Source organism: Hippichthys cyanospilos, chromosome 6, assembly GCF_059441005.1.
Source record: "Hippichthys cyanospilos isolate Australia breed blue-spotted pipefish chromosome 6, RoL_Hcya_1.0, whole genome shotgun sequence".
Taxonomy (NCBI): domain Eukaryota; kingdom Metazoa; phylum Chordata; class Actinopteri; order Syngnathiformes; family Syngnathidae; genus Hippichthys; species Hippichthys cyanospilos.
The window spans coordinates 18,702,833-18,824,728 of record NC_142374.1 but is presented as its reverse complement, the minus strand read 5'-3'; the positions used below and the strand labels follow the sequence as shown (position 1 = coordinate 18,824,728).

The following is a 121,896-nucleotide window of genomic DNA, read 5'->3' as shown; positions in this document are numbered from 1 at the left end:
ACACCAGATGAATGACGTCATCACGCAATGCCTCCGCTTGAAATCAGAAATTAGTGACTATTACGTCAGGAGAGTGCCCTGTACAGTTTGAAGGGCCATAAAATGTATTAAGTAGCAAGTAAATAAATAAATAAGAATAACTATAAGGATTTTGTACAACAATGTGGGCATATCCTGCATTTTACACTAGGTTGGGGGGGAAGGAAGGAGGGGGCGGGGACCCTCACAAGCGCTCACCAGCAGCGCCACGCGTGGAGAAGCGCTTCACAGGACGACCGCACGAAAGATTCAAATCCCGTCCTACTACACTCGATTCGTCGTCATGGCGGCCCTATCCGGCGGAGAGATGTGCATCAAATACATGATGTTCGCTTTCAACCTAATCTTTTGGGTGAGTACGTTTAAAAAATAGAATCTTTGTGCGTATTGATGTCTATGAAGCGCACAGTCGCGGGGTAAAATCCCAGCGCAAACCCTCATATTGTCGCAGTGTGTCCTAACCGGATTGGCTTTGTTTTTTTTTAATTAATAAATTTGAATCGGATGCTACAATTGTCCCGGCGCGTGAGGAGGATCAGCGGGGTTGCTACTCCTGCTTGTAATCCTCCCCAGTGGCCAAGTGACCCACTTCCACGGTGCACACCGACCGACGGCTTGCGCGTACATTTATAGATGGTTGCGCAAAAGACATTGACAAAAACCAAAACACCTTAATTATTCAACCAGTCTGTTATTAATTGATCGCAAATAGTTGTACACGGACGGTCACGTGGGGAGGAGTACTGCGCATGTCAGGGAGATTGTGTTTGTGTGTGTGTGTGTGTCTGTTGTGTGTATGTGTAAATTCTGCAGACCTCATACACGCTATTTATGTCTCACAGTCCCAGAAAGCCCGTGGGGTGTGTCCCAACTGGGTGTTTGTTTATCTCGAACTGTGTATATTAAAGAGGGTGTGTGGTGAATTTCACAAGGATGTTTTGGCCTTTTATGGTGATTTCAAGTTTTGGAGCTATAGATAGAAATGAATACAACAAAGCATCACAGGGGATGAGGCTCGGGTTATGTGTGTGAAAGAGGAAATACACTGTGGAAAAAAACGTTGCTAAAAATGTTCAGGTGTATCTTATTAGAGCATGTTGTGGAAAACACCTTGAGTTTAATACCTTGAGTTTCATATACTGTGAAGATTGGGCCATAATTTCGATACATAGGATTTGAATTCATAAAATACCTACCACACATAGAGTATCTGAAAAAAATGACCACCTAGAAAATTATAGGTCACTCTTTAGATTCACTACACAGTCAAATATTTGAAGTTTATATATAAATATTAAGTCAATGTTAAGTTTTTTGGCTATTGTAGATAGCAACTAATAAAAACAGCTAAGAAATTTGAACATTTCATTTAAAACAGATTTTTAAAGTAGAAGTTAGGTAGGGATTGGACCACAGTATTCGAAAAGTAGTTTTCTGTGTCACTGATTCTCAAATGGAAGTTCGTGAAGCGGGTATGTGAAAGTCTTAGTGTTTTCAGATAGTATCAGCTAATATGATTGAATGCTTTTTAAGGCCCAGCCATGACAGCAAATTTTTCTTTTCAAATTAAGAGCAAATTAGTTGGAACATGAAGCAACTTATTGCTAAACTGCACTACTCTGAATAGGGATTCCTTTTCAAATTATTGTATGCCTCTATTTTGTTAAGATTTATACAGACGTGCATTATCATTAGTTACACAATTTTCCGAGACAGATGTTGCACATCTATCATTGCGGAATAAAATATGCCTGGATATACTACTACAGATAAACTCCCAACATTTAATTAGACATGTGCAGCATAGCATTAAGTTTAACAAAAAATGCTAAAAGTTAGGGGATACCTGGCTGAAAAAATTATTTCATGTGCATCCGTATAATGTTGAACAGAATAAAGGCACTCACTGATTTGCAAAGGAGTCACAATTTCGCAACAAGTTGCTCCATTTTCCAAGTTATTTGCTTTTAATTCGAAAAGAAAACCTGTATTGTTCCAGTCACGACATTAAAGCAATTAATCAGACTTGGCGATACCTGCACAAAACCTGTTAATATCTCATGTATCTCTGAAGTGGCTTCATAGATTTCTAGGGGCACCCGTACCCCTAATTGAGAACGACTGGTTTATCCAACTAGTCGATTAATCAAGAGGTTTAGTGCGGAGTTGAGACAGCAGGTGAGCCGAGAGGACATTTAATGTTAGCATGTTGGAACAGATGTTGTGCTTTCTTGGCTGACTGCCGGAAGCTTCTTGCACAGGAGCCGTTGTTTCCACAATATGCAAACGCGGAACAAACAGAGGAAGGAACATGGGCAGGCTTTAGTGTGGTAGGCCAGTTTGTTGAGTAGGCCTTGGTTTTCTCACCACTCCCCGAGTGTGCATTCAGACGACAAAAGGCGTGGCGTTTTGAGAACGCCTTCACTTTAAAACGACTCCCTTTTTTCAGCTTAGGCTGCTTCATCTCAGGAATATAAATTTGTCAACAATCCCGTCAAAATGGCTGTCGTTGGGGGGATCAAGTGCATCAAGTATCTTATGTTTATATTCAACTTGTTCTTTTGGGTAAGTGTACTTTCTTTTTCTTGTTGTGTGTTTCTTTATGTGTGCCTATGAGGGAGTTAGATGCAAAGAGGAGTAGTGACTAGATTCAATGTTTGTGTGAATTAAGAGAAGAATTCAGGAAAAACAAGGCATTATATCTATGGCATGTACTAACTATCAGCAAAAGTAAAGTTCAACAGTCATGTTCAAGCATGTTGGCTCCCAAAAAATGGCTTTGTCATGTGGAAGAAATGCGGTAAAACCGCACATGGAAACACCCACACATGCTAAAACATTAGCTAAGACCTAATACAAGACATTTATTGATTGTCTTAAAGAATACTATGCTTTGTTTTGTTCGGCGTGGTCTGTCATGGAGGTGTTACTTAATACAGTGTGTTTATTTTCAAGGTTAGACTTTGTAGTGGTATAAAACAACACATTTTATGACGTCACATGTACTGGGTTGGATCAAGTGTTTCCACAGTACAGTAAGTAACTGGCAGAACACATTAATAATTTTCCATTACGCTATTCACATCCATTGATGGCTAAAGATATCAAAGGTCTTTTTTTAACTGTGTTGATAGTTTTATGGCAATGGTTTTATTAACATATTTATCAACCTGGCGGCTCAGTGGGACAGTGGTTAGCGTGTCCGCCTCACAGTTTAGGGGCCCAAGTTCAAATGCAATTCACAATATAAGTGAATTTATGAACAGATAAGAAAGTGACGAGTATTATTTCAGGATAGTGAATGGCTGCAGGTTCCTGGATAGGTATTTGTGAATCGACCTATTCCCTTTTTGTTTTGTAACCTATCCATTGTTATACACTGAAAAGCTGAAAAAAAAATACAGGTAGTTAGTTTCTGTTTATATGCTGGCCAATGCAATAAAGGTTTTACAAAACAGAGCTTTGCTGGCATCTCAGCATTTTGAGCAAAGGAACTATGTTGACAACCGTTGAGTTTTATTTAGATCGAAGTAGCTGCCATCTTGTGCCATTTCTAGGCGCGTATAACGGTGAACCTTTTTAAAAGGAATGAGGGTATCAATTACTCATGCGCTTTCACTCCCAATATTTTATTACATTCATGGGGTGTCACTCGACACCACTTTTTTTTTTTTTTAAATAGTTTTGGGGTAATTGCGCGATGAGACATTCCATTGTAAAGTTTTCTATATGTATAAGGTCAACAAGTGGGGAAACCTTGAATTAGAGTTAGCAACTGTATCTTATTAAGTGTCATTTGCTTAGGAAAATGCTAAATGAACTAACATCTTCAATGATTTTGCTTCAGCTTGCAGGCACTGCAGTCTTTGCCATCGGTCTGTGGTTGAGGTTAGATCCAAAAACCAAAGGCCTATTTGAAGGACCAGATTCTCCATATGTATTTTACACAGGTAAGATACTTTTCTGCACGTTGTGTGTTGAAAAAGATGAATTCTTAATCAGTTTGCTTTGAGTGCATTGTGTTAAACAAAGAGTCATCGTTTTATTTGCATCCATTACGAGTGCCAACAATCGTAGTGAAAAATGTTACAAGGCACTTTATTTCAACATTAAAACCACAGAAATTGATTTCAGTCTGTTTCTAGTGGTCTGCGAGGACATACATGGTTTGACTGCCTTACCATAAAGTTGTGTGTGCCAAAACTGCAGGACTGCATTGCTTTTGAAATGGTACTGCTTTAGTGTTGTTCAAAGCTCAGCTGCCAAATGATTAACAAAGAAACTCTTTGTGGGGGCAGTTATTAAAATATAAAATGTAGCAGGGCTTGATTATAGACAGACTTCTGGAAAGAAGAAGCACTCGGTTTAAATTCTAAATAGATGGTGGTGTGTATCGCCAATAGATTTAAAATTCTATTTATCCTAACATTTCATTTCTTAACTATGGCATACCAACAAAAAGAACTAACTAACATAAATGTGTAATCCTACATTTGTACACTGGTCTGTTACATTGGCACATTGGTCCAAAATGGGTCAAAAGTTAAGTTTGACAATTTTATTTATTTTTTTGGGTGATAGGTGTGTACATCCTGATTGGAGCAGGGGCGCTAATGATGGTTGTAGGATTTCTTGGATGTTGTGGTGCAATCCAGGAGTCTCCCTGTATGCTGGCACTGGTATGTATCACTAAACCCAGATTTCTTAACCCAGTGACTGTGTTGCACCATACTTGTGCACAAGTTCCCTTAATTAGTTTAAAATTCAGTACTTAATACTATTGAATTCTATTTTTTTATATGTTTGTATTGTTGTGTTTACTTTTATGGACCCCAGCATGATCAGCTTTTTTTTTAATGCCAACTTATGCTCATACTGCTTTTTCATTTTATTCAGTCATGAAAAGTGTGAACACTTTTTTTCCAACTGTGTGCTTGAGTGGAAAGTGAATTGGCCCAGAGACTTTAAAATGCCCGTTTTCATCAGCGTTTACCGAAGAGGGCCAAGGCCAGTCGGCAGGCTTAGATGTTGCTATTGTTCACTTCCTGTGTAGCTCACTGGTTGCTTCCCCTCTGGCCTTAATCGTCTTGTACTAAATCTCCCAAGTAGGAGGGGTCTATGTAAATCAAGTTCAACTCCGCTCAAATGCCCTGACTTGTTTGTGCATGCCAACAGACCTGCGCACGCTGCACTTTAATGCTCTGTATCCTTGTCATAGTTTTTCGGCTTCCTGCTTATCATCTTTGCCATTGAAGTCGCTGCAGGCATCTGGGGATTTTCCAACCAGAGCAAGGTAGCTCATTTACCAAAATTGCAATCGTATTTACAAGTCTCACTTGCCAGACACAACAAATTGTTGCAGAAACCTAATCGTTTTCTCTGCTTGGATGAAAGGTAGTGGATGACATTACCACATTCTACGTCCAGACCTACAACAACTACAAGACCACAAAGGATGAGCGTCTCAGAGAGACTCTGCGTGTGATTCAAATTGGCGTGAGCTGCTTTCATGAATTATGATCAAAGATTTTGTGGTGGTGGTCAAGCATGTAAACATTAAGTACTCAAGACCAAATGGATCTATTTCTTTTTTCCCACAAAGAGCTCTTTGCACACACCATTTCTGCCTTTGGGGTATGGCGCCATGCTAATTTTTGGTTGCGAGGCAACCATAAAAATAACAGCACCAAACTTGTTGCTATTAAAAACGTACTCAGGAGTCATCATAAACTGTTTCTCAAATGCTTTTATCAAAATACACCAAGGATCAATAATTATAGTTGAAATAAACTTAGTCTAAAATGAGCCCTTACTCATTTATTATGCTGTTTTGTGACTTAAAGCTTACAAGTACGTTCAAACGAGTTTACCAATCAAAACTGTTTATTCCACATTGGCATAGCTAACAAAATGATTTAGTTGATTGTATAATTTTTTATCTCAGTTTCAAATGGTGTCTAAGTTGGTGAATGTGGCAAATGCAGCACTGCAACCCAAATATACGTTTGTCAGTGACAGACATGTAGTCATAAACTGAATTTCCAGTCTAATGTAATGACATGATGAATGTCTTTAACTCGTTCATTTCTAAATGCTCTTTTATGTGAAAGCTGCATATAATAGGCCAACAGGCACAAATGAATCCTACATTGCCGTATATTTCTGGGTGTCTCTGTAAAAGAAGCTTAAATGTTGGTTTGGCGTCTAATCTGACTGCATAGCATGAAGCCTGAAAGCAGGGGGTAATCTTATTTTAATAGGTCGTAAATAGAAACCTACAACTAAAAATCTCACTCTAACAGACATATGATTTGTATGCATGCTACAGAAAAAAATAGCGTTGCCTAGCAACACCAATGAGAAGAGTCTCAAAGAAAAAAAAAACAGTTGTTTTAATGTTTTTTTTGTGTGTTGTATTGTTTCAGCTGAACTGTTGCGGTCCAAGTGGTACTGTGTTTGATGGTGCCAAAGACACCTGTCCTCAAGGAGATATACTTGAGGAACTCATCACCAAGGTAAAATTGCAACACTGTGCTTGAGAGATGGAAAATGTGAAAATTGCTTAAAAGTAAAGTCAAGTAATAATAAGAAAAAAAATCTGAGCCCTCACGACTCTAAACTTGGCTTTCTGAATATTATTGCATTTGTGGAATATGAAAGAATCCGAATGCACCTGTTTTTATCCACATCAGGGGGCGGCCATTTTGTCACTTGTTGTCAAAAATGGCAATGTTCCTCAGGGATTAGGTAATCAGGGTTAGGCAGTTCCGGCCCGCTCGAGCCGGCGCCCTGCATGTTTTCCAGTTTTCTTTCTCAAAAAACACATGATTCAAATGATTAGGATTATTTTCAAGCTCCAGCAGAACTTGTTGATGAGCTAATGGTTTAAATCAGATGTGTTGGGGAGAGAAAACTGGAAAACATGCAATACACCGGCCATTGAGGCCACCCCTAGAATATGAATGACCAATACAGGTCCACCTCCTTTTCTGGGTTTGGCCCATGATTAGTTGTAATGTCATTTTCAGAGGACAGCAAGTGACAAAATGTGTTTTTAAAAGTATCAATAGTAAATGAAACATAATTTTGTTTTTAAGTATAGACAAAAAATCACTTTTTCCCTGCTGAAAATGGCTAAAAAATGTTAGTATCCCTTAAAATCAGAACAATTTAGTGCAGCTGCATAAAATACAGAGTAAAAAGAATGACAGACTTCCCCTTTATTAAAACAAAAATGTTAAACCTTGTAAAATACTGTGAGAATGACGTGGAAGAAAATGACCCAAAAATTGTCAAAATACTCCGCAAGGGTTAAATCTACATGTAAAAGTATTTTACCATTTCAATTTGTATTATTTACAATAAATCGTTTCAATAACTGTCACTGAGAAAAGTACAAACATGTCTTTCATTTATTCAACTGTAAAACTATCCTCTCAGCTTGGCGGGCCGAATTAAAGAACATTAAGTCCTGCTTAAAAGATTGAAACTTTAACGTAGCAAGACGTAGCAATGATGTAATTACAAGTCAAAAACACATAACGATGTGGCGGGCTGTCCGTTTTCCTTTATAGACACATCCCTTCAGTCTTCTTGCTGGGGTTTCTATGGCAACAATGGTTCAACTAGAACGCCTGTGTGCCTCTCCAAGTAATTTTACTTTATGTTGTGGGAAAAGCCCAAATAAATCTTGTGCCCTTTCCTGTGTTGCAGAGCTGCCCCGATGCCATCGATGAGGTGTTTGACTCCAAACTGCACATCATAGGAGGCGTGGGCATCACTATAGGGATCATTATGGTACTGCATGTTTGGCCCTGTCAAGTCAAATGAAAATATATGCAACTCAGTGCATCTCTCTTGGCAGGTGTTCGGGATGATCTTTAGCATGCTACTGTGCTGCGCCATCAGGAAGTCTCGGGAGGTGGTGTGACACCCACCTACACACTACAGAATCCTCGTTAATGTTGCATGATGTCATTCCCAGAGTCACATGGCTCCCCACTGCCAGTAGAAATATTTGCTCGTTCGGTGTGGGGGGGATATCATACCCTACATCTATGTGGTTGTTAGGCTCAGCTATAAAATGTGTGCCATCTGTGCTTGAGTGGGAAATGTACCACAGCGAGATCGCACGAGTGCATTTAGCGCTCGTGCAAACGGTCTTAAGAGAAAATCAGCTTGTTGTTTATCGATCATTTTTTGATTGAGGCCTCTCACCTATTGGCAAAAAGCTGTGGATTGCGGCCAAATAAGTCCAATGTCCCTTTGGCGGAATGAACGAGGAGCCATCCATATGAATGGGTGAATTGATTTAAATGAACAGGATTCTCTGCTGTAAACTATTTTTGTAATATAGAATCAAGTGTTATCCTCTGTGACAGTTTGTTGGATCACCTCTTTGTAAACACTTGTTTTTTTCACATTTTGTCTTTTTGCTTCGTTTTATATATGTTACCATATGTATTTTCAAAATACTTTTTCATTTTATTAAATTTGGTTGATGGATATCATACAAACACATTCATGAGTCAAATAAACGAAAAATGGAGTACCTTGTGCTTATCTTGTACTCAACTTCAAAAACTCATGACTTAAATTTATATTCAACTCATTGTGGGGAATAGAACTGGTCCGGGTGTGATTAGAGAAGAGGGAAGTACACAGTGATTTGGTTGTTGACAGCCAAACCTCCACTCTGCTAAAGATAACACTCGTTATGAAAAGGAATGTGTGTAAATTTATGAGCATGTGTTGTTCTCTGTTTTGCTTTGCAGTAGCTGGGAGGAAGAGTGGAAGGAAAAATGAGATAAGAAAGACAAGTGCTTTAAAAAAAAAAAAAACAGAAGTCTTGGTGAGCGTCCAAAAGAAACACGAGGGCATGAAGCAGTTTTCATTTTAAGACCTTGCCGAGCAATGATTGATTATCTGCGGTGACATTGAACCAGTGGAAGATTTGACTGGTGTAAAGAGTAAAAGTACATAATTGCTATGCTTGTATAAGCCTCCCCCATGAGACTGTTTAGCACCAATATAGATTTACTGTGGAAAAAAAAAAAGACTTATATAACCCGAAAAGGGCAGCCAAAGTTATTTTAATTCCAGCTACCAACTCCAAAATGTATTTCACCAAATTGTATCCTCCATCCAAACACATTGTCCTGATTAATAACCATCCGCGTCAATAAACACACACAACAAATAGATTTGGTTTTTAAATTACCTGCTGTTATTATCTACATATCAACTATCCTTGATAGCATGTTCCATGTTAGATAGTAGACATGACATTGACGTTCTATTATTTATGAAATATGTATTAAAAAGGTATTGTAAAATAAACATTAATAAAATATTAACATGATATTTAATTTAGGGCAAAAATTATTTTATATAGGGGGGTTGGTTGTTGAAATTAGTAGCCACCAAGGATGTTCTTTCAAATAGACACCTAGTAAAGCAAATAAAACAGTCTTTAAAAGGATACTCAACTTAGTCGTTTTAGCAATATAAAATATTCTGTCTATACTTAATTTGCTAACTATTTTTCCATGTAAAATTAACAATTAAAAACAAAATTTCCCTTTGCTGTCAACTGAAAATGACCCCACATGCCCAAAGTACAAATTAAGACCTATCACGGTTCACCTGTTTTCTGACCTTGTTATATTCACAAGCTGACAAAATATTAACTTTTTGCTACTGAAATAGCTAAGTGTGTTTATTGTCCTGTTAAAAAACAAACAAACAAAAAGAAACAACATGGTAAACATGATAACACCTCAGTTGAAAATGAGCAAACCCAATTTTTACTTCCATATAACAATACCAGTCAATAGGTTGGAAACACCTGTAAATTCAAATGTCTCAAAAATAAATTATGGGTATTAACTTAAAAATTGTGAAATGGACATTCCAGATCATAAAGCATGATCCACATCATAATGTTTAAAAAATATATAAAATTGTTCAAAGTTGTCATCTAAGCAAAAGATGCCGAGAATAACCTCAAACATGAATTGGTTTGAACACATTTTTAGGTAAGTAAATTATTTCTTACGTGTTTGTGATACTTTAAGTCAAAAACATCAGTCTTCATCATCAGAGGAATTCTTGGGTTTGGCTGATTTTGGGTACAATTCGGCAGATATGTGAAGCACAGTGTCCACTCGAAGAAGGCTTTTGACACACTGCAGCACAGCCAAAACAAGATAGTATTTACATGAAACAGACTCGAGTCCCAATAAACAATGCCCACTTGGTTCAGTGCCTTCTTCAGAGTTTTTCTCACCATGATTTACTTGGCTAAGCTTGCATAACAATGCGTCTGTGGGTAAAGGATTCTGATAAAAGCTCCTGAGTCCTGATTGAATTTGTAAAAAACGTCTTGGATTATTGGGGTGTATCTGTCGGGCAAGATGAAGTAATGCATCTGCCAAAAGCTGGGAAACAACAGGTATGTCTTTAGAAGTGGCATGAGAATGGCCATGTTGCAAGAGGGCTTGGTGTAGGAGTAACTCAAAAGTGCCTCCACCTGGAATGACGGAGGCTGGCGAAATACAGGAAGCTTTACCGGGTATGTACAAGGGCTCCCATGTTGCACGCAGCATCCGGAAAGCATCCTGAATGGCACTTTCATATTGATCCGTTTGTCCTTCAGACAAGCCGCAGATGACAATGTTACAGGGCTTCACTCCCCTGGAATCCGGAAAAGCCACGTGGACGCATCTGTTAAGGGTTGAAAAGTGGAATTGTGACCAATAAACAACAAGAGGTGGGATTTTACATTTTATCACTGGTCTGTCATTAACAGTCTTGCTTGTACTTTTATCTCGCATTTCCTGGCTAAATTCAAAGTGTAATCAGAGTGAGATCATCACTTTGCGATGTGTCCATTGGTTATTTGGACACCGTCACCTGCTTGCGCTTCTGAAAATGCTTTGCTCAAATGTGTGCAAGCGATTTATTCATTCTAATCGTATTTAAAAGCAAAATAACACAAGAAACTCTTAATACTTAATTCTAAACATTGCTTTTCACGTTAGGCCTGTACAATGGAGACATTGAGCAAGATTAGTATGCATTTCAGTTCCTGAATCCATGATTCTGAAACATAGTGCAAATCTTGACTTCCCAGCAAATATTGTGTTATCATGAAATGCGTTCTCACCTATGAGCTCCAAGAAGTATCGGTCGACAAAAAGCCAAAGACGCGATATGTTCTGCTTGAATCTCATGAAGCTCCGAGACCGCCAAGGCCCCGCTCAGGTGGAGGAATAGCGCAAGTTCATCTTGGTCCACACACTCCACAATGCACATCTCCGCCTGTGTGGCTAGGGCCAGTACAGCTTCAGATTGTTTGACAGCGGACAGCAGGACAGAAACTCCAAGGGTTTGAAGGGTGTCAAAAATACGCTCCAGTGAGCTTTCCATCCAGGCGGTAAAGTGCATGACGCTCTTGCTGTGTGTTCCATCCCCGATTTCTAGCGTGTCACTTGCATTTAACCATTTGGGTTGCAGGGGTATGGTAAAAACCACCGCCTTGACGGGATGTTGGTGATTGCCATGATATTGGGTGGCAAAGTCCCTGTGGATTACTTGTCCCTCAATCAAACGTGAACAAGTGACAGGAAAACCAGACACTGGCATATGCAGAGCTGAGAAATTGTCATTTAGAAATTGGAGTGACTCTAATGATATGGCTGAAGTACCTTGAAAACTCCTCATCTTATCTGATGTAGAACATTGATTATTCTGACAACTCCAATTAGTGAGCAGTTTGCAAACGAGCTCGCCCATGAAGTCACAGTGGGGAAAACCCAAACGAGTACGAAAGAAAGAGACCAACAATACTTCCACATCTGAGTGAGATGCTGAATGTATGCTTGCAGTTATATCCTCCGCCGAGAGACTGAATCCATAAGGAACCACTCCCAGAGCAATCAGATCATGCAGCTTCTCCAACACAAAAGTCAGCATTTGGTCAGCCAAGTACCTGGCACTGGCGGACTCGGCTGCTTCCCTGTAGTTACGTACGCGAGATACAATGGGCTCCTTGGAGGCTGCGGTGTAAATGGTGCGTAACAACGAAGCCACAAGAAGGATAAATGATTTGGATCCATCCCCTGTTTTCCCGCTGTGCTTCCAGACGCACTCAACCATCATCCTATAATGAAAGACAAGCAAATACAGGGTGTGTGAAAAATCTATTTACAATTTAAAATGCTACTACCTCACCAAATTGATCACCTCACATGAATTTTTTAATTTAAAATCATCTTTTTAATTACCTTTTTAATTTAAAATTTTACAGCTGGTGCTTATTAAAGGGATACTAAATTAAATTTGCCATTTTGGTTGTAAAAATTGTGTTGTATATACTTTATCTGCTGACAAAATTATTTTCCATGTACAATTAATACCTCTAATTACACATGTTCCTCTTGCTGTCGACTGAAAACGACATCACATGTACTCAGGGCTCAAGTAATGACCAATCGTAGATCACCTGTTCTGTGTGTTGTCATCAGATGTTTGCAAGCTGAGCCGTGATTGGTTAACTAGACCCTGAGTAAACAGCAATAGGGGAAACCTGTTTTTAAAGGTATCAATTGCAAACGAAAAATTAGCCAGCTATCAAATTAAGTATAGACAAAACATTATTTTTTTACTGCTGAATAGGTTTAGTTTCCCTTAACTTAGTGTTTTAAATCTTTTACACCAGTTGTAAACAACATTTTTACAACTTTTTTTTCCCAGGTCATATTTTTGTATAAACAGCAGTGACACATAGTTAATGGGAAAAGTCTACCTAACAATTTTCACCACTGGGTATAGTGTATCATCAGCAGGATATTGCCTGTTATTGATGAATAGTGGCATAAAAACAATTGTGGCAGTCCCACAAATACGTCACACCAGATGCTGATGCAACTACTTATTTATCTGATTGCAGGAAGCTGAAATGTTCTAGTTACCTGGCAAGTGGATGGTCAAGTCGTAGCGCCGTGAGAACGCGTGTCCCACTGCGGCTCAACATCACATGTCCATTGTCTCGGGTGAAAAGGACCTGCCCTCCCCCAGGGCCAAAGGTGCGCTTAATGATAGCCTCCAGCGCACACACGGTCTGCAGGACATGTTTCTGGTGAAGGCGTTGAACTGGAGGCATTCTATTTCACTAGAAAAGATGACCGCATTAAATTAACTTTCTAAATAAATGCATTATGTTCACACTGCTTAGGCTGGAATAGTGTAAATCTTCTTCTCGTCCTCCTTTCGGCTTTCCCTTTAGGGGTCGCCACAGCAAATCATTAGCCTTCATCTGAGCCTGTTTCTTGTATCCTCTTCTCTCACACCAACTCCCTTCATGTCCTGTTTCACTACATCTATAAACCTGATCTTTGGTCTGGTCATTCCAAACTCAGCATCCTTCTCCCTATATGCAGTAATCAATATCCTAGGTCTGGACAAGTCTGACCCATCATCAGACTTTTTCGGATGTATTCATTCCTGCCCCTATGGTCACTCCCAACGAGAACCTCAGCATCTTCATCTCGGCTACCTCCAATCTTTTTTCTCAGTGGCACTGTCTCCAGACCAAACAGTATCGTTGGTCCCACCACAGTTTTGTACATCTTTCATTTCCTTTTAGCTGAAACTCCACTATCACAGATCACACTCGCTATTGCCCTGGATTGTTGCCTATTAAAATTGTCCCGTCAGCCTGTCCATCACAGTTGCAAACATGAAGGGGCTCAAAGCAGATCCCTGATGCAGTTCCACCCTCTCTCTTTGAACTCTTCTGTCACACCCACTGCACATTTCACCGTGGCTCAGGCAGTAGAGGGGGTCGTCAATCCCCACTCTGGCAGAGTCACGTGCTTTGGGCAGGACACTTCATCCACCTTGCCTGCCTCCAGTGGCTGGTCAGCGGGGCAGTGTTGCAGCCTCGCTTGTGTCAGTCTGCCCCAGGTCAGCTGTGGCTACACAATGTAATTAACCACCACTGGTTACTGGTTGATTGTGCTGTGCTTTGTAAAGCGCTTTGGGTATCATGAAAGGAGCTATATAAGTGCAAGGCATTATTAATATTATCGTACTGTTCTCAAGTGTAAGCAGTAAATAGTAGTATGACAATTTTTGGAAAAAAGGGTAGCGTGCTCAAGTGGTTCGCCCTTTCACTCAAGGTTCTGCCTGAATCTCTGGTCCGGTCTGTTATTGTGGATTGCCAGAAAAGTTTCTTCCCACATCACAAAAAGATGTTACGTTAGACGCCTTTAAACCGTAGGCTGTTGGCACGTCTTTCCTCGGGATTCTTATAAGATTATTGCACAACTATTTGTTATCCTACATTCAGTACACGTGCTACAGCTCGTTGCTACTATGGCAACATCAAACAACCATTACTCGAAGAGAGTACACACAGAAGCACACGCTTAGCACCTACTAGTTATCTCGTTGCCAAAACACGATTCGCGTCACCTCATTTAGTTTCTCAGTCTCTCCTATTGAGTCAACGAGCAACACTTTTTGCCTATCTAAAAACTACGCATATGCGAGAATATCTAAGGAAATAAACGTCCAATAACTTACCATTGCAAAATCCAAACAACGACGCGTCTTCCTGTAACTAGGAGATGGAGCTTCTTCTCTTATATGTTCGTGTACGCTGTCTTTTAAAAGACACTACTGCCGTCTAGCGCGTGGCGGAGTAGATTACATCATCGACAAACGAGATCACGACATTTCGCGGTTACGAACTGAACTATGATTGACGTTAGCGTACATGTTGATGTTCGTCTTAAAATATTTACGCACGAATTCTCGTTTGGATATGTTTTTCACGAGTCCATTTCTACTAAAACATATTCCACATCTTAAAAGGAATATTTCAGCAAACAGTATTCGATTTCAAAAGTACGCTATAGCTTTTATTTGTACATTTACACTAAAGTGTATTTCAGATTTTTTGTACAATTATTTTTGCATTAATACTACATATTATATTATACTGATTTATTTCAGAATAGCCTTAGTGAATTATTTTAAACATTTTAATGTGATTTTAACAATGTTTGTGTGTGTGTGTGTGTGTGTGTGTTTTATTTTAATAGCTAAACATTATTCCTTACAAAATGCTACATTATTTTCTATATTTTAAATAGAAAGACATTGAACTACAAATATTTCTAGTTAATTTAACGATGCATTTTAAGCAGCAAGCCTGTGTGTAGGTCACATACACTACATAGGTGTTTGGTCATACAAATATACAACTCTACTCATGTTTGTCTCATAATATTAACCTTACTCTTGATCTCGACATAAGTGGATGACTGTACAAAAGAATGTTCGGGCCTAATTGACATTGTTGCCATATTTGCTTTCGAACTTTGGAAGGGATCCCACAGTGTTTTCCCAAGATGACACAAAAAGGCCTATGTAGTGGTTTATGATGCCGCAGTGACCTTAACCTTTGTCAAAAATGATTGAATTCATCCTTGAATCCACTTTGTGCTCAACCTTCCCCGCCTCTCCCGCTCATTCTGTCTCCCCCTCTCATTCTGTCTCACCCTCCCTTCTGTACAGTACAGCATCTCTCGCTCATTTCTGGTGTTTCAAGGTTAACGGGGCTCGGGTCCGGAACATGATCTCTTTCAGTTGCAGCAGAAACCACATCCTAAGTATCTAAATCAGGCAGCTATTGTCTATACATAGGGTCCATATGCAGTGTGACGCTCACACACAAAACACACACACATGCTCATACGCTTAATGTGAATGTTAACGCGCACGACTGCTGAACTTTCAGTATGCTAACAAGCTTTTAAAAAGCAGTGTCACTACACCGATGAATATTCAGAAGTGGTTCGCTCAGGGGGTGACCAGTGTGGATGAGACAGAGAAAAATAAACACACTCCCACGAGATTTATACAAACGCGGTTTGGGGACGCAACAAGACCAAAATCTTATATTCAAAACTGTCTCGTCCAGTTGCTCGTTATTGCTTTTTAAACTTTCTGAATGGCACAAAAAAAAGGATGTCAGACTGACTCTCTCCCACATGCTTGTCCTCCGCCTGTCTTGTCCAGTTCTGTCATCCTCTCTCCTCCTCCTTTCTGTATGTGCTGAGGAAAAAGGGAGTACTTGTGAGTCCGGACTGATTGCTGATGTTTGGAGTCTGAATATTGGTAGGTCTTGTTTTTGTCTTTTAAAGTATTTAATTCTTGAACTTTATATTGCATTTAAAATGTTTTGGATGCACTATTGGCCTGAACATACCGCATGAATGTCTGGGTCTTGTTTTAGGAATTTGAGCTGGATGGTAGGTTTACATATTTTGTTAAAATAGCACAAATTTGGTAAGAAAAAAATATCCAGCACATTTATTTTAAATAATGTACTGCAACAATTTGCTGTATTGTCAGTTTTGAGACTGTCATTCATGAATATCGATATGTATATATTTAAGATGATTATTTAATCCTGAATATTAGAAAAATGTAATTATTAATATGGACTCATTCAGTGCCAAAAGCATATTTTTATGTCTTGAAAACCAAGACACTCAATTCCAGTATACATACGTACATACATACATAAATATTTTTATTCAATGTTTTTATAAGGTGAGGTAAAGGAGGGTCTAAAAATGACTCCCACTGAATAAAATATGCATTAGTGTGAATAATGTGTCCATTACTTTCCAGTTGTGGAGTAAGTCAGCATTTTTTGCAATTAAAAAGGAGGAAGAGGAAGAGGAGTCAAGAAGTTCTAGGTTCTAATCTCAATTATTTATTTATTTGAGTTTAAATTGGGGTTTTTTCCGTTTTACTCCCTACAACGTAAAAAAAAAAGCTTATTAGGTTATTTGAATACTCAGTCATATTTTAGGAACTCAAGCTGATTATTAAAATAGAAAAGGTCAGCAACTTTGTTTTTTCAATGTAACATGACAAGTTTTCACAATTTGAGGGTGTCATTTATAAAGATAAAAAAATACATATTCAACACAATTCTTCAATCCTGAAGATTAGAAAAGGTTATCTGTATTACTAACTCATTCAGTGCAAAAGATGCATTTTATATAAAATGACAATATAAAAGACATTCTATCTCTGGTCATTTTTTTCACATGGCAGTGTAAATGGTTGGTACTGAATATGTTGAAAATGTACTGTGCACATTAGTGTAAATCATGTTTGCATTAAATTCCAATTGTCTAATGCTCTCTAAAGTCAGCTTATTTTTTGCAATGAAAGGTAGAAAGTGGGCATGATTCAAACTCAATATATTCAGGATTCTAATCTCATTTGTCCATTTCCTCTCCGTGTTTGTGTTAGTTCTCCTCCCTCTTATGTGAAAAAAACATCTATTCGGTTAATTGAAGAATGAATTGTCGAAAGGTGTGTATTTAACTGTAAATTGTTGTTTGTCGATGTGCTAATTGATCTATAGTTTGGTCACCACATTTCAACCAAACTCATCTGGAATATCGTAAGAAAAGTGTAATAGTCATTGAATAAAAAAAGACAAAAATTAAAAAACAATAATCCCGCTAAAGAAAAAGTTGTTGGGGAAGATAGTGACCTTGGTGCATAGCTGTCACCTCTGGAGCAGCGCGCACACACGTCCCCATGTGTGATGCTCCCCTCTGCCCTCCATGTCAGTTGCATCCTGCTTTTCTGCTTGTGCCTGAACAGCAGAAAAAGGAGAAGTCATTTGACGCCGATGGTCATATGAGAATATTATGGCGTCAATTGATCAGATGCACTTAGCCGGTCTTTGTTTTGTTTTACAAGAAGAAGGACATGCATTTATGGCCAAAGTGATTTTTTTTTTTTTAGGCCCAAAAAGTCACAAGTCATGTCTGCTTGATTTATTGGAGTACCTTTCTCTATCGAGTGTTATTGCTTTCTCCGATGATGCAATTCTCAGTCCTATTAGGAATACGACATGACGGGAAACCAGCAGGTTGTTCCGATAACCCCGACGAAAGCTGAACAATGGTCCAACGCCACAGAAAACCAGACGCATCCTGCAGGCCAAAATCCTGGCAAGTACATGAGTGAGCCTCACGGAGTCCACAGTAAGTTAAACCTTACACAATATACATACAGTACAAACTGGAATATCCATAACACTTTTAAAGTAAGTTATTCCCTGAATTAGATAGAGCCTCAAAATGTAGCTTGAAGACACAATGATTAATCAATCATTATTTTTTTACATGTTTAAAGACCTAAAACTGTCCAAATTATCAGAATTTTTGCATCTTTAAAGGAAATACAGTAGTCTCTAATTTCTTTAGCCTTCTTTGACAGTGATTCTCAACCCTATTTAAATGATTCTCCCCTATTATTATTTTTTGATGAAAAAAAGACTTAAAACAGAGTTCTGTGCACATCTCTATAAAACAGAAGAATATAAAGAATATGTTTTGCAAAGGAGTCATAACAAAATTCATATTCAAACCGATTTGCTCTTAATTTGACAAGAACAATGTACTGTTCCTGTCTCAGCATTAAAATGAATTAAATTAGATTTGTTGATACATGAAGAAACCCTGTTAAAATCTCACATACCTCCTGAAGTGCCTTCCTGCACCCCAAGGGGTACTCGTATCCCCATTTGAGAACGGCTGCTCTATGTAAACAAACACGATTATCACTGTGTTGGGGAAAAAAAAAAAAAAAAAACAACAACAAAAAACACTTGCAAATATCTTATACTATTTTTGCATATCTCCTAATGTTAAGGACCAAACCAGCATGCAGGTCATAAATGAATAAATAATTCTGCCAGCTACTTAATCATAAGTGAAATGAGAGTTTATGTTTGTATTTTGAGCGTCTGTACTGTTTTGTAGCATCGTCGTGGGTCGCGGCGGCCTTCTGCATTGTAAGCTTGTGCGTGCTGCTCTCCTTTGGCGTGTGTGCATGGAAGAAATGTATGAAAAAGGACAAGGACAAGAAAAAAGGAAAAGAGAAGAGCAAGGCAGGAGATTTTGACATGGAAAATGATGGACGTTCCAAAGAGGTACACTTCTTGCAACCTTGTGCTTGTAATGTATAATGATGCTGACATCTGGCCCCATGTTGAGATTTGTTACTTTGTGTTGGCATAAAGGGAAGCATTACACACATCACTCATTTAGTTTTTCAACACTGTACACCAAATTTCAACTCATGCCTTTGAGGATCACAGTTTTTAGTTTTGATTTTGAGAGAGAAAAAAAACCCCATCAGACTTTAATGTCATTTTCTTCCCACATTAGATTCTATCTTATTGGTATTGGGCCAAAACCTCATACATCACATTTTTGTGATTATATTTTTTAAAACCTTTTTTACAAGTGGTGTTTGATAACACTTTTTTTCAGACGATACCAGTAAGAGTTCTCAACTCTTAAGTAGTCAGATTTATTGTTTCGGTGACATAAATCGGGTTTAATTTTAGGACGGTTCATCAAATTATTGTCACTTTATTGGAGATTAGAAATCACTCACAAATAATATGATCAGTATTGGATTGGTGACATAAAAAGACCAACTCAACTTCTATTCCATTCCATATTTAATTCCTTCAAACGTCAAAAAATGGCCCCTAAAATTAGTCCAAAATGGCACATTCAAACAAAAAACTATGGTTTATGACCCCAAAATAAAAGATTTATGACCCAATCAAAAATGAATTTATGATCAGTCATAAAACCAGTTTTACGGGTACAGAGACATAAATCCAGTTTTAATTTTTGACAGGTCATAGAATAATAATGAACACGACGATTCCAAAAGAACCTTCACACATAATAAAAACAAAATCCAGGCCAGTAAAAGTTTATCCCAAACCTTTTTTGCTGCCAGATGTGAGAGTCACTGAAATTTTGGCACATTCATTATGTGTTAACAGACACTAAAAGTTGAAAGCAAGAAGGAAACAGAGTTGTCAGACATTCAGCCAAAGGAAGATGAGAAATTGGGTAAACTACATTTCACACTGGATTACAACTTCACAGATAATATGGTAAGATGCCAGCCGAATCCCAAATGTCATCTGTCAATAAAAACATTTCTTAACGTTTTCTCCTCTCTCGCTAGCTGGTAGTGGGCATCTTGCAGGCCGCTGGGCTTCCCGCCATGGATGTCGGCGGAAGCTCGGACCCTTACGTTAAAATCTATCTGCTACCAGACAAAAAGAAAAAGTTTGAAACCAAAGTTCACAGAAAGACTCTGGAACCCAACTTCAACGAAACGTTCACATTTAAGGTGATTTTTTTTTTTTTTAACAATTCATATGGTATGAAATACTGAAGCTGGAGTAAAAAAAAAAAAATCCTATTAGAACATGTTAAATACAATAGTAAACTGTGCTCGTTTATATTCTACTGTATACAAAACAATGAGCATATAAACTAAATCTTATGTCATCATTGCAGCAATTTTTTATTGTGGTTACCATTAGGGCGGTCAAGAGCAAATGAAGAATCAATTATTCTACCAATCAATCGAATAAAATTTGACTGTGCATTAAAGTATCTTGCAAAATATTTGTTCTCATTTAGATCTTATTTACCAATAATGATTGATTATTTGATATTTTTTAGCAATAAAAAGCAACAATTAAGCAATATTACACAAACGGGATGAATGTTGCACTCATCAAGTCGGTCACTGGTTCGGTCATTGTTTTGTCCAAAGTAAAATCAAATGTCATATTTTGGTTGAACACAAAAGATAAACACATTTCATTAAGGATTGACATCTATATTTTTTTTATTTTCTGCACTATGATCACTGTTTTTTTTCCTGTTTTAGACTAACCTGCAACCAGTATAAACGCTGTAAACAGTTGCTGAAAGTTTCTTATCCAATTTTTATGGATAATAATCTTATTTATAGATATAGCGAGTGGGGGGCACAAAAGGTTTTCTCATTCCTAGGAGGGCAAAATATAATCCAGAAGCACTGCTTGAAGTTAAACAATGGGCTTTGACCGATTACTCTGATATTCAAACATTTGTTGATTATATGATAATCGAATGATTGTTGATTAATTTTGACAGCTTTAGTTATATTCACAAAAAAGCCAAAGAGAAAGGAATACATAGGTGGTCTAAAAATGTCTATGAATGCGACGGGATTTCAGGTACCGTATACGGAGCTGGGTGGCAAGACGCTGGTGATGACAGTGTACGACTTTGACCGCTTCTCCAAGCATGACGCCATCGGAGTTGTGAAGATCCCAATGAGCAGCGTGGACTTCAGCCAGTCGCTGCAGGAGTGGCGGGATCTGCAAAAAGCAGAAAAAGAGGAGGTGGGTGTATGTGTATTTGACATATATTTCTATTCATTTGGAAAATATCTTGCTGATGCATTGCTACCTTTCTTTCTGTACATCAGAGTGAGCGACTTGGAGACATTTGTTTGTCTTTGAGGTACGTTCCGACAGCAGGGAAGCTGACTGTAGTGATTCTGGAGGCCAAAAACCTGAAGAAAATGGATGTGGGTGGATTATCAGGTGAGTCGGATAACAAGTCATTTTTCAGTGCAAAACAACTGAGACTTTTACATACTTGAGTTAAGGAGCATCCACTATTGTTCCCCGCTTCTAAATAATGCACCATTGAATGTTCCCATTCTCTTCATCAGACCCTTATGTGAAGATCCACTTGATGCTAAATGGGAAAAGACTCAAGAAAAAGAAAACAACCATCAAGAAAAACACTTTGAACCCGTACTACAATGAGTCGTTCAGCTTTGAAGTGTCTTGTGAACAGATAGAGGTACACACAGGCACACCTACTGCATTATTTTACATTGATTAGACACTATACGTTAAGCCTATCAAGTAGTAGGCATTTCTATACCATAATTACAGCTCGCCCCCCCCAAGAAAAAAAATGTGACAATTATAATTCATTTTCAAATGAAATAAACTCGATGTAATTGTTGATAGTGATGGTGCAGCACAAAATCTCAAATTTAAGGTTGATTTGAGCAGCAATGTGGAAGCTACTGGCCATAATTTGGAGATTTGGGGCAAAAATGGGCAGGGCTAACTTTCTTTGAAACCACTGCAAGAAACTGCTGCATGTGTGTCCAAACTTGGCACTCCTGATCATTTGAATCCGTTGAAAGAAATCTGGAAAACAAGCAAGATGCCGGCCCTCGATGATTGAGTTTGGATAGCTCTGAACGACTGGAAAACAACTTCACAAAATAACCATTGTTGGAATTCATTGGGGTACATATTTACAATTTAGTTCAGTGGTTTTCAACCTTACTTCAATAATTTGAAATATTTCTTCAGCCAGGTACCCCCAACCAGCACATAGGTAAAAAAAGAGGTAAAAAAAAAAAAAAGAAAACAGATAAAAAAAAACAGGCTAAAAAAGAGTGCTAGTCATCCATTTGGAAACTTTGGAGACACATTTGTAGTTGTATCTCTAGATATTTTTTTCAGCACTTGAGTCGTCTGCTGGAGGATGGCATCAATAATTACTATTAAATAAAATAAAACAAATTAAAGGCATCATTCAATATTTTGCAAAGGAGTCACCATAAGTTGCTTCATGTTCCAATTAATTTGCGCTCAAGAAGGATAATTGCATCAAAAATGACTATAAAATAAAAACAAAAATAAAATAGAGGCATCATGTACAATGTTTTGCAAATGAGTCACTGTAACTAAATATGTTGCTTCAAATTCCATTAATTGACTCTCAATTTGAAAAGAAAACCATAATTTTCATGTCACGTAATTGAAAACTCATTTGATTAGATTTTCTGATACTTGAAAGCAAAATGTGACTGGTATCTATACACGCATTCATGTTCCATGTTTGTGCATTAATCTCCATCTCCAGAAAGTGCAGGTAGCAGTGACTGTGCTGGATTATGACAAGATTGGAAAAAATGACGCCATTGGGAAAGTACTGCTGGGTGCCAACGTTGCTGGAACCGAGCATCAACATTGGTCGGACATGCTCGCCAACCCAAGGCGGCCAATCGCGCAGTGGCACAGCCTTCAACCAGAGGATGATATTAATGCGCTGATTTCGAAAAAATGAAGGCCACAATGGATGAACAGACTCTCCTGATGTTATCTTTTCAATTAGCTTTCTCCACTATTAAATGGGAATTAAAGGTGACCAGGAATGAAAATTAGTGGGTGGCATTGCAACAGGTATAACTACTGTACAGTCAATCATAAAACCTGTATTAAATGCACAATAACCCATTTAATGTTACTTTCAAATTTGACATTCCTATGAATAGCATAAAAGTATGAAAATTGTGTTGATCACTGTGTAGTAAAGCTATTTAAAACTAAAGCTTCTCAAGATTTTAGTGTAGTTGCCTGAAGGATATAGTGTACCTTCCATTCTTGCTACAATGTACTGAACACCAAAACATAATCTTTTGTCACACTTTTGTCAAACATTTTCCTCTCAGCTTCTGTCTTAGAATCCAAAAGTAAAGACAAACTCGTGGATTTCATTTTTAAACCTTTAGAGGTAAACAAAAAAAATAAATAAATAAAATGTGAGGTTCCACCACATTAGATTTGAACAACAAAGCTTTTTAAAATACCTATTTCTTCCATTTTAACATTATCTAACCATGATACACTTCATTATGTTTTAACAATTTTGCCACAGAACAAAGCTTCCAAATTACAGTATGTATACACCTTATAAACTTGATACACTTTCTGAAAACCTTCTTTGGGTGTGTGTTTTCCTCCATCTGCTCTTTTCCACTACAGTACATACACAGTACATCTGTTACTAGATGTGATTATGACACAAGGGAGAGCCAATTTTGCTTGATTAGCTGTTAAATATGCACACAGAATGGATTATTATACCTAATTTCCATTTTTTATTTTGAGAATATGCATCATATTGTTTTGAATGCAATTAAAGGTGCAAATTAAAACTAATGTCCAGTACTAAGAATAGCTTCACCAGACCTGACTGTCATGCAACACAAATAAACAGACAGACAGACAGACAGACAGACAGATAGACAGATAGATAGATAGATAGATAGATAGATAGATAGATAGATAGATAGATAGATAGATAGATAGATAGATAGATAGATAGATAGATAGATAGATAGATAGATAGATAGATAGATAGATAGATAGATAGATAGATAGATAGATAGATAGATAGATATAGAAAATAAGTGGGTGGGGGTGATCTGTGTCCTCACCAACTGGGGTTTCTTGTCTTACTAGCTTCCCCTCCCACTTGCACCAGACTTGCCAAGTAGCAACCCACTTGATCTTCTTTTTCAATAGGGAGGGGGGAAGGGGGGGTCAAAGTGGTCCGAATATCCTCCCGGGACAAGTGACATGCACCTGATTTTGAGATGAGCCTCAAGCGGACCGTGAGACGGATTGCTGTCATGTTGTTGTCTTTCTCCCACCTCCTCTTCCTTGTTCTTGTTGACGGTGAGACAGCTCTTTATCACAATTTTAATAGTTTTCTTTTTCTTTCTTTCTTTTCCCTCAAAAAATATAAACTAGTGTCCACGCTATGTTATCATGAACAAAAAAAAAAAGGCACGCTTGGTTTCCACCGAACTTTTTTTTTCTTCATTTCATTGTTTTATAAGAAGACCTAAATTGACGAAGAAAAACCGTTCGTGTCTTTGCGTTCTGAGCGTTTATGTTCTTCCGGGTCATTTTACAGGTAAAACCTTGATTTTACATTAGAGTAACTATTTGAAAAAAAAAAGTCTTCCTCCATGACGCTGTCCGTTCACCACATGCTGCCTTTTGTCAAGCAGACGGTCATTAGTAGCACGGACATACATGATATCCAGACATAGGATGTTTTAATATACAGTACAATATAGGCTAAGGTCGGCAACTTGACCCGGAAGTACATAGACTCATTTAAAAAAAAGAACCCCCCCACCCTCATGCCCCCTCTGATGCGCCGTAATTTACAATATGGCATAGATAGCAAATACCTGTATGATAATAATAATGGTAATTATAATAATAACAACAATAATTCTTCTTCTTCTTCTTCTTCTTCTTCTTCTTCTTGTTCTTCTTCTTCTTCTTCTTCTTCTTCTTCTTCTTATTATTATTATTATTATTATTATTATTATTATTATTATTACCGTCATAATCATTATTATTGTTATTATTATAATTGTTGTTTTCATGTTTTATTATCATTGTCTGTCACGTTTAGGAGCCCAGAGTCGACCTTCAGGTTCAGAAGCAAGGCCACAAAGGTAAATACATTTAGCAGCTAAATAATTAGACAGGTTCTTGGGATGCTTCTGTATAGTTTGCATGTTCTCCTTGTGCTTGATTTGAGTGAAACACTTTCCAGTTAGATTAAATACCTATGCTCATTCTTCAGTTAAACTGTCAGAGAGGTATTATTATTTCCTCATTTGTTACATGCAAAACTACATATTTTTCTACATTTCTAATTTTCCTTAAATGTTTATGTTTTGTTTATGAAACACCAGTTAAAACTATGTCATGCACTGCAGTTTTATACTACTGTAAACTCCACACAACATACTGTCAAATTGAACACCCAAGGGATTTTTACTTGTATGTTACATTTTATACACTCTCACCACTCCAATCCACTAGTGTCTGTGTTTGTGTCTGCAGAAGGGCTAATGCACTTCGAAGGAAACGGGATCTCTTCTGGGAGGAGGTTGGTACACTACACCGAAGAGAACCAGAGCAGGTTAGAGCACCCACATGGGCAAAAAAAAAAAAAAAAAAAAAAACACTTAAATGACACACAAGGCTGTCTTTGTACACAACGTGACATGCATTTACACTTTCTCAGAAGCACTTTCAATTTCGACTTGAGTTCACCATAATTTAAACAAGTGAGTCTCAAAGATTCTAACAGGTGGTACTTCCTATAATGGTATGTGAAAAGTCACTCTAAATCATTTTGGAGTGCTTTAAACTTTACTTTTGTTCCAGCACATTGCATTTTTCAAGTTGAAAGTTAAGATGTATTTAACAATTAAGTCCCGTAATGTTGCATTTTATGTTGCAGATCATTTACTTTAGTACAATTTTCATTTAATCTTGAGGCAATCCAGTTCAATTAAACAGAGTTACTTCTTAAAGCACGTTGTTTTATGTCATAGCTTACAACAATATAAAATATAATGTACTCTTTTGATGAATAAAACCTCTACCTCACCTTTACGGAATGCTCAAGAGCACAATGCTACTTGATTTTTATGTTGGTTAAAATAGTGGTCCGAAGTATTTAAGTTTTGAGCTCTTACTTGGAGTAAAAAGTCTGACTACATCTGATTTAAATGATTAAACAGACATACAGACCACTGCACTCAGAAGAAACGTTGGCACGCAGTGTTTTGCACAATTATACAACCAGAGACTCCTCATCAGGTAAGTGCTTAACTGGTTCGAAAAATCAAGATGTATTTTTATAATGTCCCAGAATGCAAAATGGACACTTTTTTTCAATCCCCCAGAATATTGTGGCTGCCTCAATGGTGGCTGGTGTCAAGGTGATGGTGTGTGTGATTGTACCCAGTTTCAAGCACTGGGAGACCGCTGTCAAATTGGTGAGTAAAATTATCTACAGAAAGGTTGAATGAAAACAATTGGGCTTTTTTTGTTTTTGATAAATAGGTTTGTAAATAAATAAATACATTGCTAAATAAATCTGTTTGTAATAATGCAAAGATTATATTATTATAAACATAGCAACCTCCCTGGTTATTAGCAGGTATTCATGAAAGATTTATGTAGTACAACAGAATTCATTTGCACGGATCCCTTGCTCTCTATCCCACGCACAGCAGGAGAATTGTCATAAAGACATTTTTTAATCTGATCCACGCACAGGCTAGAAGGAGATATGGGAACCAAGTTGAAGCTTTAAGATCATTTTTACAGTAAAAAAAAAAAAGGGTGTTTTTCCTGCTAAAGCCCAATTCAATATGGTTGATTATTCAGCTAGATAAGTCTAACAGCTTAAACAGCTGAACACATGTAGATGGGGTAATTGTATATTTTATCATCTAATTTACAGATAAATAGTGTTAGATGTAAAAATGTGCCCTCTACTAAGACGATAAGAAGAATAGAAGATGAATCATTTCTTCCACCATCAGACCCCCTAAATGTCAGCATCGTCAGCTGCGGAGATTCGGTGAACCATGAAGAGCTTTGCGGGGGGTTGATCCTTTTTAACTTTTGTGCAGTACAGTATTTTGATCATTTTGGGTTCTTTTAATCCCACATCATCACACTTCTTGTAGTGTGATACCGAAGCGGTCATGCCATGTTGAACTTTGACATTTGTCAGCCTGTGGGTGAAATTTCAGCCCCCTGGGGTCTTCTTTCAATCCTTTCCCTTTGAAGTGAAATGGCTTTAATGTATAGATCAAAGGATTGCAAAAAAAACCCCACAAGGGTTAAAGAAACAACAATAAAATTGAGAATTGTATCGTTTTTTTACTTAATTTAATTTATGTCTCCTAAACTGATTGGTCAGTGCCCAACCAGGGTCAAGACAGAGACGGGATCTGCAGGTCCTGGGGTCAGCACCACTATGAGACCTTTGATGGGATCTACTTTTACTTTCCTGGGGCATGCTCCTATGTCCTGGCACAGGACTGCCACTCATCCATACCACAATATACTGTGTGGGTAAGAGCAACAACATAAAATGTGTGTTGAAAAAAAAAATCCTATTGCAAATTTGGATAATTTATACAGTACCAGTCAAAAGTTCGGAAACACCCTCTGAGTCATTGTTTTTACTTTAAATCAAACCGTTACCTTTATGTCAACTGTGAATGTGGGACACTGAGGATTTCGGCTCATGTCTGCATTCTGAGTGGCATGTCTTTAGGTGCACAACAGCCGAGTGTGCGACAGGAGTGTGTATTCCTGTCCAAGAGCTCTCAGCCTATTATTTCCGAACGAGGAAGAGATCCACATATCTGCATACCATGTCCACCAGGGAGGGCGCCGGTAAGCGATGTGCAAAGATAACCATGTAATCAATAGCCTATTTTGTGGAGGATTTTCCAAGTTCCAAGTTGAATATAAATGTCGTTGTCTAATCCCAGGCTCAGTCTGCCTCACACAATAGGTGGCGTTTTTATCGAGCGGTTGGCCGATTACCTGCTCGTGAAGAGTGTTTTTGGCTTCTCCCTGGCCTGGGATGGAGGCTCTGGGGTCTACTTGAAGATGAGCGAGGAGCACCAGGGTGCCCCTTGTGGCCTGTGTGGGAATTTCAACCACATACCGGGTGATGACCTCACCACTGCCCGCGGTAAGAGATGCCACATTGTTCTCTTATCCCTCCTGTCAGCATTAATCTTCTCATTTGATAGTTGGACCCCATGGTGAATGCCCTCTTGGAATCACTGTTTTTAAATTGGTTGTATTTCAACAGCTGACAGAATTAAGCTTGTCTAGCGTGAGAATATTGTTGAAAGTCAGCCATTTTGATATACAACTTTATGACTGAATTGCAAAGTGATCTTTGCCAGCTACAATCCAGACTATGCAGCAACATACAATTAATTGCTTGGAATTGCTTTTACTTCATAGCTGGTCATTTTAAAATCAATCAATCAATCAATTTAAAGTTCAATATCACCATGATGCAGAGAAAAAAAAAGAGACAAGTAAAAGTTAATGGTCACTTGTTGTGCTTATAGGCAGTTAAATTTGAAGCTGTTTCAAAACTTTTGACTACTATGAAAATATTTTTTTTCATATGTTTGCAAATTTGCATTTTATATTAAAATCCAAACAGACAGCTGACTGTATGATCCATATCCAAAATACAATGACAAAACAGATGGCTTTTTTGGTTGACATTTTTGAGTGGCTTCTGATCATTTGGTCTCAACTTCAAGAATCAGAAGATTGTGTAGAGATTTCACTATTCTATTCTAAATGGCTCACCATAAAAACGGGAGTGCAATTGCCTTATCATCACTGCTTATCCATCGTCACTTCATTCACAAATAAATATTTTCAGGCATCCGGACCGATGAGCCTGCAGTATTTGCGAACAGCTGGGCAGTTGACCTGCCCCATGAAAGAGCCTGCCCCTCAGTGGACCTCGACTTCAGCGGGCCGTGTGACTCAGAATCGGACATGGATGTAAGAACTATGTTCACACACTGCCCCGAAAGTCTCTTGGCGATAAAGTACGACAGCACATGTGTCCATCTTATTCACTTCCCTCATAAAATGAATGAATAAATGCTTGTTAGTAACACTGAACACTGCCACAATATTTGAGTTACTTCCCGTATAGTTAAGTGAAGCAGTAGACAGAGAATGTTTTATTTTGTCATGACGGTGTCTGTGAATGTCAGGGAAGCATCACGGTTGAGTTTTGACTTCCAAATAGCTTAGTCTCCATTGTCATGCCATTCGTGTCTACAGGATGCCATCGAGAAATGCAGCGCTCTCCTTTTCTTCCCCTTTCTGTCCTGTCACGAGAATATTGATCCCAACCCATTTGTGGCCAGCTGTGTCTCTGACCTCTGTGTGTAAGTCACGTCTACCTCGACTCTGTTTGTCCTCCACTGTCATTTTTATGCGGTTGGTAAGCTAGCTCGGCTACAGTCCCGCATCACTTGAAGTGTATTTCTACCATAGAGCTGATGATGAGGAGACATTTTGCAGGGCCTTGGTGGAGTACACCCGGGCCTGCTCCCATGTGGGATATCCAGTGAGGGAGTGGAGGGATAGTTTTCCCTCTTGTAGTAAGTTCTCAATACAACTTTTCTCTTTTGAAAAGTGAGATTGTTAGACATGTACCAGTTTTAGCATCCTGACTAATTTAGAGAACAGGATAACATCAATCTTTGAGAGACAGCCACCAATCGAGCTTTTGATCAGTAGTTTGTAAAAATCCCCAAATTCGGTCTAATTTTTAGCATGTGTCTGGATTTGTGTGAAACTGTCTTCACCTGTAGATGATGGCTGTGAGGAGAGCTTCGTGTACAGAGATTGTATCAGTTGCTGCCCTCCCACCTGCACCTTTGAAAAGGAGTGCCTGGGAACCAACCTACATTGCCTGGACGGCTGCTACTGTCCTGATGGTAGTGAAGACAAGGAAATTTGTCATTTGTGTTAAATGCTAGTTGATCAATTTGCATTGAAATTTGTGTTCCTTTCATATGCACAATTTATATAGTAGGCAATATCAGCAAATCTAATTTGATGCCTTTTAAAGCGGTTACAGGAACAATATGTTTTCTTTCCAAAATAAGTGCAAATTAATTGGAATATGAAACAAGTTTATTGCTAAATTGTGTTTTAGTGACTCATTGGCAAATGTTGTATGCCTTTATTTTGTCACTTTTTTATAATGAGGCGAACAGCACAAGGACAAAATTTATTCAGTACTAACCTATTTTAGACCACGGAAAATTGTAAAAAAAAAAGTATATACATATACATATATAAATGGATGGATACTTGTTATTGAATTTCTAGACTCCGAAAAAATGTATAACAACATTTTTGAGAGTGAATGAGCTAAGTATATGGTACATGGTTGAAAAAAATATTTCACTGGGTCAATGAAAAAAAGACTGAAAACTAGAGTATTAGAGACTAAAGAAATCTAAGACTATTTACATTTGAGAGGCAGAAATTCAGAGCATTGGTACAGGGCAACTGATGCCCTAAACAGCACATGCATGATTTAAGTCACTTGTGGTCGTAAAAAATTCATAAAAAATACACAAATTCCGTATCTTATCATGGTAACGGGAGGATCCAGCTATCCTGTGCCCAGTTTGCATGTTCTCCCCTGGCCCCCATGGGTTTTCTCCGGGCACTTCCTCCCACGCTCCAAAAACATGCATGGCAGGTGTATTGGACGTAGTAAATTGTTCTTAGGTGTATGAATGGTTGTTCATCTCTGTGTGTCCTGCAATTGGCTGGCCAACAGTTCATGTTGCCCCCCCCCCCCCGTCTACTGCCCGGTCAGCTGGGATAGGCAGCAGCAAGCCTGCAACCTTTGTGAAGATAAGCCGCTCTAGAAAATGGATGGATGGATCATATTGCATTTTTTTATCAGGGCTCATTCTACAAAATGGAACATGCATAGCTGCATCTCAGTGTCCGTGCGTTTACCATGGTGCATCATACGTCCACGGACACGTACTTCAGCAAGGTTGCAATTTTTGGTAAGTGTTGACATAAATTCCATTGCAAAAAGGATTCATTTCACCACCGGGCTGTTTAACGACTTTAATATTTTTTTAGTATTTGCATGGGAGGCATATGGAACTGCACTGAGAACAACTGCACCGGTGAGACCGCCTTGACCTTTTTGCTGAGAAAGCAGTTAGCCGCTGTATCTATCATTTTACTACTTCGATCCATTCCACCCTCAGCGGAATGTTCGGTAATGGGGGACGTGTTTGTGACCACTTTTGACGGACGGATGTTTCTTCAGCCGGGTGCGTGTCAATACATCCTGGCAAAGAGCCGCGGCAGCAGCAGATTTACCGTCACGCTACAATACACGACTTGTGCTGAGGTGCTGAATGGATCTTCACAGCCATATGAAGAGCCGTCAGGGACGTTAGCTCTTACACACACAACTGAAATGTTTTCATAGAGCATTTAGTATGAACAAGAGTATTTCAGTAGAGTGTGATATAAGAATTGCTGAATATCCCTGGCGGCCTTGCGTATATCCACATACACACTGTCCTTTAACCTGCCTTTTCTGTGTACAGAAGCAAGTGTGTATTCAGTCGGTGACTCTCGTTCTGGAGGATGATGTCAGTCGTCAAATCACCCTGACAAGAGAAGGCGGTGTGATAATTGGCGTCAACTCAGCGCCCATCCTGCCTTTTCTTGATGGTGGCTATTGACTACACTATTTGAACCTTTCTGTTATGCTTCTTTATTTTAATGGATACAGCAGTAATGTTCCAGGGTTACTTTTAGATTTGGGCATGTGTGATAACAAATGGATGTAATTTTTATTATTTTCACAAATCATCAACCAATTTTAAGCATTGAAAATGGCTTAGTCAGTTTGACAACGCTTATGTGCAACTGCCCATTGACATGCTGCGTTAGCATCAGTAATGGACAATGATGTTAGTAAACAATATGAAAATAATACAAATAATACATGTTACATAGTGTCTAGTAAGCCTGTGCTGATTTTTCCCATTGACAAAAAATAAAATAAAATAAAAGCTGCATGAGCATCAGCACTGGACAGTGATATTAGTAAATGATGATATGTAAATAATGCAAATAATAAGTTCCACAGTGTCTAGTAGGCCTGGGTTGATTTTTCCCACCCATTGATTTAAATGAGAGTAACCTCCATTATTTTTGGAAATTTAATGATGCCTCGAAGGTACTATATTTGCATCATATTTATTGCTGTTTGCTTTCTTAGTAGTTCACAGTGGGTGAATTTGTGTTATTTGAGCAGACTTGGACCTTTAAATATCATTCATGTTGTCCTGATTATGTATCCCAACTGTGCCACTTGAATGAACAAAGAAAAAAAATAGAATCGCCTATTGACAAAATAAATGACAAAAAAAATGAATTCCCCATACTTCAAAGTAGGTCAAAACAAGTGTTTAAGGGAAGTGAACCCAAATTATTTTTCCTTACAATAATCCCATATTTCTGAATATGGCATTCTGAGTAATATTGCATTTGTGGAAAACGAATTAAGCAGCAAAATCCACGTGTTTTTAATCCATATTCAGTGGGTGCCCATTTTGCCGCTTACTTTCAACTAAAAATGATATCAATGTTGCTCAGGGCTCAGTAGTGACTAGCTTAGCTTGTGAATGTCACATGAACAAACTCAGAAAACATCATCTGAAAATGGTAGAACTCAATAGAACTCAATGTCAAGAACATTTCTGGATTGATTTAACTAAATAACGTTATCATTTACATGTGTTTTGGTGTTTCATGGGTGTTTAGATGCAATGGATGTGCGCAAGCTGACTTCGGTGTTCACCCAACTGAAAGCACATGTTGGACTGAGGCTGCATTACGACGGAAAAGGCGGGCGAGTTCATCTGCAACTTGACAGCCGCTGGCGAGGATTGACGCTCGGCCTTTGCGGGACCCTGAATGGAAATCTTCGAGATGACTTTCTGTCAGTCAGCACTTTTCACATCTTTTCCAGGCATACCAATGAAGTCTTTTTTTTTTTTTTATTATTGAACATTGCAAATGTATTCCATTTGTGAGTAGGTCCCCTGCTGGTATGATTGAGGGTACGCCGCAGCTCCATGCAAATGCTTGGAAGGTGTCTTCAGCTTGTGTTGCACCTGTTAACCTGCCCATTGTTGACCCATGCGAGATGAACCTACAAAATGGTATGTAAAGTGAGGAGATAAAGCAAAAAAACCTGATGTTGTATATTAAATCATTTTGCCCCAAATCCTGGTGAAAATAGTATAACTCCTGAATACTTGCCCTTAAAAGTGAATTTATTTTTATTACTGGTTATAGTGTGAGTATTTTTTAACTCCTTGCTCCCAAAATTTAAAATAGATTGTCTTTATTGTCATTTTATGGGAACATGGATTTGTGTATACTAAATAAATACGAACATTAAATAGAATATTATCAAATAAAAAGCACAGTTTTAAAATATGCACTATTTTGAACTATAGATCTGATAATATTGAAAAGATGTTGAAAGCAGCAAAAATAATATTGTATTTGTTATCTAAATACTTTTATAACAGTGACATTTATAGTTAAGAATAACAATTCATTTTTATTATTAAAGTGATACAGTATTTTTAGTATGAGATTTTTGAAAACTGTGAAGATGCCGGAAACGGAAGAAAGCAGTGGTTGTTTTGACAAAAACAGCATAAACTTAGGAAAAATATAGCAAATAAGAATAAGTATAGAATAAGAATATAGAAATGAATAGAAAATAATATAGAAAAGAATAGATTTGATTTGTTCAAAGTAAAAGATATACACCTTCATAATGAGGACTATTTATTTTATATATATATATATATATATATATATATATATATATATATATATATATATATATATATATATATATATATATATATATATATATATATATATATATATATATATATATATGTATTATTGTATTATTTGTTTCAACACTTTTATAATGGGGTTTATGGTCCTCAAGAGTTTAAAAATACTGCACAAGGGTCATTATTCCATCAAATATTAACCCTAGAGCAGTACAGCATTTTGATCATTTTTGAAGTCCTGGTAGTGTAATAACTAAGTGGTAATGCCATGTTGAACTTTGACCTGTTGTCACCATCTGGGTGAAATTTCAGCTCCCTTTTGTTGTCTTTCAATGATTCCCTTTGATGTAAAGCTCCAAGGATTGGACAAAATACCGCACACGTTGCCTCAAGGGTTAAATCGTACTTGAGGGACCAAGGTTGCTCAAATAATATGTTGTGTTCATGTCTTCTTAGTGTTCTACGCCTCTCAGTGTGAAGTGCTCTTGGGGAGCGTGTTCAGCCCGTGTCACGGCTACATCGGTCCAAACGTCTACCAGCAGCAGTGTCGCTACCAGGCCTGCCGCTGCGGGAGCGCTTGTCTGTGCATCGCTCTGGCTCACTACGCCCTGCTCTGCTCCAAGCACGGAGTTGACATTAATTTCCGAGCGCACGTCTCCGAATGCGGTGAGTTGTGAGAGCCGCTGGTTTAATCACCGCCGAGATTCCAAAACAACATCTTTGCATAATTGTAATAATAAATTATGGGAAAGGGCTTATGGGATTTTTTTGTTTGTTTGCAGAAAGTAGGTCATGTCTTTTTTTTTTCCCCTTTGGTTGTGTACGTATAGGAGTGGTGTGTCTTGGAGGGATGCTGTACCACTCGTGTGTGTCGTCCTGTGGGCGGTCCTGTCGCGCTCTGTCCAGCATGGAGACGTGTAACCCGGACGACTGCGCTGAGGGGTGCGGCTGTCCGGATGGCAGTTACTATGACGACGTGCGCCAGCGATGTGTGCGGCTGTAAGACCTCAAATATCAAGTGTCTTCAAGAGATACTTGGCTTATTTATGTATTTTTAGCAATAAAAAGTTCATGTTTTGTGTCTTAATAATTTGTTGATGAAATCATTTTTCATGTACAATCAATACCTTGAAAAACATATTTTGCAATTGCTGTCAACTGGAAATGACATCACGTGCTCATAGCTCACGTAACGATCAATCATAGCTCACCTGTTTTTTGGGTTTGGTCATTTGATGTTTACAAGCTGACTCGTGATTGGTCATTAACTGAGTCTTGAACGTGTGATGTTATTTTCAGTCTACACCAAATGGCACAATGTGAATTTAAACTTTAAATACACAATATTAATTAATATTGTGTATTAATTAAAGGTATTAATTGTACATTAAAAAAGAATGTGATTATTTCTTTATTAATTAATTAAAGACAAAACATTAACGTTTTACTGCTGAAAATATCTAAATAAGGGAAGTATCCCTTTAAATTGTTTTTCTGTTTTTTCTTTTTAATGTAACATGAAAAATCATTTAAAACATCCATCCGTTTTTCTATTGTCCCTTCTCCGCTAAAAGACGGGGCTAATTTTCAAGTCCGAACCATCCACCTGTGAGGCACATGTGCATACCAACACAGTAGTGCTTAGTTCTACTTAAATTCTTTGGAAAATTAACCACACAGTGCACATTGTTTGAAGTAGTCAAACATTTCTCATGTATGCATCGTACTGTAAATTAAAAAACGTTGTGAAACATTTCAAATAGTCAAGAGTTTTAAAAACATACTGAAAATAATAGAGTGGAGGTTTTTTTTTTTTTAAATAAAAGTTGCACAACAACTGGTGTGACTTACAAATGCAATTCATTTGAAAGAAAAAGATACATACAATATAGGTAAAACAAACAAACAAAAAGACTTTGCTTTAGTGACAAGAAACATAAAACACCAGAAAAATATGCTTATTTAACAAGAATATGTTCACATCCACCCATAAGCAACAGATGAGTAACTTGTGTTGTTCCAGGGCTCAGTGCCACTGCTACACCATGGCTGGTGTGTCTCAACCAGGCGAGGTCATCTTCAGTGCCACTGGACCCTGGTGAGTCACAAATTTCTTCTTCCACATCATCTGTATTATGTAAGGAAAAATCTATTCCGGCCAACATGGCTGGAGTCAAGGAAGTCCTAATTTCCATCACCATTCTGCTTTGCCTGGCGGAGGCTCTGGAGCGCCATTGGGACAGAGCCACTCCACAAAGAAAAATACATGAAACTACTCACATTGTTCGTCTTTCATAATGGTTTGAATGTTTTTGGGGTTACCGTATTTTTCAGAGTACAAGTCGACCACTCCTTTTTTACTGCAATTTGAGTGATTTTGACAAAAAATCGAGTATAATTCTACCGGTTACATTTCTGCTTGCATAGATCATGGCTGTCCATTTAAAACACATGATGTATGTTATTAAAATTATAAAATGACAATACTTTTAGGGGCATTTCTATATTATATATTGAGTTATGAGGGGAATGAGGCACGACTACAAGACAATGTACTCATGCACGTAGACGCAAATGCTAAAAATAACATGGCAACAATAAATTGATTTGAAGTTTCGATGCTTTATTTTTTGACACAGCTGAATATTAATTTGTCTGAAAGCCCTAAAAGTCATCATCACTATCTGAAACGGCAAATAGCTCCTCCTGGATTTAACACGTGCTCTTCTTCCTCCTTGTCACCAGTAGTCATCTTCGGACCTGTCCAAATGTCTGAAATAGAGGTCTTCAGAAATGACTTGATTATCATCTTACTTGGGATATTCTCACAACCTTTCTTTACGCAATCGGCGACTATGGTGAGATCACAGCGTGAAAGGTTGCCCTTCGCTGTGTTTCTCTCCCCAATTGCTGACATCCATGCGTGCTGCTGCTTTTGCGTTTTTGTTTTGAAAGGCTGAAGGAGACAATTCAAGCCATATTTTCCTTTTCATAATGCGTCAGTCCATCGAAAAAATTAGCCACGCAACCTCGTTGTCAAGATAAAAGGAGGCAAGTAGGCAATGCTCTGAAAATTAGAGGTATATTTATTAATTTTATTTTATTCATGATTTGGCTAATTTCACATTGAAATTAATGTCTTTCAAACACTGATATGTGGAGAAAATTGGTCTGGTATTGATATATGCAGTTATAAGTCAACCCCCGTAATGTGGGGGTTAAAAATGAAGAACAAAAACTCACCATGTATGAGAAATACGGGAGGTGGGTGCCACCTCAGGGTGTTACAAAAAAAGATGCAGACACAAATACAATTTTTGACAAATACCTTTCCTAATGTTCTACGGGAAAATTAATTAATAGATGAGCTCACAAATGTCTATTTAGTGATTCAGTGAGGGTTCACTGTAAATGAGACAAAATGCAATTTGGCTAACCTCTCTTTGCTCCTTTATTTTCTACTAGCCTATGCAGAAATGGGAAGCTGGAGTGTGTGCCAGAGGAAAAAGGTACCCCCCCCCCCCCCTTTTCTATCAGTTCTTGTTTCTTCTAACAACAAAGTGCTGTGTCAGGCAGTGCCCCCCTTGCTGAAACCAAGCTTATTATGTTAGTAGTCATGTCACTTGTTTCCCAGGACTACCTAGTGTGCTTGGTGAGAAGAACCATGGCATTGACTTTATCTCTGTCTGTGTGTAGAGCCAGCCAGCCCAGAAATCGGGCAGTGCCCCACGGGTAAAGTGTACCACACTTGTGCCGAGCAGAGAGGCGGCACTGCCTGCGCGCCGACGTGCCGCAACATCATGTTGAATGTCACCTGCCCGCCCAACACGCCTTGTATCCCGGGCTGTGTCTGCCCTCCTGGGTAATAGCCCCCCCCTCCTTCCCCCATTACTCTTCGTCTTTTGTGTCAAAGAGGTCCTGAAATTGCCTTGCAGGTGCATAGAAATAATAATGTTGATTTAAAAAAAAAGAAAACAGCGGTGCAATTTTTGCTCTTTTGGCAAATCTCTGACAAAATGATCTCATTAAAGAGATTAATTTTCAAATGTATGCAAGTGGATGTGAGCACAAAAGGACGAAAAACCGGAGGCTGCCTGTGAGACAGATGTAATTAGTGGGTAGTCATCTCCAATGATTAAAGGCACGATGTACTTAATCAAGAGAGCACACTGCATATGCTTTCATCTTCAAAATCGTCACACTAATATTACTATATATATTTTTTTTGCATATCTTTTGTCTTTGCTTAATATTTCTGTGTCACTACAATCTAGATCTGATTGTATATTTGTATGCTTGGTATATTCTATTTTAAGACTGGTGCTCCACCGTGGGGAGTGTTACTTTCCAGAGAGCTGCCCTTGTGTCTGGCTGGGGTTGGAGTACCTCCCTGGAGAAACGGTGGAAACGTCTTGTTATAAATGGTATGTCAAAGGCCCGCTTGGAATGGCATTTTATTATTCGGAAGTTTACAAAAAAAAAAAAAAAGAATCACCACTTGTCATAACCTTTGGTGCATGTGATTAATATGATACCTAGGGGTCCGTAAAGGCACCCCAAGGAGGTAGATGAGATTTCAACTGGGTTCCTGCAGATATATGCAAATCTAATTTAAAGGGGCAATGTGTAAGATTTTAGACCATTTTTCATCGAAAAGAACGAAATTAAATGATTATGAATTTCAAAAACTTGCAATAAATGTGTTCTTACCAACCAACCGTATGTTTTAAATATAATCGTCGGTCTAGTTATCATGATATTACATTGGGGTGGCACTCCTCTGGAGCCTGCCATGTCTGTTTTAGCTACGAACAATGGTAAGTGCAGCACCTCCTGCTGTCCGTAATGAAAAGCGGTCTAAGTCTTACGCGTTGCCCCTTTAAAGCTTTTTACCAATGGTCTGATAGGAAGAGTACATTTTTCTTTTCAAATAAAGAGCAAATTAATTGGAAAATGAAACAGCTTATTCCTAAATTGTGTTCTAGTGACTACATTGCAAAGTATTGCACATACCACTACAAATATAATTCCAAAGTTTAGTAAGATGGCGTAGATACATAAGTGGTTCTCAACCTTCTAATGTACCCTCTATTAATATTTTTTTTCAGCTAAATAACTCCTAGCCAGCACAAAGCATTTTTGGATGGACAAAAAACCCCAACTTGAAAAAAAGTACTGTTCCATCCCTGTCTGATTTATTCAACAATGGAACAACAGCACAATTTCACTAAGTTTCTTTAAGTTCAATTAATCTGCTTTAATTTGAAAGGAAAACAATTACGGTCCTGCCTGGATGTTAAAAAGCCTTAAATTAGGCTTGCTGATACCTGCCGAAACCCTGTTAAAATCTTGTGTACCCCCTGTAGTGTGTTTAACAGAGCTATGTTTTTGTTTTTAATACATAAATTATTTATCCTGGTTAGGTTGTACTTGGCTGAAAAAATATTTCTTAGGGATTCGCGATTCAAAAAAGGTTGTGTGCTACTGTCATAATCAAATCAAATCAATTTGATATTGTCACTCATTTGGAACAAACACCATCAAAAACACATGACGGAATGGTGAATTTGCACAATTTTTTTCCTTCTTTTTATTTTTCTGTTGGTTATCTCTCCTCAGCGTGTGTCACCGTGGATATTTTAACTGTAGTTATTCACCATGCCCGGCTGTGTGTACAGTCTACAGCGACAGACATTACCACACTTTCGACGGCCTGGAGTATGACTATCATTCGGACTGTCAGGTCTACTTGCTCAAAGTAAGTTTGTGGATACCTTTTAAGGCTGAACTATTTTGAGAAATATCTCATTTATGATTTTTTTCCCCTCTGTGTTTTGATTGTGATTTAATATGCGATTATTTTCATCAAGTCCTTTTCGTGTGTTTTTTTTTAACAAACACAAGCAATCCATCATCTGTATAACACTAAATAACATCAAATTTAATTAACAGTTAGTTAGCACTTCGTCAATAAATACGAATCCGAAATCTGAAGTCAACAAAAATGCAGTCAACTGTTCCAACTTCATGAAACAGACATCCTAAATGTGTACTGCAAGTTCGGAAAGACTAAACTTATCGAGACACTATATAATTATGAAAAAAATAAAGCCTGCTGAGCAGCAGCCCCCCCTTTGTGATTCGAAAATTACATTGCAATGCCAACTTAAATTCGATTAATGGTTCAGCTTTAATCCCTAAGCAACGTCTGCGTGGAAGTCTATATTGTAAATGTAATTGCAAGAGTATGGGGCATCTGCTTAATAAATGGAATAGAATAAAATGTCGGTCTCTAGTTGGTGTCAGCGTGGCCTTTAAAGGAGACATATTATGATTTTCTATTTCGTACTTTAAGAGAGTTCCCAGTTGTCTTGGAAACGGGATCTTTTCATTTTTTGAGGACGCAGAATTATAGGACACTTAATATTCACTTGTCGTACTTGAAATCAATTTGGTTCTGTTTGATAAAAATGCATAATACGGCTTTTGTTTCCATGACAAGTGGGGGTAGAACTAGTGCATGCGAAGCCGATTTATTACTGTTGCCAACTTAGCAACTTGTTTTTCAAAAATGCGATGAGCAACAAAAAAGCGCTTTTCTTGCCAACTAGTTTCAGAAGTACGGAAGAGGATTAGGGCCAGTGAAGGAAAATAAAAAGTTGGCAGGGTTCGCACTTTTATCAGAGTTCTGAGTTTCTTTTCAGAATACTCACTTTTTAGTCAAAATTCTCATTTGAAAGTCAGACTTCTGACGTTAATGTCAGAAAAAAAGCCAGAATTCTCTACTCTCAGACGTCTCGCTTCATTCTCAAAAATCTCTTTTAAATTCTCAAAATTCTCTCTAAAGTCAGAATTCTCACTTTATGTTCAAGACTTCTGACTTTATTGTGAGAATTTGGTCAGGAGGTAAGAATTATGATTTTTATTCTGAGAACTCTGATTTCTCTCTTGTAAATTCTCAGAATTCTCACTTTAAAGTCGGACTTCTCACTTTATTCTCATAATTCTGACTTTATCATCAGAATTCCGAATTTATTCTCAGAAGTCAGTCAGAAATCTCAGGAGTCAAATTCTGACATTGTTCTCAAAATGTTGATTTTAAAGTAAAAAGAACTCTCTCAACTAAATTCTCAGATTTTTATTAAACACATAATTTTCACTTTATTTTCAGAATTCTGACATTATTGTGAGAATTTTGCATTTAGTCTCAGGCATCAGAATCCTGACTGTTCTCAAAATTGTGAGTTTATTCTCAGACCTCAGAATTCTGACTATACACAATTCTGACTTTATTCTCAGAATTCTGACTTTACTTTCAAAATTATTTCTTTATTCTCATAATTTTGACCATCAAAAATCTGTCTTTATTCTCATACTAACTTGAGACTTTTGATTGCAATAATTTTTTATCTGTAAATTCTGACTTTAAAGTCCCAATTTTGTGAAATGAAGTCACAATTCTGACTTTATTCTGAGAATAAACTCAATAAAGTCCAGATTTTGACTTTAATGTCAGATTTTTGACTTCATGTTCAATATCGCACTTAATAGGCAGGTGTTTGTCATATTAGTGTACGATGAATGAAAAAGTTCATCTTGAATTCCCCTTTAAGGAGCTAGCATCACTCACCATTTTCGACCAACAGTTGGATCTGATAGAAAGCAGCCAAGTCTCTGAGTGTTTCTTTTTTTCTTTTAGGTAGTAGTAGGTAAAGGTGTGTGTATGTGTGTACTCCTTTGTTTGTGCCTTGGTAATGCTAGGCAAGGATTTCGCCCGACAAAGAGACCAGTGTTCAGCAAAAACCTCAGGGCTACTTTGCTCCCAGGGATATAGAATTAGAATGTCTGAAACAGGCGCGCCGATTGAGACCTGACAGATTTGCGGACCGCCGTGCAGACCCGAAAAGTAATTACGCTGGAGTGTTTCCTGAGTGTGTATAATCCAAATGTCAGTGTTATAGTAGGTCCCTCCTCAAGAGGGATTTTGTTAATGAATGACCTTCTTTCCTGTGCGCAGAGTTCAGGAGAAACTGAAGTATCCATTGTTGCCCAAAATAAGGACTGTTATGAGAGCGGCATCGTGTGCATGAAAACCCTGGTCATACACGTGGCACTTACCAAGATCTACTTCATGGACAACTCTGGCAATCCTGTACATAAACTCATGATCTTAAAACTGATGTAAATAAGTCGTTTGACTGTCAATTTTCCAAGCAGAGCCCATCGACGGTAGTGGGACGAGAGTCCGCGTTTGAGCTGTGGAAAGCCGGATTCTACATCGTGGTCCACTTCCCCCATCAGGACTTGACCGTCCTCTGGGACCGTAAGACAACTGTCCACATCAGAGCCGGGCCTCGATGGAAGGTGCGCAGCTGTCAATCATTTTAAATTAGGACAAGTTTCGTAGTCCTCTGACGGTTCTTGTATCCCAGCGTAGGGACCTGGGGAAGGCGCTTTATTGGCAGTCAGTCTTCTGCCCGCCGCTCTTCTTTTACAGTGATTTTGTGTAGCTCGTGTGTGTGTGTGGGTGTGTACCACAGGCCGCCAAAGTCTTATTAATTCACCTTCCAAATTCAATGTTTACAATCAATTAGAGATGCAAATTAACAATTTCAATAATCGGTTATTTTGTTGATTCATTGATGAATCAGATGTTTCAAAACATGTTTAATTTTTCATCCCTTTAAAGGGGAAGTCAACCCCGAAATTTTTTTAGCTGTAATATGTTCTAAGTGCTTTCTTTGGTGTAAACACAGCAGTCTGAATTAAAACTCTATGTGGAATATAAATTAAGCAACAAAATTTACTCTTTATCCATCTTAGGGTTGCAGCCATTTTGTGCCTTGATGTAAACTGAAAATGACATCACGGTTGCTTGGGAAAGGACTAATCACCACTCACCTCTTTTGTAGTTTGGTCATGTGACATTTGCAAGCTGAGGCATGATTGGACATTATCGAAACAAATGATAATGTCAAATTTCAGGGGATATCAAGTGACAAAATGGTCGCCCCAGCAGACGCATATAAATGCATGGACTTTGCCCCTTAACATCTTAGCTACTTCACAAACACAATGTTAAGACCAATTTGGGTACATAGCAAATAATATTATTAAAAAACAATTGCAATTGATGTCCATCTGAATATTTTTCAATATGATACAAACACAATTACCGCATAATATAGAATATATTTCATTTCATTTGAGACCCAACCTTATGAATACAATCAATTCATAATATATCCCATTTAAAATACTTTGAGTATTTTCTTCCAGGGCCTTCTCAACGGACTATGTGGAAATTTCGATGGCGTGACCGTTAACGACATGACCACGTCCAGCCACATGGAGGTTAGCAACGCACAGACCTTTGGCGATAGCTGGGCGCTAGGACAGGTACGACTCCTCACTTTATTCTGTATTAAGCCTTCTCGCCATCGAGCTTACCAACTTTCTTGCTACTTTTTTGTTTTAGTGTCAAAGTGAGTACGTCGTGGAGCGACCGTGCGAAGCCGACTTGGGGAGACAGCCGTACGCCAAGAGGGAATGCGCGCTCCTGTACAGTGAGGTCTTTGCAGCTTGTCACAATGTGGTGAGTAGAAATGAAACAGTAATAATTAAAAGTAAATGCAATGAGTATTTTTGCTGAAAATGATCCTGATTATTATAATGATATAGTTACTTTACACACACTTAAAGAATTGCAAGTTTTATTTTCTTGTATCAATCTAATAAAAGAGTTCTTTTTTATATATGAACGATGATTAAGGTTAATGCTGAAAAAAAACCTTAAGGCTTATTGGGGCTCACATTTGTTTTTAATAGTTGCTAATGATATTATATTTTTCTATTGACTAAGGCGGCAAAAAACAATTACATTTAGAAATGATACTTTTGAGAACTCAAAATATCAAATTCACCGTAACATAACATAACATCCAGTTAGCATAAATGACTGCTTCACAGCATACTAAAAACAAGCCAATGACACAGCTACACAATTTCTGATACACTACTGACATGTGCGACCAGTAGATGGAGTCCTATATTTGCGCAGCCGAGTACCTGGTGGACTTCAGCTCATCAACAAAACACAAACCCCAGAGGACTGCACTTGATGTATTACATTACTTAGCAGAGATGAATACATATAATTAGCAATTGCCGAGATGCTGATTAGGAAATGATTAATCATGTTTTGCACGTGGTATAATGCTTGGGTGAGCCTGTCATGATTCTTGTGCATCTTAATTGAAGCGAAAGCGGGTTGATAATAAATGATATTGCTAAAGTTATTTATATACTGTGTATACATGCATATTTTTAATGTATTTAAAAGTGACATGTGTATGTGTTATTTTAATGGCTGTACCTCACAAAAGCATAATCTTTTAAAACACCTGATATAATTTAGGTCAACATACATTGGCAAGAAGACTCAAGTCACTCTGGATTTCTACCGTACATTAATTGGTCACGATAGTAATTCCAAAAGGTTCACATACTTTTAAAAAAAATGACTTTCTATCCTGCGTGACTCACAGTTAAGTTGAGCTTTGGACTACAATAAATTATTCGCACTGCGTATTGACTCTGTCATAGTGGTTACCCGATCCCTCCTGTACCGACCCACGATCATTTATCCAGATAACTCATCACTCATCTGAATTATTGACAACCCCTCTCCCCCTCAAGGCCTCCATTAATTTACTCCAATGGAGACATGGAAAAAAATAAGTCTTGCATGAAAAATGAGCATTATTATCATATTTACTCTTTCCATTCAGTGCATCCGGAAAGTATTTACAGCGGCTCAATTTCCCTTGATAAATGTCATGTTGCAACCTTATTACCCTTGTATCGTAGTGCAGTATTTTGCCCATTTTTGGTCATTTTCTTTCACATCATTGTTGCAATATTTTAGCCAAAGGATGGCACATTCCTGGTCATGTGATAACTAAGAGGTCTTGCCATGTTGAACTTTGTCATTTTGTCACCATTTAGGTGAAATTTCAGCTCCCTCATGTCCTCTTTCAATGATTTCCTTTGATGTGTTTGCATTTGACATAAAGATCAAATGATTGGACAAAATACTACCTGGGGGTTAATCAAGTAAACATTCTGCGCCGATTTTTGGATTTTTTTTTTTTTTTTTTTACAGTAAGTGCAAGCATGTAATAATAAATAAAAAGCAAAACGTTAGAACGGTTAAAATACAGGAACTTGGCTTCCCACCACTAGATGCCAGTGAGAGCATTTCTGTCTAACGCAGTTATCTTGCCTGACCATGACATACGCACCCTGTAGGTGGATGTGGCCTGGTTCTACAAAAACTGCCTGACCGACACTTGCAACTGCGACCGTGGGGGCGACTGTGAGTGTCTGTGCACATCCATCGCCGCCTATGCCAACAAATGCTGCCAGCACGGCATCTCCATACACTGGAGGTCGCCCTCTGTGTGCCGTGAGTACGCCGACACACATGCGTACGATCAAATTCTGATTGACAACTGTTTCCTGAATGCTTCTTCATTTCAGCCGGGGATTGTGAATACTACAACCAAGGTATTTATAATTGTAATTCCTGCCTTACTCATTAACTTCCTTCAAACTAAACTCGTCTTATGCGCCCCTCAGCACTGGGCGAGGGCCCGTATTCCTTGGTGACCGCTGTCCACAATAACACAATGATGGGAGTGAATCGCACCAGCGGCTCCGTGTTTCCTCTGCTCAGAGACACGTCAGGTCATTTGCCTTCCCCGGGCGTCCTCTTCAACTTTATGATCACTGATGGCCTGCACAAGAACAGGACGTCACGTAAGCTTTCTTGAATAATACAAACTCCAACACTTTGTTTAAAGGCCTTTAAAGGTCAGGGAGCAAAGATTCATTTGGTCTGTTAAAATATTTACTTATTATGCTTTGTCATCCGTACATGCGATTTCTAGGACGTTGTGAAACACAGTTGGGTTAAAAAACAGGTTTTCATTACGCATTTTGATAAATGTTAAATGTTTTTCCTTTTTATCTTAGTCAAAAGACATCTTTTTAATAATTCTAACAAAATGTGCAACAGCACGTCTACGAGAATTAAATGAACACTTCATCAGTTAAATAGCTCTTTGAATGTCTCTACAGTAAGCCAAGTTTTCTAAATTTAATTAAACTATAAAAGCTAATGATTCACTTAGATCCGTTTTAAGTCGAAATCAAAACAAAAGCTACAGCAATTCCCAGAATTAGTATCATTTCTTTGAACATTAAGTAAAAAAGAACTAAAAATAATTGAAAAATTCCCTGAGGTTTACTAAATTTTAATATGAAACGATTATGACTGTAATCAGCTGGAAGAGTTCTTAAAAAGACCGATGCTGTCAAAAATGTCAAATATCAGTGCTCATAATAAGCCCAGCCAGTCATCGTCTAATCCACAATCATAAAGTTGACTGAGAAAATGCTCAACTGTTATCTGTTGATTTCTGCCATCGAGTGGAAAATACTATTATTACAACGTAAAACTGATCTTTTTTAACACATGCACTACTTAAAGCTTGGTTTATGTTCAACGTGCTCCGTGCGGCTCCACATGTCAAAATGTCATCATTTTACCACGTCTGTCCGCGCGGGTCAGATTTCCCGCAATGTGTACCATCCGGAATTTCCTAATATGGCCGATGAACGTTTGCTAATGGAAGTTTGCCAGCACAAAGATGTTCATGATTCGGCTGAAAGGGACTACTGTGACTTAAATACAGTAAACAACTCCTGGAGAGCATGCACACTGGGAAGAGATAAGGAGTTTGTTAAAAAAGCTTGGAAGAATTAAGATCGTTTTGATCTACTAGGATTCTCTACCTCTGTTAAAGAGTGGCGTTGTTTGTATGCTGTAGACCCTATTTACTGCCACCTAGAGTATAGGAGAATATTGGCTGACTGCGGGGGAAAAGCCGCACCGTGTTTAAAATGCTGCAAAACGTGTGCTGGCAAGAATCCGTGCGTCATATTTCTGCATGGAGCGTTCCTGCGTCAAGCATAAACCAATCTTTAGGGCTATACGCAAAGGTACATTTTTCGAATGGGCTGGCAATGAATAAGTTGATGTATAAAATTAATTCATGGGCAATCATCAGTTGCCCATCCCTGGTCTTGATTCAACATTCAGTCTGAGTAAGAAATATGTTATTGCCTTTATGGAATAAAATATGTGCTACACGGTAAAAAAAAAATAGGGTGTTAATCTCTTTAAGGATATTTCAAAAACATGGATGGACAATTTCATGGGTTTTCCACTTCAGAAGCTCCCCTGAACTCTTTTATGTATGCAATAGATTTATTCCCAGTTTCTATTTCCCCAGGCATCCCCGTGGTGTCCCTGGAGTCTGCGGAAAGACCGAATTTCTTCCTCGTGGTGTCAGGCAAGCGATGTGTCCAGCTGGAGCGATGGAGTCGAGGGGAGGAGTTTGGGCGGCGGGCGACGTTCATTCAGCATCAGGGGCTGTTTCTGCCCGGTCACACTTCATTCGAACTTGCCGGCCAACCTGGGATCTTTTTGACCCTGACACGCACTGCCGCTCGAGCCCTCAGATATGACACCTCTGGAGGTTTCAAAGCCAGTAGCAGCTTCATTCTGGAGGGTCTGTAATATGTTTGTCTGTGATATGTGGCGCAGCGGTTAGCATGTCCGCCTCACAGTTCAGGGACCTGAGTTCAAATCCATGCATGTTCTCCACTAAATTCAATATGTCTGTCATTGCATTACATACATTTACATCCAGTCTGCATCAGAACTAACCAATTTGCTCTTTTCTTCATGCAGAGACTCATTTTGTCATCCCCTACCGGATGATGTGTGAGTGGCGCTATCAGGCCTGCGCCAGCCCTTGCGTGCGCACTTGCAATGACCCAGATGCTACACGCTGCAACTTCCTGCCTCTGTAAGAGCACCGCCCTTCGTGACGCACACTCGATCGTACTTTAAAGGCATTTTAATGACTTGCTGTACATCACAGAGTGGAAGGCTGCTTCCCACGATGTCCGAAAAACATGGTCTTAGATGAGGTCACCAGCAGATGTGTGTACATGGAGGATTGTGAGTCATGCTTTTTTAGTGGAACTTCTAAGGTTGAACACGATGCATTTTGGGATGCTGGGCATATTTACGCACGATTATTCAATTGTCCTTTTTAGGCGTGACTCTACCCCCGACTCCCACCCCCTTTGCATTCGCGACACGGCCCGACAACACTACAATGTTGCCACCGACAACAACAAGACACACACCTACCACAACAACTACGAGCACCACTAGAGTCCTCTCTACGACTTCCACCACCATGAGGCCATCCACTACTTTCAGTCCATCTCCTCCAGGGATGCCCACCACTCCGAGGACCCCCAGTCAGACACCCCCAACCACGTCATCTCTCATTTCGACTCCCACCCCTTCGGTTATTCTCACAACTATCGCGTCATCAACCCCCGCGCCGTCCATACCACCTTCCGTCATCTTCCCCGCAACTAGGACCGTTACCACAGCTACTCCTCCTCAAACTCAGTCGGACGCTTCAACGGTCGCCTTGGCAACGTCCGCGCCGAGTGACAGAAGCAACGAGCCGGTGACTACAGAAATATTGACAAGTCAAGACAGCTTACCGACAAAAGAGGCAGTGTCGACCACATCTGTCTTCATCCCTACAACACCATGTACTGTAAGTTTTCTTGACATTTACAAGCACACCTTGCACAGTTTGATGTTTTTGTTGGATTTGAAGACACAAAAGTCACAATCGTCCTGAGAATTAAGATGATAAAATTCAATGGAGATTGCTCTGTCCTGCTATATCCCATCCTGTTCTATTCTATAGTCACAATCATCCTGAGACTAGATAGATCTGAAATGTGATTGTCCTGTCCCGTCCTGTCTCATCCTGTCCCGCCTAGTCCTGTTTGCTACTTTTCACATGTCGTTAAATGTGACACCCTGTGCTAAATCTTCACAGGGTGGAGCATTGCTTGATTAACGAACCTGTCGTATTTGCTACCCTCGGGGTGTACAGTAATACCCGTCCTGTCCAATTTTGTTGTATTTCCGTCCTTTTTGTGAAAGAGACTAGCGCTGCCTGGCTCACTACTATCCTGTCTTGTCCTGACCTGTCCTGTCCATTTGGTAGTTGTTCCATCCTTCTGCCTTAAGGAAAAGTTCTGTCCTGTTAACTACTAATTGTGTCCTTTTCTCGCTGGGTGGACTACAGCTTATCCTATCCAATCCTGGCCTATCCTATCCTATATTGTCATTTCCTATTTAGTACGTAGTTGTTCTATCGTTTTCATTACAGAATAGAACACTGCCTGGCTTCCTATTCCTGTCCTGCTCTATACTATTCTGTATTGTCCTATTCAACGTAGTAATTGTCGAACCCATTCCTCACACACTCTAGCTAGCACTCCCTAGCTCACTCCTGTCCTGTCCTGTCCTATTTGCGACTCAGTGTGTCTTTTCCTCACAGTGAAATACTGCCTGCCCTGTTCTATATTGTCCAGATCTTGTCTTTTTGGTGTTTGTTCCATCCTTTTATTACAAGAGTAGCACTACCTGGCACACTACTCCTGCCTTGTTCTTTCGTAATGTGTCTTGTCTTGTCCTGACCTTTTTTTTGCCCATTCCAACGGTGCACACGTCCATGCACCATATCGCTTCAGCCTCCATACGTCCATCGTATCAACGAGTGCGCAGAGCTCATCTGTTTCAACGGGCAGCTGCTGCTTTATAACGCATCCCTGCATTGCCGCTTCGACACGACCCGACCAGGCTGCAGCCTGCTAGGCCTGCCTGTCCTCATCAACATGGACCCCTGCTGCCCACAGTGGCGGTGCCCTTGTAAGCAGCCGCATTGTTGCTCATTGATATACTGTACACCGATGGTGCCGATTTAACAAGACGGATGATCAAGAGGGGTTGTTTTTCCAGGTCGTTGCACTGTGATGTCTGACCTACGCGTGATCACGTTTGATGGCAACAATGTGGCCTTGTATGATAACGGCTCCTACGTCCTGGTTAAGCTGCCGGGAGAGACTGTTATTGGTACGGTAGAGAAATGTCCAACCAGCCAGGTAATAAATAACACTGATTTACTGATTATATCCTCCTAAGACCTAGCCTGTTCATTTGGGTCCACTGTAGTAATGTTTGTTTTTGCTCTATCTGTCTTTTGACTCTTTTGAGCTACATTACTAAGTTCTAGTGTGATCAGCAGAGGACATTCTGGCCTTTTCTCATATGTTCCGGTGGGATGCAATAAACTTTGCTGTCCCGCTGAAACAAATTGGACACAGCAGTGAACACAAAGGAATGGGCTGGAACTCAAGAGGATACACACTTTAATCAAGACATTATCAAGACATTATTGCATTAGTTGTGCTTTCCTTTTTTAAATTAGAGAAGTTAGATGAATTCTCACAATAAAGGGTGAAATTTGACAATTTTTCACGCAGGCTCGAGGAGAACATTTTACATACACATTTAAAAAAAAAAATTTAAATATGAATTTGAGATTCAATAGTATATTAGCTTATTTTGGCTGAAATGATCATTAAGTTTAACAACTAGTATTTTAAATGCGGAATTGACATATTTTAATAGTTGCTCACACGTGCATGTTAGCATTTACAAATCCTTGTGAAATTGGTGAAAAAAATATATGTATTTCTTTTAATATCTTGAAAAAAAAAACGTTTTGTTTTTTTTTAAGATGGAACCTTTTTAAACTGGTTTGCCTAGGACGTATGCACTTGCAGTAGTTACGCATAGTCAGAATTTAAATGGTGTCATTTTTGAGAACAGCCGGTATTATTATTCATATGTTGTCGTTTTTGTTATCTTCCAGAGCGTAAACTCAATCAGAAGACCTGTGAGTGACACATACACAGCTTGTTCCATTCTGTTTTGTTATTGTTGTCAATTTAATGCGCTTTCATTTTCTTTCCCGCACAGAGTCCAAATGGTGGAACATCTGGTCTGTGTTTAAAAAAATTAAATATCACAACATCTTCCGACCATATTATCGTCAATCGACTGGATCGAAAGGTAACTCGCTTTCGCTGACTATAAAATTGACTTTCCTCTATGTGATTATTATTCATTTCCAGGTTCATCGCAATGAATAAGAACATCATGGAAGCTCATGTAGAACATTTAATGCTTTGACAGCATGATTTTCATTTATTTAGTTGAACTACGGAAACCTGTGTATATGTTCAGGTTACAGTGAACCATAGGCCGACCAGGGTGCCCTTTTCCCTTCACTCTCTTCATGTGGAAGACACGGGCGCCATGTATCTTATCAAAACGCCTGGCCAAGTCAGTATCCAGTGGTATCACAGCACAGGGATCATAGCGCTGCAGTACAACACGCCAAACGAAGCATCTGTGCCAACTCAAGGCCTGTGCGGTGAGTCCGCTCACGGGGAATCAAATAAACACGAGCTGACATTTGGAGTTGACCCCTTGTCTACCCGTCGTGGCAGGTTGCTGCGATGGCAACCCGGAGAATGACCTGAGGTTGCCAAACGGCACTGTGGTGAGAGAGGTGGGAGACATGTTGCTCTTCCTGCAGGCTTGGCGGGTCCCCACGCCCGACGAGAGCGAACACACACGGAGGGTCGGCGACAACTGCACCGTCGGGGACTGCTCCATCTGCCTCTACATGCTCCACCAGAGAGCCTTCACACCGTGCCATAGCAAGGTGTGCCATTTGGAAGCAAATACTGTTTTCCCCCGCTACAACACAAGCGCTCTCTTTGCAGGTTCCTCCGGACCAGTTCTGTGACATCATGTGGGCAGGCGACCTGCACTACAAAATCCATCAGTGTGACTTCCTGGCGGCGTACGTGGCTGTCTGCTACACACACCAAGTGTGCATCAACTGGAGGAGACATAATTTCTGCCGTGAGAATTCACACACAGATACTATGGTGCCTTGATTTAAGAGTGCCCTCACTTAAGAGCTTTTTTTAGTTGAGAGCCATGGTTTGATCTTTTTTTTTCTGCACAACACCAAGCCAAATTTTAAGGTCAGACTTCCATTAATGCAAGTGATTTTCGGAGATACAGTAGGGCTGCACGATTATATCCAGAATAATAATCACAATTACCGTATTTTTTACACTATAAGCTCTGAACTTTCCCTTCTGATTTGATCCTTTTTTTTTTTTTTTTGCTAAACGCTGCAATCCAAAATTTGAGGTCAGATTTTCATTAACACGAGTGATTATGTCCAAAATAATAATCGCAATTACCGTATTTTTCAGACTAGAAGCCGCAACATTTTCCTCCTGATTTGAGCCCTGCGACTTATAGACCAGTGCAGCTTATCTGCACTTATCTTATCTACAGTTAACACGACAAACATCAAAGCGATACATCCATCGTCATTAACATCATTGACAATGTGTTGAAAGTACTACATTATTCATTCCTATTTCCTCATTTCACAATTAAATGAAAACATAAACCAGTAAATAGCTTCCTATATTTTTCTATGGCAAAAAAAAAAATCAAAATGGTTAAATGTTCAAATTTGCCATATCTTTGCTTAATTTCAACCAAAAATAAAAAGTGCAGTGCTCATACTTATACAATACATGAACAAAATTTCCTCTATATAATTTTGCATGAATATCAATATCCTTCATCTATCTACACTCAAATGAATAATTTAGTTTTCGTATTATTGCATCAATAGGAGCAATATATTAGATGAGTGAAAAACATCGTACGTGCGCTGTCACTATACTTAGATTGTCCATCTATCCTAATAAATGTCTATATTATTGAGCTCCGCACAGAATATGAAAGGACCTTTCATAACAGTGAAATATGTGATATTTGTAGTAAGCATTAATCAAGATAACTACACTGCAGCACATAATCAATATGACTGAGAAGTCATTGTTTATCAGACCATTCAGGCTTTCATAAAATAAAAAGCAGACGTATGCTAATCTTACCCAATATACTCCTTTTACGAACAGGAATAAAAATCACCATTGTTAACTGTGAAGATTTAAGACTTTGGTGGGGTTTTTTTGTTTTTTTTTTTAGTATGTGACAATTGGTCAGACTTATTGGCTGTTAGCTACCAAATGGAGAAAATGGATTTCATTTTTGATGTGTAAATTAAGTTTGAAGCTTGGTCACGGAATCGATCAAAGCCTCAAATCTCATCACTCCTCTGTCAGCTCTTCGTTGCCCCCCCGGCAAAGAGTACCGTCCTTGCGTGAAGACCTGCGCCAGCCTCACCTGTCAGAACCGGGACTACTACGAGGAGAGCGCTTGCGCCTTCATCCGGGAGGAGTGCGTTTGCCGCAGCGGGACCCTCTTGCATCGCCCCGATTCCTCGCTCTGCGTGACTGAGGATCGTTGCGGTGAGTCACACTCAAAAACGACAACCGTTTTCCGTCATTTTGGGAAAAATTGAAACTTTTCAAATCCCAATATCGACCAATATACACCATTTTATGAAAATACATCAGTTATGTTTTCAAAACTTTCATGTACAGTTGTGCTCATAAGTTTACATACATAGACGTATTTATACGCCTGTACAGTGACAACAAATTCAAACCCAGGTGCTAATTCCAAATTTTAAATGCAATGAAAGACCACATAGCTCATTTGCGAATTATTTTCAAAGCGTGCACAGATAACGAAGGCAGACCCCGGGCCCCCGGCGAGGTTTGGAACGGCTCGACTCAAGGCTGCTGTCTGTACAAGTGCATGGAAAACGGCTCGGTGCTCGCCGTGGAGCCGGACTGCAACTTTGTCCCCACGCCCATGTGCGAAAGGCAGGGAGAGTATGTGCTGGATGTGCTGGAGGAAGGCGCCTGCTGTCCCAAGAAGATCTGCGGTGAGTTCCCGTGTCAAGAAGAAAACCGGGTGAAAATGCTTGATTGCGATTAGTGTTAAAAAAACAAGTGTTTTTTCCAGTATGACTTAAAACTGTGTAACCAGGCCGGATGGTGGGCAAGCGAATTTTAAATGACTTTTTTTGTCAACTCAAGCACTTTACGCAGTTGTTATTCATTCTTGCTAGAGGCACACACCTCCAAACTGTCTATACCCTCAAAGCTTGACGTGAGGCATACCTGTACTTCAGAGATAATGCCATAGACTCTGCCTATGGTTCTCCCAGTGGACCTTTTTTTATCGTTTCGCTGAAATGTGCACACACATGACTTTTATTCTGGACGGAGAGGGATAAATATTTTCTGACTCCAGTAAAACCAGAAATGAGTTACAACAGCCTTTCTCAACCTTTTTTTGTTGATGTACGCCGTAACTAATGCAAAGCGTTTTTCGACGCAGCTATAACAGAGCCCGAGCTACCGGTAAACGCTGGCATCTGGTGCCGTACGTTAAGTCGTTTGTCTCTATTCCAACAAACACCTGTATTCATCCAGACTGCAACATGACCATATGTGACAGTGAAGCACCGGCTTGTGACGACGGCGACCGACTGGTGATCGGTTACAGCACCCTCTCCTGCTGCCCGGAGTACAGATGCGGTGAGATCAAGCGCCATTGGCCGCCATCTGTTTGACATGCATTTCCCTTAACATTATGTCACCCACCTTTCGCAGAGTGTGACCCCGCAGCATGCCCGCCTTCCCCTTTTCCGACGTGTAGGGCGGACCAGCTTTTAGTGGAGATCCGAGGGGAAAAACTGTGCTGCTATTCTTACCTCTGCGGTAGGCTAAAGATTGATTCCAATTTGACCTTCACAATTCTTGCTCACAGACAGATTTTTATAACTAGGCAGCTCACAAAAGATCTATGTGGTTAATTTCCCACATAATGAGTGGATAGGCACTCCAGACGCCCAACAATTCGTAGCCAAGCAATTAAAAATCCATTTTTCAAATGTGTCCCATTTAGGGAGAAGTGTGACTGTTTATTATGGGCACAGCCATCAGGTGTGTTTTGTCTGTGCAGTGTGTGACTCGTGCATGCAGCCTGTTCCAACCTGCTCGCATGGAGAAGTCCTGGCTGTGGATCTAAACACCACCCACCGCTGCTGTCCGCAATACCTTTGTGGTGAGCAAAGTCTTTATAGTCTTTATGTATTTGTATACACTGTATAGGTATGTGTGAATGTATGTGCTTATGCTTATGTATATTTGGGATGTTCATATCACATTTTTTTCAAATCAACTTTTCAGCAAAAGGTGGGCAACTCACATTTTTTTCCTGGTCCGACATTCATCAGAGCCCCGCCCCCTTTCCGTCAAATTTTAGTCATTGGTCCGTCAGTGTATTTTTGCCCAATCTTATGCCACCATTAGAGGGCGAAATTTGACAGTTTTCTTTCTGGTCCGTCATTCATCAGGCACTGGTCTACTTCTGTGTGTATATATATCTATATCTATCTATATCTATATATATATATATATATATATATATATATATAATTTTAAATTTTTTCTGTGTTCCAGTGTGCGATGTCACCAAGTGTGCCAAATCCTCCATGAGCTGTGCACCAGGTCGCACATTGGTCGAAATCACTCCGCCAGGCCATTGCTGTCCACAGCAGCACTGCGGTACATAAACACTTAAGTTCCGAGCTCCTTTCTTCCTGTGCTCGAACCTCACACATCCTGCTTTTTGCCTACATCCCCCCCAGAATGTCAATGCGAGGACAGTGCTCTCCAAGTGTGCCAGCTTGTAAGTAAGCTGCATTAAAAACTCCAAAGCAGGGTTTTGTTCGCAGCGAAACAGCCCAATCGCTTTAGTCAGGGCTTTTATCTTCTCTCAGGGGGAGGTTCTGTTCGAGGTCCCAGACATCGGCAGCAGCGACTGTGGCTGTCCTCGACACGCGTGCCGTAAGTGGAATGCGCGCATGGAGAAACACAGCGGGGTGCCGGTCCGTTCACGGATCCCTGGCACCCCACCTACCTTCTATTTGCTATTCCCCTGCGGTGTAATTATTGATTTCATGCATGTGTGTGCCTGGCTCCAGAGAAAGCAGAGGTGTGTCTTTTCCAAGGGGTGACGGTGCTGGGACCGGGCCAGTCCCTCATTCAGTACTTTGAGGCACAGTTGTGCTATACTGTCCATTGCCTGCATCATAGAGATCCAAACACGGGCTTCTACGCCATGGAGGTTACATCGGTCAACTGCTCACAACAGTGTGAAGCTGTATGTATGCATTGAACACATTTGGGCTTGAAGCGGTGTAAGCACGACGCTTATAACAGTTTTGGACTTTTCTTTTTTTTTAATTTTCATTTTTATTTTATCAGGACTTGCTTTTGTTTTGTTTTTTTAACCCATGCGGTATTTTGTCCTTTACATCGAAGTCATGTGACATTTGCAAGTTGACCTGTGATTGATCATTGGTCACTGTACTGAACACGAAAAATGCGTTATTTTGTCGTTTAATTCACACTCAGAGACAGATTGGGTTGACTTTCCCTTTTGTCTGAACAGAACCAAGTATACGAATCTTCCAGTGACCCTCAGGTGTGCTGTGGCTCCTGTAAAAATGTCTCCTGCGTCTTCACCAGCGACAATGGAACGACAGAGCTTTTTGCTGTGAGAGTGAACAAAACTGACAAAATGCCAATTTTAAAGGTGATATTGAGTGGAATGATGTGTGTGTGTGTGTGTGTGTGTGTGTGCAGGTGGGGAGCTCCTGGGTGGAGAACTGCACCCGTTACGACTGCATGGAAACGGCTGTGGGCGCCGTGGTGCTGGCCTCCGGAGTGATTTGCCCGCCTTTCAATGACACCGAATGCATTCAGGTTGGAGGAAAGAGGCATCTGAAGCTCTACACGAGATGGACAAAAGAATTGGGACATTTTGCTTCAGCCTGTAATAGCCCATAATAGTAAACCAAAATGTGATTTAAAAAAAAAAAAAAAAAATCCTCTCTGTTGAATCTGAGAGATGGTCCCTCAAAGTGAAATTTTGGTTCTTAAATTTTAAATTGTTTTGTGATAATTACATTTTTTCAGGTAAAATGAAAATGTAAGAAATAACACTTAGACTGCAGCCAAGGCTAATTCTACTAGGCTTCCATCCATCCATTTTCTAGAGCCGCTTATCCTCACAGGGGTCGCTGGCTTACTGGTGCCTATCCCAGCTAGCTTCAGGCAGTAGATAGAGGACACCCTGAACTGGTAGCCAGCCAATTGCGTGGCCAATCACGCACCTAATCATACCTAAGGACAATTTAGTATGTCCAATACACCTGCCACGCATGTTTTTGGAGTGTGGGAGGAAGCCGGAAGAACCCACGCAGGCTTGGGGAGAACATGCAAACTCCACACAGGATGGCTGGAGCGGGGTGGATTTGAACTCAGGTCCCTGAACTGTGAGGCGGACGTACTAAACACTGTGCTACCGAGCTATTTTGTAGTTTTTTTCTGATATTTTCATATAGTGACCTCTGAACATCTTAACAGGGGTGTGTAGACTTTTTCGAGCCAGAGTATCCCACCAATCATCCCAACCAAATGTTTTTGATCCATTTTTTTTTTCATGTTTTGATCCAATGATCTTGCATACATCTAACTCAAGTAGTAAAAATCTGATCATTTAATACCTATTCAGTACTAGATAACAATTATGCCCTAATAATTGAAAAAAAATACTGTAAATATATACTGAATATGAATGTCTAGTGGGATTGAATGCCCGGACTATAAATAACGTCTAAATATGTGCTTGGGATTGATCGAGTTAAAGATAAGTGACAAGTATTCTCTACTTTTAGAACGGCGGTGTGGTTCAGAGCTACGTAGACGGCTGCTGCAAGACATGTGAGTCCCTGCGTTTATTCATGCTTGTGAAGGGTGAGCGCCTTGTTGCCTGACAGCAGATGGGCTTATCGGCTAATTTTTTTCGGGGTTTTTTTTGGTTGGGGTGCGCGGCCTGTTGTAGCAGTCGGCGATCAATCCTGATGCTTGGCCTGTTTTCCCATTTCCCCACAACCTGCGGCTTTTGTCTGTTGATTGGCAGCCGGAAAAAGTGGAAGTTATAATCATCCCCGCATCGATACTGTAATGGTACGCTTCGGGTGGTTTGAAGTGGATTGTTTTGTTTGTTTTTTCCACCGCTTGCCTGCTTTGACCTTGCAGTTGCGAGCTGGCACAGAGATTCTGGTCTTCTTAAGCCATTATGTGATTCTGGGTTTCTTTTGTCGGTGAGGTGTGAAAAAGAGAGCAAAATCCATGCGCATGTGAGCTGTTGCTGTGCCATGTTGACTTCTTGATGATTTTTTTTTTTTTCTTGTAATGATTTTTGTCTTTTCCTGGCGCTTTCTTTCTTTTGCTGTCCTGATGATGCCACCAGGTGCTGAAGTGGGTGTTTTACCCCTTACCGTTAATCCCGTTACCCCCACTGGTAGTACTAACTGTGACACAGGTACGTGCTGCATTATATAAGATGATAAGGCCTGATCCAATTGATTGTAATTTTCCTCACATTCAATCCTCAGTCTAAGCACCCCGCCAATAAAATACCTGCTGATGGGCAACAAAGCAGTTCAATAGTCCTCACAGGGCCAGTAATACAGTCTTTGTGCAAATGTGTGTCTTTATTTGTGTGTTCGTCGTCATCATTTGTGTCAACGATAATAACCGACCGGCCGAGGTACGCGTTAACTGTGCGCATTCACTTTAACAATATACAAGAGCCAAAATAAATCTATATACACACAATGATGCTTACTTCTGCTTCATACCGATCACAATATGTCGAGTGTAATTAAATGACTTTACAGCACCAAGTAAAAACTGCAAAGAAGGGACTACAGCAAACCAAACTTTGAAATATAAGATTATATGAGATGTGACGATTAATCAATAGTGCACTGACTACCAAATTTATGAATATTTCTTTTTGATATATATATATATATATATATATATATATATATATATTTTTTTTTTTTTTTTAAATTGCATAATGCTGCAGTTCAGTTTCTCAATACTGGATATCATCCAATTTGTGTCTTTCATGAAAGACTGGTTATGTTTGTGTTGAACAAAAATAAATAATTTGCTTGATATTATGGACATAAATGATCAACAATTTTGCCTATTTTCTGAAATTTTAAAATTTATGTTTTGGCTTTTTTTTCACAAAATGTCAGATTTGATAACTGTCTGGGAATGAACAGAATCCAATTCATTGATTCATCAACAAAACAAGTGACTCATTAGACAATTATTAAAATAATTATTAGTTACAATAATACATAAAGAGGAATAAAAAGATGTACAGTATATTAGTACTCCAAGACAAGGTCGTAACTACATTTACATCCAACCTATTCATTTGTGTCTACACATTTGTGGTTTTTGGTCTATATATTTTGACTCATTTGAGCTACCCTACTAAGACCTAGTGTCCCCAGTAAAGGACACCCCGGCCTGTCCAATGATGTCTCATGCGTTTGGGTTGGACGTAATTTGCTGTCTTGCTGAGGCAAAATGGACACGAGACTGGACACAAATGAATAGGCTCAGAAGGACAGACATAATTTGTACATCAAATCAATTCGGATGAAATCCAATTCACCTTGTATAACAATTGCGGGTTTAACCATAAAAATGTCTGCGAGTGATTCATCCTCTGATTGTGGTTTTTTGTGACCATGAGCACAGGCAAAGAGGACGGGAAGACATGCAAGCGAGTGGCCATCAGGACCACCATACGTAAAGATGACTGCAGGAGCCACACACCTGTGAGAAAACACACCAACGCAAAATATCGCCGATTAATGTTCAGACACTCGCCGGTTCTTAGCACATTTTAGTCTTCATGGTTTACAGGTGACCGTCTTCTCCTGTGACGGCAAATGTCCATCGGCGACCATCTTCAACTTCAACATCAACAGTCACGCCAGGTTCTGCAAGTGCTGCCGCGAGAACGGACTGCAGTCCCGCTCGGTGGCGCTCTACTGCACGCGCAATGCCACCAGCGTGGAATACCGCTTTCAAGAACCCCTGGACTGTACCTGCCAGTGGAACTGAACTGAATCGGAGGTCCACGGTTCCACGGTTCTTTCTTGCCCCAGATAATCGCTTACTAGTATACACGTCAGGAAAAAAAATTCAATCGCAACATTCGTTACAATTGTAGAAATTCAAAATAAACCGTAGTTTACAAAATAATAGAAGGGCACACATGTATTGGAATGCTTTTATTCTGAAGTTGTTACCGTAGGCGTAACGGCTTGACTTGCCTTCTATTGAAACTCAAACTGATGGTCCCGATTCCTGATACAAACAACACAACTTTGTTCCGAAATCACATTCTTCCGCCAATTCAGGTCGCTAACAAAGGATTCCATTCCATTGACATTGACATACGACACCTGTTAACAGTGTTTACCGGTGCCACTGACTCGGTTATAGTCTTGCATAAATTAGCTGCTAGCTAGCAGTGCTCAAGTGCTTCACATTGGCTGACGTGATAGATGTAAATGAACCTGAAAGACTATGATTTAGAACGCCTGAAATAGTTGCTGTTCCTACTGATCACTTTTTAACAAGCCACGATGAATCACATGTGCTTTATCAACTGGTTAATTTATCTCTAAGGCTCAAATTTAGGGGGGGATTTCTGTCTAAGATTTATGTCTCTAGAAGAAATGAGTGTTCTGCTAAGCACAATTTACATTACAGAAAAAATTTCGATCAGCAAAAATGTATTTAGAAACGGTCATGTATAATTGTGTGCAAATGTGTTAGTTGGTCTTGTGTGTATATATTTGTTTTTCAGCAAAAGTCCCAATATTCTATATTCTGTTTTTGAATTTACTGTATGCTATGCAAATCCCAGAAATACTCAACAACTGTAGTCCTACAGCCTGTTAGATTTGGAAGATAATACAATGCGTCAAAGGGGACGTATTATGGAAAATTAAATTTTTTATTGCTTGTTTACAAATAAGTAGGACTCTGAAGTGCTTGCTCACCAATCAAGTGTGAAATTAAAAAACTGAGTAAAACTTTTGTTAGCTGCCTAATCATGATTATTTTCAGTTCTGAGGTTTATGGTTATGATTAAAGTGTAGGACACTGGCTCCGCACTATATGAGGTGGGATTGAGGTTTGGGGAGATCTAATGTAATTTGTGAAAGGTACAATTCTGGATTCTTTGGGTATTTTGCCATATCACAGCTGACTTCTTCAGTTTTGTGCGCCACGCAAAGTGGATTTGAATTTTGTGGAGTTTTCTTTCCTTTGGTATTGTTGTAGATCAGTGCGCCGTTGTGGGGGTGAGCACAGCAAGCGCGGAAGATTTCCCAGAAGACTGCAAGTTTGATCCAGATGGACTAACTTTTTCAAAGGGTATAACGCAGGGTCTTTCGTTGCTTTCCAGTTTCGTCTTGGTAAGGTTGTTTTGTTTTGTTTTCATCACGTCTTATTTAGCCCCAACCACTGTGACTTGGCTCCTCCTCAGGTGGTTTTGCTTACCTGTGAGCATCTCTCAAAGCCTGGGGCTTGACCTCTTGTTCCATACCACCTGGTAAGAAGTTTGCAGTTTTCTTCTTTTTTTTTTAGGGGGTTTAGATTTCCAGGTGTTTGGCGCAGGACACGGTAGCTACAGCATCACATTGATACCTTTTAATCTGCCAGAACAAACCAGCAAATCGTCAAAAATGTGTTCTTGTATTGGTCATTAAAAAAAAAAAAAAAAATCCCACTTGTAATAAACAAATGGAAATGAAAAACATGTATTTTTTAAAATGCGATTCATCAGCAGATTAATTGATTATTAAAATAATCGTGAGATGTTTCTGTCAATGATTCCAAAAGGAACAACACAGGTTGTGGAAATATCATACTATGATTTTGGTTTGCTTCCAGACGGCATGGTGGAAGAGTGGTTTGCATGGGCGTCTCACAGTTCTGTGGTACCCTGTTCGATTCTGGCTTTGGCCTTCCTGTGTGGAGTTTGCATGTTCTCCCGTGCCCGTGTGGGTTTTCCCCAGGTACTCTGGTTTCCTCCCCCCAATCCCAAAAGCATACATGGTTTATTGGACATTCCAAATTGCCCTTAGGTGTGGTTTTAAGTGTGAACAGTTGTTTGTTTATATGTGCTTCTGCTATTGGGTGGCAACCGGTTCAGGGTGTACAGCAGCTGAGATAGGCACCAGCATGACCCAAATATGAATGGATGTTTATTTCCCATTTTGAAAAGATTTTTTACAAGACATTAAAGTTCTTAATACATAAAGGGAAAAAAAATACCGTATTTTCCGCACTATAAAGCACACAGGATTATAAGGCGCACCCTCAATTAATGACATATTTTAAAACTTTTTTCCATATATAAGGCGCGCCGGATTATAAGGCGCACCCTCAATTAATGACATATTTTCAAAACTTTTTCAATCACAATATAGTAATACTCAAAGTAATAACAATAATAACTCAAACAATAACTCTAAACTCTCAATAGCATAATAACTCAATGTCAACATGAGCAACCTTGTTCAACTGTAAACACACAAAAGAAACAGGTAAAGCTTACTTTATCAGTTCATTCCCCATCTACCAATCCCAATCTCAATATCGATCCATATATAAGCCTCACCCGATTATAAGGCGCACCATCAGCTTTTTAAAAAAATTAAGGCTTTTAGGTGCGCCTTATAGCGCGGAAAATACGGTACATATATCTGATTTTTCTTTTGCAAAATCTTAAATTTGAGTAATTTTTTTTCAAACTGAAAAGAAAACGTTTAAACTCAAAGTAATCATTTATGCTGTCGCAATTTTTCGTCTCGAGTTCCCGAGGCGCAGCGTGAATCGGCGCTGACGAGGTTAGCGGCGACCTCTATCTTTGTCACTTGGGGACCCCCCACCAGGATGGGCGGCACATCCATCTAGCGCTACTTGACGATGTCATCTGTTGACAGAAAAAAAAAGTCTTCTTATCGTTTGCGTCACTTTCGGGGCTCACCTTTTTGTTACTAAGCAACCGCCGTCAGCAAATGACAGATAGAGTTTCCTGCGTTTTAAAGATGTATGATCCCCGTAGAGCAATAGCCAGGAAGAATGACCAAGCGCGCTCTTCAGCATGCCCTCCCTGAACGTGCCTATGACTTTATCTTCTGGTGTGCGTTTGTGTTTCTTTGCTTGTTTTTGGCCTATCTATCTATCTATCTATCTATCTATCTATCTATCTATCTATCTATCTATCTATCTATCTATCTATCTATCTATCTATCTATCTATCTATCTATCTATCTATCTATCTATCTATCTATCTATCTATCTATCTATCTATCTAATAGTTAATTATAATTCGAACCCTACTTCAATTCATTTGATAATCGATTAGTTGCTGATAAATCTTTGAATCTCTAACACACACATATAGCTTAAATAGCTGACGAAGTTACATAGTAGTTTGAATCATGTTGAATTCCCTAGATTTGAGAAAAACGTGTTTAAAATGTTGGTGCATTCATCTTTTAATGGTGCACAACATTGTCTTCCAATACCTTACTTTTATACAATTTGATTTCTTTTTTGAACCTTTTGGCTCCTGTGAGATGAGAGTTGAGAACTTGAGGAGTCTGTTTTTGTAGAAATCCCAAAATGGACATCTGTCGAAAATTCATATTATCATCAATAATTCAAAAGTAATTTCCCTGACGTAAATCTGGTTTTGTGAAAAAGTGTGTGTGTGCCTTTGGTGTTTGCTACATGGTTGGAACCAAATTACGAGTTCTACTGTCTTTGTGGAGAATTCTTGTACTTATGGGACCATTTTGGAAGACCTTACAAGCTCTTTTTGAGGGTCAAGTTTTGCTTTTGCAGTATAGGGTTTTCCATCAAAACCCACCTAAAATAATAACCTCATGACCTAGTACTGTCACGCTGTAGGCCCAAAATGACCATATTTGTATGAGTGTGCCGCCCGCCATGTTCTACACCTTTACTCCACTCTCGTGAGCTAGAACGCGGCCTTTGGCGACTTCCGCAGAGTTACCGTAGCCAACGCTTCCGTCACCAGTGGCGTATTCAGCGTACCGAAGGAAGAGTGGTCGCCATGGTAACGGTGCTGGAAGTTGGGCTGCACTTACGATATAAGTGCCCAGAGAATGAGGGGAGCCACTTCTGGGCTGCTCGGCCTTCAAGAACGTCACCACGGGTACACCGAGTACGAAGCAATCCAGTCAAGCACCCCCAGTTCTCAGATGTTCAATGATGTCTCCACTTTCTTTCTCTTAAGTGTCCACTCGTGCGAGGGGAGTGAGTAGCGTTAGTGTGTGGGCACGGAATTGGTCAGACATAGTATTACAGTGCAGAATTGTACGGCACGTTATCAGCAAAGCTCCACCCCTTCGTGGTTCTTTCTTGCTACCAGGTGTTCCATACCCTCCCTCTATGTAACCCTACCCATCGCATACACACACATGCAGGTGAGTAATACATCTCATGACTTATTGAGTTGGCTTCATGAGCTCAACGCTGAATGTTTCATATGAATGAAAGCGTTCACTGTTTTCTGTCCCTAACGCCAAACATTTTGGAATGCGCTCTGGATAGTTATTCTATGATGAACTCGGCCAGGTTCGGTCACGGCATGGCGCAGCTTGTAGGTCTGAACTGACTCTGGCGTGACTCAACTAAACCTCTAAGTGGGCTTTCCGTCATGGCCTTCTTTTATCGCATCCTGCTGCCCGCACTCTGCATGGCTCTCGTTCACTCACAGGTAAGGCACAATGTCAGGATTTATTTTGGAACGTATTTATGAAAAACCCACTTATATAACATTTATTAATTCACCCATGCACTACCATTGAAGTTCTATTTTTAGTTGGCTGGCTCATTCACTATCTTTGTAAACCTAAAGTATACATGTCAAAAGTCAAATTTTATCAAGGATGGCAGTGAATGAAGGAAAAGAACTGTTTATCCGACACAAATGGAACATTGAATGAGATGTGCAAAGAAAAAGAAAAAGAACACAATCAAGGCTAAACTATACACCTTTAATGTTAATTAGAGTGGACTGTCCATCTATCCATCCATCTATCTATGTATGTTAAATGGAGTGGACATATTGTAGCCCATATTGAAACCTCTTATGGTTTATCTATTTATATTGTCTATTTATAATGTAAGTCTGTCTGTTTGTTTAGCTAGCTAGCAAGCTATGTCATTATAGAGTATTTCTATGGTCAATGGAATGGTCATATAATTCTTTTAGCCCATATGGTCTCTCTGTCTGTCTGTGTTAAACAGAGTTGACCGTTGTGCTTTTTAGCACAATGTCTATTTTCGTATTAGTCCATAAAGTCTATTTATTTATGTTGTATATTTATGTAGTAGGTATGTCTGTCTGTCTAGGTAGCTAGCTAGCTATGTAGGTTTCTATCTATCGTAAATGGATTGGACTTATAATTCTTTTAACGCATTCTGCCTGCCTGCCTGCCTATCTATCTATCTATCTATCTATCTATCTATCTATCTATCTATCTATCTATCTATCTATCTATCTATCTATCTATCTATCTATCTATCTATCTATCTATCTATCTATCTATCTATCTATCTATCTATCTATCTATCTATCTATCTATCTATCTATCTATCTATCTATCTATCTATCTATCTATCTATCTATCTATCGTTAGCTAGCTAGCTTAGTTTCTATTTTAGAATCTATGTAGCATAAGAGGTGTTCATAATGCTGTTTCAATAATAGCTAAGTTACAATTATCAAATGATGAAGTGTCCACATTTGTTCCCTTCTTTACCAACGTGTTTTTACAAATAGAATCAATTATTGCCTTGATGTGCACTTGCGTGTGAGTGCTTTTTCATTCGAAGCGCTCATTTTACTTGACAAGCCGTTGTTTTTCCTGACACGTTTTGCCGCCGCAGCTTATTATTTCTGCTTTTATGCTTTATTGTTGCTCCCAACCCCTCTCATGTTCTGACAAATTGCGTATTGCTTTTCCCTACATAAATCAAGTTCTGCGTTGTATACTCTTTGAAAAACAGATGTTTATCTAGCAGTGATAAGCCTAATCAGCATCGTAAAACATTCATCTTTTGTTAAGATAACTCATTGTTTGAGTTCATGTAAAATAAAGCTGCTAACAGCAAAGAAAGAGCCTTCAAACTCATTTTTCATGTTGAATCCTTGAATTAATCACCAAAGACTGATGTTACATTTGAGGGAATTCTTCAATCTTTCTCAAATCCCAGAAATGTCATCAAAATGTCAAATTTGGTCAGTTTTCAGGCATACTGAGGCCTTCAGAAAGGTGATCCATTCATTAGAAGAAGGATAATAATAAGGAAGTAATTTTATTGGGGTCCACATACCCAGATGCTTAGACCCTAACGATCACAGTACACATCATTGAACATGCCGATGCTTATTTTTATTGATGTGTGATGTGTGTTTTGTTTTCCTCAGACTGATGCGGATGGTGTGAGTCCGTCCACACAGTACACACTGCCTGCCACTGCCGCATCTTCAACCATCATCAGCCCGGGAGTCAGCCGCATGATCAACACCAATGAGAGCGGTGAGATTTGTCCATTTGGGTCATGTGTACTTTCTTTCGCACCATGTTATTTATATATTTTTTTTTTTTACCCTTTCAAAGTCAGTCAGTTTAGTAAGTTAGGTTATTCTGACTTTTGAAAGCCTTTTGCATTATGGGAGTCCAGGCAAAGCCAATCATTAAGCCATTGAAAGGCTTGCAGATCTCATAAATTGGCTGCCAGCGCCACGTGGGAGTTTTGGTGGTGTCATCAAAAAAAATTCTATTGGCGAGTTGCTATTGAAAGGATTAATGCAAAACTTTAGAAGGGACAGCAGGACAGCATATTGAAAGTCATCATGTTTTGACAATCTATGCAATATTTTAGCCTCCTAGAGTTTTTTGTCTGCTTTTCCCTTGATACCACACACACATCAAAACCATCAAAAAGCCAGAGTTGGGTCAAAAATTCCCCCAGGGGTTCAGGACACAAATATTGTACCTTTTAAGAGTAGCACTCCAGTGAAAAGACATGTATTCAATTATATATTAAGTGTGTCATCATCACATTAAAGAAAAAAAGAATGTGTCAGAATTAGTGAATGTGTTAAATTCTGTCTGTTTGAAGTGCGTGATGAATGGCTCAGCAGCGACTCTTAAATGTCACTTTCAAGTGAAGTCTCAGATCCGCGCAAACGCACTCATACTCTCTCGCTAGCATACTTATTCTTTTGTTGTAATAATGCTGTCCTTTGAGTTCTCAAGTGCTACCTGTCAGTAATAACACGGAAATTACTGGCAGTGAGAGAAGAAAAAAAAGTACATTTTGATCATTTCATTTCAACTTTATAGTGATTAAAATGCACACCATTTCAGGTGCTATAACAGCATTGGTAAAAGGAATGTAATTTGGAAATGTCAAATACATTGTGAATATGAATTTTTTTTTAACTGTTTGAAGAGAAATTGCATGTGAATGCGGAAAGCTGATTGTGAAATGTGGCAAGGATGTGGAATTCTCTGAAATCAAATTGAAAAGTACGTTAAATATAAATAATGCAATAATAAAAATACTCATTCAATTTCTTAAAGTAGTGATAGCCACTTGTTTTTCTTTAATTAGCTGATAGTTTCCTGCCGACTTTTGACAGTTGTCTATAACATGAATTTTATTGGTTGTCCAAAAGGCAATCCGGCTTGTGCACAACTCAACTGTTAATCTGATTGAAAAAAACAGAATTTTCATTCATATTTTTGATGCCTTAAGTGAGAATCTAAAATGCAAATAGCTCTGGAAAAAAAAAACACCTTGAATGAGAAGTAAATAATAAAAAGTGGGGGAAAAGCTGCCTTACAGAGCCAAAATCTTTACCAATTGCGCTACAGAAGCAAAAATAATGTTTCAATTATATATATTGAATAATCTAATTCCAAAATGAATGAATCTACATTCATATTGGAAGAACCATTCAGGAATATTTTAGTGCCTTGCTCATGAACATGTAATCAATGTACGTTACAAGGCGGGATTTGAACCACCGGCCCCTTGATCAGTGAGCAAGCGACTCCACCAAGGGATTTAAACGAAAGATACAGAATTTAATGCAATGATGTTGAGTTGTATTGAAGTATGTAAAACGCTGTACCTGTAAACTCTGTCCCATTGAAACTAAATGGGGAAATATTTAATGTAAAATATTGAAATGGGAGAAAACTTTTAAGTATGTTGAGTGAGTAGAATAGCTAACCAGTTGGCGTGACTTTTTGGCATATGTTGAATTTGGTACGGTGAATATCCGATGTATTATGTGGGGACTGAAACAGGACAAAAACATGAAGAGAAAGGGAAAAATATGAATTGAATGTTGCTCTCCAGTTCCCGGTCCACCCACAGGCCTCAAAGGTCATCCTGTGGGCTCTGATGGAATTCTACTCTCCTGGACCATGCCTTCCGATTCCAGTGATGTTGATGAATATATCTTCAGGTATCTTCTAATATATCTAACAACGCATCTTATATCGGGATATATCAATAAGATGTGTGCTGAGACGCCTTAATACTTCATAGGTACAAAGAAGTGTGTCCTTACCCGGATCTTGACTTCACACATGTGTCCAAGAAGCTGGATGTCCCAGAGACTCTGCTCCTTGACTTCACCTCGGGTTCTACGTACCACATTCAGGTACTTGTGCTTACTGTTGCTACTGATTGGTATTATTATAATGATATTCATGATTGATAGACTACACAACATCAGTCTCTCAATGGGCGTCAATGGTGGGGTTCTACATCTAGCAGAATTCCTCAATTCATCAATTCATCGAGGCGAGATGCCAAATTCTCCACGATGACAACCGTTTGCATGAGAACTCAGAAATTTGTGATTGAGCTCATATGTCGCATGAGTCTGAGTGTCGGTCGCGCGTCCCATGCCATCCAAAAAGACTGGTAACTTTTTTTCACATCCAGCCGTGCCTGTCTGGAGAATTTTGCCATAAACCCAATACGGAGGACCCCTGTTATTAGGATTCCAATACATATCCGTATTTTGACCGAAGCGGTTGAGGTTTTAGTTCCTCGAGTGAGTTTTCACCATTCAGTCTCAAGTTGCATATTCTTTAGTTGTTTTTGCTTTTTATTCTCTTACTCCCTCGCGAACAAAGTGTGTGAGTTGGTTGTTTGCGTGGTTTAATAAGTGGAGTGAAGTGAATCCCCATACAGTTTTGTTTTGAAGTCTACCTGGAATGTGTTCAACAGCAGTCTCAGTCCGATCCCGCAAACAGACTCTCGATCAGGCTCAATGTCTGTAATTGATCCCGATTGCATTATTAATCAGGTAAACAGAGCTATGGATCAGCCGGGGCTCTTTTCACAGTCCGTTATGACCGAATGAATGTGACAGGGCTCGTTAGTTTGGAGAATTCATTAACCCACACTGACCCTTATACAAATGTCATGTAAAAGCCTTGGTGGCACACTCTGTGATTATATGTGCACCTATTCTATTTAGTTCCGTGTGTGCATCGTATTTCCAGGGTGGATTTGTTAAATGATACCTAGAAGGCTTTTTTTTTTTTTTTTTTAAACACCAATGAACCCATTTAAGCCCAAATTTTTCCTGGACATGTGAAAACATCCAAATCATATGCCATTGATAACCCTTTGAAATAATCAAGAACTTAAATAAATAAATAAATAAATAAATAAATAGTTGATGAAAAGGTGTGTCACTGTAATTGTAATTACTCATTGTGAAAACACACCAAACCAATTTGAGCAAGTGCAAACATATCATCTTAAAGATCATGTGTATGAAAAATATTTGTTCTATGTTTATTTAACATACTTTACTAACCTTTTGCTTGGGAGCTTTATTTCTTTCTTTCAAAGTGCAACCACAAAGTAAACAGCTCTGGTCATGTGACAATATTTTCTAAACATGCGACATTGCACACATTCCATCTATGCATTGTAGTATTTCAGTACTTCATGAAAAATGATCCACGCATCAAAATGACGTTATTTCGGCAACCACGCCCCTCTGCGAAAAGTCCATGTGGGCCAGATTCTTCCCAGCGCTATCTTCCGGAATTCCTTTATGAGTTGAAAACATGGCAGACGAACTATAGCTTATGGGAGTTTGCCGGTACAAACACCTTTATGATTTGGCTGAAAGGGAATAGCGTGATCTAAATACTGTAAACAACTCCTGGCGAGCGCCACGTTGAGGAGAGAAGAGGAGTCTGTTAAGATCGTTTGAATCGACTAGTATTCGCTACCTCTGTTATAGTCCAGTGTTGTTTGTATGCCATAAAGTCCATTTACTGCCACCTATAGTATGGGAGGATATAGTCTGACTGCGAGGGAAAGCCGCTCCGAGTATAAAGTGCAGCAAAACGTGCACTTGTTTTCGCTGTAGTGAATTTCAGTGCAACGCAAATGCAGAAAAAAAAGACACATTTCCTACGATGCAACAAGAGGATTTTTTCTTTGTATGGGGAAGTAAGAAAGAAGGAAAGGCTTCAATGCATGATTTTTTTTCACACTGGGGGGTATTTTTGCACATGCAGGTTCCGTTGTAGAGACGTTTTACTACGTCCCTCTTGATATATTGTTTGATTGCACTTCATGGGAGTCATCACTACATTATAAGCATTCACGTGTTTTTAGGTGGCAGCCTCTTCTTCTGCTGGCATGGGACCGTTTAGTAAACCTGTCTACACCAAGACCAACGAGTCCCGTAAGCGCGCAAGCACACACTCCATTTAATAAATATCTCTACGGAAGTATAATGTGTCCAATTGTGTTTATCGATCCTAGCTCCAGGCCTGGTGACCAACCTGACGGCCTATGTCCAGAATCACACCTCAGTGCTGGTCAAATGGTTCCTGCCACGCCGCATCAACGGTCTCATCACAAAATTTGCGGTGAAGGCCAAACATACTCGCACGGGCCAGACGGTGCGCAATCTGGAGGTCAACGCCGAGGACATCATGATGGGGGCGCTGCCTCACTGCAATGTGCGCCCTAGAACACCGACCTATTCTTGCCTGTTTTTTAGATCGCTGTTTTCCAACCCTTATTGAGCCGAGGCACATTGATCAAAATAAGATCTAGTTGTCAAAATGTGGGTGGTTATAGGTTGGTTACATTTAAGACTATAAAACTATACTACGAAAAATGTAAAAGTTGAGCGTGTTAGACGAGACTATCATAACGACCTCAAGAGTTACAAAAGATAAATAAAGAAAAACTGTAACTCTCACAGATTTTAAACAGAACTTAAAAAAAAACAAGTTTGGAAAATTAAAATAATACGAGCATAAATACGACAGAAGTCGGGCAAATATGACAACTTAAACCCGAAAAGCTGGTGCTGGTTAAAATTCTACCATTAAAAACATTCAAGTTGGGCATTTTAAATACAAGACTACTATAATAAGCTCAAAAGTTGCAAAGGTTAAATCGAATACTGTAAATCCTCCAAAGGTTTACAATAAAACTGTGGGGGAAAGAAGAAGTCAAGCAAGTGAAAATGAGTAAATACTATAAAGTTAGGCAAGGTAAAACTCTAAATCTTGAGCAAGTTAAAGTTATGTAGAAAATGCAAATGTTGTGCATGATAAATATAACGCTACCTTAAGATGGAAAGAATAAAAACAAGAATACAAGGGAATGCCTCAAATCTCGGCAAGATCATATAAAGACTTTGGATTAAAAAAAAAAAGAGGGCGGCACGTTTAAATAAACCTACAATAAATATTTCTAAAGTTGGCCTGGTTAAAATTAAACTACCGTAAAAAAATGCAAAAGTTAAAGCATGTTAGGAATACTATAATGATAAATAAAGGTTGGGAAGAGTAAATAAAAGAGTAATAGTGATGCCTCAAAGTTTGGGAAGATTACAATAAGACTACAAGAAAAAAAGAATCATAAAAAAAAAATTTAAACAAAAAAAGACTTCCGTAAATACTACAAAAGTTGGCCAAGGTAATATAAGACAGTAGAAACACCCAAGATTAGGCAGGTTTAAATTAGAGTAAAAATGAAATGGAATAGCATTTTAAATAAAAGTCTGCCATAATAAGCTCAAAAGTTGATAAATGCCTCAAAGGACAAGAATATTACGATAATACTTCATGAAGTTGGGCAGGTTAAAACAAGTCAACCGTAAATACTAAAAAGCGAGTCAAGGTAAAAAGACTCACTATGCAAAAGAATGAACATGTTAAATATGATTACCGTAATGACCTCAAAAGTTGGAAAGGGTAAATATACTGCTAAGTTGCTAAAGGTTAAAAAGATGACAATAATACTTATACTAAATACAGTATACGACATTTGTCGTCAATAAATAACTGAGCGCATTTAAATTGATCGTTTGGTTACATGGTGGAATTAATAGCAGTAATGATTTTGCACGTGCGTGTTTATCGTTTAGGATGCGGCAGATATTCTGTCTCGAGCAACCATCAGCCCTTTGGAAATAACGGCGGTGTCCCCCCCGCCCTACACCCTCACCGCCGTGCCCTCGGCCGCCGCCTGGAGCGTACCCATCTCGGTAGGGGTGGATCAGCTTCGGCCTTTCACCGCTTATCTTTTTGAGGTGTCTGCCTTCACATCTGAGGGGGAGGGGCAGATCACCGGCACCATGGTCCGTATGCCAGAATCAGGTACTGGGGGGAAAAAATCTTTTTAATAGGCAGGTTCAAGTGCCCAATACAGATTTAATACCTCGTCTGTGTTGTTTTGTTTTTCCAATATTTGAGGAGAAATCTTTCTTCTGTGTGTGTGTGCACTACAGCCCCAGAAGATCCTCCACAAAACCTCTCTGTATTAAACGTGACGTCTCGATCGATATCCCTGGCTTGGAACTCTCCCACCATTATCACTGGGAAATTCACCTACGTGGTTTTTCTGTACGGGCCAGCAGGTCGGTACATATTGACTCTGCATGAATTGACAGCAGTGAAAAGTAATTTGACGGACTCTCCCGCGCCTAGGATATTTGTATGAGAACAGCACACCAGATATGCGATTCTCCTTAACCGGCTTGACACCGTACACCGAGTACGCGCTGCAGGTGGCCGCCAAAGCGGCCGGAGAAGTTGGGCCGATAGCCGCGGTAGGTGTGAGGACATCGGCTGAAGGTAATGACACTTGTGTGTGTGCTCTTGGTTTTTGCATTGTGGGGACCAAATCCCTGGTTATAATAAATGGGATGTCCCCACTTCAGTAGAAAAACCCCTGTGTGTGTGGTCCTGTACGGCTATACCTGTGAGAATGTCAAGATTTGCTTTTAGAATATAAGTTTGAATTGGAATTTGGTTGAAATTAGAGGAAGGGTTAGGGTTAGGCAGTCTGCTTTGATTGTTCAGGTTAGAAGCTTGGAAATGCATTACCGTATTTTCCTCACTATAAGGCACACCTAAAAGCCTTCATTTTTTTCAAAAGCTGATGGTGCGCCTTATAATCAGGTGCGCCTTATATATGGATCAATATTGAGATTGGGATTGATAAATGGGGAATGAACTGATAAAGTAAACTTTACCTGTTTCTTTTGTGTGTTTACAGTTGAACAAGGTTGGTCATAATGACATTGGATTATTATGCTATTTAGAGTTTAGAGTTATTATTTGAGTTATTATTGTTATTACTTTGAGTGTTACTATATTGTGATTGAAAAAGTTCTTAAAATATGTCGTTAATTGAGGGTGCGCTTTATAATCCGGTGCGCCTTATATATGGAAAAAGTTTTAAATGATGTCATTAATTGGGGGTACACCTTATAATCCGGTGCGCCTTATAGTGCGGAAAATACAGTATGCTAGTGGGATGTCCCCACTTTGATAGAAAAGCCCGTGCATGTGTGACCATGTGTGTATGCGTCCTTGTTTTTATATGTTGGGACCAAATCCCAGGTTTTACTGTCTTTGTGGGGACCTCTTGCACTTGCGGGGACCATTTTGGTGGACTCCACAAGTTCAGACCTGTTTTTGAGGGTCAAGACTCATTTTTAGAAAGACCATTCAAATAAATCCACTCAACAGTGTTCCATTCACCTAAATTCTACAGCGCTTGTCTTTATTCAGCCCATCGCAGTGACAAACACACACATTGATGCAGAAGGACACTTTAGAGCAGGGGTGTCAAACTCATTTTAGCTCAGGGGCCACATGGAGGAAAATCTATTCTCAAGTGGGTTGGGCTGGTAAAATCATGGTATATAATTTAAAAACAATTAGTGTCTATTATATGTAGTTTTTTGCTATGTGCAGTGGCCTGGTTCCAATTCTCAGTGAATAGCATCCAGTTGTACATCTATCGTTGTATAAAAACATATACAATAAAAAAATAAAGATAAAGAAAAAAACTCTGTCATAAAAAGAATGGAAATGTTCATGTTCATTTTTCCATTTCGTCATAAATTACATATTTTGTGTGGAACACATAATAAGATGAACTTATAATCATAAATAAATAAACAAAAAATGAATAGATAATGAATGAGTAAATACCAAGGAAATAAATTTGTGATGTGTGCAAATGTGAAACTAGTATGAATTCAAATTAATGTAACGACACATATCAACAAATTAATTGGAAGTTAATTCCCTTGTGTTTTCTACTCAAAGTTACTCATTATATTGATCGTTATTAAGTCTCATTTCAATGATATTTACTCAATAGCGAGGCATGAAATGTAATTAATGATATCGCTTGTAATCTGTTGCCTCATTTTAATTGAGAAAAAGCGATGTTCTTTTTTACAGTGTATAAATTTTTAGGCAAGAACAGTTTTCCAATGCTAACCGGTTAGCAATTGCAATTAGCATTAGCGAGCACGTGACAGTGACTACTACCATTTACTTTGCACATACAGTACATATAGTTACATGTACAATACACTTGTAATTGTGTCTGTCACTTATGAGGATAATCCAACAAAATTCCATGAGTAAACTTGAGAGTGGAGTTGCCTGTTAGCTACTTTACGATTGGTTGCTAGCTAAGCCTGTGGTGTCATTGTTGGTTTGAAAGCTAGTGGCAATATGTGTTTGTGAAGGTATTAAATGTACTTGTAAAGTAATTTAGTTATCAAATATAGTGTAGTTAAAATCAAACTAAGTGCTGAAAATATGTTTAGTATCCCTTTACGTTGTCTCCCTGCTGTCATTGGCGTTGCAGCGCCAAGTGCTGTACAGGACCTGGTAGCGGTTGCGGAAGATGACGTTTCAGTCCTTGTGAACTGGAGGAGTCCAGCTCAGCCAAACGGTCCGATCACTCAGTACAGACTGCAAGTCCTGCTGAACGATACTCTGTTACAGGACATCGTCCTTGTTGGCGAGCTGGTAAACTGAATTGCTTTTAAGAATTGTGATTCAGAATGTATATATGTTTAAAAAAATAGGGAGAAGGCTTTGTTTTTGTTAAGTTGAAATGTTATTGCAATAAAATAAGAATTTTCACTTTTTTTTTTAATAGTTTCAGGCACTTTGATGCAGATGGTTATTTTATCAGTTTCAGACTAAGCTGTGACCCATATAAAGAAAACAAAAATAATTAACAGTTGTTGAAAGGTGATTTAGAATGCTTTATTTGTTAATGTCAAGAAGGATGCAGGTTAGGTATACTTATACAATTTTTTATAGATAATAAACTTAATCATAGTCAGCGTGTCAAGTTTGTGGGGTGGGGGGGGCTGAATTTTTGAGCATTTGGATCATTTAACATTGAAAAGGCTTCTAAATGGGCTATGACAAAGCATCATTGATTCATTTGATAACCGACTAGTTGTCGATTAATTGTTGCACTAGATGCGCATTCACACAAGTATTCACAATAGTGATAAGCTAAAATATTGAGCATTAGGATCATTTTCATTTTAAAAGATTTCTTAATGGACTATGAACAACAATTATTAATTCATTTGATGATCAATCTGTTGTCAATTAATCTTTGCACATTTAGATGTTTATTCAAAAATTAGAGGTCAAATGAAGTCCAGCTGTTTTTGTTAGTGTAGGTTCACCTGTAGACTTTCTATCGCCCCCTAACAGAATACCAACACAACTGATGCTTATGAAGATGAGTCACTCAACCTCACTCAGGATTCCTCTCAAGATCGGCGTAGGAGGAACGCTGAACTGAATCGGACCTCCACTGCCCCTCATTTTGACCCCACGCAGTCTACCGGCGTCACCTCTTTCAACCCGGCCTTCACTCTTCTCAGAAGTGCTGAGCAAAGCACGGAGACTCAGGCCAACCAGGATTTTGACCCCTCTGTCGCCACCATGGTCACGGAGACGCCTAGCAACACAGACCGTTCGTTCCGAGCTCCGACCGCAGCTTTTTCTGCGACGCCTTCAAATCCTGTCACGGTTCCTCCCTGGCTGATGACACTAGACGACGGCGCGACCGTTGAATCTTCGCACCTCACCTACACTCCGGGCAATGTTCGTTTGTCCACACGTCACGCATCTGTTCCAGGGCATGCACTGGCTTCTGAGAGTACAGGTAAAGCCTTTACTGCGTATACAAACCTGACTGCAGTGTCCTAAATCATTATTTTCATGCTGCAGGCGTTACTACGCGAGAGGAGATGATGGACCTGTCGACGGATGAGCTCTATTACCTGGTGTCTGATCTTGAACCCTTCACTGAGTACACGTTTCGGGTCTCCGCCTCCACTCTCGTGGGAGAAGGGCCTGCTGCTGACATCACAGAGAAGACCCGAGAGCAAGGTACAGTATGTTGGGGTAATTGTTTACCAGCCTAAAGGTACAGTAATGTATCAAACACACTATATTGCCAGTCATCGTTTCTTCCCCTCGCTCATATTTTCAGGCAATCATTTTATATCTTGTTTTACTTTGTGTTATTGAAAAAGTGGCTTCTGGCATTTATTTTCTTGAACAGACTTTAACAGATGCAGTTGTAACCATTTAACTTCTGCTGCATTTGAGATGAGCCCCAATACTTTCGACTATTAGGCAGAGTGGTGCTATTTTTCGTTGGATCCATAGCGCGGCCATTTCACCTCATGCTGTCGAGTGAGAAGTTTTTAAATGTCACATGACGAAACTCAAAACAGGTGACCCCTGATTGATCAGCACCTGAATCTCCATCAATGGATGTCATTTTTAGTTGACAGCGAGTGACAAAACATCCATTTATTTTCTATAAACACCATTAAAATCGAAAATTGAATGACGTCCCCTTTAAAAAAGGGACAAAAAGATAAAGATAAACTAAAATCCCAACAAAAATACAAACAAAATGAAAAAGGACGCACATAGATTATAAAATGAGTCACGAATGAAACCAAGATGAATTAAAAAAAAAGTTTTAGTCAGGTAATTCAGATTTACTCACTTTAGTGTGCCTTCATGACAATAACGTGTGCTTTGTGTGTCATGTAGTCCCGAGCTCTGTCCTGGAACTTTCCTACCAAAACATCAGCTCCACCTCCATAATTGTGAGCTGGGCGGCGCCACTCAACCCCAATGGCCGAATCACGCATTACACCGTCTATGGCCGAGCCCTGCGCAGTGATCAGAGCTTAAAATGGATCACAAACTCAACCAGCATACTGATAACAGGTAGCGTGCTCACCCTATGACAAGACACTTATCTTCACAATAATACTTTGAAAAATATCATTTTCAGATTTGGACAAGTATACTGCTTATTTGCTACATGTGTCGGCGTCTACGGCTGTGGGTGAGAGCTTGCTCGCCCAGGAAGATGGCATCTTGGTCCTCACATTAGAGGATGGTAAGTGTCAAAATATGGAGCTGTTGTGCAGCAAGAGAGTTTGCTGTATTATATAATAATAATAATAATAATATATATATATATATATATATATATATATATATATATATATATATATATATATATATATATATATATATATATATATATATATATATATATATATATATATATATATTCTGTTTTAATTTTTTTTTTGCTGTGTTTTCATATTTTTGTTCCATAACAGTGTTTTTTTTGTTAAATATATTATAATTATATAATTAGAATTATATTATAATTATAGTTAGTATAATTATAGTTTCAGTTATATTTTAAAATTTTGTTTCAGAATCATGATTTGATGAACTGAAATGCTCACTGATTGGCTTGTAGCCAAGAAATGCAAGATAAAAGATGTAAAATTCTGACCCAAAAGGCATTATCTAATAAATGAAGCTCAACAAAACCTTGCTTTTTCCTTGTAGAGTATGTGAAAGGTGAGATGTTTTCATCTCTCTTCATGTGTATTTTATTTTGCAACCGTTTTGAAAAAGGTTTTGAAATGAATTACTTTAGAGGTTGTCAGATTCATTCATTTCTGCTCATTTAATTTCTGCTCATGCATGAGGAGAACGGAGAAGGGCTGCACAAATATAATTCTGCAGCATTCTGAAGCAGTTTCTCGAAACCCTCTCTTTTTATTTGATTCAGAGGTCCCTAAGTTGCATGAAGGTTCCAGCCCTAAAAGGGCAAAAGTATACACACAATGTAGTTTTGGTCAGTTTTTCATTTTCTTAAAATGCATCTATTAATGATTTTTTTTTCCAGTTTAAGTGTAGTAAGTTTATTTCATGATTGTTTGTTCACTACAATAACCCTGATAGGAGAGATTAATGTAAAATGATGAAATAAAAAAAAAAAAATCTGGATGGCACATGAGCTAAATTAACCATATAATGTTTTTTCTCCCAGAACCGGATTCCCCTCCTGTAAACCTCACCGTAGTAGATTCCAGTTCATCTACAGTCACCCTGACCTGGTCTGCTCCAGAGAAGGCCAACGGTGTGATCCAACATTATACGGTCCTCTATGAGAACCACTCGTTTTCCAATTCAGTAAACACCTCCAGTAACAAAGTCACTCTGATGCACTTGAGGCCGTTTACCTACTACGACGTCTCCGTGATGGCTTTTACACGTTTCGGTCACGGCAACCAAACTTCGGACCGTTTAAGCGTTTTGTCTGGAGAGGATGGTGAGTTAATTAAACAAAAATAGAAAAAAAAAGTCCTGTCAGAATCAATAAGGGGACGATTTTCTGTTTTTTTTCCAGTGCCGGGAAGTCCTCCATACGGCCTCTCCTACGAGTCGATCAGTCCCAATGAGGTGAACGTGACCTGGCTGCCTCCATCGGTGCCCAATGGCATCATAACCCACTACAGCTTGGAGTTGTGGAATTCCACCCACTACCTCAACCTCACCGCCCCTACCAACTTCCTGCACCTGACCCACCTGAGGAAATATGCGCGCTATCGCGTCACGGTGCAGGCGCATACCCGGATCGGGCCGGGGAACTTCAGCACAGAACCGCTCAACATCACTACGCTGGAGGATGGTGAGATGGATGGACAGGTTGATGGGTGGGGGTCACGGAAGCGTCAAAAAATCTTTATTTCTACTGCGTCTTTTCCATCCTTCTGCTTCTTCATCCATCAGGTTGGCGACAACTAACCATTTTTTAAATTCTAGCAGCAGGTTCCAGCTCCAAAGGTTTTCTCTAGATCTGTCGTTGTGATTGTTACATGACTAGACAGTTTCTCTCCCACGTCACAGCTCCCGACACACCTCCTCGGTTCTTCCACGCCAGGAAGTTATCTGACTCTGAAGTAGAGTTGTCTTGGCAACCGCCACTCGAAGCCAATTCGGACATACTCTACTATGTTCTCAGAGTGTGGTTAGTTTCCGTGTTGTGTATTGAGAGTACGTGTCATGGGGAAATCATAATGCCTTCAATTGGTTCTTTGTCAGGAACGGGACAATGGATCTGCTGCAGAATGTGACTGAGACGTCGGTAGTTATAAATGTGGACTTTGAGAGCCGCTACAATGCGACCGTCTCCAGCTGGACCAGGCTGGGAGACGGAGGGATGTGGGCCTACATTATCTCTGATGCAGGTGCCAGATGAGCAGTCTGTACTCACTACATTTGCTAATTTCGTATGAAACGTTTCTGATCATCATTTGTCCTTCAGAGCCACTGGAACCACCCAAAAATGTGACACTTGCAAACTTGACTATCTCCGCTGTAACCTTGCTGTGGTATCCACCCACTGAACCCGAAGGAATTGTTATTTTTCACTATACAATTTACTACACTGACAACAGCACTGTGGTTAAGCAGGTGAGCTTTAACCCAACCAGCCTACATATATATATATATATATATATATATATATATATATATATATATATATATATATATATATATATATATATATATATATATATATATATATTAGAACAGGTTTGACACTACATTAATTATTTTTTGTGGACCAATACAAATGAATTTTTAAAGAGTCTAAAGTTGAATAAATCAGACACTGACACTGACCACGGACTTTGGACAAAGGGAAGCAGGGTTAAAATCCTTGTCAGAATAAATGGCAAGGGGTCAATAGGGTCTGTGCCAGTTGTTTTGAAACCAGGACACCCTGGTGAGATTTGAGCATCTGGACCAAGAGTGAAGTTGTCTTATTAATGACATTTTTCAACAACAAATTAAGATGTTTTTGCGCCAACATACACATGTAATATCTGTTTTGTTTTCAATTCATTTTCTCTGGGTGGGAAGCTTCTAAGTGCCTTCCTAGAAACTTTAATGATTTTATCGTATCACCAGGAAACATGAACATTTCTGTTCTGTTACAGGAAGTTTCAGTTTCAGATGAGTCCGTCCCTTTATCAGCTGACACGCCTCTGTCCTGGACTCTCACTGGTCTTATTGGGGGCACAAACTACAGCATTTGGATAACTTCAAGCACTGCACGTGGGGACGGAGGAATCCGGAGCGAGCCGCTCACTGTGCTCTTACCTGAGGATGGTCAGTACACACAAGCACCGTGATAGGTGACGTAAGGCGGGATAGCACAAGTTCTCACTGGCCTTTCATTAGGTTCGCCGCCGAAATCTTGTGAGAGTTGATAGAAGATTATGGAAAAATATGTCTTTATAGAGATTATACTGTTTAGAGAAAAAAAGGTTTAACAATAGTTCTTTTTACTGTCCCTGTGCAACATCTAGCAGAAATTAGCCATTAGCTAGCATTACATGCGATCATGACATTGTATTACAGAGCTTGTTGCCATTGCTTTGCAAGGGCTCAAATTTTAGCGGCTAGCAACACTGGCATTGGCGCCACTATGTAAACACAGTGAAAAAAAAGAAGACACTATACACCATAGCTAACAGGAGTTGTATGTATTTTGCTAAATTATTCAATAAGCGGAAAGACTTCAGTTGAAGCTGAAAAATAAGCCCAAATTTCCTTTTATGTTTACATTTGCACACAAGAATAAAAACATCCAAACTAGCGCCCAGGGGCCATTTTTTACCCACCATCCACAATTTTGCGACCCATGTCATATCCTAAAAATGCATTAAAGAAAGTAATTGAAAAAAATGATAGTTGACAGCATTAGAAGTGTGAAAAAAAATCCTCATTCGCTTCATCACTGTTAACCGAAAGCCTTGATATAGCTTTATGTTTTAAAATACTAGACTGTGTAATTGCGTGCATAATTTATTTTTAACATGTTCGAAAAGTTATATATTTATATTTATATTTATTGTAGCACTTACATCTTATGTTTGTTAGTTATGTTTTATATTTGGACACCTCTGGGCTGAATCATTAAATTTGCTGCAATTTGCTGAATGATCAGAAAACTTTTTGAATAGTGGCAAATGCAAATTAGGAATTACAGTATGTTGGATTGCAAATCTCGAGGACTCGATCTCGTGAGAAATTTCATTTTGTGGGATTTGTGACTTGTCCCATCTGTACCAGCTAGTGTGCCAAAATGTTAAATAGTAGCAGAAAAAAATATTTCTTGTAATACACTTGTTCTACTAATGTGCCCTTGGTGTTCTACTAGTACATTGAACCCTCTTAAAATATACTGTACAAGCAGCATAACATGTATGAATGAATGGATGTTTACCACTGGTTCATATTGCTAGTTGAAGTGAGAATCTCACCCCGTAAATAGCATCCACTAAAACAGAGCATTATTATCTTTTCAAAGGCACTACCTATGAATTCAGTCTCATTAGATTGGTAGGTGTACCTAATAAAGTGTCCAGTGAGCGTATAAAGTTGGGAGTTTCACGGAGGCCACGTCTGCACACCTTTTTCAACGCTCTCTTTCCACCTAAAAAAAAAATGACATAAAAACTCTGCTCAGGCTGCTCAGTGAAAGGAAATAACTCTCCGTCTCGCAAACTGGCTCCTGTTTTTTTTTTCGTCCTGAGGACAACCAGTTTGTATTTCCTTTCACTTAGCAGGATGAAAGTTATGTGGGATTAGAAGGGGGGGAAAGAACAAAGTGAGAGTGCGCAAGCACTTGATGACGGAGGAATAACAAAGGCTGACAGGTCTCGTGAGCGAGATTCGCACGCTGCCCTCGTGCCGTGCCGCGGTTGCCATGGATACGTGCATTCTCCCGCACGCATGCGATGCTTTGATGCTGCGAAAACGTCAGAGGGCTTTGTTTTTATGTGATTTTGTGAAAAAGGGTGCAGACAGCTTCCAGTGCAATTCCATAGACATGTACTGGTCATGAAATAATAACGCCTGCTAACTGACTGTGTATCTCTGCCTGTGATTTAGCCGCTCCACTCTCGGCCGAGGAGCGGACCACCACGCCGCCTTGTCTCTGCCGCTCAGCCAAGCCCGGCGGGGGGTTCGCTTCCCCCCCGGGCACTGACTCCACACACACACCTGGCCTACCTCAATCCCCATTTTGATCTTAAATATTACATTTACCCTTCCCGTCCTTCTCAGGTTAAACATGCAGGATGAGTATGGTCCTCGTAACCTTTTTTTTCCCCGATCCCGAACGGCAAATTTCTGTTCCGAATGCCACTCTATCGCTATCTATTTTCCGCATTTTTCTATTCTTCCCTGTTCATCACATCACTCCTACTTTAATGATGACTGTGATACATGATGACTGACTCGTTCATATTAAAGGAGACATATTAAACAATACCATCTGTGTAAATAATGGTACACTGTTCAAAAAACAAATGTGAGGTAAATAATAAAACACTTACAGGTCGAAAAAGGACTGACCCAAATATTTGGTTCACTTTGACAAAACAACCCCCAAAATGCTTTGTTTTATACATTACAAACTCAAAATTTGGTTTCAAGATTCAAGATTGTAGATTGTAGAGAATTATTGTCACAAAGTGAAATTCTTACTCTGTTCACCTATTGCCATATGCATAGTAATTAATACCACACAATGAACTTCTTATTCTGTTCACTTCTCCGAGCAGACTACTATTCATAATCGAGCAAATAATAAGGTAGGCAATAAAATTAAAACAAAACAAAAATGATAATAATAAAACAATAATAGTAATATAATAATGATAATAAAATAATATTCTCTAATATGTCCCCTTTAATTAAAAAAAAAAGTCATAGACTAAGAATATGACATAACATTATCCCGCTTGTCTTCCCTTCAGTGCCGTCCGACTCTGTCCACAACCTGACCGCTCAGATCTTCAGCTCCACCGTCATCATCGTGAGCTGGGACCCTCCCTTGGAGCCCAACGGCCGCCCCCACTACCTTCTCACTCTGCAGGAGGCAGGCGTCGTTCCGGTTTCACCCAACCAAACTCCTCCTGCGGTTAACAAAACCATCAAGGGCATCACCACAGACACCGTCTACCTCTTCACCAAACTCCGGAAATATTTCCCTTACGTGTTGACCGTTACCCCGGCGACCGGGGCTGGCCCCGCCCACAACCACACCAGCACCATGGACCTGAGGACGGATGAAGATTGTGAGTTCAAAGACGCAAACCGAGACGATTATTCATGCTTATGCGACATATGTTTGTGTTTTTGATGTCAGTCCCCAGTTCCACCCCGTTGCTGGTGTCGGCCGCAAACCTTTCGTCAACTTCCATCGCCGTGGCTTGGCAGCGCCCGCTGGAGGCCAATGGGGAAATCATTGAGTACACACTCACGTTGTTTGGCCCGGGAGGCTCAAACACTACGCAGACTCCCGAGAGCTCCTTCACACTCACCAATCTGCTGCCGTACACGCCTTACAACCTGAGTATTACCGCAGCGACGCGTCTAGGCTCGGGGCCGGCGCTCTTATTGATGCTCCATACTGATGAGGGGGGTAAGTGTGAAGAGCTTCAACTTTTCATTATTTTGCCATTTGGATGTCCTACAGAAAATTTGATCAAATAAGCAGGTATTCAGATAAAAATTTGAAATATATATTTTTTTCTTGGTTAAAGAACATTCATGAATACAGAAGAATTTACATTGTATAGCAGCAGATTATTTTACTCTCTGAAAACACTAGTGAGATTTTAGACCATTATCGCTTTCTTTGGTTCATCAAAGTTATGGCAAAACAACAGTAGTGAGTTAATAGAGTACATTTGAGTAGGATTTTTCTGTTTAAAAGTGATCAGTAGGAACAGGGACATTGTCAGTTTAGCTCTTTACTGTTCAACTGCTCTTGCAAAGTAATCCGGGGAAATTGAGTGCTGCTAGCAGCTAACAAAGCTAGCATCAAGGCAATCTAGCATCAATGGCAACAGGCGCCATTCATTACAACGTCAGCAGAATTAAATACTTTTAAGCCTACTTATTTACTTTGACTGCATATTTAACATAATTAGCAACTGCACTTGATTTCAGAACAGTTTTTGTCGATGTTGGCGATGAGTCAAGTCAGCCTCGAGAAACTGCCGGAATCTACTTCAAAATAAATGTCAACCAAGGCATTGTGGTCCATGAGCTTTATTTTGAAGTTGGCCTTCTCACCACATTAGGAGTGTGTTAATTTCACGCATAGCATAAACACTTGCTGCTGTACTTAACTTGACTTCTTCTGTGAGTGTACACTAAATAAATGAGTACACAACGCAGAAAAAAATGTCTCGAGCATGTTTTTTTAGATACACAAATTACTCGAGTACCCACTTCATTTCTGGTTGATGTTATACAGGTCCTGAAGGGCTACTTTCACAGACTGCTTTTTTTTTTCAACTCCCGCTGAACTCTAATGTGATTAATAACACAATTCCTGTTATTTTATAACTTTTTCCAGGCCCCATGTCCCCTCCCCGCAACCTGATCATTTTCAACCATACGGCCGTGTCCGTGTGGTTGAGCTGGGAGCCCCCGCTGGAGCCCAACGGGGTGGTCCTGCAGTACGGCTTCCGGATCCGAGAACTCATCACACACACCGTCACACACAAGGTACCGTCAATTTCACACGCCGGAAGCCCGGCCCGTAATAACGAAAACATGAAAGTGCACTCAGGAGATCCGCTAGGCAAAAAGTACACACCTGTCACACGGATTAGCGGCTCTAATTTCACACTCCAGATGCCACTCCAAGTTAACATTATATTCACCCGCACGTGCGCATACAATAAGATATCATCAGCAAGTAATCAGGATTGGGTGACTCACCTGGGTTTCTTTGTGTGTGTGCGTGCGTACTTTTACAGAATTCGTCCGGTCCATCAACCTCCGAGTACATCTCCGGCTTCAGGCCTCATCGTTCCTACGAGATCAGTGTTTACAGTTACACCCGAGTAGGCCACGGCAACCAGTTTAGCAGCCCGGTGACCTTTACCACCAACGAGTCTGGTAAGAAAAGACAAGAATCGCCTTTGAGCGAATGGAGACCATAGAATTTTCTGGAGAGAAATAATGGGTAGTTTGTCTTAAAGATATATTTTTTTATTTAGACATTTTCAGTGAATAAAATAAAGTGTTATTTGTTTTTGTCTGGAATTAATTTGACAAGTTTTTTAAAAATACCTTTAAATTCCGTTTTGTGTCAAGTTTTCCGAGTCTAGTTTTCTATCTGTAATTTCTGGTGCTCACCGCTGCCGTTCCACTTCCGTGTCTTATCTGTTTCTGGGTCCAAAGTCTGCTCCTTACAACAAACAACCAATCATGGCTCAGCTTGCTATCACCACATGACCTAGGCTAGAAAAATGGTGAGCCGTGATTGGTGATCACCTCAGTTCTGAGAAATTGTGATGTCATTTTCAGTTGACAGCAAGTGCCAAATGTGTTTTTTAAAGGGATTAATTATACATGAAAAACGCTTGTCAAATTATAGACTGCTTAAGGGGACAATGTGTAAGATTTAGACCCTTTTCCTTTAAAAAAGTAATAAATTATTATAAAGTTCCAAAACATGCAAATAAATGTGTTCTTAACGGCCATCAGAATGTTTTAAATATGATCGTAGGTCTAGTTATTATTAAATAATATTACATGGGGGGTGGCACCCCTCCGGAGGCTGCCATGTCTGTTATGGCTACGGACAATGATAAATGCACTTCCTCCTGCTGTCCGTAATGAAAAACCTCCAAAAAAAACCTCAATCTTACACGTTGTCCCTTTAACTTTAACTTTTAGTCCGGCTCAGGATGGCTAAATAACTATCCATTTCACTAATGCTGTTCAGTAAAAGCTTAAAGCTACTTCAATGAGTGATTGCTCATATAACTTCCTGAAACACAATCTCTGCCTTCTTTTAGCGTAAATAAAATAAATATCATCTGGGAGGCAGAGATGTGAATCATTTCTGGATCTAATTTTAGCAGATCAACATGTCTGCTTTTTGTGTCTGCAGTGTCAGAAGCCGTTGGGAACCTGTCGTGTTCAGGAGTCACCTGGGATTCTATTCACTTATCTTGGGAGCCTCCAGTCAACCCCAATGGACAGATCCTCTTTTATGAGATTGTAATAGATGCAGACTTGTACCGGGTCAACACCACAGAATACACAGTGACTGGACTGCCGCCGGACCAGGATTATGTACTCAGTGCGGCGGCGGTCAACTCCTTAGGACCCGGAGATCAAATCAACTGCACCGCTTCTACTCTTTCCGAGTCAGGTGCGTACAATGTGGATGTAATCCTTTCGGAGATTTGGAAAAACAAAAAGAGTGGCTGTTAAAGGTAATCCTTAATCCTGGTCTTTCTGTTTAGCCCCATCTGCCCCTCGCTTCCTCACCATCTCTCAGGTCACGTCCACTAACGTGACACTGGAGTGGGCTCGTCCGCTTTCCGTTCCGGGCCTGCTCAAAGAGTATCACCTGGTCATGGAGTTGCTTGACACAGAATGTGAACATGACGGCCTGATCCTTCAAGAAGAACTGACCTGTGTGGAGTCAAGTGTCACCGTGTTGCTCAATGCTTCGGAAGAGAACCCCTCTGTCACGTTACAGTCTTTGGCTAAGTACAGACACTATCGCTTCAAAGTGGCAGCGGTGACCAATGCAGGAGTTGGGGAATATACCGAGTGGAATTACACGCGCACCCTTGCTGGAAGTAAGAACAAACATCATTTTATGTATGTCGTTATGACAGTGAAATCTGAGCCATACTATCACTGGATATGTCATTTGGTCCACCCACTAGCACAGTCCTGTTGAAAAAAAAAAAGGTTTACAATATTGACCCAATGAGACTTGAAGAACATGATTTTAGGGCCTCCACACCCCAAAAACATGCACATTAGATATGCCCAAATATTTGTTGGGGTGCAACATACGTAAGTCGCATTAGCAATATTAGCTTAATTCTTTGTCAAAGAACGGCTCCAAAATATCACCTAACAACTACAACAAGAGCCCCAAACCAGACAAGATTTTACAAGAACATTGCGCGATCCAACTACTGTGACTGAGGTTTATTGCGTTAATTATTGAGAATATAGGGGGAGCAATTGAGAGAGAAATTGGGCGCACACTCGAACTGTAGCTTGAGCGTCACCACGCAATGGTCTACTGCAACACGTACGCCAGCTCTCACGTGATGAATGCACAGGTGTAAATAAATATTTTTAAAAAAATATAAAAATAACAAGAACTTTGGTCAAAATTTAAATTCTACAATATACAACCTGTTGAACGTGCATCTGCATTTAGCTTTTAGCCCCGTTGTTTGCGCTTCGGTTTTCTTTTGTGAGGAGCGTTGCGATGTCATGTGATCTACCAATAATATGGGTACTTTCAGTTTCAGATCCACAGGTCTAAACCACAGCTTTTAATTACGTGTAACATTTTTGCATTGATACAGGAACCAGCTGTCATACTTCATATTTGAATTTAGCCCTCTCGAGGGGAATGGAATTAATGAGTAAAGCAGGAAAAATTGTGTACGTAATGATGATTTGTGTGTCTATCAGATCCAGATGCCCCTCCCCGAAATATGTGGGTGGTGCCCACCTCCGGCAGTCTTCGCATAGAGTGGGACCCTCCAGACATTATTTCCGGACCAACGTCCTATCTCGTGCAGGTCATTTTGTGCACTCACATTGCATAAATTGCTGTTATACAATATGCAGAATATTTCCACCAGGTGGACGGACCCGGTTTGAATTACACGTACGTCCGATCGCCGGGGGAGTTGACCACCGTGGTGATAACCAACTTAACGGCATTCTCGCGTTATTCCGTGATGGTCATCGCATTTACCGGCCCTGTGGAGAACGCCGCCAAGGACGGGAAGGCCATTGGACCCTTTGAGTATCAAACGCTTGAAGAAGGTAGAATAAAATTGGAGTTTTTGGAGCTTCCTGCACTGCATTATGATTTAACACATAAAGTGTAAGTAAATAGGAAATGCTATAGTTTGAGTTGAAGTTGACAAATTAAAAAGGCATATTTTTGAGAAAATGAGAGGATTTTAATGTGCTTTTGTGTCCGAAGAATAGGGAATAGGGAATAGTTGAAAAAAAATTGGACTACAGAACAAAGATCACTTCAGAAGAAAAAATGACTAATGTAATGATGCCATAGCCCAAAATGACTTTTTCCTTAGAAATAGGATGATGGTGATGATAAAGACGATCAAGATAAATGTTGTAATCCCGAACGAATTACTCTATCTGTAGGAATTAATAAAAGATCAGATGAAATCTAGGTTAACATAATAACATAGCCTAGAATAACCAAGCCTGGAAAAATATTAATTGTTCTAAAAATAATTACCGTTTATACTTCAGAAAAACTCTAATCCCATAATAATAAAATACAGTATTCTGGAATAATTAACCCCCCACAATTAAAATAAAAAACTGCAGATTGAGAAAATATGACTTATTCATGAAACGGATACAGGAATGCTAGAATTAGAGTTTAAAAATAAATACATGCGTGCAATTATTGCAATCTGCAATGATAAAAGAAAAAAATCAAAATAAACAATAATTTGGCTAATAATGCAGTGGGGGAACAATAATCTATTTTGGAGATACGTCCAATGCAACATCCAGTAGTCCAAACGTGCCTTTGTGTGTTTCCACAGAGCCTAAAGACCCACCGAAGAACGTAGTCGTGTCCGTCATCCCAGACGAGGTGAACCGGGTCAAGGTGACCTTCACGCCCCCAGAAGAGCCCAACGGACAAATCACGTCCTACCTTGCGTACATCTACGAGAAAGGGCGCCTGGTGCGGAACGTCAGCCTGAACGCCACCCAAAAAGACCAGCACGACGACATGCTGAGTGGCGTCATCGACGGCCTAAAGGGGGGTCACAACTACACTATTCAGGTGATGGGAGGACCGCATTAAGTTATTCAATCCCAAATACTTATTTTTATGTTTTTTTAGTTCTGTTTTATTTTGGTGGGTTTTCTAAGAGGTCAAACATTCAATCCCAGGTACCTAATGTATATTTTGACTACAGTAATTGATTACTTTAGATACAGGAGTAAAGTAATCCAATACTTACGGAACGAAACAAATTGATTACTTAAGATAATAAGTATGAAAATAATTGATTACTTAAAGTATTTCATTATTGATTACTTTATCAAAAGTAATGAAGTAATCGATTACCTTACTCCTTTATCGAAAGTAATCAAGTACTGTAGACTTCAAGTCAAGGTACTACTGTAACTGATTACTTGAAATACTGATGTACTCGAGGAGGTAATCAATTGTAATATCTTGAGGTACTAAATTAACTGATGACTTTAGATACTAATGTAGTACTAATGTAATTGATAACTTAAGGTATTAAAGAAATTCATTACTTTATCTCAAGAACTGAAGTAAGTTATTTATTTATTCCTTTATCTAAAGTAATCAAGTACTGTAGTACTTCAAGTCAAGGTACTACTGTAACTGATTACTTGAAATACTGATGTACTCGAGGAAGTAATCAATTATTGTAGTATCTTGAGGTACTAAATTAACTGATTACTTTAGATACTAATGTAGTACTATGTAATTGATAACTTAAGGTATTAAAGAAATCCATTACTTTATCTCAAGAACTGAAGTAAGTTATTTATTTATTCCTTTATCTAAAGTAATCAATTACTATGTATGTGTGTCAAGGTACTATGGTAACTAATTACTTGAGATACTAATGAAGTAAAATAAGTTATTGCTTTACTCTTTTTTTCTAAAGTAATCAATTACTGTAGTACCTTAACTCAAGGTACTAAAGTAACCAATTATTTTACTATTTACTATTTACTATTATATTACTATTTTAATTATTATACTAATGTAATAATTGATAATTTAAGGTATTAAAGAAATGTATTACGTTATCTAAAGTAACGTATTACTACACGCCTTTATCTAAACTAATCAATTATTGCAGTACCTTACATCAAGGTACTAAAGTAACCGATGACTTTAGATGCTAATGTACAAAAGTAATTGATAGCTTAAGTTAATAAGAGTTTGCATGTTCTCCCCAAGCCTGTGTGGGTTCTCGCCCACACTTCAAAAACATGCATGGTAGGTGTATTGGGTATACTAAACTTTCCTTAGGTCTGATTGGGTGCGAAAATGGATGTTGGTCTCCATGTGCCCTGCAATTGGCTGGCAAGTCCAGGGTTCAGTAATCGATTACTTTAGTATATTATTCATTGAGTAATAGCCAGTTTTAGACTATCCTTTAGCCAAACACTTGAAAAAAAAAAAGGTTATAAATAGCTAGGATTGAATGTCTTTCAATGTTTAAAAAAAAAATGTAAAAACATGTCTTTGGTATTGAAGGTGTTAAAATGTACTATTTGCGATCTGAATACATTTTGACCTCCTGCAGCTGTCAACTTGTTGCCAACTCTTGTTAAACTTGAACTCATAATTGCTCTTGGTGTATGTTGTTCTCCGCCATCCAATCTGCTTGTTTGTAGATTTCAGCAAAGAACGGCGCCGGTCGGAGTCCGCCCAGTCCGCACATTCAGATAACAACAGGAATCAAAGGTACGATATTCCCCACTTATTGCAGGGGCGCGCTTGCCCGAGCCTGTCTACTTCTGACACTTCGAAATTGAATTCATGTCTGCGGAGAGGAAACTTTCCGTCATGCTTCGAAACGCACACACACACACACACCATTGCCATGTTTGCGCAAAAATGCTACATTTATGGAGATTAGCTTTTGATTGATAGATATTATATTCACTGTATGTAAATCTAGTGGATCATGCTGAGAGGTGTTTCCAAAAGTGATGCTAATTGTGTATATCAACTTTGTGTCCAATCATAAACCAGCTGGACTTTACACAGGGTCTGATCATTTCATAGTTTCAGAGTTAATAGTTTTTGTCACATTTTTGTTTTGTCGCGTGCTACCATATGGGCGTGTGTGTGTGCTCGTGTGGGGCTCAACCCTGATGGTTTTTATTTGTTTTGCAGCGCCGGCCAAGCCCGCCCAAAGACCCCAGGCAGCGGTTGGCCAAAGAGAGGTTGCCATGGTTACACACAGAAGTATCACCATCCGCATACCGGCGTGTTTCTATAGTGACGACAATGGGCCAATCGCAAAAATCCAGGTCATCGTGGCTGAGTCAGGGGGTACGACTTTGCTAATTAAACTGGCTCTGACAAAAGGGTCAAAAAACGAAAATGGAGTTTTTCATAAATTCTAATTCTTCACGTAATTCCCTTTAAAATGATGTACAACGCATAGAGGTACTTCAAAAATTGACAATTACAATTTGCAACAAGTACGGTACAGGTGAACGTATGGCAACCTCTGCCGCCATTTTGATCAAAAGTGCTGCTACCTGCACAGACACTCAGTGGGATAAATACTTGATGAGACAAGGGTTGGAGCAATCGTTGATCTTTTCACAGTAAACAATGTTTAAATTTGATTTTCAAATCAGTTAATGAGCAAAAAGTTGCCTTGTCAGTCTTCCTCGGAGGGTTCTTTGAAGTTATAGAAAGTAGCAATAAAGTTAGCAATGATGCGCATGTTCTACTTCTCCCTTATTAGGATTAGGGCTTTTTGTGTCACAAATAACCGCGGGACACGAGTGAAAGAAGGACTCCAACCATACACTCGACTAGAGTTCAGTAGCAAAAGGTTTATCAAACAAAAAGCACACGACAAAAGTGGAACAAAAAATCCCAAAGTGCAACCAAAATCACACTGCAAATCAAATTGAGACAAAAAGTGTCGAAGGTCTTCAGTCCAATAAATGCAAGGCAACGAGGGAGCGGAGTCAGCTGGGGAACGGCTAGAAAACAAGGTAACAACAAAAATCGTCAAACGTGGAGAAAAGGTTAAAAGGCAAAGTAAAATTCTCTTGAAAGCGATCAACTTGGGATTAGACAGCTGGGAACTTCACGGTTTCTCAGAGAGTGGCGGAGGAATAACCCGGCGTGGTTCTCCTGCTCCGACCGCACTCGCTTTGAGTCCTTCTGATTTTAACAACCGCATAAAAAAAATTCTTCTTCTCATTCCATGTTCCAGTGATGGACGCCAACCTTACAACATGGAGGGACGCCTTCTTCAGACAACCCGGCCCGTACCTGACGGACCACGGCTTCCCCAACCCGCCGTGCTCGGCCGACACTCGCAGGGTGTGGGAAAACCACAGACGCAATCGCACCGCGGAGCAGACGTATGTGATAGGAGCGCAGGACGAGTGTCTGCAGGAGAACCACACGGACCCGTTGTGTAACGGACCTCTGAAAGCCAACACTGTTTATGTGTGAGTGGACCACTTGTCATCAAATATTTTTTTTCATCAGCTAAAACTCTTTTTATACATATATTGTGTATTCAACAGGTTTAAGTTGAGAGCCACTAACATCATCGGCCAACACACTGACTCGGACTATTCGGAAAATATCAAAACTAAAGGTAAATATTCAGTATACGCATCTTAAATATTAAAATACAAAAGGTCATTTCGGTAGTTTAACTGAAAAAGTGAAAATTAGATTATATACCTGTAGGTCAGGAGATATTTACAAGACCTAATCTACCAGCATCACGTTGCAATTACAGGAATCATCAATACCATACAAAATTGCCCCATAACAGTGTGCAACTCTGCCATTTATATCATCTCCAACAGTTCAGAATCAATAATTATCTATTCACCAAAAAAAAAAAAACATGGGCACCATCTTCAGCAGATCATTATGGAATGTATTAATGCGGCAGATCGTGACACGTGACAACTTGGCTGGAATAAGTTTTGCCCTGAGCAACCAATCAGAGGACAGAAAAATTCTGCCATTATGTTCCGATGATATACTGGACCCCCTGTGAAAAATATAGATATTTTTGCCAAATACTCATTAAAAGGATATTCCACTTGTTTAGCCATTCTTAGCTAAATTTGCCCATAGTAAAAAAAAAATATTTTCATTTCTAATCTATACCTTCAATTTTATTTTTCACTTTCTGTTGATGGAAAGTGATAGAAATACTTGTTGGTCACGTGACATTGACAAATTGAGCTGTGATTGGTTGGTCATTACCCAAGCCTTGCACACAATGTCATATTTAATCAAAAGCAACTGGTAAACTGGGTTTTGAAATGAAATAGTTGTAAAAATGTAGCTATCAAATTAATTATTCATTAAATATGCTGAAAAATATGAATATATGAATAATGCTGAAAATCCCGACACATTTTGACACTTGTCGTCAACTGAAAATGACATCACATGTGGTAAAGGCGCAGGTAACGAGCAATCACAGTTGAGCTTGTGAATGTCACATAACCAACAGGTGGTGCTGTTTTCAGTGGACAGCAAGTGGAATAATATGTTTCTTTTGAAGATATTAGTTGTACATGAAAAATAAATTATTAAATTAATTATAGATTACATACTTTTGGAAAATGGCCATATAAACGGACTAGCACTTTAACCAGTCTTGAGACAGTGATTTATGATGATGATGATGATGTAGGATTTATTAATTTTTAGAACTACGTTCATGGTGGTATTTCTCTGCATTTATCATTCACCAGCTCCAGAAGATAAATCATGTAATACTTTATTGCTGGCTCGTCTACTTGCATCTCTAATGACTGATGTTATAAAACTTAAAAAAATGAATTAATTAATTAAAATATGTCATGTTCAAATTAATTTGCTCTTAATTCGAAAAGAAAAAAATTCCCTTTGCTGTCACAGCATTAAAAAGCATCAAACATAGTGGCACAAATACTATCAAAATCTCTTTTTCAGCTTTCCAGCCTTTTTTTACTGAAACGAAATCGTTACATTCTAATGTATTGATAAGCACCTGTACATACATGAAAAAAAAAATCAATCCAAAAATATTGACTGAGACTCAATTTCTCTCTCTATAGTGGAGGGTTTGTTGAGCAGAGACGAGCAGATCATCTTGGGAGTGCTCCTCTCTTTCTTCTTGGCAATGCTGCTGATTGTCATCATCTGTGCGTCCGTCAAGTAAGGAAATGGAAACACTCACCGCCTTTGCTAACAAAGTCACCAAAACACTCAGGAACTAAAGCACTCATACTCAAATACGATTCGTGAATAGCAAAAGTAGAACAGCAACAAAGACACGTACAGAGCAATATCAATATCAATGAAAAATGGTTTTATATTGTGACAGAAAATGCCTATGAAATCTTGAAGCAAGGACAAATTGTAAATATTGACTCATTCAATGCCAGGGACGTATTTTCCCGTTTTTAAATCAATGTTAATTAATTAATTAATTCTAATAATACTGATAAAACTAATGTAAATTATACATGAATAAATACTGTTATATTCATTGTTTGTATTATATTAATGATGTTATACATATGAACTAATTTAATTATCAAATCAACCACACAAAAATCAACCTTTCACTGCTGAAAATGACAAATTAAGTTTAATATCATCTTAAAAGAGACAAATTTCATCTTTGACAAGGATGAATAATTAAAGCACACATTTCAACGAGTGTACAGTATTTATTGCTTATAATTACTGTATATAACATTTTACAATACATTATTCGGAATGGACCGACAATCTGTCTCATATCTAAATTGGGACATCAGCGCCATCTACTGGTGATTGTGCATCAATAAAGTTGTTTCCAACAATTACAGTTGAATCAAACGCTCCCACTGCCCGTACCCGTTGAAAACGCGACAATGGCACTGAATGAGATAAATATGCTGGCATTACCAGCCTTGATTGCGGGGCCAATGCCAAGTACGACTTTGGTTACCATGGTGACCATGGAACTCCTTGTGAAGTCAGAAAAAGTCGACTGAAAAGATATTAGCGCACAACAAAAACACCGAAAGCTTTTTTTTTCACTCTCGGAAGCAGCATTTTACAGGGTAAAGTAAAGTATTACTTTGGATATTTCATATTACCATTATCTTTTCGTATAACATGAATTATTGACACGTTTGCCAGGTTCCACCAACGCAAAAAAGAGGGAGGAACATATTCCCCCCGAGAAGCGGAGATCATCGAAACAAAGTGTAAACTGGATCAACTGATTGCCGTGGCGGACTTGGAGCTGAAGCAAGAAAAAGTCAGCCGGTCGGTACATTAAATATGACCTTGTTGAACAAGTATCGGCAACGCTTTGCGCCAGCCGCTCCAGACATACCGCGTTAAATGTGAATTCAACAAGACCAAAGCGTCTCTGCCGGTGCTGACACCATGCACTCGCCCGTCAGCGCTAAATCATCGCGTTGTTGTCGAGTTTGAGCAAAAATAGAAGCGACGTCTTGGAAACGGCGCCGCGCCATTGTGCCTTTATATTTATTCCTTTCTTCTTTGTGGAGCGCGACTCTCCAACCATCTTTTCTGACACGTATACCTGGATTAAAAATATTTATATATCTGTCAGTGAAAGATACCCTAAAAATAAGATAATAATAATAATAATAAATGTTCAGCTCGTGCTTGATTGTTGTCATAGGTAAAAGTTAGCGTATGCGAATGCTCGAAGTGAAGGACGCATCAGTGAAGGACGCATCAGTGATTTCTGTGGCACATGCGTACCTGCATACCAGTTATATGCTTATATGTGTATATAGACATATTGTTTATATAGCACTGAGAACTTTTTTCCTACTAGGTATTCGTCCTTTTTCTTCAGACGGAAAGAGATATACGTCATCCAGTAAGTGTTCCTGCTGTTTCTGCGGTTTTCCACTTCCTTCATTCCCTCCTTCCTTCTTTCTTTCTTATATTCTTTCCTTTCTTCCTTCTTCCCTTTCTTTCTTGTTATTATTTCTTATTATTTTACTTCCTTTTCCTTCCTCCCTTCCTTGTTTTCTTCCTCCCTGCTTTCCTTCCTTCTTTACTTCCTTCATTCTTTCCTTTCTCCCTGCCTTCTGTCCCTCTCTCTTTTCCCTCCTTACCTTCCCTCCTTTCTTCCTTCTTTCCCTCCTTACTTTTTCCCTTATTTTCTTTTCCTTCCTTCTTGTCTCTCACCTTCATTCCTTCCTTTTCTCCTTCCCTGCATCCCTCCTTCCTTCCTTCTTTCCTTCCTTCTTTCTTTTCTTCATTGTTTTCTTCAGTTCTTCCTTGCATTTCTCCTTTCTTTCTTTTCATCCATCCTTCCTTCCTTCTTTCCCTTGTTCCTTTCTTTCTTCTTTCCTTACTCCCTTCCTTCCCTACCTTCCTTGCATCCCTCCTTGATTCCTTTCTTCCGTCCTTCCTACCCCATTCCTTTGTTCCCTTCTTGTTTATTCAGTTTGTCCTTACGTGCATGCCTCCTTCCTTCCTTCCTTCCTTCCTTCCTTCCTTCCTTCCTTCCTTCCTTCCTTCCTTCCTTCCTTCCTTCCTTCCTTCTTTCAGTATGTCCTTCCTTGCATTTCTCTTCCTTCCTTCCTCCTTCCTTCATTTTTTCCTTCCTTGCATTTCTCATTCCTTCCTTCCTTCCTTCCTTCCTTCCTTCCTTCCTTCCTTCCTTCGTTCATTCGTTTGTTCCTTCCTTCCTTCCTTCAGTTTGTCCTTCCTTGCATTTCTCATTCCTTCCTTCCTTCCTTCCTTCCTTCCTTCCTTCCTTCCTTCCTTCCTTCCTTCCTTCCTTCCTTCCTTCCTTCCTTCATTCGTTCATTCTTTCTTTCCTTCCTTCTTTCCTTCGTTCATTCGTTCGCTCCTTCCTTCCTTCTTTCAGTATGTCCTTCCTTGCATTTCTCTTCCTTCCTTCCTTCCTTCCTTCCTTCCTTCCTTCCTTCCTTCCTTCATTCGTTCATTCTTTCCTTCCTTCCTCCAAAAAACATTGGCTTTTTGTGCCAGCCTGTACAATATACATACATTTAACCATCTCTAACCGTTAATAGTTAAAGCACCTTTGTTTAAAGCAGACAATATAAATAGGTCTCTTTTAATGAGGATTTTCTGTGCAGGAATAGCACGGACGTAATCATGATTAAGCTTGTTCTTTCTCTATTTTTTGCCAACTGTGTTCATCCAGACTCCTCAGCTACAGGAAATCGCTCAAGTAAGTCATCCTGCATAAATAATGTATAAATGTGTATAAATAATATGCTGACAGTGGCTGCGGCATCCCTACACAGCGTTTCGTGCTGTTCACTGTGTGGAAGTGTTACTCACTCGCCAAAAACTTGCCACGACTCATACGCCATTATAAATATGATAGATATTGTGCAGGTTACCTAATGTTGCGGCCCATTGACTTTGCATGAAAGCACGTGTCTGTGCATGTGTTTTTCTATCACTATGGTCAGAGGTGGCCAACGTAAGCGGAAGACTACGCAAGTAAATATAGAACTATGTACGCCTTTGCCTAAATATAATTTAAAAACTATGAACTCACACGTACAATCTGTTTTTAAATGTAGTGAGTAAACAATATTAAGTTATGAGAAAAATAAATACTCAGGTAAAGGACAGAAACCTGAAAATTTACTTAACCTGTTCAATGCCATTGACGGCTATAAACGCCAAATATTAATTTTCAATGGACTGGCGGTAGATGAGTTAAGTAGTGAAACTACTGTAAGTATGCATACTATTTGCAAATGTCGTCCATCATTTCAATTTTTTTCAAGGCCTGTCAACAAGAAGTCTTTCCTCCAGCACGTTGAGGATCTGTGCAGCAACGACAATGCCAAATTCCAGGAGGAGTTTTCCGTAAATCAACGTCAAATCTGAGTGATTTTATTTTTTCTCATCGTGAAATCAGACTCTTTACACCGATTCTCCCCCTTAGGAGCTCCCTAAACTACTTCAGGACCTAGCCACCACTGATGCAGACCTTCCCTGGAACAAATCCAAAAACCGGTTCCCCAATATAAAGCCCTGTGAGTATGCATGGCATACAAAGAAAAAAAAATCTCATATCATATCATATATCATATCATATATCATATCAAATCATATCATATCATATCATATCATATCATATTACATCATATATCATATATCATATCATATATCATATCATATATCATATCACAACATAACATATCATATGGTATCATATCATATGATATCATATGATATCATATGACAAATGATATGATATAATATCATTTTTTGTCATATATGATATGATATGATATGACATGATATATGATATACGATATATGGATATATAGGATATGACATGATATATGATATACGATATATGGATATATAGGATATGAGATGATATTGTATCATGATATCATATATGATATGATATGATATGACATGATATATGATATATGATATACGATATATGGATATATAGGATATGACATGATATATGATATACGATATATAGGATATGAGATGATATTGTATCATGATATCATATCGCATGATATCACATCATAGTGTATGATATGATATCATATCATATATCATATATCATGTCACATAGTATCATATCATAAATATATATCATATATCAGATGATATCATATCATATATCATATATCATGTCATATAGTATCATATCATATGTAATATATCATGTCATATAGTATCATATCATATATATAATATATCATATCATATCAGAGCATATATCATATATCATATCATAGCATATCATATCATATATAGAAAATGGGCCATTTGGATTCTGTCAATAAAATTGTCATGAAACGCATTGATCTACTAGCATGAACGCACTATTTTGGGAGGGATTTGAAAGAAAAAAAAAAGATCTACAAAATGCAATCTTGTGTCCAGATAACAACAATCGCGTGAAACTGCTGTCAGAACCGGGAACAGCAGGCTCAGACTACATCAACGCCAGCTTTGTCTCAGTGAGTATCATTTGATAAAAAATTAACAATGCCTTCCTTTTTCTGATCTAATTCCGTCAGTGCAATTTTTTTATTTTTTTTAAGCAGTGCATGTGTGCTTGACAGGGCTATCTGTGTCCAAATGAGTTCATCGCCACCCAGGGTCCTCTGCCCAACACGGTGGCTGACTTTTGGAAGATGATCTGGGAAACGGGCACCCGCACCGTCGTCATGCTCACCCAGTGCCACGAAAAAGGCAGAGTGCGTCACGTTTGTATTTCACAGACCATCACAAAGCCGTCTACATTATTACGGATTTAAATATACCGTTCTAGATTCGCTGTCACAAGTACTGGCCGGAGGACAACAAGCCCGTGTCAGTTTTTGGAGATATCCTTATTTCAAAAATATCTGAAGAAATCCTTCCTGACTGGACTGTCAGAATGCTTAAAGTGGAAAAGGTAACGTCAAAGAGAAGTCATTTTAATTATTATATATTTTAAATGTCAGTTATCTGGTATTTATTTACAAAAATGCCATGGGTAAGAATTCTCATCTTTTAAAATAGTCTTACAAATAATAAATAATAAAATTCTCACCAAATACCTTTTTTTATAGAGGGTAGCTGACACCCTTGACTAGTGCCTATCTCATATTAAGGTAAATGAATACTGTAGTGATAACTGTGACCATTGGATGGCAGTGTTTTCACACACGTGTATTACGAGTGTTTGGGTTTTTTACATTATACAAAATCTGCACAAAAACGAAAATCCCAAATTTCACCAAGTGGTCCAATTCTACTAGCCCATACCCAAATGCTTTGCGCTGGCTAAGGAGGAATTTGTTTCAAAGCATATTTCAAAGGGGGTACATCAGGATACATATTTGCAATGCTAACCCGGCTGCTGGCAGCAGAATCAAACAAAGCAAACAATCAAAGCAATAAGAGACAGTAGAGAAACATCACAGAGCGTAGCTGAAAAGAAACCTTTCTTCATCTGCAGCATGGCCACTACATTTTGGTCCGCCACTTCAACTACACGTCGTGGCCCGAGCACGGGGTCCCGGAATGCTGCGGCACTCTCATCAAGTTTGTCCGGGCGGTCCGAGCGCACCGGCACGGCCACACCACCATCGCTGTGCACTGCAGGTACAGGAAAAGCTGTTGTTTTGATTTCATATATATATATATATATATATATATATATATATATATATATATATATATATATATATATATATATATATATATATATATATATATATATATATATATATATATATATATATATATGTCTGCTTGAAATTATTCAATTAGTCGGGTAAGCTAATTGTTTAGCTAATTAATCGGCACCCTTTTTTCATCGTTGAGAACCATTGCTTGACTTAAATGACACTCAAATGGCACTCAACAAGATTTATCATTCAGAATTCCGTCAACCTTTGTGAAAGTTATTTCATTTTATTTTTCGCATTTATTCAAAGTAAGACATTTGATTTTACTTCAAGAAAACGATGACCAAACCAGTGACTCAATCAGTTTCGAAAAGTACATCAATTACGCTTGAGCAATATGGTTTTGTTGTTGTTTACTTGTTCTATTTTTTGTTAAAAAAATAAACTAAAAAAGAAAAGAACTCCAATCATCCAAAAATTAATTGATTAATCGATTCAAAAATATTCAATATTGCCAGCCCGAATCGTACTGTTGTAAAAGACAATTTTATTTTTTTCCTTAGATATAAAATTTGATTTTGAGATTTTCCCCAAAACGTAAATCCTTTACGTATTTATTTTCATTTCCCAGCAGCCAAAATGATCAAATGGTAATCAAAATGTATGATAATAAGGAATTAGTAGCCCACGCACATCAATGCTAACCCTGTTTTTCTCCAACTAGCTAGCTAGCGCATCTCAGTATAACTGGAGGGTTTTTTTTTTCCTTTAACCAATTTTTGACCTATTACCAGAATCAACAGCCAAAATGATCAAATGATAATCAAAATGTATGAAAATAAGGAATTAGTAGACCACGCACATCAATGCTAACCCTGTTTTTCTCCAACTAGCTAGCTAGCGCATCTCAGTATAACTGGAGTTTTTTTTTTTTTTTTTTTCCTTGAACCAATTTTTGACCTATTACCAGAATCAACAGCCATAAAAATCCGAGGCAAATTGAACAAATTGTGCGCGCGTGTGTTGTCAGCGCCGGCGTGGGCCGAACGGGCGTGTTCATCGCTCTGGACCATCTGATTCAGCACATCCGAGATCACGACTTTGTGGACGTTTACGGCCTGGTGGCTGAGCTGCGCAGCGAGAGGATGTGCATGGTTCAGAATCTGGTACGCACACACATTTATTTATTTTTTTTAATTTGTTCTCCGAACAATCTGTAGAGAGGCGACACACAAAAATAATGCAGGGTGGAGAATATCCTCTTAAGTTGTGTTGGGTTGCTTTTAGGCATCAGCAAATGTCTGTGTAGTTGTCCTACTTTAGTCTTGGTGGTCCCCTGTGATCCCGTTCCCTGTGAGGCATTATTCGAAAATTCTCTTTTTTTGACAAAGACGATCCGGCAGTGGATTAAACGTGTATTGTGAGCAGGGTTCCCCTATCTTGACAAAGCACGTCGCTATCCTAAAAGCACCCGGCTCGCTCGTTACTTACTTACTCCACGTTATTATCGTAGCTCATTGTTTTTGTTGTTGTTTTTAACATTTGTTTGATTTATATTTTACCAGATTGAGATCTATATTTTCAAACACTGTTTTCTCATGAAAATGAAACCATTTTTTCCGGGCTTGTACTATGACCCATCTTGGGGGCATGGCCTGAGTCTTGATTTTTTTTTTCTTCCACCTCCACCCTTTATTTTACCATCTAAGATTTCGGGAACTTCTCATCCAGGACCTTTCCGTCCTGTCTCCCTCTGTTGGTCATCGTCTTTGTATGTTTCTTGGACGGTTTGAGCCCGATTTAAGAAACCTTGTGAACAGAAAACAAACATTTCAGCTAGTTTGAGTTAGTTTTATGAACATAAATGTAGTTTGAAATAGTTTTTAGGGCATTTTTGTTTGTTTTATTACAATTTTGTTGATTTTTTGTTAACTCATCTGTATTGGACTACAGATAAAGCTTTATTATCTTTACAAAGGCACATTTTTTGGGCACAACTTTTGTCTTGGGTCTCATGAGATTGCGCAGGAGCATCTAATGAAGTGTCCAGTGAATTTATGTGTTGTGCATAGTGGGAAGACCAATTGGGCATGCAGGACTTATTGTCACTTTAGGCTGCATATGGGCTGCATTTTGGCCTGATCAGCATTCTTTTGCAAGTCTTACTTGCTATTTTCAGGAATGCGTGTGTGTGTGTGTGTGTCAGGCCCAATACATCTTCTTGCACCAGAGCACGCTGGAACTGCTGAACAACAAAGGCAACAGTCAGTCCATCTGGTTTGTCAGCTACTCTTCTTTGGAAAAGATGGACTCGCTGGATGCAATGGAAGGTAATATTACAGCATAAACAATAAACAAAAAGCAAGAGATTTTTTTGTCAAAGGGGAGCTCTGTTTAGCCTGGGTTGTTAGTGGAAATTACAGTCATTGTCATTTGAAATAAATCATTTGAAAGACATTCTTTTTTTATTGGCACTGTTAGATGAGTTTGAAATGATCTTTAAGTGTTTTGAGGCGGCATAGCTTCGGGTATATTTTTGGATGAAAATTTTAACCATAAATATAATTAACCCCGCTGTTATGATGTTGGGTCAAACTGACCCATTTGAAAGTTTAGTGTTGAAATGAGCTTCATCCATTAAAATGGCATTTGTATGAATTTTTTTGTTACATAACTTTGTTTTAAAAAAAAAACAAAAAAACGTTTTTTGCAATTTTGGGGTTAAATAAGCAAAACCGGGGTCAAAATTACCCATTCGTATTTCTTCTGTTTTTGAGAGGGAAAGTGGAATCAGAAGATTTTAGAATTGCACAAAAAGGACTCAGAAACTTTTGGATGATTTCAAATTTCCCTGGGTCATATTGACCCAGGATGTTGTTACTATTCAGCGAAACAAACAAGTATAAGTATACATTAAGCACTGCCTTTGTTACTTTGTGGGTGGTTTTCCAATGATATTTTTTACACGTTGTACTCACCCCCCGGTCATATTGACCCGGAGACCTTATCGCTGTTCTTGAGAAATAAACAAATCAGGTTAAATCAAAATATTTAATTTGGATTATACATAATTCAGACACGTTTGGGTGACTAAATACGCCCCGGGTCAAAATGACCCGGGCACATTATTGTTGTTCTTTGCAAACAAACATATTAGAATTGTTTAACATTGAAGAGTATTGAAGACACTATGCAGTCCGTCATTGGCATTGATAGAAGAAGAAAGATACATTTGCAGTAAATATATGAAAATTCTAAAGCATAATCTATGCATTTGATCGTTTTTCCTGGAACAGCGGTATGGAATCAAGCAAATGGGCACACTTACTTGTTCCACGACTTGTCTCAGTGCAAATACGTCTACAGGTGACGTTGAACTGGAATGGGAAGAGACCACGATGTAGACGGACATCTTGTCAGAAGTTGGGCATGCTATTTTTCGGAGCATTAGCAGAAAAGAGAAGAAAAAGGATGAAAAGGACAAAAATCAGCCTTTGGAACACTGCTCCCTTCAAGGATCTTCTCGTTTTCATGATGAGGGAAAAAAAGTGGGAGCACTCAACGCGTGCTATCACATTTTTGCACATATTGAGTCTGCATATTGTCACCACTGGATCATATTGCAAGCTGTTCTGTTTTTGTAAGATAATTCATTGAGCCATATTTCTTTTATTTTCTAAATCTTCGTCAATACCGCGGCCTGCATTAAAGACTTGACGGCTTTCCAATTTTTTGGTTTAGGTCCTTTTCTCAAGAGTGATTTGCACCAGTAAAAGCTGCTTGAATTTTTATTCTTGTGTTGTTGTCTTTTTATGGCCTGAAGACTTAGCGTCACCCTCGGCGACTTACGGTACGTAGCATTGTAAAATGAACAGGACATAGCTACAGTATTTGGTGTGTGTGTGTGTGTGTGTGTGTGTGTGTGTGTGTGTGTGTGTGTGTGTGTGTGTGTGTGTCAGACTCGCTGTATGACAATTAATTATATGGTGTCACCTTTTTACAATGCTCCTCGAAAGAATTCATATACAGTGATCTGTGATCAATCCATTCCATGCTGTGAGTTCCGAATCGGGAGTCTCAAGTCAAGAATCGCGAGTCAGGAGTCACAAGTCTGGATGCGAGTGAGGACGTCATGGGGAAACAGGCAAGTGAGGAATTGGGAGTCGAGAGCCGAGTGACTCGAGTCGTGACTTGAGATTTAGGAGTTACGAGTGAGGAGTCAAGAGATGCTGGTCAGTAGCGCCAATGGGGTAGTTGGGAATCGCAGGACGGGAGTCGTGGGTCAGGAATCGAAAGTGGGGACTCAAGAGTCGTGACTTGAGGGTCGGGAGTTGCAAGTGGCGAGTTGCAACTCAGAAGTTAGGCGTAAAAGGTTGGGAATCGTGAGTGGGAAAATCAGGAGTCACGGGTGGGGATTAGAGAGTCAGAGGTTGTAAGTGGGGACTCCAGAATCAGGAGTTGTGATGGGAGGAGGTAGTCATGACTCAAACTGGCAGGTAGCTCACAATTTTGAATTTATGATTTGGGAGTTGCAAGTGGTGATTCGTGGGCTGAGAGTTGCAAGCGAGAGTGGTTTCGAGAGTTGCAACTCAAGAGTCAAAAGTCGAGACTCGTGAGTGGGCAGTCCATGTTGAGAGTACCAACTTGAGAGTCACGATTCGAGAGTCAAGATTCAGGAGTCACGGTGGAGGGTCTGTAGTCGCGGGTGAGGACTCGAGATTCGTGACTTGAGAATCGGGAGTCGCGAGGGGAGTTCTGACATGGGAGTCAGGAGCTGCAAGTGAGGAGCCGAGAGTTGCTGGTCATGAGCCGCTTTAGGCCTCAGGAGTCGCACGTGGGGAGTAGGGAGTTACGAGTCGCTACCGAAAATTTGAGCATAGTGACTTTAGAAAAGGGAGTTGCAACTTGGGAGTTGGGAGTCGTGAGTCAAAGTCATGAGTAGCGACTTGGGAGTCACGATTTGAAAGACGTTATTTCAGAGTCGCAAGTGGGGAGTTGCGGGTTGGGAGTCGCGAGTGAAAACTGAAGAGTCAAGACTTGAGAGTCTAGTGTCGGGAGTTGGGAGTCGTGAGTCAAAGTCATGAGAAGCGACTTGGGAGTCACGATTTGAAAGACGTTATTTCAGAGTCGCAAGTGGGGAGTTGCGGTTGTGAGTAGCGAGTGAAAACTGAAGAGTCATGACTTGAGAGTCTAGTGTCGGGAGTCGTGAGTGGAGAGTCAAAGTTGAGGGAGGAGAGTACGATGCGAGATTCACGATTCGTGAGTCTCAGGCTGGGAGTCGCAGATTGGGAGTTGTGACTGGGGAGCCGGGAGTCACGAATATACGATACGTTGTTTTGGCATGTGTGTTTTCCGCTATATTCTACTTTCATTTTACAAATAATAATTGAAAATCTCACCTTCGTGTGGACTTGAAAAGTTTTGCCGTCTGTGCGACTATTTTAAGACACATCTTGCCACAGATTCAATTCATTACAAGAGTCACCAGCTGCCATAATTACGCGTTAAGAAATGCGGCCGTTTTGAGAAGAGGTCCTGTCTGAGTCAACGGCGAGCTGAGAGGAGCCATGGTGTTGTCAAATTCTTTGTTGTAGTGTGCTGTATAAGGCCTAATCACAATCCAATACCTATGCGGACTACTGCATCTATTTCCTCATGTACCTTCCTCAAGTGCTGTCACACTCAATATTGCATCTCCGTGCCATAATGAATGAGTTCAGCGCTTGTGTGCTAAAGGCACAGGAAAAACCATTACAAGTTGATTTTCCCATAAGCCACTCTGCCCTCCATTCTTAGCGCCCCTTCGTCCACCTCCTGCAAAATCGTTCATAAAAGCGGCTCCACACTCGGAGGCCAATATTGACGACACGAAGATGCACAGAGAGTAAAAACTACTTTAATCTCTCATTCTCTCCAAACAAAGAAAAAAATTAGAAATTCTCTTTTTTTTATAATAATAAACATGTTGATCTTTAAGAAATCTCCTTTTGTTTTTGTTTATAAATAGAGTGTGGGTGCAACTATTAATGACAGTGCTTCCATAATGTGGGTGCATGAGGCCGCCGCATCTCCATGACAACCGAGGAGGCGGAGGGAAGGAGGAGGGCTCAGGACAGGGTGGGAGTTCATAAAAACCATAAAATGTAATTCTTCTAGAACTTTGCATGTGAATGCTGAAGAGTTGACGCTGAACAGAAATGCTGTAGGTTTTATTCAAAAATTGAAAATCGGTACGGTCAGTCTTTGTAGCCTGTGAAGTGATGATAAGACATAGCCATTAAATGGTCTCTACTGCCACCTACTGTCTTGAAGTGAAACACAAGTCAACAAGGAATTTTCTGTTTGCTGACATTCTTTAACCGCTGCTCATGTTGCAAAAATCGCAGGAAAATCAATGTAATAAAACCTATTCAAATTCTTCTCAAAGATTGTAATTATAATGGTTTTATATGGGCCAAAACTTGGACAATGATTATTTTTGCACCAAATTTTGCAGAAAAACATGGCACAATGGTGTGATAACTAAGTGATCTTGCCATGTTGAACGTTCATCATCTGGGTGAAATTTCAGCTCCTTGCTGTCTTCTTTCAATGCTTTCTCTTTGAAGCATTATGCCTTTGATATAAATATCCAAGTATCAGACAAAATACTGCACAAAGGTTAATTTTCGATACCTGCTTCTAGAATGTTCCTACCTCAGTGAAGATATGATAAAAATTTATCGTTCAGCCCTAGTTTCAACCAATAGAAAATTTAAAATGCTTGGGATACCTTTTTAAAAACGAACGTAGGAATTTTTGAAAGGTGAAAAAAAGTAGTCCTAAACACTTTGACATGAGAACGATTCGAACAGATTGCAAAAATGGGTTTGGAAACGTTGCCATGCAAAACGTAGAATTGCGGACGCTATCATAAGTGTTCTTCAGCATTCACACGAATGTCGATAAATCTGGTAGAAAATGACATCGGCGGACGCGACGATTATGATATAAACACAGTTTTCGAAGCTTCACATGCTGAATGATGCTCATCAAATCGGTGGCAGTTCACACAAACAAATAAAAACCAAACAAACAACAAAGCGGGGAGAAAACAAGTGTTTCCTAAAATTGATTTGGCTGCTGTGTTTTTGCATGTGTGTGTGTGTGTGAGTGTTTACCGAAACAGCATAGCCCTTTGCACATCTCTTAATGATACAATACTTTCGTAATGAGCTTTATAATAATATGTGTTGCCATGGTAACCGCTCTAAAACCTATAAAAGATTCCCATTTTCCTGCTCGGCTGCAGGATTTATAGGGACGCCCTCGATATTAGACGCCGATAATAATCCTAATAATAACTATAGCTCTGTGTTTGTCTCTTTTTTTTTTTTTAAACTAGACTCTTGTTTGTACAAATTCAGCAGACGTAGACACACACACACACGGACGCCAGATCACGTTCTCAGAATAGAATCTATATATTTACAATATATATTTAATATATTCTGTACGGTGCAAAAAAAGAAAGGTACAAGACGTGCTCGGTGCGTCTTTGCTGTACAAAGCGGCCCAGCTAGTTTTTTTTTTCCATCCCAATCATCTTGCTCCTTTTTCCTTATTTCCTGATTGTTTTTTTATATCTATATATTTTCACTGTGCCAGAACGTAAAAAGTGCAAAAAGCGTTTACGAGCGGACCTAAATCCGCCCTCTCGTGTGTGTGCGGAGCCGTTATTTATGTTCCTCTACTCAAGCTAGAAGTGAGAGTTTCCCGGCTGATAAATGGCCTTCAACAAGAACAATATTCACAGTGGAGAAAGCCATTAGGAGTGAATGTACACGAAGAGGAGAAGCATGACGAATGACCGCCGCGGTGCCAGTGCGAGGATGGGAAAGTCGAGGGTGGGGGCACGTGCCATTCCCGCAAACCTCATGTCACTCAAATGTATTCGGGCCACACTGAAAAGAAAAACAAAAAAGAAAAAAAAACAAAACAAAAGGATTTATGCTGACAGCGATTGAGTCTTGGGCTACCTGCTAAATCGAATTAATTTGATTAATTTGTCATTTTAAAAATCATATATACCAGTAACAGGAGCAATACACACACACTATATATATATATATATATATATATATATATATATATATATATATATATATATATATATATATATATATATATATATATATGTATATATATATATATGTATACTTATATTGATTACAAGTCAGGGGCAATGTTTGCATGACAAAAGCATCCACTTTTGTCACCCTAACATATTATTTACCAGTGTTAAATGGCATTGAGTTTCTCACCTGATTCCTAATATATACCATGCTAGCTGTCAATTGTGACCCATTTTGAAAAATCCGAATCTGAAAGGAAAGAAATTGACATTGAAATTTTGACTGCTAAATTTGCTTAAAAGTAATTAATGTGCTCGGCTCTAAATTGGCTTATTTTTTTTCATCGGTTTACGCTCACCAAGTAAGTTCGCTGTGTTGTCCTGTGTGCCAAGTTTTTGCCATTAATTATTTAGTTTATTTATTGATTTTAGTTTATTATTATTTGTAAGTATCAAGCCGTGAAGCCTTATTTATATACTGCTTGTTTTATAAACGCGAAGTAAATGTTTGACCAAACATGATGAATAATATATATATATATATATATATATATATATATATATATATATATATATATATATATATGTATATATAAATGAAAAGTCGTCAGTTGAAGAGTGTTGATGTTGTTTTCAATGTGGCCCTAACACAATACTAAAGGTTTACTTTGTTTTACTGACGTGATGGTATGCATGCAGGGGGAGACATCTTTGTACCGTTCCCTCTGTCTGTGTTTTTCCTTCCTTGAAGATTCACCAAAAACCGCAGTCCGAAAAAGCAACTTTTTTCTTTTTCCACACTAGGTAATAAATCAATGCAGTGCTGAGAAGACAGGCTCGTTGTGCTGAGATTCAAGTGTGTGTGTGTGTTTTTTTTTTCGAATGGTGTTTTTTGCAGGGGTGGGCAAAGTGAGGCTCGTGGACCACACGTGGCCCTCGCCCTTCAGAAATACGGCCCATCAAGCGTTTGCGTTACAGTCCTTCAATGGTCACTCGTTGCTGTATTAAAATATATTTATTTATTTATTTTCCCGAATTTATGTGCGACATTATTTGTTGCTTTGAATTTTTATCCTGAAATTGGACCACTTAAGATGTATTACTTTTTATTTACTATACATTAAATTATTGATTTATTAAAAACAATAAAACAAATAATACAACAAACATTTTAGGTGTTTTGTTTAATTTCATCACTGCTTATTAAATGAAATTATGAATTATGAATGAAATCAGAATTATGATTTGAATTCAAGCACAAATATATTGGTAAGATAAAGTGCGTTTTTTATTTTATTAAATATTAGATCATGAATAAAAATGAAATGAGCTATTATTAAACATTAATTTAGCATAAATGTCTTATTGAAATAATTTAGAGCTAAAGAAAAATATTATTTAAAAAGCATTTTTACTCATATATATTTTAAATATATGAATTATAAATATATACTCATTTTATATTTTTATGAATAAAATTTACAACATAAAATATTTAAGTAGAATTAAATCATGAAAGAATTGTTTCATCAGTCGTATGTAAATAATTAGAATATGTAAAATATTTGACGCAAGATAAATATTTGCCCAAATGATGAAGTACCGTTAAATTATATTTATAATGACAAATTAAGTGGGTGCATTTCTTTAAAATAAAGCAGGTTGGATGATTTGCATAAATATTTGAACATTTCCTTGTCCCGAATCTACAAATGAACTTGCCCATCTGTTGCTTGAAAAAAAAAACAAAAAAAAAAACAAATGTGGCCCTTGAGCACAGAAGTTTACACACCCCTGCTTGACGGGAGATTTGCGGCCGCCGCCTGTGCACAAATAGTCCAAATGCGTATTAAGGATGGCAAAAGCTGGGCAATCGTCTTTACAAAACGGCGTCCCGACAACTCCATGTGGCGGGCCGCTCGGGGGGGGGGGGGGGGGGGGGGGGGGGTCGCGGTTCTCGTGGGAGGAGGGGGCTCAGACGATGCTGCGGGAGCCGCTGGAGTTGCGTCTGCGAGTGAGCGGCATGGTGTGGTGCAGCGGCATGGGCGAGTCCGGCGGGCAGAACTGGTGCGGGTGGTTGTAAGGCGGCGGGGGCGGGGGCAGCGGGGGCTGGGGCCCGTCGCCCTGCGCGTGCACGGGCGTGGACATGGCCGAGCGCAGGAGCCGGTGGGCGGCCGGGCCCTGGCTGAGGAAGGCCTCCATGCGGCCCCGCCCGCTCTGGTCCACCACGATGACTTTGACGATCTGCTGGCACTGGATCAGCGTCTCCGGGCGGAGCTCCCCGGCCGGGGCGGGGCCCAGCAGGGCGGGCGGGGCGGTCAGGGCCAGGGGGGGCGTCGGCTCAACGCTGCTGGGCGGGCTCAGTTGGTAGGTCTGCAGCCTGTTGTGAATTGACACCTAGTTTAGGAACAGCCAGAGAACGCACGGGGAGTTACCAGCCTGAACGCAGCCTTTCGCAGCCCTCTGGTGTGACACGCACGGGGGCATGCAGCCATGCGACGGAGGTGGCGTGCGCGGGCGGGCACACAACACACAAACACGCGCCGGCACGCCCGTTTATGGATGCGCTTTTGGCCTCCGCGTTGAGATTGTGACCGCCTCCCGATGGCGAAATGCCCGTCGAAACCCGACTTTTCATCGTGCTAACTCGCGTGGCTCGCGTTTTCATATTTCAGCAGAGAAGCCGAAAAATATTCCGGCGATGGCGTCGGGCGGAAAATCATCACTTTTCAGAAGATCCCGAAAGCATCGCGTCCTGAAAGGGAGCAAGCCAGCGACACTGGCTCGGTCACAGCACCATCTGTGAAATATTTTTTTCAGCCAAGTCCCACTGACCAAACTTTGGAACTTTAACTATTTGGAATTTATTTATCTCTTATATATAAATATATATATATATATGAATATGTGTGTGTGTGTGCACATTAATTACTATAGACAGATGTATTTTAAAATATTTATGTTATTGTTATTAGTAGCATTATTATTATTGTTGTGATGACTATTGTTATTGATTTAATTACTACTATTATTATTATTATTGTCATCCACTTGCTCGACCGCTTTGTGTAAAATATGAATAAAATATAAGTAAAAAAATATGTATAAATATTAATATAAACATAAATGAAAACATGTAAGTAATGCTTACAAGGGTTATTATTTTTTTAATTAATTTTGCAAAGACACAATTTTTTTTTTATGATATTTCAACGGCATAATAAACTCAAAGGCCAAACGATTTGTTGTATTTTTTTTTTATACCAATGTCGAGTCCAATAATTGGCAGAAAAATTCATTTTAATCAACCGACTCACGTTCGCTACCATGAAACGCAATAGACCTCAAAGATCCATCAGAACTATTTGTCAATAGTTAAACACCGTAAAAATCCATTCTCACGTGGTCTGGCAGAAAGTGAGTTCAATTACCGTATTTTCCAGACTATAAAGTGCACCTAAAAGCCTTACATTTTTTTTCAAAAGCTGATGGTGCGCCTTATAATCAGGTGCGCCTTATATATGGATCGATATTGAGCTTGGGATCAGTAGATGGGGAATGAACTGATAATATAAGCTTGACCTGTTTCTTTTGTGTGTTTACAGTTGAACAAGGTCATATTGACATTGAGTTATTATGCTATTGAGAGCTTGGAGTTATTATTTGAGTTATTGTTATCACTTTGAGTGTTACTATATTGTGATTGAAAAAGTTTTAAAATACGTAATTAATTGAGGCTGCGCCTTATAATCCGGTGCGCCTTATAGTGCGGAAAATACGGTACTAGTCTACTTATTGTATACGGTGAAAATATTTGACACCACATCCAAATACTGTCCAATAGAAAGAGAGGAGAGTTTGTGGGTGGGGGGGGGGGGTGCATTTTGCAAGTGGGGGTATTCGGTCGAGGATGAAGGGAGAGAGTGACACCGAGGGCGTGGTGCCTCCTAACACACTGAGCGACACGTCTCCAAAGGACTGGTTGAGGCGGGAGAGAGACACACGGTGAAAGGGTGTATAAACGCTAACGGTGGACACACACGCACACACACGCGCAGGCCTACGCGTCTGGTCAATGCTTAGCAGCGGCTGATGGAGAACGGATGTTTTCTCCGGAGCGAGAGTGGCGGCGGATCCACTCGAAGGCCTCGAGGCGGCCTTTTATATCCCTGGCGATGAGCCTCTTGTGGAACTTTTGACGTTTTTTTGTTTTGTTTTTTTTTTAACCATTGTTCTTATTACTGTCAAAGCCAAGTACGGCTTTCTTCTACGTGAGTCACGCGTTCTCTCGATCTCAAACGCAAGTCGACAGAGAAGCCGAGAAGACCCGCGGAGATAAACCGGCGCGCACTTACCTGAGAGAGAAAAGAGAGGTTTTGCCACTCACCTCCACAGCGTTGTTGTTGCCGCTTTTATCGTACACGTCCTGTTGACCTGCCGGAGCGCACGAGAATGTCAACGGGCGCACTTCAGAATATTGAGAGCGATACTTGCGGCGGTGCCGGCGAATGAAAGAGTCAAGTCTACAGGTAGAAAGAAGTCCAAATCCGTCGTTGTTTGTCGGCTAACAGCTCGTTTCCTGATACGGGAAGAATGACGTCAACTAGGGACTTTCACTCATTTCATTTCAAGATATTTTTTTGTTTTAGTTGAGATATTTAATCCATGGCGCTAATTTATATTTTCAAGTGGTTGGCTAAAGGAAAGTCTAAAAAAAAGGCTGGTACTAAAGTAATTAAGTAATCAGGGATTACCTTAGGTAAATAGGTTTTAAAGTAATTTATTATTTTTAACGCTGGGGGAAAATTTTGAACCAACTTAGGCTTTTTGATGTGTGATATCAAAAGAAAAAGCATACAAGCAAAAACGACTAGGAGGCTTCTATATGCACTTTTATTTTATTGTATAGCACTTTGGTCGAGTACGGTCTTTTTAAATGTGCTTATAAATAAATTTGACATGACTAAAATATTGCATTGATTATTAAAACATGATGACTTTGACTTTGCCGTGCTGCCGTCCCTTCTAAATGCTTGAAAAATGGAGGTCGAGAGGTACACTTTATAGGTGTTAAATTTAGCCCATGTCAGGCTCATTTACTGCCATTCAAAATTGGAAATATTGTCAATTTTGGACATTTTGAAAACGTCCATTTCCTGCGATTTTTGCATTAATCCTTAATCGCGAACATAGCACAATAGAAATTATTGTGGTAACACCTCAGAACCTTCGGGTGGCGGTATTGGCCAACTGACATTTGCCAGCCTTTCAAGGACTTCAATGATTGGCTTGGCCTGGACTCCCACAATGGAAAAGTCTTCAAAAGTCATAATTAATCATGTAATTATGACATACAAAATATTCCTACTATGATTTCATAAATATAGAAATACATAGTCATAGCCCACCCCCCCCAAAAAAAAAAAAAAAAAAAAAAAAAAAAAAAAAAAAAATATATATATATATATATATATATATATATATATATATATATATATATATATATATATATATATATATATATATATATATATATATATATATATTTATTTATTTCTTTTTCTTTTTTGGGGGGGGCTATGATTATGTATTTCTATATTTATGAAATCATAGTAGGAATATTTTGTATGTCATAATTAAATTATTAATTATGACTTTTGAAGACTTTTCCATATATATATATATATATATATATATATATATATATATATATATATATATATATATATATATATATATATATATATATATATATATATAGTAATTGATTGCTGTGCGCACTCAAGTCTTCAAGTAAACTATTTCATATGGTAAGTTTATTATTTACACCATTACTTAACCATATTTACAATTTCACATGTGCCAATGGATAACATATATGTGGTAAAAAATGCAGGCTCCACCTACGGGAACCATCCACCTCTGAAATAAACATGCTTGGACCTATTTCTATAACACACATTTCTATAACACACATTCAATCTCAAAGTCATATTTTTATGTTTTGAAGTCCAGACATTCATTCCTTGGTATTAATTTATATTTGTTTTTTTTTTTTTTCAAGTGCTTGGCTAAAGGAGCGTCAAATCAATGCTGGTACTAAATGAATTAAGTACTAAAGAAAACAATCATGTTCGGTAATTAAGTATTCAAGTAATCGATTTCCTCTGGTTATTGAATCGATTATTATATAATTATTGAACGTAATCGATTATTATTGTAATGATCACAAAAGTCAATTTTAGCATCTCAAATAAATTATTACTTTAGTACTTAAGTAATTGATTCGTTTGGTATTTAATGACCTAAAGTAATTGATTACCTTCATTTGATAGATGTAAAAAAAAAAAAAAAAGACAAGAAGTTGCCCAAAATTGTGATTTGTGGCCCCCGAACCGTCCTGATATTATGCGTAACCTTGAGCGCTAACAGCTACTAATACCAGAAAAGTGAACATTAATTCAATTAAAATATTCCCATCTTTCCAGGCTTCTGATCAGCACTAAGCAGGGAAGCTGTCATTTTCAGGGATTTTTGTAGTGTGTGCAAGAAAACGCTTCAGCAGTTTGGGGATGTAAAAATAAATAAATAAATAAATAAATAAAAATGCTTATTTGCTTTTCTCCAGTGAGCGAGATAAGAAGATTTACCACGACGTGCGTTTAGGCTTAACTTAATAAAAAAAATAAAAAAAAAAACCCACACGCACACTTTTAAGATTGACCCCGTGTGAATGCATAGCAACTTTTAGCCGGTGGCTAGTTTTGAGGCAACAACTCAACACAACTTCAATAAACAGTCAATAACAAAGTAGTGAGTCACATGTCAGCTTAAAATCATCACTGGAGGCTTGGATAGAAAGGGAAGTACGTACAATGATGCGTGAAATCACTCCCGGCCCTCCCTCGCAGTTTCATACTACGCATATCGCTGTCTGTCAACTGCTGAATTTAACGAGTTACCACATGAATGGCACTGAACGTTTGGATTGCAAAAAAAAAAGCAATTAACACGCGGATGGCAATGAATGAGTCAAATGAATGGTTGTTTGTGTATTTTTGTTTGTTTATTTGGGCCTTGCTATCGGATGCGACCACTATAGAAAACGGATGAAGGGATATTAGTCTGCACCTGAGGGGGATCCGTGTCCCGTGTGCATGTCCACTTGGCCGCCGTTGGTGTGAATGCTGTGTGGCTGGATGCCCTGTTGCCTCTCCAGTTCCCCTTCAAAGACACACACACATAAAATGTGTGAGTTTTACGCTGTACACATCTCTTCAGTCACAAAGTAATACTTTTTGGCCTTATATTTTACTGCTCTATGTACTTTACGTGAGTATGTTTTTCAGATGGCTGTGGAAGTCAATTTCAGAGTGTGTATTTTTGAGTTTCACCGAAGCAAAGGTGTTTAGTGTGTGTGTGTGTGTGTTTTCACACAAATATCTGTACTTTTAATGCAGTGGTTCTCAAATGAGGGTACTAGTAGAAGGCATTTTTGTTGTTATGTGATATTTTCAAAAGGTTTCTAAAGGTATAAGTAAATCTAATTTACTGTGTTCTAATGCCATGACAGGAACAATACCTGTCTTTTTAAATTAGGAGCAAATTAATTGGAACATGAAGCAATTGATCACTAATTTGTGTTCTAATGCATTTTTGCAAAATATTAGATGCATTTGTAGTTATGCAGTTGTATCTAATGTTGTTATTTTTTAAATGACTTAGATTTGCAAAATAGCTGAATTTAGAACCATGCTATACCAGTGGTTTTCAGTGGTCCAGGTTTTTTTCAAATTAAGAGCAAATTCATTGGAACATTAAACAATTTATTGCTAAATTGTTTTGTGGTGGCTCTTTTGCATGCCTTTGTTTTGTTATGTTTTATAGAGAGGTGCATTGCCATTAGTGACCCAATCAGTCAGAAATAAAACTGACAATGTAAAATGAGCTACTTTGTGGCGTTGCTGAATAAAATACACCTAAAGACACGCCACCATTGCAGTTCCAACTTTGAAATCAGACATGGATGGCACAATTAGCTATTTCATGTCATTTTTTTCATCTAAAAACGCTTAGTAGGGGGTTGGTGGTACTTAGTTGAAAACAATATTTCAACGGGGGTACTGTACATCATTAGGCCTAAATTTAGCAATAGATAACATCATGTTTCATATTTTGACAATTTCTCCCACTGCTTCATCAAATTCAAGTTAAGGATGGTATGATTTTTAGTGCAACGGCAGGAACAGTACATATTTTCAAATTAAGATCAAACTAATTGCAACATGAGCTAATTTATTGTTAAATTGTGTAATAGTGACTTCTTTGCAAATTGTTGAAAACAGCTGATGTAACATACTTACTTGTAACATACTTGTTGAAGTTATTCAATAAAGTACGCCTAGTTATATTACTAGTTTTAATTACTAGTTCCAAGAATTTTTTAATTACTGGTTCCAAGAATTACAGTATTTGACAACTTAGCCTTACACTGGATGTGTATGTGCTCCATCTCGTTAACTTCGGAAATGGCCTCTCGTAATTCCTCGGCAAATTTCCGCAGCTCCTCCCCGCTTGGTGAGCAAAAGCTGACCAGCTGCTTCTTCTCGGAGGTAAACGGGCTCAGCATGGTGACACCATGGGCGTAGTCTGGTGCCAAACAAAAACACACAACATGCAGTATTAATTCATAAGCTGTGAAACTGTAGGAAATATATTCCATCAATCAACATGAATTTGCCTGGACAGGAAGCTGGCCATTTTAATTTTAAGTCGTGATTTGGACGTCAAGTCTGAGATTGGAGGTTTTGAATAATTTTAAGATAAACAGTGGCTCCAGCAACTCGTCAATAATTAAAGTAGTTGTTGAGGGTTAGTCAGGTCAAGGGTCGAAAATAGTATCAAAAACTACTCTAAATACAGCATTGTGGTTAATGATGGGTTTGTGCAATCTGTCTTCTGAATTTGGTCATGTGACATTAGTAAAATAAGCCGTGATTGGTCGTTATCTAAGCCCTGAGTGATTTTCAAAATGGCTGTCCTTTGAGTTGACTCAAAATCCATGGATTTTGCTGTTTATTTCATATTGCAACATCACGATATTGATCATAATATCGTATTTAGAATAGTGGCGATACGTAGAGTATTTTTTTTAACTTGATTTCCCCTTTATCTTAGTGTGTGGTAGTTTTTACCCCTTTTTGGATAAAAATCTGGACCTAATCCTCAGATAAAATTAACCCTGCCCTAGGACAAAACTGTCTATTTCACCCAATTTCGGTTACTTTTCACCCAGCATTTTTTAACCTTGTGTAGTATTTTTTAATCTTACTTTAAAGGCATTTAACACCAAATATGGGCACTCGAAGAACACAGCAGGGAGCTGAAATTTCACCCAATGGTGATTACCACGGCACGACCACTTAGTTATCACACTACCAGAAGTGTGCTACCCCTTAGCTAAACTACTGCGAGAATGATGTGGAAGAAAATGACCCAAAAATGGTCAAAATACTGCACAGGACTTTTAAGCATGGAAGTCAACGTATTACTGCACTTATGGATGAGATTGTGCAAGTGTGTGTGTGTGCGAAGGTGAATTTTTCTTACATTCATTGCTGAAAAGGTGAAACTGCATTCCCAGGAGACCCATCGCTTTGCAGAATGTGTAAGAAGCCGAGCTTTTCTTCTTGGGGCACAGCTTAAGGATCTGGAGACGAACCCAAACACGTTTCAAATGCAAGAAAGACGCTCAACCGGACTGAATAAATCAACATGGAGGCGAAATGTTGATAGGCGTCACATGTTTTGGAGCGTGCTCACCAAGAGGAGGTCGTTGAAGAGGAAGACCTCTCTCTGGAGCTGCGACAGTTTCTGTTTGTGAGGTTTGTTGGCGTCGGGAACCTCGAAGAGACGACAGCAGCACACCAGGCGCCTGTGAGGTACGGCCAAGATCTGCACAGAAATGCTCAAACAGTCACTAGGTTCATCATGTCAGGTCACCAGTAAAATTGAGTGGGTTGGTGGAAAGGTTGGTCGATCAATCATTTCGTCAGAAGTAAGAGTGAAGGTCAGTCACTCAGGTACTAAGCAGATGTGTAGATGACCAATTCTTACAGTTTTCAGGCCGAGAATGGACTGCTCCACGCGGCTCACGTAGGTAACGTGGTCCTCATTGGATCGCAGCTCTCTTTGTTGGATCCTTTCATAAATGCCGGCCACCATCTCTCTGGGGATATCTGCTCCATCATCCACACCTGAAAGAACAGCCGTGCCAAATAAAAAATAGTCTGACTCACCGTGAACAATACCGTCCGCAAGGCCAGGTCAAGGACCCTTCAAAAAAACGGATTTCCCATTAATTGGCTACTCATGAGGTTGTGAGAGCTTGTGCTGAGGGGGCAAAAGCGAGCGTCTGACGAAATTGTTTTGTTTGCTGGAAGGTGCTAGCAAGTCTTTCACAGAAAAAAAACAGAGGTCATTATTTTTCGTAGGCTTGGCAGCTGATCTCTGCCATCTATCTTAAACAAACCACGGTCTGACTGACAAGTATCTTTACAGAATGATAGCTAGACGGCTAGCTCGCTAGATAGAGAAAGCTTTCTGTCTATCCATCAGCCTAGCTAGCTAGTCAAAATACATTCTAATAAGCTGAATAGCTTTCTAGCTTGCTAGCTAGCTAATGTTCTAGAAGTTACAGTATTGAGCTAGCTAGATCACATTCTTTCTAGCTGGCAAGATATTGTAACTTTAATGTTAGTTAGCCAGACAACGTTCTAGCTAGTTAGCAGAGAGCAATCTAGCTAGTTAACCAGACAACATTCTAGGTAGTGAGACAACTTTCTAGCTATCTTGCAAGCTAGCGAGCAGGAAAACTTTCTAATCGACTATCCAGATAACTTTATAGCTAGCATGCTAGCCAGACAACCTTCTAGCTAGCTTGCTAGCTGATATTTTTTCGAAGTCACGGTATCTAACTAGATATACAATATTCTAGCTAGGCCGACAACATTCTAGCTAGCCAGACAATATTCTAACCAGCTAGCCAGACAACCTCCCAGCTAGGTAGTTAGTTAGCCAGACAATGTTCTAGCTAGCTAGTCAGACAACGTTCTAGCTAGTAAGCCAGAAACAACTTTCTAGCTAGTTAGCAGCCAACTTTGGGCTAGCAACCAACCTTCTAGCTAACTAGCAAGCAAGCCAGTCTGCCAGACTACTGCCTGAAAAGCACTCACAGTCACACCATGCAGGATGGCAGCACATAATCATGCCTTCCATGGTTTCCATGACAATGAACTAGCAGTCTGGAAAGCCACTGTTGACTGAAGAAAAAGTGTTGTTGAGCAAAGGTAAATAGAAGTCAATTGCTGCCGGGTGAGCGCAGGTGATGAGATGCACAAGGAAAAAACCAGCTCATATCGTTAAATCGCAATGAGGCGCAATTAATTGGTATGCTCTCTGGGGCAGAACCCAAGGAGCTGAAGATATATCAGACATGGAACACTAGGAGACCGAGGAGAGCCCGGGGACTTTCACTTCAGGTGAACAGATGATGACTTACTTTCAGGGCACGTAAATGTGTTTGTTCATTCTGAAAACAGACAGATTTATCCTAGTTCTAACAGGGTGTGCACAATTTTATATATATATATATATATATATATATATATATATATATATATATATATATATATATATATATATATATATATATATATATATATATATATATATATATATATATATATATATATATATATATATATATATATACACACATATATATAATTAGTTTTTAATATCACAAACATCAACATTCGATGTACAGCATGTGAAATAATGCAATCCGTAAGTGACTCTCACCTCTGAGGTTGCGTATAAAGTCATCGAGGCCCATCTTGCGCTGCGGTTTGATGTTGGGCGAGTACATGTCTGTGTTGAGGAGGACCACGGCGAAGGCCAGGATGAAGATGGTGTCGGGGTTATGGAACTGCTGCACCACATCAGGATTACACATGCAGTAGCGCTGGCTGAGAGCATAGAAGAAGACATATTATAAATCAACACATTTTCACACAATATGGATGGATGGATGGATGGATGGATGGATGGATGGATGGATAGATAGATAGATAGATAGATAGATAGATAGATAGATAGATAGATAGATAGATAGATAGATAGATAGATAGATAGATAGATAGATAGATAGATGGTGAAAGAGTATTCTAGATTGTTTTCATATCTATTGTTTCAAAAGGCTACAATTCACTGTAACAAATAATTGGATGCAAGTTTGGACCTTGTCCCAAAATATGTAAATTAATACAGTCCTGAAAGCATGTATTTATTCATTTCTACTTTATGCATCACATTTGACTCACCATAAATGCATTGAGCATCCACTATACGACGAGTAGATGCTCAATTCTGCTGTGAAATGAAACCCGCCAAACTCAACTTTTCATTTATTTGGTCGACTTTGGTCCAAAGTGTTTCACTGCTGCATGAAATGATGCTGACAAAAATGTTTTAATATTCAGCCTAGTTCTCTTGAGTTCCACCTGCAGGCTTCCATTGAATATTGGAAACATCTCTCAGAAGCTTTTTTTTTTGTGGCTCCTGAAGCGCAATCTAACTTAATGAAGCGGCCCCCTGACTTCATGGCTTGTGGCTTTATTATTATTATGACGCACATTTTCCCCCTCATCTTATTTTAAGATATGGAATGTGAGCTGGTTAGGATATGAGGAAAGGCACAATACCAGCATCTGGGAGTGTGTGCTATAGGGAAAACCGTGCAAATGTTTAAAGCGGATATTATATGTGAAAATTATACTTTTCAGCTGCTCTCATCTGTGTCTGATCATCGGTTGCCGTTTATGGTGGTGAAAGGACACGTTTAACAGTTCAAAGTGGTTTGCGCCATCGGTGATGAAGTCACACTCCGCTCGTCACGTTGGCTCGCACGAGCCTGATGAG

General features: G+C 39.1%; 6 protein-coding genes across 17 annotated transcripts in view; 4 read left to right on the top strand and 2 right to left on the bottom strand.

Annotated features, from left to right (window-relative positions):
• The first annotated feature begins 227 nt into the window (after nucleotides 1-227).
• Nucleotides 228-8,590, top strand: cd9a (CD9 molecule a). Of its 2 annotated transcripts, none has more exons than XM_088416767.1 (8): nucleotides 228-391; nucleotides 3,887-3,989; nucleotides 4,621-4,718; nucleotides 5,258-5,332; nucleotides 5,434-5,535; nucleotides 6,465-6,554; nucleotides 7,753-7,836; nucleotides 7,904-8,590. In XM_088416767.1, the coding sequence occupies exons 1-8, from the start codon at nucleotides 323-325 to the stop codon at nucleotides 7,967-7,969; spliced, it is 687 nt and encodes a 228-aa protein (XP_088272893.1). In that variant the 5' UTR covers nucleotides 228-322; the 3' UTR covers nucleotides 7,970-8,590. The 2 variants fall into 2 exon arrangements, with proteins under 2 accessions (XP_088272893.1, XP_088272894.1); XM_088416768.1 differs by lacking the exon at nucleotides 228-391 and adding an exon at nucleotides 2,215-2,604.
• Nucleotides 8,497-24,685, bottom strand: bbs10 (Bardet-Biedl syndrome 10). 6 transcript variants are annotated; one of them, XM_088416758.1, is made up of 11 exons: nucleotides 24,410-24,685; nucleotides 21,612-21,728; nucleotides 21,420-21,525; nucleotides 21,189-21,328; nucleotides 18,622-18,682; nucleotides 17,928-18,074; nucleotides 17,627-17,731; nucleotides 16,091-16,164; nucleotides 13,014-13,213; nucleotides 11,207-12,202; nucleotides 8,499-10,764 (listed from the first exon to the last, which is right to left on the bottom strand). In XM_088416758.1, the coding sequence occupies exons 9-11, from the start codon at nucleotides 13,202-13,204 to the stop codon at nucleotides 10,125-10,127; spliced, it is 1,827 nt and encodes a 608-aa protein (XP_088272884.1). In that variant the 5' UTR covers nucleotides 13,205-13,213; nucleotides 16,091-16,164; nucleotides 17,627-17,731; nucleotides 17,928-18,074; nucleotides 18,622-18,682; nucleotides 21,189-21,328; nucleotides 21,420-21,525; nucleotides 21,612-21,728; nucleotides 24,410-24,685; the 3' UTR covers nucleotides 8,499-10,124. The 6 variants fall into 6 exon arrangements, 5 of the variants coding, with proteins under 5 accessions (XP_088272886.1, XP_088272884.1, XP_088272885.1 ...); XM_088416759.1 differs by lacking the exon at nucleotides 24,410-24,685 and adding an exon at nucleotides 24,262-24,294; XR_015865865.1 differs by lacking the exons at nucleotides 16,091-16,164; nucleotides 17,627-17,731; nucleotides 17,928-18,074; ... (3 more) ...; nucleotides 21,612-21,728; nucleotides 24,410-24,685 and adding an exon at nucleotides 14,629-14,679 and having other exon boundaries at nucleotides 10,118-10,226; nucleotides 10,328-10,478; nucleotides 10,610-10,764.
• Nucleotides 13,978-23,793, top strand: LOC148422600 (synaptotagmin-A-like). 4 transcript variants are annotated; one of them, XM_088416762.1, is made up of 10 exons: nucleotides 13,978-14,007; nucleotides 16,129-16,227; nucleotides 17,975-18,125; nucleotides 18,906-19,075; nucleotides 19,949-20,062; nucleotides 20,137-20,304; nucleotides 21,185-21,352; nucleotides 21,439-21,556; nucleotides 21,688-21,821; nucleotides 22,905-23,793. In XM_088416762.1, the coding sequence occupies exons 3-10, from the start codon at nucleotides 17,993-17,995 to the stop codon at nucleotides 23,106-23,108; spliced, it is 1,209 nt and encodes a 402-aa protein (XP_088272888.1). In that variant the 5' UTR covers nucleotides 13,978-14,007; nucleotides 16,129-16,227; nucleotides 17,975-17,992; the 3' UTR covers nucleotides 23,109-23,793. The 4 variants fall into 4 exon arrangements, with proteins under 4 accessions (XP_088272888.1, XP_088272890.1, XP_088272891.1 ...); XM_088416764.1 differs by lacking the exon at nucleotides 13,978-14,007 and having other exon boundaries at nucleotides 16,114-16,227; XM_088416765.1 differs by lacking the exon at nucleotides 13,978-14,007 and having other exon boundaries at nucleotides 16,163-16,227; nucleotides 17,984-18,125.
• Nucleotides 24,686-31,324: 6,639 nt separating the features above from the next.
• otogl (otogelin-like) lies at nucleotides 31,325-61,107 on the top strand. 2 transcript variants are annotated; one of them, XM_088417081.1, is made up of 45 exons: nucleotides 31,325-31,371; nucleotides 31,456-31,601; nucleotides 31,804-31,930; nucleotides 33,029-33,206; nucleotides 33,305-33,429; nucleotides 34,543-34,752; nucleotides 34,917-35,085; nucleotides 36,110-36,184; nucleotides 37,552-37,595; nucleotides 37,783-37,948; nucleotides 38,403-38,510; nucleotides 39,706-39,844; nucleotides 42,104-42,238; nucleotides 42,304-42,450; nucleotides 43,366-43,485; nucleotides 43,565-43,681; nucleotides 45,397-45,553; nucleotides 45,628-45,654; nucleotides 45,727-45,906; nucleotides 47,445-47,723; nucleotides 47,906-48,023; nucleotides 48,099-48,178; nucleotides 48,277-48,797; nucleotides 49,789-49,966; nucleotides 50,057-50,199; nucleotides 50,973-50,996; nucleotides 51,080-51,172; nucleotides 51,347-51,536; nucleotides 51,613-51,830; nucleotides 51,892-52,033; nucleotides 53,326-53,511; nucleotides 53,781-53,993; nucleotides 54,547-54,651; nucleotides 54,727-54,834; nucleotides 55,079-55,180; nucleotides 55,579-55,683; nucleotides 55,767-55,807; nucleotides 55,899-55,965; nucleotides 56,103-56,281; nucleotides 56,573-56,677; nucleotides 56,767-56,886; nucleotides 57,861-57,906; nucleotides 58,439-58,510; nucleotides 59,755-59,834; nucleotides 59,923-61,107. In XM_088417081.1, the coding sequence occupies exons 1-45, from the start codon at nucleotides 31,332-31,334 to the stop codon at nucleotides 60,121-60,123; spliced, it is 6,126 nt and encodes a 2,041-aa protein (XP_088273207.1). In that variant the 5' UTR covers nucleotides 31,325-31,331; the 3' UTR covers nucleotides 60,124-61,107. The 2 variants fall into 2 exon arrangements, with proteins under 2 accessions (XP_088273207.1, XP_088273208.1); XM_088417082.1 differs by lacking the exon at nucleotides 58,439-58,510.
• Nucleotides 61,108-64,765: 3,658 nt separating this feature from the next.
• On the top strand, nucleotides 64,766-104,593 carry ptprq (protein tyrosine phosphatase receptor type Q). Its single transcript, XM_088417023.1, has 46 exons — nucleotides 64,766-64,825; nucleotides 66,542-66,653; nucleotides 68,488-68,596; nucleotides 68,680-68,794; nucleotides 70,783-70,852; nucleotides 70,933-71,132; nucleotides 72,554-72,785; nucleotides 72,917-73,045; nucleotides 73,116-73,262; nucleotides 75,301-75,464; nucleotides 76,173-76,629; nucleotides 76,695-76,856; nucleotides 77,535-77,714; nucleotides 77,782-77,889; nucleotides 78,844-79,125; nucleotides 79,204-79,485; nucleotides 79,704-79,824; nucleotides 79,899-80,044; nucleotides 80,122-80,270; nucleotides 80,801-80,972; nucleotides 83,630-83,950; nucleotides 84,022-84,297; nucleotides 85,240-85,391; nucleotides 85,646-85,787; nucleotides 86,788-87,051; nucleotides 87,146-87,487; nucleotides 88,347-88,456; nucleotides 88,520-88,706; nucleotides 89,468-89,712; nucleotides 91,317-91,386; nucleotides 91,822-91,980; nucleotides 92,885-93,125; nucleotides 93,204-93,277; nucleotides 94,746-94,845; nucleotides 95,821-95,949; nucleotides 96,494-96,538; nucleotides 97,841-97,867; nucleotides 98,439-98,520; nucleotides 98,600-98,690; nucleotides 99,568-99,644; nucleotides 99,750-99,884; nucleotides 99,959-100,084; nucleotides 100,631-100,776; nucleotides 101,833-101,968; nucleotides 103,009-103,132; nucleotides 104,169-104,593. The coding sequence occupies exons 1-46, from the start codon at nucleotides 64,766-64,768 to the stop codon at nucleotides 104,204-104,206; spliced, it is 7,236 nt and encodes a 2,411-aa protein (XP_088273149.1). The 3' UTR covers nucleotides 104,207-104,593.
• Nucleotides 104,594-110,862: 6,269 nt separating this feature from the next.
• iqsec3b (IQ motif and Sec7 domain ArfGEF 3b) overlaps nucleotides 110,863-121,896 on the bottom strand; it is a 49,501-nt gene continuing 38,467 nt past the window's right edge. The window contains exons 8-15 of one of the 2 annotated variants that reach the window (XM_088416649.1): nucleotides 120,778-120,944; nucleotides 119,032-119,171; nucleotides 118,738-118,869; nucleotides 118,525-118,624; nucleotides 117,406-117,564; nucleotides 116,047-116,139; nucleotides 113,303-113,349; nucleotides 110,863-111,312 (exon numbers count right to left, since the gene is read on the bottom strand). In XM_088416649.1, coding sequence (XP_088272775.1) covers nucleotides 110,890-111,312; nucleotides 113,303-113,349; nucleotides 116,047-116,139; nucleotides 117,406-117,564; nucleotides 118,525-118,624; nucleotides 118,738-118,869; nucleotides 119,032-119,171; nucleotides 120,778-120,944 — 1,261 coding nt within the window. In that variant the 3' untranslated portion in view covers nucleotides 110,863-110,889. The remainder of the gene's footprint in view (nucleotides 111,313-113,302; nucleotides 113,350-116,046; nucleotides 116,140-117,405; nucleotides 117,565-118,524; nucleotides 118,625-118,737; nucleotides 118,870-119,031; nucleotides 119,172-120,777; nucleotides 120,945-121,896) is intronic. The other variant, XM_088416650.1, reaches the window with a different exon arrangement.

Excerpts from the sequence above, each read along its gene's own strand:
- ptprq (XM_088417023.1), top strand. The coding sequence starts at position 64,766 with ATGGCCTTCTTTTATCGCATCCTGCTGCCCGCACTCTGCATGGCTCTC. Across the intron at positions 68,795-70,782 it reads GTTCTACGTACCACATTCAG|GTGGCAGCCTCTTCTTCTGC; the intron begins GTACTTGTGCTT and ends ACGTGTTTTTAG. Across the intron at positions 80,271-80,800 it reads ACAGCACTGTGGTTAAGCAG|GAAGTTTCAGTTTCAGATGA; the intron begins GTGAGCTTTAAC and ends GTTCTGTTACAG.
- cd9a (XM_088416767.1), top strand. The coding sequence starts at position 323 with ATGGCGGCCCTATCCGGCGGAGAGATGTGCATCAAATACATGATGTTC. Across the intron at positions 4,719-5,257 it reads CTCCCTGTATGCTGGCACTG|TTTTTCGGCTTCCTGCTTAT; the intron begins GTATGTATCACT and ends TCCTTGTCATAG. Across the intron at positions 5,333-5,433 it reads GATTTTCCAACCAGAGCAAG|GTAGTGGATGACATTACCAC; the intron begins GTAGCTCATTTA and ends CTTGGATGAAAG.
- LOC148422600 (XM_088416762.1), top strand. The coding sequence starts at position 17,993 with ATGACGGGAAACCAGCAGGTTGTTCCGATAACCCCGACGAAAGCTGAA. Across the intron at positions 19,076-19,948 it reads ATGATGGACGTTCCAAAGAG|ACACTAAAAGTTGAAAGCAA; the intron begins GTACACTTCTTG and ends ATGTGTTAACAG. Across the intron at positions 20,063-20,136 it reads ACAACTTCACAGATAATATG|CTGGTAGTGGGCATCTTGCA; the intron begins GTAAGATGCCAG and ends CTCTCTCGCTAG.
- bbs10 (XM_088416758.1), bottom strand. The coding sequence starts at position 13,204 with ATGCCTCCAGTTCAACGCCTTCACCAGAAACATGTCCTGCAGACCGTG. Across the intron at positions 12,203-13,013 it reads CTTGACCATCCACTTGCCAG|GATGATGGTTGAGTGCGTCT; the intron begins GTAACTAGAACA and ends CTTTCATTATAG. Across the intron at positions 10,765-11,206 it reads ATACTTCTTGGAGCTCATAG|ATGCGTCCACGTGGCTTTTC; the intron begins GTGAGAACGCAT and ends AACCCTTAACAG.
- otogl (XM_088417081.1), top strand. The coding sequence starts at position 31,332 with ATGGGAGGCATATGGAACTGCACTGAGAACAACTGCACCG. Across the intron at positions 43,682-45,396 it reads TTGCAGCTTGTCACAATGTG|GTGGATGTGGCCTGGTTCTA; the intron begins GTGAGTAGAAAT and ends CGCACCCTGTAG. Across the intron at positions 56,887-57,860 it reads ATGACACCGAATGCATTCAG|AACGGCGGTGTGGTTCAGAG; the intron begins GTTGGAGGAAAG and ends CTCTACTTTTAG.